The sequence below is a fragment of the Pungitius pungitius genome, chromosome 1 (genome assembly GCF_949316345.1).
Source record: "Pungitius pungitius chromosome 1, fPunPun2.1, whole genome shotgun sequence".
Classification (NCBI taxonomy): domain Eukaryota; kingdom Metazoa; phylum Chordata; class Actinopteri; order Perciformes; family Gasterosteidae; genus Pungitius; species Pungitius pungitius.
This window is the reverse complement of record NC_084900.1, coordinates 22645003-22766898: the sequence shown is the minus strand read 5'-3', so window position 1 is coordinate 22766898 and position 121896 is coordinate 22645003. Positions and strand designations below refer to the sequence as shown.

At 43.4% G+C, this 121896-nt stretch overlaps 9 protein-coding genes across 22 annotated transcripts; 5 read left to right on the top strand and 4 right to left on the bottom strand.

Annotated features, from left to right (window-relative positions):
• The first annotated feature begins 8827 nt into the window (after positions 1 to 8827).
• On the top strand, positions 8828 to 16090 carry tmco4 (transmembrane and coiled-coil domains 4). 2 transcript variants are annotated; one of them, XM_037481011.2, is made up of 14 exons: positions 8828 to 8961; positions 9986 to 10139; positions 10354 to 10528; positions 10690 to 10717; positions 10810 to 10939; positions 11248 to 11345; positions 11682 to 11825; positions 11941 to 12060; positions 12821 to 12985; positions 13124 to 13260; positions 13698 to 13782; positions 13938 to 14055; positions 14188 to 14305; positions 14962 to 16090. In XM_037481011.2, the coding sequence occupies exons 1-14, from the start codon at positions 8934 to 8936 to the stop codon at positions 15403 to 15405; spliced, it is 1944 nt and encodes a 647-aa protein (XP_037336908.2). In that variant the 5' UTR covers positions 8828 to 8933; the 3' UTR covers positions 15406 to 16090. The 2 variants fall into 2 exon arrangements, with proteins under 2 accessions (XP_037336908.2, XP_037336907.2); XM_037481010.2 differs by having other exon boundaries at positions 8866 to 8994.
• A 90-nt stretch (positions 16091 to 16180) lies between these two features.
• On the bottom strand, positions 16181 to 21467 carry htr6 (5-hydroxytryptamine (serotonin) receptor 6). The gene is made up of 3 exons (XM_037481013.2): positions 19864 to 21467; positions 18328 to 18462; positions 16181 to 16537 (listed from the first exon to the last, which is right to left on the bottom strand). The coding sequence occupies exons 1-3, from the start codon at positions 20776 to 20778 to the stop codon at positions 16181 to 16183; spliced, it is 1407 nt and encodes a 468-aa protein (XP_037336910.2). The 5' UTR covers positions 20779 to 21467.
• Positions 21468 to 24583: 3116 nt separating this feature from the next.
• On the bottom strand, positions 24584 to 27685 carry micos10 (mitochondrial contact site and cristae organizing system subunit 10). Of its 2 annotated transcripts, none has more exons than XM_037481015.2 (4): positions 27381 to 27685; positions 25377 to 25424; positions 24912 to 25018; positions 24584 to 24824 (listed from the first exon to the last, which is right to left on the bottom strand). In XM_037481015.2, exons 1-4 carry the CDS (start codon positions 27442 to 27444, stop codon positions 24816 to 24818), a joined length of 228 nt encoding a protein of 75 aa, XP_037336912.2. In that variant the 5' UTR covers positions 27445 to 27685; the 3' UTR covers positions 24584 to 24815. The 2 variants fall into 2 exon arrangements, with proteins under 2 accessions (XP_037336912.2, XP_037336913.2); XM_037481016.2 differs by having other exon boundaries at positions 24584 to 24818.
• A 140-nt stretch (positions 27686 to 27825) lies between these two features.
• Positions 27826 to 31927, bottom strand: sike1 (suppressor of IKBKE 1). Its single transcript, XM_037481014.2, has 5 exons — positions 31485 to 31927; positions 30955 to 31060; positions 30741 to 30883; positions 30392 to 30505; positions 27826 to 28711 (listed from the first exon to the last, which is right to left on the bottom strand). Exons 1-5 carry the CDS (start codon positions 31641 to 31643, stop codon positions 28586 to 28588), a joined length of 648 nt encoding a protein of 215 aa, XP_037336911.1. The 5' UTR covers positions 31644 to 31927; the 3' UTR covers positions 27826 to 28585.
• Positions 31928 to 33910: 1983 nt separating this feature from the next.
• On the top strand, positions 33911 to 48114 carry csde1 (cold shock domain containing E1, RNA-binding). 9 transcript variants are annotated; one of them, XM_062563221.1, is made up of 23 exons: positions 33911 to 34032; positions 36417 to 37142; positions 39869 to 40051; positions 40642 to 40840; positions 40927 to 41036; positions 41610 to 41696; positions 41841 to 41939; positions 42016 to 42105; positions 42313 to 42441; positions 42560 to 42685; positions 42814 to 43029; positions 43153 to 43323; positions 43412 to 43576; positions 43744 to 43755; positions 43960 to 43977; positions 44751 to 44858; positions 44955 to 45133; positions 45237 to 45349; positions 45442 to 45561; positions 45656 to 45834; positions 45943 to 46106; positions 46377 to 46509; positions 46641 to 48114. In XM_062563221.1, the coding sequence occupies exons 3-23, from the start codon at positions 39890 to 39892 to the stop codon at positions 46686 to 46688; spliced, it is 2628 nt and encodes an 875-aa protein (XP_062419205.1). In that variant the 5' UTR covers positions 33911 to 34032; positions 36417 to 37142; positions 39869 to 39889; the 3' UTR covers positions 46689 to 48114. The 9 variants fall into 9 exon arrangements, with proteins under 9 accessions (XP_062419205.1, XP_037336892.2, XP_062419203.1 ...); XM_037480995.2 differs by having other exon boundaries at positions 40927 to 41093; positions 41841 to 41938; positions 42024 to 42105; XM_062563219.1 differs by having other exon boundaries at positions 40927 to 41093; positions 43153 to 43293.
• Positions 48115 to 48425: 311 nt separating this feature from the next.
• rassf11 (Ras association domain family member 11) lies at positions 48426 to 49972 on the bottom strand. The gene is made up of 2 exons (XM_037481180.2): positions 49870 to 49972; positions 48426 to 49750 (listed from the first exon to the last, which is right to left on the bottom strand). Exons 1-2 carry the CDS (start codon positions 49970 to 49972, stop codon positions 48426 to 48428), a joined length of 1428 nt encoding a protein of 475 aa, XP_037337077.2.
• A 5187-nt stretch (positions 49973 to 55159) lies between these two features.
• On the top strand, positions 55160 to 64140 carry ampd1 (adenosine monophosphate deaminase 1 (isoform M)). Of its 2 annotated transcripts, none has more exons than XM_062563223.1 (15): positions 55160 to 55377; positions 57706 to 57871; positions 57985 to 58156; positions 58763 to 58928; positions 59027 to 59246; positions 59578 to 59707; positions 60269 to 60463; positions 60847 to 60978; positions 61076 to 61239; positions 61452 to 61578; positions 61961 to 62124; positions 62258 to 62378; positions 62942 to 63115; positions 63457 to 63567; positions 63755 to 64140. In XM_062563223.1, the coding sequence occupies exons 1-15, from the start codon at positions 55356 to 55358 to the stop codon at positions 63908 to 63910; spliced, it is 2220 nt and encodes a 739-aa protein (XP_062419207.1). In that variant the 5' UTR covers positions 55160 to 55355; the 3' UTR covers positions 63911 to 64140. The 2 variants fall into 2 exon arrangements, with proteins under 2 accessions (XP_062419207.1, XP_062419208.1); XM_062563224.1 differs by lacking the exon at positions 55160 to 55377 and adding an exon at positions 55424 to 57005.
• An 872-nt stretch (positions 64141 to 65012) lies between these two features.
• Positions 65013 to 86108, top strand: dennd2c (DENN/MADD domain containing 2C). Of its 2 annotated transcripts, none has more exons than XM_037480986.2 (19): positions 65013 to 65301; positions 67948 to 69023; positions 70143 to 70267; positions 70804 to 70886; positions 71064 to 71222; positions 72340 to 72418; positions 72627 to 72671; positions 73296 to 73486; positions 73877 to 73986; positions 74398 to 74467; positions 75012 to 75089; positions 75419 to 75559; positions 76093 to 76241; positions 79312 to 79489; positions 79759 to 79800; positions 80516 to 80624; positions 80899 to 81141; positions 84104 to 84190; positions 84265 to 86108. In XM_037480986.2, the coding sequence occupies exons 2-19, from the start codon at positions 68158 to 68160 to the stop codon at positions 84297 to 84299; spliced, it is 2790 nt and encodes a 929-aa protein (XP_037336883.2). In that variant the 5' UTR covers positions 65013 to 65301; positions 67948 to 68157; the 3' UTR covers positions 84300 to 86108. The 2 variants fall into 2 exon arrangements, with proteins under 2 accessions (XP_037336883.2, XP_037336882.2); XM_037480985.2 differs by having other exon boundaries at positions 73293 to 73486.
• Positions 86109 to 89847: 3739 nt separating this feature from the next.
• Positions 89848 to 106533, top strand: slco4a1 (solute carrier organic anion transporter family, member 4A1). Of its 2 annotated transcripts, none has more exons than XM_037481007.2 (12): positions 89848 to 89986; positions 96870 to 97925; positions 99093 to 99183; positions 99624 to 99745; positions 99881 to 99992; positions 101034 to 101188; positions 101297 to 101567; positions 102394 to 102556; positions 103454 to 103629; positions 103726 to 103790; positions 103878 to 104026; positions 104459 to 106533. In XM_037481007.2, the coding sequence occupies exons 2-12, from the start codon at positions 97079 to 97081 to the stop codon at positions 104627 to 104629; spliced, it is 2322 nt and encodes a 773-aa protein (XP_037336904.2). In that variant the 5' UTR covers positions 89848 to 89986; positions 96870 to 97078; the 3' UTR covers positions 104630 to 106533. The 2 variants fall into 2 exon arrangements, with proteins under 2 accessions (XP_037336904.2, XP_037336905.2); XM_037481008.2 differs by lacking the exon at positions 89848 to 89986 and adding an exon at positions 96303 to 96429.
• Positions 106534 to 121896: the final 15363 nt, after the last annotated feature.

The window sequence follows — 121896 nt, the reverse complement described above, 5'->3', positions numbered from 1 at the left end:
CCTGTGGGTGGGTCCCTTTGCGAAATTTGGTGCCCGCAGCTCAACTCATAACAGACATGGTTCACAAGTGTGACCTGGGAGGACCCTTTAACATCACCAATCTTTGACAGACTCTTTCTCCCAAAAAGAGTTCTTTGGACAAAAATGATTGTCAATGTAACTCTTTGTCTCACAAAGAAACCCCTGACGGTTTGTGTGGAACTTTTTTCCAGTGTGATTCAGCAAGGAGATTATTGATAGATGTGTGCATGTCTGTGTGTGTGTGTGTGTGTGTGTCTGTGTGGGTGTGTGTGTGTGTGTGTGTGTGTGTGTGTGCGTGTGCGTGTGTGTAAAACAGTAAAACAAAAGAACAACGGGTGTAGGAGGGAATAAATGGATGGCAGAGGATGCAAGAATTTAAAGGTCTGGATTCCTTTGTGACGCATCGTATCCAAACACTGCTATTGTTCCAGTGAGACATTGACATTGAACACTCCCTTCCCAATACACACACCTATTAACAAACACAAGGGCTACAGAGCACTCTGTGACTGAGACACATTATGATACCATTTCTGACCTATACTTCAATAGCCCATAAAAACAATACCACCACATATAAAACAGTACAAGTTATAGTTTGCGCTATTACATAATGTAATATAATACTGTTTGCAAGTCATAAGTAATTTGTTTTGTTCCTTTTGACGGTGGCGATTTTAGCAGCAGAATTTTAGCAGATTAATTCTGTCCGGTTTCTGAACAATTTTCTTTTATGCAAGGGGCTAAAATTAAACTCCAAATGTCATAGGAAGTCAAGTTCCCTGCTGCATCAAGATCCATTTACACCCTGCTGCTACTGCACAATGGACATGCAACATATATTTCTCTGTGGTTTTCCGGTACGTCCCCTGCGGTGCTAAACAAGTTCTCACACGCACATCTGCGGCCCCACGTCTGACCACGTCAAAGACACTGTGCTGTTTAGATCCCTCTACAGATGGGAGTCTTCTTACAGTGCTTTTTATTTTTTTTCAAACCCCAAGCAATCAGTGGTATTCACACGGCATACCCCCACCTGGAACTACTTGGCACTGGTGCGTATGAGAAGCAGTAAATAACTGAACATGCATATAATGCACAGAGCACGTTCACTGCCGGACTATGTGCACACTTTTCTCAACGTATGCAGCTCGAGTCAGACATCGACGCACTGCCGCTGGCAGCTCTCGCTCACAAACCGCCACAGTCCCGGTGGGGATGACAAATAAAAAGTCCCGCAACATGAAAACGGGAAAACAGCAACAGCTGGTGGCTTCCAGCTTGAGGACGAGAAGTAAAGGGAGTGAAGGGGAAAATGTCATCGGTGGAAGAGTTTACGACATCCAGGGTGTGATAACATGGAAATATAAAGTAGGACAGCCCATCGGTTGGTGGGAGGGTTGGAACCAGGGTTACTGCCTCTTGTAACTTTGGCCCATAATAGCAGCCTGCAGTTGTAATTACCCATTGAAACGTTGGCTGCAAAGGACTTTAGAATGCCACTGTTGGTAGTTAACTGAATTTAACAAATCTATATTTGCCAGCTTTTTTCCAACATTCTGCCAGCCTATAGCAAACGAGGTTGGGTTTATAACAAACCACGTTTGTTTTTTGTGTCTCTCCACAAATAAAAAACCTGCATCACAAAGGAGAGTCTGGATATAACACTAATCAAGAAAGTTAGGGGAAAGGAAGGAAGATACATCCATCACAGAAGGATCTCCGCCTCCTGCCTATGTGGAATGGAAAATAATACATGAATAAAAGCCACTAAAAAAAGTCGGAGGGACTTCCCATCACTGGCATGTGATGAACCGAAACGCCCCAAGTGCCCACTGCCTTCCTGAACAACAAAGACACCTTCGGCCCCTGCGTCAGTGGTACTTTCCTGCCTACTTCCAGCATCCTGTTTGTCCACAGCAGGCCTTCTGTCTTTTTTAAACAGTGTCTATATAGACAGTTCGCTCAGCATTTTGGTTTAAGAATTTGCTTTATAAGATGCTGAACGAACCTGCTTTAAACTTCCCCTCCGTGCCCCTCCATGTTCCAAGAACCGAAGACCTTTCCAGGCAAACACTCAATCTTTACTATTCCCTAAACAAATTTGACAGGTTACGTTAAACAGGAGCAACCGTTGGCTTCCAGGCCGGACAAGGTATTCACCAAATAAATCGTAGGGTATCATTAAAGTTTGGACAGAAGCACCGCGTCTGCTCACTGTCTCTGGGTCAGAACTGCGCACACAGCTAGACCCATCTCACTAGTATATCTGTTTTGTTATAGTAGCCAGTCAGCGAACCTCGGCAGTGGCAAAGGCCAACGCCCACTGAAAGTTTCCACAGAAAAATGTCACAGGCCTCTCATCGTACCAAGTTGGCTCAATGGAGGTTCCCTCAGCTCGGACATTGGCCTTATTGTGTGGAAGAGTAGCGGAAGGGCTAACTTTACAGGTAGAATATCAATAGACTCAGCTTTTCTGGCAGAGCTATGAACACTAACTAATCAGGGAAAGTTGGAGGAAAAAAAAGTTGAAAAGATGGCAGGTTCAAGGATGCAATGACACCAATACAAGCTCGGGTGAAAAGACTCATGGTTTGTGAGGAAGCCGACCAGGAAAAGGACCTTTTATGGGGGATTTTAAGTCTGACTCCAGTAGCATGAGAAACTTTACTCGTGATGAGCCTGAAGTCCTCTACAACCTCCCAATAGACTAGGAATTAATATGTTGTTGACTGTAGATCAGCAATATAATGAGGACATTCCGTGCATGGCCTTTGAACTGTGTGGAATGAAGGACTTCCGGCAAAAATGCGAACTGCTCAAAGGACCTTGAATGCTCACCACAATCCTCAAGTACCACTTGTTCAGAAAACCACATGAGAAAGGTCAGTGGCGGTGACTCATCAATGTTCTGTGAGCGATCATCCAGCCAGTGGGAAGGCTTTTCAGTGTTTCTCTCACACGCACTAGGACACACACACACACACAAATACATTGCTGTGCTGTATCCTTTGGTCTCTATTGATCCCTTGTGCTCTCTCATCATACGTTAACTCTATTTTCTTTTCCTCTCATCGGCCCTCCATCGTGTTTTTAACACATCAGCGTCCTTTGTCCTTTTCACCATCTTCCCTTCGTCCTCTGGAGCGTTTGGCCTCGGCGGACCGCAGCTGGATTCTCCATTCTCTCTCCTCCCTTTGTTATTCCTCGACCTTCGCGTTGCTCCCCAGTCCGCACACTCCCTCCTCAACAGTCCCAGCTGCCTTCCACCCTTAGTAACACTCTTGTACACTAAACAAACACACACACACAAGCCGTCACATGTGCACCGACGGCGGTGTGCTGTGTGAATGCGCACACGCACACAAAAGGCAGCTGAAGTCACTTTTGTGGTATGTATGAAGGGTTAAAGAGTTGAGGATGTGTTACAAGTGCGTCCGCAGCAGAATCTGTCAGGGCAGGTTGCCCCGGGGGAGGTACAACCCATCAAAGCTGACGCCTCGCTTGCATCTCCTCGCTCTGAAGCGAGGGCACTTATTTATTTATTCTTATAACAAAAGAAGGCTCATGTATGGTTCAAATGTCACCATTAGAGTTGTAACTGCGCTGCACACCTATCAGAGGTCGTCCGAACCCCTTTCCCCCCCAGATGTGGCCAACTTCCCCCGCCGCCGCCCTCTGATGACAGAAAGCTGCCAACCTCTGGCTCTGCAGGCCCATCCTGCTTGTTAACACAATCACCTGTCATCCACATCCACCGCCTCCACTCTGGAGTTTGCGCCTTTCACTTCCTCGTACATGTTGCGTCCTTGGCGTTTCCCACTTCCTGCTCCTTGTTGATAACGCACGCAGCCGGGGTCACGCGTCCCCCTCTTCCTGACGGTCTCCCTCCGCTCCCCTCCTGCCAGGTGCCAAGGTGGCGGAGAGGAGAAGAACCACCACGTTGTCTGATAGTGATAGGGCATGGCTGGGGGGGACGGGCTGGGGGGGATGGACTGGGAGGGGGGGGACGCCGTGTTTGAACTTGTCTGGCTTGAGCTCTGCCCGTCTGCGTGTCTGTTCTTCAATGAGTAATCCATTGAGCGTGAGCACACACACACACACAAATACCGACAGGTTGTGGGACACGGTTTAAGCAGTAAGAGGACTGTTAGCCCGAGGTTGATCGATGGCCGTTGTAATAGACGTAGGGGCTGCTGGCTGGTTTGTCTTTTTCGTGTGGAAACAGTGCTTCTGTGATTAGAAAACAGTGTCAAAATCCATCACAGTGCCTGTTCCAAAAGTTGTCTCCTACCACAGTTTCTTTCTGTTAGCCACGCTAGCAGCGTAGCTCCATGACAGGGTCAGTCGGTTCACATTGAAACATGTTAACATCTATCTATATATATTGGGGCCATATTTGATTCAGGGATTAATGTCCCTTGACTTTTTGTCCACTATTTAAGTTGCCTAATTATTATTGGTATTGTCAATTTGCAAATGTTGACATTTGTAAGATTGCATGATCAATGTATTTTCTCGGTTGACTGAAGGAGTGAAATATTCTTATTGTACTAACTTTGAAAGCCATGACAGATACAAATGTCACAATAAAACAAATCACAAAGGCAGTTAAAGGATTTGAAAAGGTTTCAGTGTTCAGATCCATCTCCCAGATGATGAGAAGCAATTACATGTCTGGGAGGACAAAGGTAGTTGGGATGGGCTCAAAGTCTGACTTGATGAGTAAAAGTCAAGTCAAGTCATGTATTACGCGATAAGATCATTTCCCAAATGATTTTGTTTGCAATACGTTTTGCAACACACAGAGTTGCCTTTAAATTGAAAACAGGAATTTATGTGTTAGCAAATTTTTTAAAAGTGACTTAAGCATAAATAAATAAATGGATGAATAAATGGATGAATAAATGTTTAAATAATGTATTAATAAATAAATGCCTAAATAAAAGAATAAATTCAGAAATGTATAGATATAAGTTGATACCCTAAAATGTCTATATCAGAAGCAATCGATCCCCAGCATATCGCTCCTGTAACTACGTTGCCCATACGTGGCTAAGGTGCCAACATAAAAACGTTGTATTAAACTGAACTAGGCAGCCGTGTGGCGTTCCCCGCTGAATTTTTTTTGCAGCACGAGAGCCGCAAACCACCCAATGTGACCTCCACGGCCACATGACGTCACACCCAGGCACCCAGTGGATGGAGGTTTCTGCTGTAGTCGGCGATAATTACTAGTTATTACTAAATAACTCACTCACTGTGATGAGTGATTCATTTATTCATGTTGTGTCAGATCACATTCCTGTAAGGTGTGCTACGATTTAAATAGCCAACAAGTTTCTTCTGCATCTTCCTTATTCTCTTTAATGATTATAGCATCCAGCCATCTTGGATAACCTGAAGGTGTTTCTCTACGTAGGGAACAGTGAACAGAACATGGTGTTAAAGAGATAAAAAACACCGTTATAAACGTCTCTCAAAAGCCTTCCCATCCTGATGGGGACAGAAATCATCTAGTCTGCTTACAAATATCTGTGTTAATCTCCTGAAAAGGATAAGATGACTGCCTGCCAAGTAAATGATCAAACAAATAAGGACTGTCCCTTACCTTGTATACGTGTGCGTCATGCATTCAAATGCCCAACCATCATTTGGTATTCAGTGTTGGGGTGTCGCTGCAGAATTTGAGTCCCAATTTCTTCCAAATTGTTGTTCTCTGATGGAAATAATAGGGAGCGGACTGTGGTCATTAAAAATAACAGAAGAGACAACAAAAGAAATGTGACACAACTCACAGTACAAACAGCACACATTGAACACAAGCTGCATGTCAATCTGACATAAATGATGAAGAGTCTATTTCATGGCAACCATGTAAAGTCTAACTTACTGTCAACAAAAAAATGATATACAGCCACTTTTGAAATATACCAAATGTAAGTAGAAAAACACACATGACATTATTACCTTATTCGGTACTGCACCATCCTCCGAACACCTGCAGCCTGTCCCCAGCGCTGTGCCACCAAAGTAGATATTGGAGGTGAAATATACAATGGACGTCCAAGGGTAAAGTTGGTGGGCAGCTTCTTCAAGATTGTCAAACACTTCCACATCCATGCCAGCATTGAGCTGAGCCAAGTGGGCTTCATCCAGCCGAACCCAAACAGTGTCCTTCTTCACATGCTTCTCTAAATCGTTTTGCTAACAAATGCAATTGATTTGAAACGGTTTGTAAAATATATGCTTTGGTGCCAAATGCTCACAACAACTTCTGCTAAGCAGCCAACTTCAACGATGTGTGCAAGTAGTAGACCAGGAGCGATCACAGTCCGGTGACCAATCCTGCTTCAGCCAGAGGTTAGGACCTCATACGGAAACATAACTAAATAAATGAAAAAAAATCTAGGTGAACAGAAATGTAGAAATACATATCTGATATGCATTTGTTAATGACCTGTTTGATTATGAACTTTTATCTATTTATGTATACTTTCATTTATTGAAGCATTTATTTATTTATTCATGTTTTTATTCACACTTAAGTTATTTTTTGTCCTCCATAGTATAATAGTAGGGCTGCAAATAATGGTTGTTTTAATTATTGGTTTATCGTTAAGTCATTAGGTTTTAAAACTGAAAAATACATTTAAAAGAATAATACTACAATAATGTTTAATCAACCGAAAACATTTAGTATATAATTTTAGCGGTGATGGTGGAGTTCAACCATGCATTTCCAAGACTTTTTGGATTATAAAGAGTTAATGTCCCCACAGAGAGTAAAGTCAGTTTACCTGGGATGTTGAGCACAGCTCTACAAAGGCCCAGTCAGGTGTTCCCTTGCAGAGTTCACTTCATATTATCTCTTCTATCGCTGCTTCTCAACGCTCAAGGTTTCCAAAGCCAGACTTATTTTTTGCTGATTGCAAGTCGAGGCATGCCCGGGAAATGAGAACTTCTATGGGTCCTAATCAACAACTCTTCTCTCACAAGGTGTCTTATGTAATTGTGGTTGCACTTGCTGTGTTTAATCATTTTTATACGAAGCGAGAAATCACAAATAAAGACACTCTATGAATATCTCTCGCTATAAAGCTGTTCTGCGTATAACGCATTGTTTACGATACACTGGAGTCTGTTCGGTGGGCGGTATAAACAGGATGCCTTTTAGAGACAGAATAACACAGCACACGTAGGTTTGAGATTCCTCTATGACAAGGCCAGGATATTATTTTGACAAAGTACCTCACGTTGTACTAAAAGCTCCTCCACACGACAACCTGGAGGAAGTTCAATCCGGCCCCCTGCACGTTTCCTGTGATTCACCTTGATCTCTAGTCATTGAGTTATGTCTGAATAAACAAATGTAGGGTTCACAAGACCTTTGCCAAGTACGTACAGTAAATGGAGGCTGATCACAAAGGGGGGAGGGAGTGGGAGGGGAGCAGCCGCACGGAATACATGGGAGAAAGCCAGTTAAGGTCCAACTGTGATGAGAGAGCGAATACAAAAAGGTGAATCTGACTATGCACTGTAAAAATACCCTGAACCCTGAGTGCATAATAACTTTGTTATATTTTAAATTGAACATGTTTTATCTTCCTTTACTATTTTACTATACCATACACATGTACTGTACTATGCTTTACTTTGAATACTTTCACAACACTAAATTATCCAATCAAATTGCACATATATTATATGAGGTCGTATCTTTTCATTGTGCACAGGCTGTACTGTACTACATCACATGTACTACAGATGCTGTAGCATGGTGCTCTACTTAAACATTCATCCCCAGTCAATCCAGATGTATTTGTGGCTATCTATTGCAATATGCTCTTCTCTCTTGTTGCTTGTGGCGCTATTGAAATCTCTATATTAACAAAACCACGGCCTTGATCAATGGTGTTCTTTATTAACTCTCAGCTATTGGCAACATCTCAGCAAATTATTCCAGTGGGCTCCTGTGAGCATGGCATGTCCTTAAGTGAAGGGTTGGCTGGTATCCCAGGCAATTCTTATGTACCGCCCCAAACATCCGGAGGAAAAAGCATTTCTAAGGATGGCAGTCAGAAAACTGACTGGCAGTAATTCATTAATGACCTTAGAACAACTCTGAACACATTTAAACATGCACCGATAAAGGTCGGCACAGTCTGTTAGGCCCATTGCTTGGCTATTCGTGGAATTTACATTGGGATTAATGCCACATTTCAGGACCATTTGAATTATGAAAGGAGCAAACATTCCGCAAACTGAAGTGTCATTATTTATATTTATTGGTGTAGTCGTAGTGTGTGGTGGAGAAACTGCAGAAAAGGGAAATTTGGCATGAAAAATGAATGCTACACTCACACCTGCTGGCCAGCAGATGTAGCTCGGATTTCGGATCTTGTGTCACGAAGAATTTTCCTGGTTTCCGCCTCTCTCTTTAAAACAGTATATATCTTTAAAGCCAGGCGCTCGTGCCATGCAACGTCATATTCATTAGTAAAAGGTGTGTAATTTAGTGACTTTATATCAATTTCTCTGACTAAATATTCCACAACGTGTGAGTCGTGAACACACCCTTGCCCCGTCCTACGACTACGTGGACGTTACGTCACTGAAAGGTTGCAAACAACTGATGTCTTCATGTGAACTCGGAAATAATAAAATTCATGAGTGAATTTCTTTTTGTCATGAAATGGTAATATGTATTTATTGAACCGCTCCATCTCGGGGTGGTGATTATATAACAATCGAAAGCAACAGCTAATCAAATACTTTTCTTGCATTGGTGAATATTGAGCATCAAACTAGTTTGAGCTAGTCAATCATGTACTATCACGTAATGACCAGACGCCCAAGGAACACGTGAAGGCAACAAAAGTTTAGAGTACAAATTTGAGATATCTGAAGCCATGGAGGAACACAAGAGAAGTGCTACAGGTACCACACGGAATTCGCTTGGTACTTTTCCCGGTGCGGCAGTAGTTATTAAATTGACGAAATGATTAGATAGTGTTTTTGCTTGTGTGAGGCAGTGCGGGCTCCCTGCCAGCCAGCTGCTCTGTACAAGCTAACGCAAGTGTTGTTGAGATACATCTGTTTAAGTTACACTGGTTTTATATTACGTGACATATGGAATGTAGAAACCCGATATAGGTTTCACTTTAGTAGGCTGTGCATTTTGTTTCATGACAGTTCACCAGAGAAGCTCAAAGTTAGACTACACACGTGACCCAGCTCCGCGTAGCTAAACAAAAACACGAAACGAATGTTGAAACTAAACTACGCTCAAAACTCAAAACTACGCTTGAATTGTAGTGCACGTGTATGCTGACATTTACGGTATTAAACACGTAACCGGAATAAAGCCCATTTAAATAGAAAATTCCAATACAAAGTAAAATACCAATGTTATTGCAGTTCAAATATGCATAAATTGTGTTTTGGAACTTGCAAAAATATGACTTTTTTTCTTTGAAGATATCTCCAAATATGTACAGTAAAAATACTTATTATTATAATTATTATTATTATTGTTATATTCATCACCCTAGTAGTCAGAGAGGTTCTTAACACGTATGCATTGGTCTCTTTGTCTGGAACTATTGATAAATTTGTTTTCATTGCAGTCCAAATGTCAGCATATACTTGCATTGAAATTCAAGTGTCTGCTGAGTTGACGTCAGTCAAAAATCGGGGAGGCTACATTTCTCGTTTGTGATGATAACATATAGTGTTTGTCAATATACCTAACACCAATGATTGGGGCCCTCTGGTGAATTTGACATGCAGATGATCCTCCAAACAGCATTTATAATTCGCACATATTGCCTGGTTAACTTCAAATGCAAGGACCTCCCCTTTTTATTCATGCTTAATGTTCGTGCTTTGACATTTATTATCATCCATAGTGTTAGTCCTACTGGTAATAATAATAACTCCTTTTGTCCATGTATCACCTTAGACCCGGGGGGAGCAGGAACGACGACGCGAGACGCCCCATGTGACCCCGGTCCAGAAGCAACGATCAGCAGGCTGCTGAGTGAACAGGGCCGATTTGGCTTCGCCGCACTGTGCGCGGTCTCTCTGGGCCAGCTGTTCACGGGACCCGAAAGCAGGTAACGGAGAATGATGTCATCACCACATGTGTTGTCATCCGTCACAGCATTATGTTGCCATCATACCCGGTGCTTGAAACTGGGTAGTTGTTTTTTCTATATCTAAATATCTAGATCTAGATTATTATACATATGCATATACACACAGTATATTTAAATCAATCCAGCTACAACCTCCAAGAAATCATGAGCACTGATCTTTTATATATCTAAGCGTGTTCAGGGAGAAGTATCTGCAGGGCTTGGTCTGCTGGCTGAACCTGGATGAGTCGGTGATGCCGGTGATGGGGGCCTTCCTGTCGGGTTTGGGCTTCGAAGGCTCAGACACCTTCCTCTCCATCTTACAGGCTGAGCCACTGCTAGCCGCGGGGGCCACCCCCATAATACAGGTGTTGTTAAAGCATTAAGTATTAATCTATGGTTTGATGGAACAGCCGATTGTGCTCACAGAAAAATATTGTGTATCTGATTTATTTTTAATAACATAATTTGGAGGTGATTTTACTCTTATTGGACCACAATCACAATCAGCTGTCGCTTTGCATTCCAGGATCTGGTGTCGTTTTCTGTGAAGGACGGTAAGAATCTTTCGATGAATAGATACTGCGTGTGGGTGTGAATTCATGTGATTCTGGTACCTTATAACTCTGGTGGTCCGTCATATGCTCAGGCCAATATGATGCCAGGTCGAGGGTTCTCATCCGTCATGTCAGCTGTCTGCTACGAGTCTCTGCACAGCAGCTGGAGGAGTTTGAGGAAACGCTGGGGGAGCGGCTGAGGGAGGGAGGAGAGGAGAGCGAGTAAGTTACTTACTTTGGTTTTTGCAATGGAAGGCTGGATAATAGTCTTCAAATGAGCCCATTAAATGGTGCCGTTGATTTAAAGTACTTGACGATCGCGTGTTCTGTCTGTCTCAACTTTACTTTTTACTTTTTACCTTGTGTGCCCTGTTGGTTTAAAGAACGCACTTGCAGTCAAACTCAAATCTAAAAAAACAGCGGGGGAAGATGTTATCTTAAAGCGCACAGGATGAGTCACTTGAGTTGTTTTTTTTGTAGAGCCAACGTATATTTCAACTCACATTATCAACCTGTCTGCTTCCATTAAGAGAGGAGTCCTCTCGGCGGCTGCGGAGAGAAAGAGGGCGGAAGCTGCGACGCTACCTCCTCATTGGACTAGCCACCGTGGGCGGGGGAACTGTGATTGGTGATTATTTCTGCCTTAAGGGTTTTGGAACACATTAAATGGACATTAGAAGCAAACAAGCTGGAAAACGGATAATCAAACCACAGCAGAGTGTTGAGACTTTCAGAATAATGCATAAAGATTACACTTCCCCACACTTGTGTCACTGTGTAGTCCATTTGTCCAATCTTGACACATCAAACAATTAAATCTAAATAATTAAACAATACACCCTATGAATAAATAACGAAATACTAACAGAAAATAAATAGCTACAACGCATGTTTTCTATTCTGCTCCTATTGATATTGCCTCTTGCCTTTTGCACTTACTGCGCATCTTTTGTGCCATTGCCAGGTGTGACAGGTGGGCTGGCAGCCCCCCTCGTGGCAGCAGGGGCCAGCGCTGTGCTGGGGGCCGCAGGGGCCGCTGCTCTGGGCTCGGCCACCGGCATTGCAATCATGGCCTCCCTGTTTGGAGCAGCAGGAGCTGGACTAACTGGTAAGAGGACATCATTACAATGTTTTTGGAACTTCATGAGAGCACTTCTGTGGTGTTCCCGTATTTATCCTCTCTTCAACCTTTGTTTTCTTATTTCCGTGCGTCATATCTCCAGGTTACAAGATGAACAAGTGTGTCGGGGCGATAGAGGAGTTTGAATTCCTGCCGCTGCGCTCCGGGAAGCATCTTCACCTGACCATCGCGGTGACTGGTTGGCTCTGCAGTGGTAAATACAGTAAGTGTGGCTTCAGCTGTCTCACTACACCTGTGTACAGGTGAGGTCGGTAAATCCTTTAATATGGTATATGTCAATTTACATGGCAATATTCATATATATATATTGTAATGGTAAAATATAATGATGCCATGTAATCATGACTTTAATTCTGAGGAAGTTCCACGACACCAGCTGTGTGGGAATCTCTTTGATGCCATTTGTCTGTGCATAACATAGCTGTGTGGAGGAAGGAGGTGTGAATTTCTCCGCCCCCAGTCCAAAATCGAATTCAACATATGTTGTAACTGCCTTGTAACTTTTTTTATGGCTTTGTAATTGTAAGTGTCCGACCACATTTTAAAACCCTACACAGAGATAACGCATTTTCCTTTATCTAGTATGTTGTGTTATTAAGTCCTGTTGTTAAATCGGGTAATTACACTCTTTACAGTATTCTCTCTGTTGAACTGTGTCTAAGCAGTCTGGTGGCGGCAAAAAGCAGCGAGGGATGAATATTAAAGAGACAGAGAGGAGAGGATAGGTGGGAGGGCTGGGCAACAGTTGTGCACGTAATGCTCTGACCTTATAATATATAGATAATTCTATAGATTATGCAAAGAAAAAACACTTACGTGTCGTCTTCTGCATAAAACCATGCAGCTCACTTTAAACCTGAGTGCCCCCTTCCCCTACAATGGCTTCTGAAAAACAACAACGCTTCACTCACAAGTGCCACTCAGTCATATCTTTACACAGAAACCCCGCCGCTGTGTTCCAGGTTCGTTTCAGGCCCCCTGGTGCAGCCTGGGAGACTGCGGGGAGCAATTCTGCCTGGTGTGGGAGTCGCGTTTCCTCAGGGATCTGGGCTCGGCCATGGCCTCTCTGCTAGACGGGCTGGTCAGCATGGTGGCCCAGGAGGCCCTCAAGTACACCGTGCTCTCAGGTTCCTTGCAGCCCTTCGTACTTGGTTTGATTTCGGTTAAACGATCCCTGCCTATCTTATCCTGCCTGTTCTTTTTTTTGTAGTAGTAGTAGTATTCATCCTCACTTGACACCACGTTGATGGCTTTGTCTTTCTCAGGCATCGTGGCGGCACTGACGTGGCCCGCGTCGCTGTTGGCGGCGGCCAGCGTCATCGACCACCCGTGGTGCGTTTGTCTGAACCGCTCGGCTGAAGTGGGGAAACACCTGGCGCAGGTTTTGAGAAGCAGGCAGCAGGTATTGTGTGACTTTACCTCTGTTAAGGCCAGAAACTGAAAGAGAAACAGTTGTTTTTTATAATCTGGTTTATTTTGAGGTTTGTGCCTATTTTTCTAACATAAAACATCCTATTCCTAAAAACATAAGAAAATTAAATTGCTTGACGACTGTTGGTAATAAATTGTTTACTCTATTCCCCTCCCTTACTGTCGTGTCTCACCGTACTGAGTAAGTGTGCTTGTTCTATATAGTTGTGAAAACCCATTATTATCTGCATCGGCTCAAGTTAAACTGTGTTGCTGATTTCCGTCTCCTTGAACATAAGTACAAAACTTCAGATGAAAGGCTCCATGTCTGAAGCTCAGACAGACCCTTAGCCTACGTTGGGTAAACACCAGGAGGACAAAAGCTGCCCCAGACTGCTGCATCTGCTCTCTTTCCCGTTGTGTGTGAAGGGGAAGCGGCCTGTCAGCCTCATAGGATTCAGTCTCGGGGCCAGAGTGATCTACTACTGCCTGCAGGAGCTCGCCAACGACCAAGGTACGAAGATCTTTTAGCATTTCATCAACGAGCTTTAAAAGCCTTGCTGGTCTTTTCTGGCGAGTCACTGCATAACCAAAGTAGAATCGGTTTGATTTGTTTCTTATCTCACATCATCTCTTTGTTGTTCAAGTACTTCTGTTGCGATTCCTCAGGTAGTGAAGGAGTAGTAGAGGATGTGGTCCTCTTGGGGGCCCCTGTGGACGGCTCGGAGAAGGCCTGGGCGAAAATTACCAGGGTAGTGGCTGGAAAAATAGTGAACGGCTACTGCAGGTAATGTAACCGTGCTCGGTCCTTCGGCATGCACTGAGCGACAGTAAGATCTCGCAGTAACTGTCGGGCTCGTCGTTCAGCCTGACAGCAACATTTGTGACTTAACTAACTCTCGAACTCTCCACCCATCAGAGGGGACTGGCTCCTGGGGTTCTTGTACCGAAGTTCGGCTGCACAGATGTCCGTCGCCGGCCTGCAGCCTATCAACATCCAGGATCGGCGTGTGATCAACGTGGACCTCTCCTCCGTGGTGAGTCAGAGCTCATATTCAAAGCAGGCAACGCTAGAGGGCCCTTAGTGAGTTGCTTCCTAAGTGCGTGTGAGCTGAAGCTTATTCAACACCTCGATAAAAAAACACGTGGGAGTTGCCTCAAATTGACACTTTTCAAGCAGGAGACAAGGTGGTCCTTGACTGATTGATGCATAATACATCTTTCAATACATCTTTTTATTTAAAGAGACAGTGGTATTGCTTAAATATAACAAGAATACAAGGAAATAAAATAAGGCCCCTGCTGGTCTGTTTCAGTGTAAATGCCTTTCTGCCACTATATAAACCAACACAATGATGTCCTCGTCCAACATCTGGTTACATCCACATAAGTGTTTGGATACACAAAGTGTCAGGGACACAATAGTTTTACCTAGATGGTAGTAATGTAACACAAAGAAAACTTTTTCAACAGCCGAAAAAGAATAGGCAGAAGAATCATTTTGAATTAGTTAACAACAATTATTTGGTGCTTTACAAGGTCGAGTTTTAAAGAGAACATTTAAAAAAGAGAGGTAAGAAGATACCAGACACTTTGAATTGTGTACGCTATAAATGGACATGTTATGTGAGGGAATAAGAAAAGTGAAATCATACACTGTTCAGACAGTAAATCCCATGGTTCTGCCTCGCAGGTAAAAGGTCACCTGGACTACATGCGTCAGATGGACACCATTTTGGTGGCCGTGGGAGTTCCTACCAAGGAAGTCCCACGAGCCTCCTTCGTGCTTCCGGGGACGGTGGACGTGTCTGAGGAAACTCCCAGCGAGCAGCCAGCGACTGAGCCGGAGCCTCGTGCAGGGGACAGTGGAGACGTGAGGGAGGCGGGTGACGGCTGGGACATCCCTGATATTTCATACCTACTGGACTCCTGTAACGACGCGGAATCGGACGGCAACACTTCACCCCGTGATCCTGGGGAGAAGGCAAGTGGTGATGATGCAGCGCCGCCTTCTAAGTCTCCCCCACCTGACGCTGGGGAGGATCCTGAAGCTGATAATGAACAGGTATCATGGAGCTGGGATGATACACAGTGGACTACGGAAAACACGCACAGACAAAGGCAGACAGACTTGTAAAGGGCGCGTCACTTGGACCGGCTGCTTCTTCATCAAGAAAAAAAAAAACTTGTCTTCTCAAGATTTTGTTTTTTTCTTGGGAGAAATCGGCACACAGCCGAGAGGGCCGAAGAGCCAGTCCACACACGGCAGCTAAAAGGGAAGATCCCCTCACTCAAGGACATTTTTTAATGAAGTACTTTTTTTTACAAACTTTGAATTGTGTAAAGAATGTTCAAGTCACTTTGAGAGCAAATACCTCTACATGTGTTTTGCATGTGTTAGATATCTCTGCTCCTCCTCGTCCTTCTAAACGTAGCCCAGTTGCTATGGTCACCTTCAAAGCCGGCTTTCAGGGTCGCAGGGGGGCGGAGTCAATACCAGCACGACATCAGGCATGAGACACGGTACACCAGGATTGGTCAGCAGTCCATGGCAGGGCACAGGAACACACAACCATTCACACTCAAACCAGCACACCACCCCTGGTTGCTATGGATATTATACTATTTAATCTCCGTACGGGAGTAGGTAATTCAATGAATGCGTGTCCTTCCAGGCCCCTCGCTGTTCCACCCATGCAAATGTGAAGCGCTGCTCACCTTTTAGTTTACATTGTATGCAGCCCATAATAACTGCCCGTGCACCGTCCTCAGTTTCTGCGACCATATCTCCTGATCGAAGAGCAACAGACCATTCAAGGTCGAACAACGGGGCGTCCGGACTTTGTGCCCGGTGTCCACAGACATTTCACTTTCATACCACAAAACATTTCAAGCGTTTCCATGGCCGCCATTCAATCCCGGGCATCCACCTGATTGGGCAGAAGTAGGGGCAACTCGACGCCAGCGTGCTCGGCGTCCAGCAGGTTGACCGCGTCGGTGGCGGTGGCGGGGGGGTGCGTGGGGTCGGAGGCCAGCAGGGACGGGAGGCTGCTGGCGGCGTTCTGCTCCCCGGAGTTGCGGAGGGAGAGCGAGAGCGCCGGCGAGGGCCTCCGGGGCAACTGCGAGGAACAGCAGGGCAGGAGCCTCCCCAGCGCCCGCTTGAAGTCCCGCATGAACAGCGGGTAGATGATGGGGTTCATGGTGCTGTTGCAGTAGCCCAGCCAAGTGATGGCGTCGAAGAGCGCCATGGGGACGCACTCGCACACTGCCTGCATGAAGACGGCAGAGAGCAACACAGGCGTTATATAGTCAGAAGAATATTGAGTCTAAGGCTTCAAGGACACACACCTTTTCATTATTATCGAATGAGCGACCATGAAAGAGAGATAGGAATCAATGCAGTAAATGCATTCATTAATTGTCCATTGAATTTATTTGTTTGAATGTCTGTATTTACCCAGATTTACAGTGCACATTTATTTGTTTACATTCATCAGAAAACATTTATTTCTGCTAATTTTGCATATTAATCTGTATTTTTAATTCCTTGCACAATTGATTTATTCAACACGTATTAAAAAATGTACAGTCTGGATTTATTTATTACAAAAACATTTATTTATAGCAAATTTTAATTTACTCTGCATCTTTTGGAAATTTAAAATTTAGGTTATAGGCAACTAAATAAACAAATACATTTAAAAATACGGACATTAAGACATAATTGAAACGTATATATTTAAAATCGAATGTAATCTTGATTTATTTCCCATACCTTCAACACGTGTTTATTTATTCACTATGAATTTGGAATAGCTGAGTCTAAAACCCTTAGAGAAAAAGAAGAGGCCAGATCGTCACATAAGCCGTCCATCACTTGTTTTCCTACATCCAAAATCTAATTTACCCTGAGTAGAACTTGTAACTACATTTGCGCTTGGCTGTTTTAAAAGCCCAATCATAAGCTTAACCACTATAGGTTCAAAGAAAAACAGTGAAGGAGGAGACAGCTGTTAAAGGAGAGCTTCCAATACTATCAAGATGAGACGGGGAGGCTGTGGGAATAAGATCGGGAGGTGGGGGGGGGGTTGTGTTTCACACACCACATTGAGTGAGAAAGGAAAGGAGAGCGCAGACACAGTCGTGTCTCTGTGCTCTACATAATGCAGGGGAGAAGCGAGAGGGCACAGATGGGAAATCCAAGTGACGAGATCATTGAAAGCTTGAAAAAACAGGCCAAGTGTCATTTCCAAATTAAGACTAGGCTGTTTTCCGACATCCATTTAGTCTAATCAAAGTATTTCATGGCCACCAATGTTGGTGTCACGGTTTGGCTTCGCTTCCTGTTTTAGTTTGAAGTTTCATGTCTCTTGTGGTCCTGGGTAACTTCACTTCCTGCCTTGTCTTGTGATTGCGTGATTGTCTCCACCTGTGTCCAATCACCTGCACCTCCCTTGTGTATTTAAGCCCTGTGTGCCTGTTGTCCCCTGTCGCGTCATTGTCTATATGTCCCTCGTTGTTGGAGCACGTTATTAGTTTGAGAATAAAGAGCACTTTTGATTGAAAAACTCTGCGCCTGAGTCCTCACTGCATCCTGCACCAGCACCGAGTGTGACAGTTGGTCTGCTGACTAATAACCGGTGCTCAGTCCGATCAGAGAAGAAAAATCAACAACTAGAGAAAAAAGGCCAAATATAAATGGTGCTGTGGTGCGTTGTGTTCTGGGCTTTGGAGTGACTCAGCCACACAAAGCTGAAATGCCAATCTATTTACTCGTTAGATAACTTGGCAACTCTGTGACGCCAAGGCTGTCGATACAAAAATAGACCGGTATCCAAGTGTGTTTATTATTTTCCTTTCCTTCTTTCTTTAGCATTTATACCACAATTTATACATTTGTGAGAAAACTGACCAAAAATGTACAAAAGAGGACTCCGAGGCTCACACTGTAAATGCTGGGCATTTAGGCAAATGGACACGTACCACTATGTTGCGTTACCTGTATGTTTACAATGTCATTGATATCATTGGAGTTGGTATCTGGTCCCTCTATACTCACCTGGGCCATGTTTGTGATGAAAAAGGGCAGCCAAGCACTGAAGAAGAGTCCCAGGAGGACTCCCAGAGTCAGACTGGCCTTCAGTGCCCTGCGACCCTGTCTGTGAGCCAGACGACGCTCACTGTTCACTGAGGGCTGCGGAAACGAGAGAGAAATGGTCAATTCTTCAGGTATTTAGAAACATGTGCTTTAAATCTCCCTCCCCTACATCAGTATTCCCTACGTAACGCTTCACTAAACGTGTTTATTGTCATTTGGACAAGAAGGAAACATGAATTATTACATTAAATTTGCTTGAAGCTGTTTCATTTTTTTGAATTTTTTTTTTTGAATTTTCAATTGCCTAATTTTGAAATTAGGCAATTGTCATTGATTGTAGGAGATAAGCCTATTTGACTTTCTTAGGTTTGAAGATTGATAACACCCTGTAAGCTAAATATGAAGCCAGAGTAAGCAGCTAGTTAGCTTAGCTTAGCCAAAAGCTGCTCTTAATTCATTAAAATGACTCTCACTGATAAAATACAGTGTATATACACATATACAAAAACACCAGATAGAAAACTAGATTTTTACAGACCACAATTTTAATGCCAGTCTGCGGTTTCCACCTGCCTCCAGTCTTTATGCTAAGCTATGCTAATCTGTAGCTCCACAGCTTACAAACATTGTTGAATCCTATGTCATTTATTTCAAATCTTTACTGAAGTTTGTGCATACAAGTGTGTGTATTGAGAATGGAACAAGAATATACAGAATATTTTGGGACCAAAAGAGTGACATGATTTTACAGTATACAGAATTTATTTAGAACTGGCTAGTCTGGTGTGTGTGTGTGTGTGTGTGTTAGGTTTTACTCTAACATTTGTGACAGACTATGAGGCTGTGATCCTATCAGATGGGGCCAGCACATCTAACTCACTCTCTGTTCTTTCCTCTCCAAAATATTTGGCAGGTTTTATGCCTCTTCCCTTTCACTGTTATCTCTTGATTATTTGTATACCCTGATAATGATGATTAAAGCTCGGTTAAGTCATTACTAAATAGCGTCCTCGGATAGGCTGTAAACCCTTAAGATGTCAAACACAAAGTGGTTTCATCCTTTCAGATGTACTTCCAAATTAGGTGATGTCCAAGGTACCTTCATCATTGAGCACATCAGGGCAGTGTAGGTCTGGGAGAGGTCAAATAAAAGAATCAAAGAACATCTCCAGGTTTATAATAGCTGCATTCAGATGATATTGAACGTAGGAGTGGATTTCAACGGCATAATTGGCATCATTAAGTGAACAACCTTCAAAAAGTCAAGGAAAAGACACACTACAGAACTCTTGTAATAGATGGACAACTGCAATTAGGTTATTATCTTAGTGCCACCTGCTCGACTCACAGAATCAATCTTTTCAATACTCTCATCGCGGTGTACTTCACTGAAAGCCATCAACTATTTGCTTGGAAAAGAATGTTACTCATCAGTCTGGGTCAGCACTCCACCTTCTAACATACATCTACGTTGGCTGGTATTGCATTACCGCTTACCGGGACATTCTGTGACACAGGAGGCTCCTGGGGACTGCAGTCATCTACGTCCTGGTGAGCTTGCCCCACGGCCACCCCGGGCGAGGGAGGCCTGGAAGGCTCGCCAGGAGAGGGGTGCGGGTGTGGCGGGTGGCTCAGCGCCGCGACCCTCTTAGCTTGCCTCCTCGCCGCCAGGAGGATCCGACAGTAAGTGAAGCAAATGGCACTGGAGGGCAGAAAGAACGTGAGCACGGATGCCACCAGGGCAAAGGGCAAGGTGACCCGCAGGCGGCACTGGAAGGAAAGGCCCCCCGATGGTGACAGCTGAAAGTAGGATGCTGGGTACAGCGTGTCATAGTACGAGCTGATGTTGTCCCCGGCGACCCCCGGGGCCGACCCGTTTCCACTCCCGTGGCCCAAGCTGTGCCATTTCATCTCGATGGGCAGGAAGGACGCCAACGCCGCCAACCCCCAAGCAGCTCCCACCAGAAGCAACGCCCGGGGCGGCGTCATCCTCTGCTTGTAGCGCAGCGGCGAGATGATGAAGAGGTAGCGGTCCAGGCTTATCACGCAAAGGTTGAGAATGGACGCGCTGCAGCACATGACGTCAAAGCAGAGCCAAATGGGGCAAAAGGCCGGCCAAAGCACCCAGGCTCCACACAGGACGTTGAGCATGGCCGGCGGCATGACCACCACCGCCACCATCAGGTCGGAAAGGAACAGAGACACCAGGAAGCAGTTTGATGTGCAGCGCAAAGAGCGATGGGCAAACACCACGGCGATGAGCAACATGTTGCCGCAGACCGTCATGAGGATGATGGCGGTCAGCATGAAGGCAAGCAACCACGGGCCGCTGCCAGTGACGTTCCAAGCGCTGGTGGAGAGAGAGCTGATGTTGTAGCTTCCCATGGAGCCAGACAAGTGGGAGTCGCTCATGGTGCCGGTTGGCGACAATCGACGACACCAGCTCTCAAGGGTTCCTCTTCAGGTGCCACTAGATGTAACACATCTTAGCTGGTTCTCCCTTTGCAGCCAGAGCGCTCACTTTCTGGACATTGGCGAATTAAAATGAGTTACCGAGGTGTCGAGAAGCCATCCGTCCATGTTCCTGTCAAGGCTGACCAGACTCTTTCCGATGGGTAAATATTTCTCCATGTCCCTTCTGGCAGGAATATGTCCAGGTGCCCTGGTGGTTTACTTCCACAGCCACCGGCACAGTGACACAAATCACCAACACAGATTCACTCGTCTCTCCATGCTGGCCGGCGTGTCCCTGCCTCGTCCACAGCTAAGAGACAGAATGAGCCCTTCGGCGGCTGGCAGAGGCGTTGGAGAGCATCATGTCACAGTGATGACAGTCGCTGGAGGAGGGCACACAGAGAGATGAGCCCGACCAGGCATTCAGAACTACTGAAGACAAAGAGAGCCACGACCGAGTCCAAACCATCCCTCACTTCTCAGAAGTGGAATTTCACAGCTTCCATTGCGCAGCCGGGGCTCTGCTGCCTTTCTTTCGCAGGTCCTTTTCATTCGCGGCAACAGCAAAAAGGCAGAGCAGAAAGCATCCGTTTGTGAGCAGGGCACCGCTCACAAGTGCCCTACAGGTATCATGATCCTTGCACCCCATCCTTTAGATCCCCCCCCCCACCCCACCCCCGCTCCTGTTAATCCCTGTGTCGGCCACTCCAGCGCGCCTCCCAGCCAGAGCGCACAGCTTCTGAGACGGAGCGTGTCAAAGCATTGAGCTGCTAATGCATAACCATGCCGCAAATCACGACCACGATATGCAAATCTTTTAGCATGGGCATTGGTGTGGGTGGTCTCTTTCCATGTTTGGTCATGGTGCTTACACTATTAGGGCATCGGTTTTTCTGAGTGTCAGATCTTTGAAGGAGTCATTGAAACAGTTTTTGTTTTTGAATATTAGTAGGAAGGGTATTTACCAATGGAATACAGGTCCTTATATATAATTAGTGATTTGAAAGACAGCCTGGATACAAGTAGAGGTGTGTGTACGGTCTGGAAAAGGACATACCAGGCCACATGTCACCTCTTCTGCTGTGTTAGAGGTGGCAACTGGCATTCAGGCGCGTAACGCTACACACCAGCAAAGTAACGTTAGTTCTCCGGTGGCTAGGAGAGTGAAACAAAAATACAAGCCATTGTCTACTTTCTGCCACTTCTGATTTACAGGAGACTTATCTTGCTGATTGCCGAGTTCATACTTGTAGTTTATGTTTCTAATAAAATGTTTATATACTATAATTTGTTATTACTTATTTTTTTCTGGGTGTCTAACAGACACCTGCTGTCTCTATGGTCTGTCAGAATCTTTCAATTTTTGTGCTTAACATAATAAGGTTGCTAGGCAACAGCTTGGGTCCATGTTTACTTCCTGATCTCATTCAGACCCTGCAACCAGAGAAGCTATGAAAGAAGGAAGGATCATTGGGACAGCCCTCTCATTATTGCATTTGGGCCTCTTTATCAAAGTTTGGGGTCTCGGTTCGGTCTACAGTTGCATATAGCTCAATTGGAGACAGCATCTTAAAACATAACCAAACTTAAAAGGCTGACCAGACTGCATCACAAAAAGATCAATTTATGAATGGCTTTGATTGTAATTGGTTGGACTGTATGACGTCAGTTGCATAAATATACGACTTCATACCTGCGTCTAGCCTATGTTATTGTTTCTTCCGTTGAATTTAAGATGCATAAAGAGAGAGAGACATATAGCTGGCTAAACCAAGTGTAAATGCAGACAAACAAAGTAACAAATACTGGTATAAAGGTGAAGATTTTTAAAGGCATTACGTAATTGAATGTGCCAATTGGCGCAACCCCTTAACTGCTAACAATAGCACTGATTTTCTAATGTGTCATTGATCATTTTCCATTAGCAGCTTGACGATTGGTTGGTTATTAATCACTGTAGCCCTTATATACTTTCAACTAACATTCTGGCCAAATCATGTTGAGCCTTGAAGCATTCACACACTTCTTCAGTTACAGGAATATTTCACTTTCAACGTTCAGTTGTTGAACTTCGTAAAACATCTTGGTGCAACTTGTGCGAGAATGAGCTGCACCGGTCTAATTTAGACAAATTGATAGTCTTCATTTTATTTTATATTTGACAGTGTCAAAAAGTCTAGATCTCTTATTCCTAAAAAAGGTTCACTGTGACTCATTAATCAGTGAAACATTAAAACGTTTGACATTTTGTACATTAAAGCCGACAGATAATTTAGGAGCAAGTCCATCAATAGTAGATTTGTGCTAAAAGTAAAAGTATTTTTCTGTGACTCATACATAATTATTTTAACCCCAGACAATTATCCACTTCCAGAGAGGAGCGCTGGAATACAATATCAAACAAAGGCATTTTCGGGATGCAAATCATTTGCACTCCAGCATTTCAATAGTCCTGTCTAATTGTTGGAATGCATTGATGCATTCCAAGTATTGTTCTTCGAATCTTTATTCAACTTATTCTATTTCTTCCGCGTATATTAATTAAAATCATAAACTTCTTTAACATGGTTTTAAAATGGAGTTTCAATGTTTTCAAATCCTCTTAAACCACGTGTAGATTTAACCGTGGTTAGCTAACGGTACATACTGTATGGACGTGCACGTCATGAGTTGGGACAGAGACCCGGGACGAGCAGAATGTAAGTAATGTGGAGGCAGGACGTTTAGATATTTCAAACATGGGAGAGCGCCATTAACGAGCCGTGCTAACGGAAGCAGACATCAATGCTAGCTAGCTAACAAAGCTACTACAAAGCCCCATTATTACTGGACATGGCTACAATCCGGTCACCATGCTGCCGACAAGCCGAAGTTGTAATAGGTGCTCGCTCCTTTTGCTTGACGCAGGCTCCTGTTGTTGAATCTAGAATCGATTGCTCTTCCTTGAGGTCCGGGATGTTGTGGTTGAATTTTTTGCGGTTGAATTATTTGGGGTTGAAAATTTTAACGTTGAAAAACATTCAGATACATAATTTCAATGCATACATATGCAGTGCTAGAAATTCACCTTTTTCTTTCAAAACCCGATGACAGATTTACTTCCATACAGGCACACCACAATTGCTTTCAAATACTAGTAAAACTACTACTTACTTCTTCTACTGCTAGTACCACAATTACAACTATAACTAGTACTAAACCTTATATCACTACAAAAAATGTATTTTTTAATTCTCAGCTTTTCCTATTTCTATTCTTTCAGCAATGTTTAAATTAATTTCAGCTTTTATTATTTCTGTATTTTTTCAAATTCATAGAAGCTTCTCTCATTTGTTTTTTTTGCAATTCTTTCAAGTTCATTTCAGCTTTTCTCATTTCTGTATTTTCAGCAATTTTTAAATGTATTTCAGCTTCTTCGATTTCTATTCTTTCAGCAATGTTTAGAATAATTTCAGCTTGTTTCATTTCTGTACTTTAAGCAACTTTCTGAAATTAATTTCAGCTTTCTGCATTCCAACGCATTTTCAGCAGGAAATGCATTTCCAAATATGAAGTGCAAAGCTTAATCATTTCTATGGCCCCTCACAAGGGACAAATTTCCTCCATCACGATGCCCCTTAACGTCCTTCCCCACTTGATGAGCGGCTGATGACTCTCCGACACCGGTTCAGATCAGAAAGCCCACCTTTTTAAATCTGCATTAACACAAGAGCAGATCTAGCTTGTATAATGCATTATGTGACTTTTCTTTCTTAATTCTATGAGTTGAAATGTTTTAATTTATTATACAGCAAATCAGGGGGATTACATTTTTTGTCATGATTATTTTATTAAATTACACTGTCCTAATTGGGCAGATACAATCACACAGAGTCATAATGGGACGGATCGTTCAACAGGAATCTGATTGTAGAATAATGCAAATGGCCAATCTCCCACGGGCCAAACAAAAAAAGTCGAATGAATAAAAACGACAGTCCCTCGATGATTTCCAGCTACTGCTCCTTTGGAAAAAAAACAGAAATCAGTTTCATAAATAAAGAGATTACTGTCAGTTGTTCCTTAGAATGTGTTTTATTGCACAAACAAACCTTTTCGCTTCTGTGCAGCAGGTACGCGGACCGCAGGTCATTCTGACAGTTGGAGTAAGCCATGCCAAGTCCCGCTCCCGAGCAGAATGAAATCGGCCAAGTGTGCCCTACAAACGAAACAGGTACTTTATCTCTTCTCAAGCGTGTCACAGCTTTTATAAAACCCAGCAGAGGTGGCGTGTGAAATTACTTTCACACTCCTGTTGTGAAATCCTCCCCCCCCCCCGCACTAACCTTTAATATTCACATGCTCTTTTTCTTTTGAATGCGTTGGTGTTGATGCTTGTCAATCAATAAAAGCACCACACACACACACACACACACACACTCAATTATGAACTCAGGTTGAATAATGTGTTCCACTAGATCTGGCTGACAATGTCCGAGCATTGCTCTCAGCTCTGCTCATCATGGCAAGTACCTCGGAGCCTTAGCTTAACGGTTCAAGATGCAGACAGTACTTACGTTTGAAGAACAGAACAGAAAAAACGATTCCTAACCCGAGCCCGGTGCCTGAAAACAGAAGGGAAAATAAAAAATAGCTCCCCCATGACATGGATAACAACCCAACTTGAAACAGTTAACTGCATAATGCTGAAATGCATCAATTGTGTGCATTTTTCTTTATCTCATACTTTGTGGTTGGGTACACATGTGTCTTTTTCCTAAAGCCATAGCCCGAGCTCTGGAGAACTTCCACTCTTCTGTGGTAGGACGGCAGCAACCAACACTACAAGACTTTATTTTCCATAATGTAATGATACAAATTTAACTTTCATATATTTTAGATTCATTGCACACCAACTGAAATATTTCAGGTCTTTTATTGTTTTAATACTTATGATTTTGGCATACAGCTCATGAAAACCCCAAAAATTAGCATATCATGAAAAGGTTCTCTAAACGAGCTATTAACCTAATCATCTGAATCAACTAATTAACTCTAAACACCTGCAAAAGATTCCTGAGGCTTTTAAAAACTCCCAGCCTGGTTCATTACTCAAAACCGCAATCATGGGTAAGACTGCCAACCAGAAGGCCATCATTGACACCCCTCAAGCGAGAGGGTAAGACACAGAGACTTTTTTCGGATGAAAGCAAATTTTGCATGTCGGAAATCAAGGTGCCAGAGTCTGAAGGAAGACTGGGGAGAAGGAAATGCCAAAATGTCCAGTCCAGTGGCAAGTACCAACAGTCAGTGATGGTCTGGGGTGCCATGTCAGCTGCAGGTGTTGGTCCACTGTGTTTTATCAAGGGCAGGGTCAATGCAGCTAGCTATCAGGAGATTTTGGAGCACTTCATGCTTCCATCTGCTGAAAAGCTTTTATGGAGATGAAGATTTCGTTTTTCAGCATGACCTGGCACCTGCTCACAGTGCCAAAACCACTGGTAAATGGTTTACTGACCATGGTATTACTGTGCTCAATTGGCCTGCCAACTCTCCTGACCTGAACCCCATAGAGAATCTGTGGGATATTGTGAAGAGAAAGTTGAGAGACGCAAGACTCAACACTCTGGATGAGCTTAAGGCCGCTATCGAAGCATCCTGGGCCTCCATAACACCTCAGCAGTGCCACAGGCTGATTGCCTCCATGCCACGCCGCATTGAAGCAGTCATTTCTGCAAAAGGATTCCTGACCAAGTATTGCATTACTGAACATAATTATTTGAAGGTTTGTATTAAAAACACTTCTTTTATTGGTCGGAAGAAATATGTTAATTTGATAGGAATTTGGGGTTCTCATGAGCTGTATGCCAAAATCATCAGTATTAACACAATAAAAGACCTGAAATATTTCACTTTGTGTGCAATGAATCTAAAATATATGAAAGTTTAATTTTTATCATTACATTATGGAAAATAATGAATTATCACAATATGCTATTTTTTTAGAAGGACCTGTATTGCATGATCCATTTGTCTATGTCAATTTTATGAGTGATTCACAAAGCTTTAATAAATGAGCACAGCCTGCTGTGGTAATTTCTATATCAAGTTCGTTGTGCAAACTGAGTTATGTCAGGTGTGGCAATGAAAAGTTTACATGGTATCAATATTAACGATGAGTATGCATTCCGAATTCAAAAGTGTGCGCTATTGTACCGTAAAACACCCTATTTTTATGTCTTGGCATGTGTACTTTCTCGATAAGCAGGAATGCGTTATTTTCTGAAGGGCACTTCAATTATTCTTTCGAGATCTCTCAGAAAAATGCGAATATTTACGAGGAGCATTAGCGCAAACGTTAATTAGACTTCGGAATCAGCAATAGTTCTATGAATGGGACTAAATAACATTAAGTCATAAGTATCTGACTGGGTATTCACTTGCCCTTTGCGAGCCATTTATGGCTAGCTAGTTAGCCGTATGTTCAGTAACCTTAAATGAACGCTGTGGAACACAGTAAAAAAGCTGCGGTTTTCTGTGTTCTCAATGCAGGACATAGCAATGTATGCTGAGATATTTACCGAATTTAATGGCACCGTCTGCCAAGCATCGGTCCCACTTTTTCCCCAGCTCCTTTTCAGACATGCTGAATGTGAAGTTAGCTTCTCGCTCAAGGCTGGAAGTATCAAACGCAGCTCTGCTGGATGCTGCGTTCAAGTGCTGTTGGAACAGTCTTCTAATCCTTTGAACGCAGGGGTACGTGACAAAGTGATGCGTGCTTAGGTCACCAGTCGTTAAAAAGCGTACTTAATTGTCCCTTGGTGTTTAAAAATATATGCCGCACAAAAAAATCGACAAAAGGAAAAGCTCCTATATAGCTGTGTACATGAATGCAGCATTACGCCACTTCTCAAGCCTCGCGATGCCTTAAAATCAAAGCGGCTCCATGTCGCCACCTTGCGGTAAGGAAATACATAACAACTCCAGTATTGAATGTCTACGTACGATGAAGCAGAGATAATTCACACAAACATTTTTATTGCAAATGTATTTGAAAGTTTCTTTTGACACAGATCAGTAAATAGCCGTGAAGTCACTACAGCATGTTCCCCCTAATTAACACAGATTTCCTGAGATGACAATATATAATATCTGACACATACAATTTGAAAACAGTTACACAAAAACTTGGCATTTTTTAAAAGTGTTACCTTTAAATAAAGATGTGCTATCAGCTGGGAGACCTTGTATGTGAATTTTACAAAACAGACTGACAAAAGTATCAAATTCATCACATGAGAGACAACCAGGTACAAACGATCACTCAAAGGTCACTCCTCAGCAGGAAAACGGTGTGAAACAGCCCAAAAGTCATCTGGTTGACAGACTTATTAACAAGCACGGCCTCTTAGAATGTTGCAGACTACAAGTCGGCTTCTCAATGGCCTTCAAGTGAACTCATAGTAGTTGTGGTTATGAGTATGTAACGTGTTGTGAGTGTGTGTTAACATCAAAGGGGCACGAAAGAGGTAGAAAATGTGTCCTCAGACAGAAAACTTGTCTTTGCTCAATAGCGTTCATCCAGATACACCTGCTGGTAAATGCATCGGACAACCTCAATGGTGTATTCAAGTGGCCTTTGCTACAAAAAACAATGTGCTGTGATTTGACTGTATTTCACTCAATGTCAAAAATAAGAATGCGGTCAATGCGGTAGATCATCAAGAGATCATTAAATCGGAACGACTCGTTGCCCTGACCACAGTTCCCACACAGGCGGTTAATGTCACTCATAAGGCCCCGGCTGAGGGGGCGGTTCCTGCGCTGCTGTCGCCTGGCTGGTTCCTTCTCTCGCTGCCTTCACGGAGCTCTTGCTGATGGCCAGGAGGTCTCGCAGCTCTTTATTCTCAATCTAAGCAGGACAGAAAAACTACATCATTTTTTCAGAAAATTGTCCAGATGAAGTTCTGAGAGTAAAACCATTTGTATCAAAAATGGTGCAATCATGTATTGTATGTCTACGTAATAGGGCTGTTATAGCGTTGATCTTTGGTATTATTGTGACATAGTTCAATGCGATTAAATATTTTAGCGCAGTTACTGCAACCTCATCTACTTCCGGTGTGTGTTGACCACTGACATGAAACCAGCTGCGTGCTGCAGTCAGTTAGATTAGAGAGGCCAAGACGGTAGTTGAAGATGGGGAGAGCTTTTTTCATTGAAAGTAAAAAAACATGTGTGACATAGAGCGGAGAACTGTGCAGAGGAATCCTCCATGTGTAAATCAGAAGGGGAACCACTTTACTCACTGCAAGCTGAGCTAGCTGCTAGGCTACTTACATCTCAACATCTACCCTGCGCGGCACACAGTCAGCAGAGGACCACCGCTGTGTCCCTAATAGACTGAGGTTTGGAAAAGGTCCTGGCTTCATGTGGGGAGGTTGTTGGCACTTCAAACACAGCCGTGAAATGATGGAGAGTAGAGAGCAAAGTGCACGAGGAGGAGTCACTAGTTCAAAGGTTGCACCCAGTGGAATTCTGCCTCCAAAATGATCAAATGTGTGTAGTTTTGTGCTTTCTAAAGTGATTACAAAGGTAAATCTATGACAATAAAACGCAGGTATCTAATCAATTGTGGCTGCAGTGTGCATGCACATATTGACCAACGGATTTCCATGACTTTTCCATGACTTCAAACTAAATTTCCATGACCAAACGTTTTTGAAATCTCGGGTTTAAACATAAAAAAGTGAGAAAATACTTAAACTAACAATGAGAATTCCAAAAGGTATACACAGTGTTTCCCCTACATTAAATTAGGCCCCAAGAAAGTATGTTTTTTATGTTTACAATTATCCACTATGGGTGCGTATCGTTTGGCGGTTTCCTGATACCGGGTGCTAAAACGATACTTTTAAAACATACCAGTGCCTAAAGAGTGCCTGAACCAATACTTTTTTTTAACTTCAAATTATGGACAATATAGGAACTTTTAACAGTATACTACAGATTCTCTGTAAGAGCCAGAAGTGTATGCATTACTTTGTTGGAATTTGGGGAATATTAATCATTTAATTTATGCTCATTGTTCTCCAACTAAAGGTATGTAACATATATTGAAAGCATTTATGTTGGATTGACGCTCCTTATGTGTCTTGATGTATTGACGTCATGAATGCAGCAGGTGCAACATAGAAGAGCTGCATGAGGCACGAGAGCATATCGGTAATCTACAGTGTGACAGAATTCATTAATTGTATATTAAGTTGACGCTTCACACAACCACAGGGCGAACTATTTGTGCTGCGAGTATGAGAGCGTCCTGCGCACATTTAAAGCTTCTCTCTTTAAACCCATATGGATTATTTGAAATGTATCTTAAATGAGTCACATGAAAAAATACATTTTAACAAATTTCCATGACTTTTGGGATTTTATTTTTTTCCATGACTTTTCCAGGCCTGGAAATTAGCATTTTACAATTCCATGACTTTTCCAGGTTTTTCATGACTGCATTCGCTGTATTTCCCCTTGAGACACAGAGTTTCAGTTTTTGAACTAGTTCCATATTGTGCGGAAGCACTGTGCTTACCTCGAGCTGGGCGAGCCTCTCTGCGACAGAGCAGTAGTGCTGGTCGTCCACCTGCACTGCTCTTCTCATCACCTGGCCCATCTCACATATCCGCTCCACCTGGCTCTGCACCTCCTTGAGGACAGTCACAAAACACACAAACCTTTGACAAAATCAACGCATTTTTTTCTGTTTGCAAATTAATCCTTAAAGTAAATCCTAACCTATAATAAAGGAATTTGAACATTACATGTCACTTTAAACCAAAGTGGCTTTCAATAAGAGCATTTCAACCATAAGGATACAAAGCCAGAAGAACAAGAAACAAGAAAGCCCAATTTCATCAAAACTGTCACCGCAGCCAGCGTACTTTGGCGTGGTTCTCGTGAAGGTTGAGCACGGGTTTGGTGTCCAGCTCCTTCTTGGCCATCATCAGCTGCAGCATCTGCTTGCGGTATCGCCCCATGATCAACTCTAGGGCATACTGGTGTTCTTCCAGAGATAACCACAGTTCTGCCGACACAGTCACAAAGAACATTTGCAAAGATGTCAAAAAGCAGAACATGATTTGGGATTTTTCGTACCTTTATTCTCCTGCTGTAGATCCTTGATTTGAGTGTTTTCCTGTGCCAGAAGCACATGGGGCTTGTATTTTAGCAGCTCCTGAATTTCTGAAGTTTCTTCTGTGTGCTGAGAAGAAAGAGCACCACGAGGCAAGGGTTTTAACATTAAATCATAGGAATATTAAGAATAAGTGTGAAGAGGCGTATATGAATACTATAATAAACAGTTGACAAACTAGAAGACAACATACTGCAGAAGTACAACATATGTCCATGACATTTAGATATGTTAAGACAGCTGGGAACGTTATTCAAGCATTGTGCTTGTTAAAGCGAAAAAGGGTAAAACATACAACCAAAAACAGCTAGTCACAGAAAGAGAGCAACGTATCAAAGGAAACGGCTGTCAGTGAATGTCAGTCAAAACTCCACTCAGTGGTAAAGGAATTTAACATTGCTGTAGTTTTCTTAAGCATGCAGGTGTACGAGAAATATAAAGAGTTAATTTGAGTAGAGCAGCACTCTGTGACGTTGACGTTACTTGCCCTTACCTTATCTGGGAGGGCATTTCCCACCTCTTTCATGCCCTGCACTCTCTGACTGAGAGCCCCGGACTGCTCTATCAGTCCCTCCGCGGCCAGGTCGTGCTCTTTCAGCCTCTCGAGGAGGGTCCGGGCATCGCCCAACACTTTTTCCAAGGTGCAGGCCATACTGGAATCTGTCAAATCCTGTGCGCGCGCTACCGTAGACGGGCTACTTTAACTTTTACCAGCAGCGTAAGCTAACGTTGGCTCTGTAGCCTTGGTTAGCCGAGGCCGTTCCAATACCTTTTTATTCACGTGTCTAATATCGCGGGTCTTCTGGAAAAATTGTAGTAACACAGAATAAGTACACTACGTACAAATAATTAATTTGTCCTTCTGTTTTATTGCCGTGGACCGTTTCCGTGTTAGGCTGAACGATGACGTCACTTCCGCATCCTCTTGGCCTTTATTATCTCCGAGTCGCACACAAAGTTCAAGGTATACACCGCCACCTACTGGAGAGACCAGTGGACGTTTGACAGCAGCAATTGGGAGATTTACAGTTTTTCTCGATTGTTTACACACAAATACTGGTACTTGACGCACAATGACCACAACATGTAACTCATGCACCAACCCCCTGAACCAATTCCGCTAAACTACAAGCACAATTCTTGCTTTACACTCAAATTGCAGTTCTAAAACACACTTTTTTCAAAACACTACACACAATTCTCTGCATTCTCTGCACAATTTTCACAAAGAAAATTTTGTTTTCACAAGAAAAACACTGTCATTCAAAATTCTAAAGTCAATTTCCCTACTATGCACACTGACTCGTCACATGGGCAAACACCTGTCACACCGTGTTACAATTAGAAATTAGAGCTTTAGCATAAAAGGGCAACAGGTGAGCTCTTCTGTTTTGGAACAATGGATGACAACATTAGAAACAAAGCCAGAGGAGTGAGAGTAAGAGGAGGAGGAGGAGGACGGGGGGAGGACAAGGTCGAGGAAGGCCAAGGACCGTAAACTCTGATGAAATCCGAGCCACTTTGGTTGACCAAAGCTATGGAGGAATTCTTTTCTGCCTGGAGATGGAAAGTGTTTGACCGAAATCCACAAACGCATATCCCCCTTCTCCAAGCTATGGAAGATGCATAAAATATATTTTACCATTTATTTGTGTGTTCTGAGTATAAAATCAATATTCTAAAATATTTTACAACACATATGTATGTACTGTCTGTAGTGACACACTCAGTGTAACACTGAACAAAAAAAGGTCAAAGTCATGATGAATGGAGAATTGTTTTCCATTCATTTGATGGTTTGTGTGTGTCATTTGAAAACAAAATACCATTTTGAGAAGAAATTACATTGTTTTGAATGTAGTTTAATTGTGCAGGAGTATTGAGGGGGTTTGCCCATTATGTGTGTGTTTTTTGATTTGTGTGTAGAGTTCTGAGAGAATGAGGCATGCTTTAAGAAAATGTGTCTAAACAATCGAGAAAAACTATAGTCGGGGCAAAACAAACACGCACGCGTAGCCAAACCAGTAGGTTCAAAAACCAGTAGGCACGTAACAACGGCGTTTGGCGAGGAATAATCCTTTCTGCGGTACAACCCCGCTTCGTTCAGTTTACTTTTAAGAGTCCTCAAGCTGATGTTTACACCGTGTAGACTAGACATCATGTCCACGGTTACAGCGTACGAGTGACCCTCGTTAAAATATTGAACGCAATGATGCAGTATGTCTGGTGTTTCCGTCTGGTCCGAGTCCTTTAACAAATCAAAACACCGACCACACGTAACGCAAAACCGCGTTAAGCTGTTCATGTGTTTGCCACAACACGGGAAAAACATCCCTCGGCCGCATTCCATGTTCGGACGGTCACCGTGAACTTTTTTGACGCCATAAACTCCACAACCAACGACAATTCACAAACACCGCGCTCAACACTTCCGTCACTTCCAGTATGTGGTACTTTCCCTTTCCGTGAAGAATCGGTCCTTTGTAGATTTGTTTCGGGATTGGTAAAATTGTTTAGCGTCATGTTACTGTAATTTGTTTTCCAAAATGTTAATTTGTCTCGAGCTTTGTAAAAGTGTTTCGTTCTTTGTAATGTTGCTTTGCACTTCAGGGCCACCGTAATTTAATATACCAACATTTCTCAAAACAACACAGCTATACAGGATCGGGCAAAAGGTGAGTTGGTAAGAGACATATCTAGAGAGTACTTAAAGGAAAGGAAAGAAAACAGCCTTCCAAATCATAAAAATAGATTACGGGTTTCAAATACACACATTAAAACCGCACAAATATATTATGAGGTAGGTTGTTACTTCATCATTTTGAGATATAAATTCAGTTAAATAATGCAAGGTCCGGGTCATTTCGGAACAACGATGGGGGTCAGTCGCGGGCAGCTCCGCGGCATTGGCCACTCTTTCCGTTAAACGCGCGTTGGACGTCCCGACGTTGTCAGATATCGCGATAACTGCCTCCCTAATCACTACGTAATGTGCCGTGCTGCTTCTAGCGGCGCTGGTGACAGTGCTGAAAGCTGTTGGGGTAAGTTTTATTAATTTTACAGTTTTAGAGAACATTTCAAACATTAGCTTGAGGCCCGTCAGTACTGCATGTATCTGTTTTATCTGGTATGTCTTCGAAATTGAACGGGTTATATTGCTTTTAGTCATACGAAGGGCCCGGGCCTGGGTGGGTCGTGTCTCCACCATAAATCACCACTCAAGGACCAAGCAGTCCAGCTTCGAGCACGCTATCCGTGGCCGCTACTAGCCACCTAGCATTGGGAACGGCCTAGCAACATTGTTAACGAAGCCGAAAAACCACTCCACACATCCAAAATATGTAATGGTACCAGAGAGGCACCGCTTTTGTGAGATGGGTGTGTTTAAACATTAGTACCAGGCGTTGTAAATGAGCAGATTCGCGTGCGGTCCTGGCGTAACTTAAGCTCCTTTGTTGTTCCATCCTCGTGCCGTAAGCCCCGATAACGCTATTCGGTGTATGTATGTGCATCATATACCCAGTTCACGTCAAATACCACCACGGTCATGTGTTTCTTTTTATTCAGATAAATAAACTTATTGTTAATGATCAAACTGGGTGTCGTTTGTCGCGACGCCCCGTTGTTTTTGCGAGCATCAACTATTTTTTTTGTGTGTAAGCGTTTTAGTATAAAACCACCACTCCTTATGTTGGAGCTCGGTATGCACCTGTCAGTGCAAAGCAATACCACAATGCAAACTTTCTGCTCAGACCAACGCCACGTACTCGAGATAAACCCAAAATAAGCTAACGTTAACTTAGCACACCCGGCTAACGGTTTGAGCTAACTCTTTTGAGCTATTGTTAGCTTGCTAACTTGATGCGCAATGACACTGTCGCAGTGGGTTGAATCAGGTTAATTTTCAAATCGGAACCGCCCGGTAGTCTAATGATTGTTTATGGCATTAGCGATATGCTAATTTATCTGGTTGCGATTGTCCACGCAAGGTCATTACGATTATGTGGTTTTATTATTTTAAAGGTTTACTTCCCATTCCTCGTCTAACTCGTCGTCACTAGCAAGCGGTAAAATAACGACACGCAACTTATCTTCGATTGTTCAAGGACGTATTTTGTGAGTTTCACGTGTTGTAGATCAAGCTAGCTGATATGTGACGTTTGCTTTTCGTGCTGCAACGTGTTGGACTCGGCCATATTGGCAGGTCCAGCTGAGTGTGGCGGATTGCTCTGGAGTCACATGGCTGGTACTGTCAGAGCGGCTGTTGTTCGGTTGTAGACCGGGGCTGCGCCGGGGTGTGTGCGTAAGCGAGCCCGGAGGCTCCACCCGCGCTTCGTCAGCCCCATATCGCCGTGACTGGGGCCTCCTGTACGGTCCATACGGCTTTTTGGTTTAACGGTTTGCCGAATAACTACCCCGATTCCTTGTGCTCGTTAGAAAGTGCTGATGGCCAATCGGTACTGGTTGTTCAGTGGGTGGGCCGTGCTTTTTCTGTCAGTGCGTCACCAAAGGCTGGAAAGCGACAACAGCGAATAGAGGAACCCATCTCCCCCGAGGTTGTTTTTACTGAACAGTCATCCATGTTCATTGCTCATAACCTTTAACACACTTAAGCAATCCTTCGTGGGATAACTGACGTATTTGCACTAGCAGTGTATTGTACAGCTTCGGTCCCATTGGCTCTAGTTTTCATCCAGACCTCTCAAATGTAAACAAAAGCCCAGGTGTCTGGATATAACACCTGGATATGAATATCAAGGATGCATGAATACCAAATAAGACCCCTTCCATGTTATAAGTCACTTTGCTCAATTCTAAAACATTATAATTTACCTTTTTGGGAAGTGTGTGGGGTGGGAGCTGTCGCAATACAGTCACAGCTGAATACATATCATGTGTCCTGGGTTGACTCACCCAGCTTGTTTTCAAAGCGGTATATTTAGGTCAACATCACTGCTCTTAGTTAACACGCACAAATGTAAACCAATTCATGGTTGATGGGCCTCAGCTGCACGTGCAACATAATTTTTGTGACAAACAGTTGAGATATGTTTATAAGAAAAAAACAGCTCTGGTCAGAAATGGCACCATAAATATCATGGCCTGAACTGAAGGTATGCACAAACGTGACTAGACAATCCCATACTCGTCAGCCAGGCGGCATTGTAGGATTTGGGCCAGAGCCATCTGAGGAAAGCATTTTTTTTTTAAATCCTTATGAATATTGTATCAAAATATTCTTCAACCCACTGTTCCTCATTATTGTGTTTATTCTTTCCTTAGTTGACAGTGAAATATAAATGTAAACCCTTATTGCAGAAACACTGGGCTTTTGCATAAACTTTGAAACTTTGTCAATTAACAAAGTGATGTGAAAATTCTGCTCGGCTAACGTGCTAAATGTGTTTTTCCCCCCCCCCAACAGTATGAAGTGAAACGGAACTGAATTTTTGTACCATCCGCAACTGCTTCAAGTTCAGATCACCACAAGGAAACCGAAGACAAACCTTCCCGAAACAAGCAAAAGTTGCAACACTGAATACGCGTAGAAAAACCAACGGATCACTTCAAGGGGTTTTAAAAACACACAAAGCAACCAAGTCCTGAAACGACCAAAGAAGACTCCCGTCGGCCCAATTGAAACATACAAGAGAAGCAATCCTGCGCCCACGCATATTCTGAGAAGACTTAACTGATCTGAAACCAGAAGTTTGTGCCTACTCAACAGCTTTGAAAAAGCACACGTCCCAACGCTGCTCCTAGCCCCCCTCATCCTCACCACACCACCGACTCACCACCGGGGTGTGGAGTGGGCTGCTATATGCTAGTTTTATTTCCCTCCCCATAGTTTCCTCGCCATCTTTCCCCTTTTCTCTACTCCTGTTTTTTGTTGTTCTTCTTTTGTAAGCGGTGTTATTGCACCTGCTGTTGCCTTCTTTTGTGTTTTAGGCGCTAGATATCACCACCCCCCCCCCCCCCCCCCTTTTGCTTTATGCAACCATCTAGACCTTGTGCCAGAAACCTGTAACAAGTGCGTGTGTTTGCGTGTGTATGTGTGTTACACTGTCTGACGAGATCTGCAGGAACTGCCTAGACATCGAGACCCAGAGAATTTCAAGATTCGGACAGACAACAAAGACAACAAATAAAGGTGGGTCTGTCATGTTAAAAATGTGAAGCTATCACGTTTTGAATGATTCCCGCTCCTGATACACCCGCACAGTACGCTGAAAAGTTTCCCTGTTTAGGGTTGAACAATCAGAAAAAAATGAAACCACAAGTTGGGTGGAATTGGTAAATGCAGTTTTGTGCGCTTTTTAATATACAAACGGATTGTGAAGTGCTGTTTTTTCCACCTGTGCTCATTTTGGGCTGCAATGCAGGGCTTGTTTTCTTTTCTTGTCACTGAACCAGAATAACCGTGTTTGGCCACCTTTGTCAAAGTCGGCTGTTGTTCAAGCAAACAGATATGCTGCTTGCTGTCTTTACAATTTCTTTTTTTATTCCTAGTGTATCTGGATTGCCACAAATCCAGATATAAATCTTCAACAATTAAAGTTTGCGGTTCTCGATTTTCAGATGCATACATGGATTAAAACCCAGTCGACCACTAATGATTTATTGGGTAAAGCAGCAGTGTTTGATTTGTAATACAGAGTTGAGTTTGACATTGACCTCTACATTTCTGTTTGCTAGCTATGGCTGTCCTTGACTTTATCCAGCTGAGGCTACATCCACACTACTTAATGTTCCAATGCACATGTTTCGCAACGTTTACGCTGAGCACCCACATTATGCCGCCGTTATCAAGCACAGAGAAACTGATCTGTTTGAAAGCGCAGACGTTTTTCCTTCGTGCAGACAGTCAAACTCGCACGTTTTTGTAAAAGATCACACCCAAAACCGCATTGTGGCACTTGATTGGTTCTTAGCAGTCTTGGGGTGCCTTCACTGATTTGTCACACTCTTATCACGTGACCGCCTCCAAGAAGAAGAAAAAAGAGCAGCGAGAACCACTTTTCAAGCATGACTTGTTTTGTTGTCTATACTAGCAGAGCTACTCTGTGTTTTTAACTTATTTCTTATTATCTATTGACTTCCAGTCTGTGTGTTCGGCCTCATCGTCATTCCAAGCAGAGCTAAATCTCTCGGCCCTCTTTTAGCCATCGTCGTTCTCACACGAATTGTCTGAAACTAAACCACCTTAATGTAATTTATCTTCTTCCTGTTTAGACAGTCAGGTTTATGCCCAGTGTACAACAAACTTTTGCAAAGGCTGCTGTGTGGACAAAGCCTCAAAAATGATGCTGAAACACCTGTGTGGGCGGAGATTGTTTTAGTTTTAAAATAATCGGAGTAGTGCGGATGAAGCCTCGATGGAGCTGCCACCACCTCCAAGCAGTTGAACTGGTTATTCTGTTCCGTGGAACAGTTATTTAATGGCCTTCCTCACACCCAGCCTGCACCCTTTTTCTTTCCCTCCACTTCTGTCGTTTTTAAAGTCTTTTTATTTTTGTCAGGGCCTTTTTTCAACTCCCTCCCTGGGAGATGTAAGCACACAGCTATTTCCTTTGTTTTTTTTTAAACTTGGCACACTGGCTGACCTATCTGCCTTACCCGTTATGTTTGTTCCTCTCTTCACCCTTGCAGACATCCAGCGGTGTGTCATTGGGTGGTTACATTAAAACAAAAAACAGAAATAGCGCTTCACAAGCAAAAACAAACAAATATTTGCACAAGAGATCACGTGCTTGAGCAAGTTTGGTCAGAGTTTATGGGAAAATATGGGCAGCCCCTGGAAAGGCTTTGTTGAGTTTACCTTGCCTGCGTCGCCACCCACCGCGTTCGTTAGCGCTGACCTGAGCAGCACCTCCCCCGTCGGACTCAGCCTGTCGCCATATGGCCGATCCGTAAGTTCCACCTCCCCACCTCCTTTTCTACGTGCTCCACCCCATCGGGTACCCATCCGCCCTTCTTGCCCTGCATCTCTGTTGTGAATGGCCTTACCCCCCTTCATTCTTTCCGGGCTCCAGAGACTAGCCTCTTGTCAGCTGTATTGTTGCAAGGTGAGGGCTCATCTGCTGGCTTGGATGTTGGAAATTTGGTCTTTTTTTACAAGGCCCAAAGAGCCTTAAAAATAATTTAACGCTTTTTTTTACTTGGCAAAGCAACAGGAAAGGATGCCCGTTTAGACTAGTTTACATTTTTGTACATGTACATTTTTGCTGCAAATTCATCCAAACCTAATAGTTGCGTCTTCCGAACTGTGTTCACGGCCATTGTAGCAAGAAAGTCCTACATATTTATGAATTTGTTGAGCAGGGCAGTAAAGGGCCTGACAGAAGAGGCAGCTCTGGGACCCCCCCCCCCCCCCCGCCTTCCTCATGACATAATCCATCACCAACTCTCTCCACTGTACCTCATTGGCATTTCCAGTCCTTCTTCCAGTAGTTTTACTCCACTCAACCTTGAGTTGCATTCGCTGCTCTTCACTCGAACCCCTTCACTTGAACTGGCTGTGCAAAAAGGTTCTTTTTAATCGTAATTTTAGTTTAGTCTATCTATGCAGTCCTTTCTCGGTATGCTAACGTTGTGTGGTTGGTTAGTGTATTTGATGGATGCGGTAATGGAAGACTGACCGCTGCCGATCCTTTTCTTACTGCTTGTTATTTTGAAGTTAGAGTTTTGGTTGTTATGAGCTTAATTATGTGAAAATAAATGTGTACACGCTGGCCTCCAATCACTTGGTGTTGTGTGAAACCACGTCAGATCAGCGAGGTCAAGTGGCTTTTTCTTTTTGCGCACCAACTAAACGGCTTGTGGTGTGTCTTAAAGCTCCTTGTCAACGCTGTCGCCCCCCCCCCCCCCCCCCCCCAGCATATTCAACTGCTACCCTCCATGAGTGAAATGGAGCGGGGCTCCTCAGAACCTCCGGTAGCTTGCAGCACCGATGCCGCCCCGTCTACCTCCACCGTGCCTGTCCCCCGCTCCTCCTCCTTCTCTTGCCGCCCGCAGCCAGGAAGTAAAAAACACAAGCGGACCCCCTTGTATCAGAGATCAGTAAGGGGCATGTCCGAGGGTGCCCGCACTGACTTTGTGTAGTGGCTAACGCTAACAGCATGGTGTGTAGCTGCGTGGTGTTCGGTATGTTCACTGGTTGGTTAGCAGAAGAAGTGAACGGTTTTTTAATGTCAGAGTCTAACCAGAACTGCATGACATGTTTTATCCATTAGTTTGTCATTTGGGCTGCGTCACCTATTCAGTGGATTTGAGGTGCATGACACGTGACATTGAACCAGTGCCAGGCTGTTAATTGTTTCTGTCATCAGCGAAGGGTTGAAATGATTTGGAGATTCAATCCAGGCATTACAAATGTGAGATATTCCCTGAAGACTGATGTAGCCGTCCTATTGCTCCCTCCCAACCACCCTCACTTCCTTCTGAAGTTTGCTGTATCTGCATGTCTGAAGTATTTTTTTTTTTTTAGAGGTTGAAGTTTTTTTGTTTGTAAATTTGTCATCAAACACCGGCCTCTCTTAAACTGCAACCTGTTTTTTATTTGTATTTCTACATTTCTGCTCCATATTGTTCCACTACTGGATGTATTCTAACGCTTGCTTCTCCTCTTCTGTCCCGCCCCCCACCAACAGATGAGTTTTGACCCAGGCATGCTCCATAACAATGGGCACACTGCGTACGCTAATGGCACGGGGCCTGGCATCCGAGAGACTGGTTTGGTGGAGAAGCTACTGACGTCGTACGGGTTCATTCAGTGCTCGGAGCGTCAGGCTCGGCTCTTTTTCCACTGCTCTCAGTACAATGGCAACCTGCAAGAGCTTAAAATAGGAGGTGAGAGCCCTTGGACTCGTGACATTAATGGATCGCCTATCTTAAAAAGAAACATGCTCACGTTTGTTTCCCTTCTCTGTGCCCAGATGATGTAGAGTTTGAGGTATCCTCTGACAGGCGCACTGGCAAGCCCATAGCAGTGAAGCTGCTAAAGATAAAGCCAGAGGTGCTGCCAGAGGAGCGCATCTCGGGCCAGGTGGGGCCAGACCTGCACGCCTATCCCTTTACTGTGCTGCATGGTTATATTCATCCAGTTAAGGAACACCATTTTATTTTTGGTTCTGTCGTTGTCTGTCAATTAAACATTTTATACGGCCCATTGTGTTTTGTTTCGGCTAGGGGATGTTATTAAATATGGTCCCCGCCTCCCAATCTTGCATTTAAATTAAAGGAATAACCTATCCCATCAAGATGTAGAAAACATATAGATCACATATTGGCTTGTTGATTTGATGTTTGCTGGAGGTGCTGAATATCTGTAGAACAAATGTTTAAATTAATAATATGACTTAATTTGTAAATGTGTTGATGCTAAAACAGCAGCCAATGTAGAGCACTAGTCTCTTCCATGTACAGGTTTTGAAAGATTAAAAATACACACACATAATACCTCTACCTGTTACTTTTTACTCATTTCATCCATCACATGTCTAGAACTATTTTTAGTCGGGCTTTGCATTTACAATACATTTTCAAACTTCGACTGGGAAAGCAGCGCGCTAACTGCCTCTGTCTTCCATTTCCTCCCCTTCTGCCTCCTCCTCCGCAGGTTGTCTCGTCAATCCCTGTCCACTTGGACGGAAAGTCTGCGCCCGGTCAGGCGCCCACTGGCAGCGTTTGTTACGAAAGAAACGGGGTAAGTGGCACGGCCTACAGCAGTGGAGCTTTTCACAAAAACATTAAACAATACAGTCAATATTGTTTGCATAACAATGTTTGGACATGGACCATATTTCTGGGTTAAAGGTTATGTCCTCAACTGTTCTGTCACTTTTCTCAGGAGGTTTTCTACCTTACCTACACGCCCGATGACGTGGAGGGGAATATCCACCTGGACACAGGCGACAAAGTCAGCTTCTACATGGACACCAACAAGCAGTAAGTATTTACTCTGCGCCAGTTTTGTCTTTAATAGTCCCCAGCTTACGTTCTATTTTTATGTTTCACCTTTCTGGCATTTCAGTACTGGTGCAGTGAGCGCTCGTAATATTCAACTTGTGAAGAAAAAGCAAATGAGGTGCCAGGGTGTGGTGTGTGCTACAAAGGTAAGTGCTGCTGATCGTATGGACCTGTCGTATGATTGGACACGGCTTTGGCTGCAATTAGTGACTTTTTACTTGAGCAGCTTTAGCCTCAACATTTGCCAATCTTTTTAGTCCAGCAGAGTAACCCTACATTATGTCCAGGGGCAGATCTCCCATACAGTGCCGGGTTGATGTGCCTCTCTTGTTGAACCACGCGTTCTCTTACAGGAGGCCTTTGGGTTCATTGAGCGTGCCGATGTGGTGAAGGAGATCTTCTTCCACTATAGCGAGTTCAAAGGTGATCTTGAGGCTCTGCAGGCTGGTGACGACGTCGAGTTCACCATCAAGGACAGAAATGTAGGCGCTGTAAAGCTTTTGGCCTCCACCGTCCAGGAAATGCCCCGTACTCAACCACTGAGCTGGGCTGAATGTGTATGTGTACCGTTGTTCATGCTTCTTGTTCTTTTGGCCGCAGGGAAAAGAGGTGGCCACCGAGGTGAGGCTGCTCCCCCAGGGGACAGTAATCTTCGAGGACATCAGCATTGAGCAGTTTGAGGGAACAGTCGTGAAGGTCATTCCCAAGGTCCCCACCAAAAACCAGGCAAGCAGTTCACTAGTCTGTCTATTTAAATAGTGCGTTTGAGATGTCTTTTGGCTATAAAGGTAAGCACGGGACCCTATATCCACTAAACGGAACTCTAAAATGTTTCCATAATGCTTATTTGGCAGAATGATCCCCTACCAGGCCGGATCAGTTCCCGAATCGGTTTCAACGACAAGGAGCTGCCGTTCGGCGAGAAGGACACAAAGTCCAAAGTGACCCTCCTGGAGGGCGACCACATTCAGTTCAACATCTCCACCGACCGCAGGGACAAGCTGGAGAGGGCCACCAACATCGACGTCCTCCCCGACACTTTCGACTTCACCAAGGAGACCCGTGAAATGGTGGGGATAAGATAATGACCGAGTGTCGCTTACCTCACGGAGCTCCTCTGCGCCATTGAAGGGTTTAAATACACGGGGGCATCCACATTCTTTAAACTGAAGAGAAAATACTCCTTCTTCCAGGGCGTGATCGCTGCTATACGAGACGGCTTTGGCTTTATCAAGTGCGTGGATCGGGACGCCAGGATGTTCTTCCACTTCAGTGAAGTCCTGGAGGAAAGCCAGCTGCACATCTCAGATGAAGTGGAGTTCACTGTTGTGCCCGTAGGTCCTGTTTATAAGCTTTTCACAAAAGTATGTATTCTGTCTCATTACTTAAATCGGGCACAATTTTGGTTGTGTGATGATTTCAAGCGAAGTTGACTGTCCCGATGTCCCACAGGACATGCTGTCTGCTCAGAGGAACCACGCGGTGCGCATCAAGAAGCTGCCCAAGGGCTCGGTGTCCTTCAATACGCAGTCTGAGCAGCGCTTCATGGGTGTGGTGGAGAAGGAAGTTGTGGCAACCAACGCCAAGAACGCGAGTCCCACCAAGGCCAAGGAAAAGGTACCACAAAGCACAATTCTAAACAAACCGTGTGGTACGTGGAAAAACCCAGGCAGTGCATACAAAAAAACACCTCGCAACATCCCTCTTTCAAATCTCAGTTTTTAGTTCTAATGTTTCTTTTTTCTTTCTTGTCCAATGGACCTTCTTGCTCCTTGTTGGTTTAGAAAAAAGACAAGGTAGGACTGATGTTCTGCATGAAGCCTCACAATTAAAGTCTCAAAGCAAACGTATTCAAACGTACACCATTAGTGTGTACATTTTACTAACTTCTAGTATCAGAAATATTCATCCGATTCCTAGAATCAACGTGGAACAGTTAATGCTACCATTTCGACGTTAATGGCCTTGTTGTCTGACAGATGTGTTTCTTATTTTTCAAGGCCAAGGTTGTAGATAAGGTTGGTCTTTGCAGGCTTCCGGCCTCCTCATTTGACAGCATGGTGTTTGATCTCTGATTAACCCATAGAAACATGCACTCAAAACGTATTCACTGAGTTGTATGGCTGTACAATTAATGATAATGAAATAGTCCAGGAGTTTTATTTGGGAACAATCTGCTGCGTGTATTTTTGTGAAATGTGTGTATATATATATATATATGTCATTGTCGCTTTCTAAATGATGAGCAGTTACTTCATTTAATGAAGTCGTCTTCCAGTTAAAAGAAAAAAATGAAATGTCAGACGCACTTGAACACAATTTTACACTCAACTCAATTATATTAATTGGTTACAGCATGATCACAGCGGCTTAAGAAGCATTAAAAGGTCTGCTCAATTATCTGCAATCAATCATCCAGCTTGGTCTTTACTCTGAAAATGCCAATAAGTTGCATGCCCCAATTGGTTCAGACAATTACTGCGAATAAGAGGGGGGAATAAAACAATGAATACTGCAGAAGTGTTCCCAATAAAACTGCAATGCTGATGGGTAATTACGGCCCGCCTGCATAGCGGGCTGTAACTGCTGTAGTGGTGGACTCGTCCAAGGAGGCTGCCTGCTCCAGAATCTCACGCGCTTGTGTGGGCTGTCTGCTCTCTGTCCTCGAATACCCTTAAATCCCTGACTGCTTCGTCGGAGACACGAGGCGGGTTTCTTTGTTTGTTGCCATGGGCCAACTGGCTGCATCTTCTGCGGCACTTCTCATGCAGTTTGTTGCCCGTCTCTGTAGGAGTCCGAGGAAGGAGTGATTGCATATGAAGACTGCGGAGTGAAGCTCACGGTGCCGTACCATAACAAGGACATAGAGGGGGGAGGATACCCACAGGCTGGAGACAAGGTATCCACCAAGTGACCTTGCCCTCATTTACTCTCCTTGAGAGGATGGTGAAAGTACCCACTATGTATGTGACTTACTACTATGTTTGTCCTCTAGGTGGAGTTCTCCATCAACGAGGTGAAGCGCACTGGCCTGCAGAGCGCCGTGTCCGTCAGGGTCCTCAACCGCAATGCCTCAAACGGCAAGCGACTGCTCGGATTTGTCGCCACGCTCAAGGACAACTTTGGCTTCATTGAGACTGCAAATCACGACCAGGAGATTTTCTTCCACTACAGGTAGTCTTCAGTTTAGGGGGATTTTGGTCTCTGCAGTATCTAAAGATCTGGGATTTCAAATCGAAGTCTTTGTATCAACGTTTATCTTTTTCTTTCCCCACAGTGAAATGTGTGGCGACTTGGAGAATTTGGAGCTGGGCGACACGGTGGAGTACACACTCTCTAAGGGAAAAGGAAACAAAGTCAGTGCTGAGAAGGTTACCAAAGTGGCTGCAGGTACGGGGGGGGGGGCTTGCTGTGAATAAGTCATTTGTTGGTGGGCGTGTCTACTATTAATATCTAAACTGTCACTTAAACCCCTGCTTTAGTGAATGGCATTAGCGAGGAAGTTGAAGCAACGGTGATGATTGGAAAGGTCATCCGTCCCTTGCGTAGTGTGGACCCCTCCCAGACGGAATACCAAGGGCTCATTGAAATAACAGAGGAGGGTCAGTGTCAAGTTTCATGGTACTTATAGACCAGATACAGCCATGTTGTCTTGAATAAGATGTAACCTCCTGCCCTCTTCTGCATCGTCTTAAGGTGCAACGAAAGGCCCCAACTACCCCTTTGGAATCATGGGCATGTCGAACAAGGCCGATTGTCTGCAGAAAGGAGAACTGGTGAAGTTTCACGTTTGCACCATAGCCCAAACTGGACAGAAGATGGCCTCCAACGTGGTCCCTCAGCGCAGAGCGATGGTGGAGTGTGTCAAAGACCAGGTAGGTTTCATCATCACGTCACGTGTATCACACGCCTCCAGTGTGCAGGTGACTGACTCGGTACAGTTTAAGCTGTAGTGAATGACTTCTGGTTTTTCTCCACACCAGTTTGGCTTCATCACATATGAAGTTGGTGAGAGCAAGAAGCTGTTCTTCCATGTAAAAGAGGTGCAAGACGGCCTAGAGCTCCAGACCGGGGATGAGGTGGAGTTCTCAGTCGTCCTCAATCAACGCACAGGGAAATGTAGTGCCTGCAACGTACGCAGAGTCAGGTAAAAGCTGCAGAGTTCATCATAATCTTCTTTTTGGCCCAGCTCATCACAAACATTCAGACTATTCTGAATATGTAATGCTTCGAGGCTCATTTTGCCAGAGCAGTATATTCAGTAATGTATCTATTTTACTTGCTGCTGAATAGTCTTTTGCGCTCTTTTTTTTTCGACTTGATTTTGTATTGTCCATCGCTTCATAAAAAGCCCCCTCGAGCTGCGTTAGTTTTGAAATGTGCCGTGTGAATAAAACTTTATTGCTGGCTGTTGCAGTGAGGGGCCGAAACCAGTGGCAACCCCGCGCCCGGATCGACTGGTGAACCGGCTGAAGAGCATCACCCTCGACGACGCCAGCGCTCCTCGCCTGGTGATCGTGAGACAGCCCCGTGGTCCTGACAATTCAAAGGTACGAGCAGGCCGCTTTTATTATTTATTGATAATATTTCATAGTAATCTAAAACCCCATTTGATTTGTCTTTGGCTTGAAATACCACGTTAACTACAAGATTACTTAACCTCTCCCCACCTTCTACGCAGGGCTTTAATGTGGAGCGCAAGACTCGCCAGCCCGGCGTCATTGACTGAGCAATACACAGCCCCGTCCTGCTTGCCATCAGTGGGACGGTGTTCCAACGTGTGACCGCAGGGGGATAGGGGACATTTTGATTTGACACATGCTTGCGTGCACACACTCGCACACACACTGTAATTGGCTATCGGCATGTGTAATCTTTGTCCCCTACGATACCTGCGAGGGAACTTTTTCTCATTCCAGTTCCCTGTCTCCCATGTACGATGTACTTGATATGGAGTTCTACACTGCAATGTCCACAGTCTCCGGGTGTGTGTGATGTATTCTAGAAGATATTATAGTTTGTACCGCAGGTATTTGTTTTTGAGGGTCTCGTCCTTCTAAATCAGAGTGATGACTGTGTGGCTGTCTACGTCCCGATAATTTTGAATCTGCTTTTTTTTCTTTTTTCTTCTGGAATTCTGCACCTGTTGTCTGTCCTGTAGTTTGCCTGGTGCTGTCTTTGAGCGTCTTGGCCATTTCTTTTCTTTTTTTCCGCTCATATTTTTGCTCCTTTACCCATGGAAACAAATGGTTTCATTGTCACGTTTCCACTATTGTATGCTTTTCTACAAGACACATAAAGCAAAAGTTCCCTCCATAAGGAGGATCATATTTCTCATGTGCGAGCTTAAACTGAAGATTCTTCTCTGCTCGTTTTTTTGAGCAGTTTTTAAATACTTTATTGAAGAGCTGAAGTGAAAGCATGGTGTGCGTGTGATGTTGGTGTGTACGAATGTCAATGTAGTTAATGTAATGGGATTTACTTTTACTAATTTGGAGCCTTTAAATACCTTTTCGGTATTCACTTTCTCCACAGCAATCTTTCCCAGGTGCAGAATTCCATGTGGCATCTTATATCTGCAATTCTTTTATACATTTTTTTTCATGCACATATTTTTGCTTTTTTCCATCTGCTAGTATTGAATTAAGTAAGAATAAGGTGCCTAAAAAAATACAAGCAAAATAAAATGGAAAAAAAAAGAATAAACAAAATGAGTATCTTCTGTTCCCAGCCAACCACCAAAACATTATGAACAATCTTACGGTGGCTTTCTTTTCTAGTAAGAAATAATACTGATATGCATCCCAAACCTATGGGTTGAACTATACTGTATGTAATGTGTGCTTTTTTTTTTTTTTTTTGCTTAATGAAATTTATTTGACTTCAAATATAACAAAACAAATTTAACTTAAAGAATGAGGAAGGTAAAATATTAGAAATTCAGTTCATTAAAGAAGCGTTAAGAATCAGGATAAGTTATTTAGCGCTGGTGAAATGGTGGGTGAGCTCGTTGGGCTCTGCACATTGCGTTGCGGTCAAAAAAATAATTTCAATTTTGGCGATCAGTGTTTCAGTTAAACCACTAACAGAGGTTCTCATGTACTTTTGTTAATGGTCTTGAATGAAACGATTGAATTAAAGTTTTATGAAAATCACATGCTGTTTTGCAATTTTTTTTTCCAAGAGCCTGTTTTTTATCAACTGAATTCATGCAAAATAATTCAAGCGTTTATTTCTGAAACCATTTTCATACACTGCGCTGTTCACACACATGTTCATTTTCTCATTTAGGACAGATTTTAAAATGCAAATCGTGAATCTGGTTTTCTTTTATTAAAAAAAAAAAAATCAATGTAAAAAAAGACAGCTTGTGATATTTTATTTATTGAAGCGCTAACAAATGCTGCAACATACAACCTGTGTCCCTACTTTTTACCTACTAAAGCTTTCACCTGTTCATTTAAATTCAGACCTTTTTACCCCCCAGGTAGATGGTGAGCTCAGAGCGGTGAGTCACTGCCTTTTTAGTGGTCTCAGATTGGCCGTCTTGGGTTTGGGCCCAGCGCGTCCACCACTCCCTCAACTCGCTGGGCCCAGTGGGCCGCCGCTCCTTCATCTGGCCTGCAGGAAGTCGAGCGTGAACGGCGGCGTTCAGGTCCTCTCTGGGCGGGAGCTTCCTGCCAACATCTACTCCCCCATCTGGATCAGATTGTTGGCGTCCTCGGCCCTCGGTTGGCTCGGCTGTGACATCCGTGGCAGCGTCGGCGCCGGCGTTAGAATCTTGTTCAGCCGCCGTTTGAGCGGCGCAGAAATCGAGCCCCTGCATTTGGCGCTTGTAATCCTCCAGTTTGGCCTTGCACCCCGACGCGTTTTCCTTCATCTGGAGGAACTGCCGCTGCAAGTCTTTCTCGTAAGCCTCCTCTGCCTTTAACTCGTTCTCCCAAAACTCGATCTGCTCCATCTCCTCCTGGATTATCCTCTGCTGCGCTTCCTGCTGGGCTTTTTTAAGCCCCTGTTGCTCCTCGAGCTCCGAAACCAGTTGGTCCACGTGAGCTATCTGGACCTGCAAGTCCTGCAGGCGGCTCACTTGGTGTATTATCGTTTCTCTCAGACCCGTTTTCTCGTCTTGAGTCGCATTGTTTGAACCGAACAAAATGTCGGGCTTCGCCTCAAGGCCTTTGCTCTCTTTACCCCTCGTCTGATTTCCCATGCAGCAGGACGTTTGATCCAGATGGGACTTTACACCTTTCTGACCCCTGGCCTTGCCTTTACTTTTACTACCGCCGCTCGCTGGGTCGCTTTCGTCAACAGTGAGCGAAATGCCCAGAGAGTTCCGGTTCCTTTTCTCGGCCTTCTTGCCGCCCTCCTTGTCCCGGGCCGTGCTGTAGACCTTCCCTTTGCCCAGACTCTCCAGCCATTCCCACGCCTCCTCCATGAGGGTCAGGGACTTTCTTTTGGGCCTTTTCAGCTCCTCTTTTTTTAGGTGCTCGGCCTCTTGCTTTGAGCAGGACAGCGGCGGCAGGCTTTGGCGATGCAAACAAGCGGGGCCGCTACCCCGCCGCGTCCTGGCACCGGCGTCTTTCCTTCTCAACGGCGGGCAGGGCTGGTACCGGCCGACCTTTGCCCTGCCGACGTCTTCAGAGGCCGAGGGGCCGTTGTGGCGCAGCATGAGTCGGACTTCCCTGGCCTGCTCGCCGTATTTCTGGAGCGTCTCCAGAGGGCGTTCATCGGGGGCCATGCAGCGCTCAAAGTCCTTGAACTTCTCCTGCAGCGTGTAGCGCCCGGGTCGACCTGCAGGGGAAGGAGGACGACGACAACCTTGTGGCTTTTAGCACGCCAGGACATAGACCAGTTAACCACTTGGAGCCACGGATATACATTCATATAAGCATGCATGCTTACATACATACCCGTGGCTTGAGCCAACGCTATGACCACGTCTTGACAGGTCGTTTCCGCGGTGACGCCACAAACCACGCGTGGCAGACCATCCACCAGCACCGTCACTTCCATTGTGCCTGATCTGTACAACGTGGACACAGGACGTTTACAAGCCGTGCACTAATATCTGTCTGCCCGTCGTGTCGGTCGAGGAGAGATGAAAGCCTTGGTTTTGTGTGGCCCTTCATGCTGCCGCCCAATGAACAGAACTAACATTTAGGAATGGTGTTGGTAAAAGGAAATGTTTAAAAGCACCTACCGTTTCTCGGGTTCCGTACAGACGCTTGGACCTCTCCTCTACTCTGCGGGAACTGTCTGGTCGGGAGGAACTCGTGAGCGATTAAGAGCAATTAGGGTTGCTGATGGAGGATGGTGCCTGATCCCACCCATCTTATATCGTTTCCATTTTGCCTGGAGGAAAAAAAAAAAAAAAAACACAGCAACATTCAATTACACTGTTTATGTAAAGCTCTGCGACGGATATAACTTTGATACTCATACAATGTCATAGTTTAAATGTGTATGTATTTAGGGTTGTGTTAATCAGGGCAATTTCACCACTTATGAAACTTTCGAGTCATGTATAAGACATAAGTTTTCGCCAGTGTTATTCTGGTTTTAGATCTGGGTGTTCCTTTATCTTTCACACAGGAAGCGTGATTACAATCCAAACTGAAAATGTAAACATGTTGAACTGAAATCTGCGCCAGTGACCATTACGATCATGCACATTCCTCACTGCTTAAACTGATGTAAAGTGCTAAAGGAGTGAGTCCTAAAACCAAAGAGGTAATCATTTTGGCACGTCTGGTTCCCTCTTATTGAAGTGGATTGGTTGTATTAATAGGTTTGGTTAACACGGCCTTGAAAAAAAAAGCTTTTTATACAATATGACATTTAGAATTTAAATTTTGTAGCTTATACATCTTTTTACAACTATCGAGAGCACCAGACCTTTCCAGCTCTGTTGGTTATACTCATAAAAGATCCATATAATCTATGTATAATGAAGTTTCTTTACCACAGAACTTATTTCTGCTCCAATAGTCCAAATCCATAAGAGGAATGCTGTTGGCTGTTTGTTTTGGGGGATTGACCTACAAAAATGTCATACGAGTGCCACTATAATTAAAGTCAGGCCTTACCCAATCAGACGCTTTATCACAACACTTTTCATTGACTCGCTCCCTTCTTACAGGCGCCAGGGGCCTCTAGGAGCCACCAGAGATGACCCACATTGCATCGCCCCACTCCCCATGTGCTACCGCGCGCCCAAATTGAGGTGAATGACAAGCCAAAGTGGCGGTACGGACGTCCCGCCTGCTCTTCTTTGGCTCACTGCATTTGTATTGAAGGGTTTACCACAAACAGCTGATCGAAGTACCACTCACACTGTGCCTCACTCAGCAGATCGCCGCTACTTTTTTTAAAAATAAAGTGTGTTCGAGCAGTTCATTGCGTTTGCAGCCCGTTAGTGTCTATTCCTTTAATCCCTCCGTGTAGCAGAGGGATTGGAAACCCACCTGGCAGAGATAACGTTACATGTCATTTAACTGACTTTTATCCAAAGCGACTGACATTGCATTTTAACCCATGGCTTACATTTGCCCTCGGGAGGAATTATGGGTTATGTGTCTTGCTCAGGGAAACTTCGACATGGCACATGGAGCAGCCGGGAGTCAAACCACCACCCTCGTGGTTCCCAGCGCACCACGCTGCTCCATGCGCCGCCATCGCCTCATCTCGCTCTGCTGCAGGCGGCCTTCAAGTTGCGGTGATTTGCGTTTCCTCAAATGAAAGATGTTGGATGCCGTGAATCCTGCGGGTCCAACTAACAGACGACGTGCACTGACGCGCCGGTTATGCCGCACTGATGTTTTATGTCAGAAGTCTGTGTGGCTGCGGCACAGGTCTCGGATGTCTCCCCGCATGCAGGTAGAAGCTGTAGTCAAAACGTAACCTGACACCGGGCACATTTCCCACAAAACAAAATGTCACATATTAGAGATATGTACATGTAGGGGGTTGTATTGCGTTCGTTACATCGTGATGAACTCCGTAATGAAGTGGAAACATGTTAAAGCAGACTTGTGAGCAGGACAGCCGAGCACCTGTTGTGATTTGCCAGCGCCTGACAGCCCGGGTGATCTTGATAGGAGTAATATAAGATGGTGAAATGTTGACTACCTCTTGACCGTGTCCTCCACACGTGCAGCTGCTGATGACCTCTCAGGTTGCCCTCTCAGGAGCACTGACAGACCCCTCGTCCACGGAAGAGCAGGTCCTCTGAGAACACTTCATCGATGTCAGCCTGTGACTTTGTTGCCATTTGCCTTTAATAGGTTTTTCCTCGAAGTTCACGTGAGGGCTGTGGAAGTGGAGCACAAAGGAAACACACAAGGAAACGTAGACCCTCGAACTTTGCTCATCAGGTTGTTTTTTGTCCGAAACTACAATTAGTTTCTTATTGAAAACAAGCTAAATGGCATTTTAGCAAAAACATGAGGATTCAATTTCTTCATGTCAGAACATTTCCTGCTTGTGTCACCAGTTAAATTCTAACCACCAGGGCGTTTCATCTGGCATGCAAGCTTTTGAAATGTATTTTCCTTAAAAACATAATTAACAAAATGTCATAAAAGTGCCTGCCTGGCATTTTTATTTCTTCTCATCTTACTGCCAATGTCTAATTTGATCGCTTTCACCAGTGGCACCCTGAGAGGAACGTTGACATTTAGGATCACATTCCCTAGAGATGGCTTGTTTAGTGTCTTCAAGCTGCACACAGAAGCAGAACTGTGACACAAGTAAATGTGCCTTGACATGAACAACCCAAAATGAACGCTTTCTACACCCATCCGGACACTGTGGGGTTGAATGGATTTTGGTTTGGGTGCTCAACGCAGTCCAAATATGACATATTCCTTGAAAAAGTGTTTCTGTGAAGTTCTGCAACTTTGCCGCTGCTTTACACACAACAAAGCCACATAAAAACCATGACAAATAACGATGAAATCTTCTGCATAGCTACATATTATATAGATCAACAAATACTGGACATTTGAGTGTCTTTTAATTAGTGCTGTCAATAGGAATCAGGAATCCAGAATCGTTTATTGCTATAAATATGTCCGATTGTTACGCCTCCACCCCAGCTCGGAAGAGGAGGTGGGGCGTAACTGCCCAAGACCACACCTGTTGGATGCCGGAACCTGTACACTGTGCACCACAATATCAATCAATAATAAAACACGCTGCTACAAAAAAAAAAGTACAGAATGGAGAGTTTATTTTCCACAAAATAATGAAAAGAAATGATAAGTACATACCATATAAATACACACAAATAGGGAGACAGGGGATAGGAGGGCTAACAGGTAGCAAGGCCTGTGGAGTAGGGCGGTGCCAGCGGTCTGTCAAAGCAAAGAAACAAAAGGACCCTGAGCTTCCCTATTCCTCTAAACCTACCTACCACAATCTAACCTATCACACCACTTACCTAAACTGCTACAATACACTGGGTGACAGGCACTGGCTTCTCACCTAGTGGGTCTAACAGAGGTTTTTTCCATGTGTGTATGTAGACCCCAGGGTATCTTACCTAGCCCTGCTCCACAGCGCTCTTGGGGTAAGTACATAAAACACAGTTTTAAAAAGCAACATAAATCTCAACGTTTCTCTCAAAACCTCTATCCCAACAACCTCCCCGCAAGCTCTCACAAACAAACATTTATAGAGGAGAGCCGCGCTGGATTGGCTGGAGAATCACCTGGCCACGCCCGCATCGTCAGCAGCAACTCACCACACCTGTGAAGAACAGATTGAAACAGAGACATGGGGAGGAGAAAACACAAACAATGGACAACAGTCAACGTAGTGCAGGAATTGGATAAAAATATAAAATATATGCTATGGGTTAGTAAGCTAAAGCTATGGTTAGTAAGTTATGGGTTAGTAGATTAAAACACATTAATTAATCGCACATTTTGAAATTCATTTTAATCGCCATTAATGGCGATTTGAGGCACCATTGACACTGTCATCTTTAACATTTATCAACACAACAGCATAACGTGATCTTCGTGAACTGACATTTAAATCTGTCGTGCAAAAAGTGATTTAATTGTGCCTAAACATCTTCCACATTCAGCCCAGTGCTGAGGCAGACGAGCAGGCTCACGCTTTCTGGAGCCAACGCTGCTCTTCTGGACAATATGAGCTGAGCGTGAGAACAGCCGCTCACAGGGCGCTGTGGTGGTAACTGACTGCAGCACGTGGACCGCAAGTAAACAAAGGAGCATTAATGGCGTCTAAAAGAATTGGTGCATTAATCGCATAGATCAGTGGTTCTCAACTTGTCTGGCGGGGGTGCTAGCGGTGTCGACGGGGGGGGGGGAACATGGACGGACGAGCCGGAAAAAAACAGACACTGCAAGTCCCTTCACAATAAAATCACAGGATGATTTTTTTTTTTAATTCTCCCATGCTAAGGCCCGCGACCCACTACAAACGGGGTCGCGACCCACCAGTTGAGAAACACTGGCATAGATTAATGCATTAATGTTGACAGCCCTACTTTTAATGTTTGATACGTCTTGTTATCTGTTGGAAAATGTAATAATTTGATTCATTTATTTCTTTCCGTGTTATTTATATAAAATATATGCTATTTCAGGGCAGTTTATTTGTAAGCACCTCTACTTACGGCCCAGTGGATATTACTTTCACCCAAGGCCATCGGGTGGCGTACCACTTTGGTCCGGACTGAAATATCTCATTAACTATTGGGTAGACTGCCCTGGAAAAGGAACAAATGTTCACACTTCAAGTTAAATTATTTTAAAAAGGCCTGATTTAAAATGTAAATGTACTCACGCAATGTTATTCTAAAGCATCTATTCCCTTCCTTATTATTGGAATAAAACCAAATATAACACCTCTCGGACTCAAGGCCTTAGAACTAACATATTTGCATGATTTCAAATGGAAGTCGACTCGGGGTGAGATTCCATTTCACTTGTGCTAAAAAACGTCATCATTTCAAAATTCTTCAAAACACTTCACCACACAGTAACTATTTTCTCCACCTTTTCCCTTTTCAGCGGGTAGAAAGCCAACGTAAGAACACACCCAACATGTGCAGAGCCACTTGTGCCCCACGTGGGGGGGGGGGGGGTTATATAATACAAGAGCCCTGCTTACCCGTCTGTTTGTCCACACACTATGGCCGTCTGGGATTCCTGTGTGCAAAGGCAACTTTAAAAATAGAGTTGGACACTAAGTGTCCCCCCCTCCGCTTACGCCCCGGGCGAATCCCGTGTGGGCATCGCCGGTTACACGTGAGGGGCAGAAGGAGCTTGATATCGCCCGGACAGAGCACAGGGCTTCACACTTCTCCCCCTACAGAGGTCCAGTCGCTGAGCACCCTTTACCGTCCGTCTGGGAGAGTGTCACCATGCCGAAAAACGTAATGCCGGGTGAGTATGGGCAGAAACGTGCACTCTCGTCTCAAGTCTCTATTTTACGCCGATACATGACTTTAGAAAATATGCTTTTTCGGTTGGGAAAATTCAAATAAGGTTCAGTGTGAGTGGGCAGGAGGTCTGTGACCTGTTGATCTGGGACATGGTTCCATGTGTTTAACAGATTCAGGCAACATTTGGGCCAACATATGAAGAAAAAAAAAACATCTCCTCCTTCATGTTAGATCGTTGAAGTATTGAAATGATAAAAGCAAGATATCCAAAGACCTTGCAAAGATGCCTTGAATGCATGTTACAGGGTGGACACCTCTATTGTGTAATATCAACAGCTGTTGAATTAGTAAACTCCCATATGTTTGGCACTGACAGCTTTAACTAAAGCTTCATTGGGTTTAAAATGCACATAGTTCAAGAAAACAGTCATCACAAGGCAACAAAGTTTTAAATGCATTTTGTGATTCTAATGTCAACATACTTTTCATGTGCTTTAGAAGATTCTCGGGAGGTCAAGTTGAAATAAAGATCAGGTCATTCTTCATTTGTGCTTTGCCTTTTAGTGCTCCTGTGTAGTTCATCGCAAGTACAAAAAGCTGAATCATGACTTCATTATTGATGCTGTTGTAATAGCTGCAAATTATCGGCTTACTTCCCCCAGGTTGTGGGCATCGGGCAAGTAAGATGACACATTGTCGGTAAGGGTGAAAAATAGAAATGTGGGAAACGTGAACCTGAAGAGCTTGATGGTTGTAATTATTTGCAGAATGGGCTCAATGTGTCGGCACAACCTGACGCGAAGACGATGAAACTCAACTGACGTTCAGATGAGTCTTAAAGGGCCCGTTCGTTTACTAAAATAAAACAAAATCCACCAATGTAGACAACAAACTATCAATGGTATAGTGTTTTTTCTGTGGCTTTTCCTCTAACCTGGACTGCCCCACCCTGCCCGGGACTTTTTGCATACTCAGCGGAGGGAGGAAGTGAGTATGGAGCTGAGAAACTTCATATGGAGCTCAAGGAAGATTTGAAGCTTTTTGAAATACGTGGTTTACTGTATGAATGTGAGATGTTCACATCGGCAAAAAATCTCGAAAGTGCACTTGAATGCACATGGACGTTGGTAAATGAACATCTATTCCATATGAAAATGGTGTACAGTGGAAATGCAAACCATTTATTACTCTATTCGCATTCAATACTGGTTCTCTGGTATAGTGGATTTTAACTAAACTTTTCGAAATGAGCAGCACCAATGAAAACCTGAATGAATGTGAACAGTTTTATCAACTAATGACTTTCCCAGGTGGTCTCAGGTAACTCCTGCACCACGTGAATGGTCACTGGCTCAATGCGCGACACACAAACGACTTAATTCAACTTCAGACTTGTTTGAACCAGGTGAAATGTATCTTTGTTTGGGTTATAACTGATAAACATCCGATCTCTGCGACTAAAATGTTATGTATTCATAACTACAGACACATTTGTCTTCTACTGTAGAACACAGTGGTTGTTTTGGGTTTGTTCATCACCTTTCTAACCAATTCATTTCCTAACACTCTTTTCCTTCGGGCTTTGCTCTGGGCGGTTCTGTTAACTTGCCGGGTCAACAGGTCAACAGAGTAAGTACGAAAGGGTGAGATGTAAAACCCCACATCCGTTTCGTCAAATGTGACGCCATCTTGGCGTTTACTTGAAATGTCGCTCCAAGCAAAAAAAAAAGTGCATGTGAGCTTGATGGGTTGGGCATCAGGTGATGTGTGATGTCATCCCGTTGCTCATGGGATTTGAACGCCTGTTGGAGAACTGCTGTGTAGCTTAGGTCATAACTCCAGTCATTTCCCGCCGTCACCCTCTGCTCCTGTCATTTGTCTCAAAGTAAATCCTCATCGAAAATTGCATTGGGGGGCTCATGGGGTGCAAATAATAACCGCATGTCAAATCTACAGCGAGAGATTATCTGGAGTTAAACCCGCCGTGAGCCGTGTCGCCAGCGTGTGCCAGTGCTTCATCACTCCTCTGTCTGCATGGGACAGAACTGGAGGTCAGAGCTGCAGACTTGTAGCGGCCGGGTCACCCTTTGTCCTCGTGCACAACGCATGGGCCGCAGTCTGCAAACGTCAGGCTTGGATCTGGCCTCTTTTTTTTCGTCGTGATGTCCGATGTCGTGTGCGGCGCTCGTCCCCCCGTGGAGCATTCTGCAGTCGTGCATCATGGCGCAGCGTTTAGAGGGAAGAGAAGTTGCGTTTGTGGCTGCAACGAGTGACGGGAGCGGGATGCAGCCACGCTACTCTCTGAACAAACCACTGCTGTGCCTGACAGAGACCGATGATAAAATGCGGGCCTTCGCCGAGCAGGTCTTTGCGTCCGAGACCAAAAGCGAGGACACCCGTGATGAGATCTCCATGTTTGATGTGGATGAGGACTGTCCTATCATGCACCAGGAGATGGCCCACCATCTGCACACCGAGGACGACGCTGAGAAGCGGTGAGGAGCGAGTTTATGTGTTATGATTTCATTGCACAGTTAGGAAATTAGATATTTTGAGGCGTTCCATTTGCATGTGAGTAACTATTCACCTCGCCTCTCCGCACACACAGCAAGAGACACCAGCGCTGCCGCACCATGAACGTCCCGGCGGCAGCTGCCAATGCGTCTGCTACCCATGTGACTGCTTCTACGGCCGTCGTGTCAGTGGAGGTGGACACGCCCACCTACCTGGAAGTGCCGGACTTCCAGAGAGTGGCCATCATCGGAGACTACGCCTCTGGGGTACTGTCGTCTTTTATTATATCTAATCCAAATTCACTGGCCAACTACTTTGTTTGCCTTTTTACTTTTAGATCACACACTTTGTTAGAATCATAAAGAGTCTTCTTTGTAGAAAATTTAGCGGTAAGCAGCAAGTCATCGAGTTGAGCAGAGATGAGGGGATGTCAGGTGTTTGGTTGGTTGGTGACAATGACTAAACAAGGGGGCAAAATATAAAATGTAAATATTATACAATAAAATTGTATTTTAAAAAAGCTAAATTAAAAAGTATTTTTAAAAAGATTATATAAAAAGCTTCCATGATCATTTAAAACAGTTTCTGTGTTAAACGTAAATATTTTACAATAAAATAGAATTTTTAAAAATCTTGAAAAAGGTTTTCAGACATCTAATGAAAAAAAAACAAAGAGCGAAAATTCTAATTTATGTCCTTATTATTCAATAATTACCAGTGAAAGCCCCTTTACTTTATCTGCTAACATGCTCACCACTAGCTCTAGAAACTAAATGCGATGAACATTCCATCATTTCAAATCTCAAGAGAAATCTGACATTTTACCCAAGCCTCATCCTCTATATGTGACATCTCTGGCATCCGCCAATCAGGTGACCATGGACGACTTTGAGCTGTCCTGTAAGGGCGTGTACCGCGCCCTGACCATCAGGGAGAAGTACATGAGGCTGGCTTACCAGCGTTTCCCACGGACCACCTCCGAGTACTTGCGTGAGATTGAGGGGGGGAGCTTCAAGACCGAAGACCAGGTGCAGCCAGGTGAGGAGAGGAGGAGTGGAGGCGGATTATGTGGGGTGATTTCTGTAACCATTGGGATCTCCCCAGGCCAATCATTTGCATTTGTATCCATCCATCAGTCTTCACAGCCCCTCCAAAGAAGGGGGAGGACCCCTTTGATACCAAGAACCTGCCAAAGAATCTGGGATATGTCGCGCGCATGAAGGACGGCGTCATCTATGTGTACAACGACGCTGCCGCCGCGGACAAGCATCAGCCCAAAGGCCTGCCCTGCCCGGACTACGACACCTTCATCGACGACATGAACTTCCTCATTGCGCTCATTGCACAGGGCCCCACGTGAGTCCTTTGAAATGATGCTGATTGGTCTGTTTGGGGTTTTAGAATGAAGGTCTCTCAGTAGATACCAGCATCCAATTCCTCCTCGATGCAGGTCTTAAAAAGTGATGTGACGTTGTCGAGGACCCTCAGTTTTTAGTGACTGTAATTTAACACAAGTTGGCAGCGGGTGGTGGTGGGGATCCGCAACAAAATAACGCACAATAACGAAAAGCTTCAAATCAGCATTTTCCTTTTCTAAAGACTTGAATTAAACAATCTGCAAATCTGCTATTTGGCAGCAACTAACGTTGCAGCTCACATATTAAAATCCTTCTTGTTTGTTTTGCAGTAAGACTTACACTCACCGCCGTCTGAAGTTCCTCATGTCCAAGTTCAATGTGCATGAGATGCTGAATGAGATAGAGGAGATGAAGGAGCTGAAGATGAACCCCCACAGGGACTTCTACAACTGCAGAAAGGTAGCCATGGAAAACATTTAGCATGCGAACTTATCTTAATTTAGCTTTAAAACATAAAACCAGGACAAATAACTTGGAATCCGCTTCAACAAATGAAATATAATTACTCTGGTCTTAGATGAAGAGAGTAAAATAAACGGGATCATTGCATTCTTCCATCACTTAACTGAGCCTGCAGAACCATTGGAACAAATGTCTGTCTTTTTTTTAACCTTATTTTCTCGTTTTTATTACTGACTATACCGCTTTCTTAATGCTTTCGTACCGCATTGTATGTTTGTTTCTTTGTCTTTATATATGGACTCCTGTAAATAAATACAAATAATATTGAATGTCTTTTAATTCATGTCACACAAAACAAGCTTTATCTTCATACCTAAACCATTGGAATCCCTGACTCAACTTCACGTCACATTTAAAAATGTGTATTTTGTCGCCCCCGCTTATGTCTGCCATTCACTTTGTGTGTCTTTAGCAGCCTCTTGTTACCAAGCAGAGTTATTACAACCCACACAAAACCCATAATCTCTCTTGTCCCATTGCCTCCCATTGCCTCTCCAGGTGGACACCCACATCCACGCTGCCGCCTGCATGAACCAGAAGCACCTGCTGCGCTTCATCAAAAGGTCGTACCGTGTGGACGCTGAGCGCGTTGTGCACAAACTCAACGGCAAGGAGGTCACCATGAAGGAGCTCTTCGAGTCCCTTCACCTGCATCCTTATGACCTCACTGTGGACTCCCTGGATGTGCATGCTGTACGTTACACACCCGTTGAAACGTTGGTGGCTTTAGATGGGAAGAACCACAAATGTAGAGGAAACAGGAAAAATTGTCTTTTTTTAATTGCACAGATTCCTTATGTCAAAGAGCATCAAAGTATTTACTTAAGTTCACCGACTAAGAAATCTGTTTGACGTCTTATATACATACTGATGGACAACATAATAATGCATCAAAAGCTCCCAATTTAAGCAATTATCAAGCTAATTACACATTAAATCGTTCAAAAAGTAATTCCTTATTTACACTACTTCTTAAAGTAATTCATATTAATACATCAATCTAGTTGTTCCCATCTCTTTGGTCAACCTTTGATGACATAAATGTCTTTTCTTGTCTTGTGGTGGTTTCTCTGAAGGGAAGACAAACCTTCCAGCGTTTCGATAAATTCAACGCCAAGTACAACCCTGTGGGAGCCAGTGAGCTCCGTGACCTGTACATGAAGACAGAGAACCACATCGGGGGAGAGTACTTTGCCACCATCATCAAGGTCACATCAGGAACATTCCAGATTAACAGTCCTTGAAGAATATCATTTATTAATGAAATAATCTATATTATGTCCATTTGACCTTTACGTTGACCAGGAAGTAGCCAGTGACCTGGAGGACGCCAAGTACCAGTATGCTGAGCCTCGTCTGTCCATCTACGGCTGCAAACCCACCGAGTGGCAACAGCTCTCCGGCTGGTTCGTCAAGCACAAAGTCTTCTCCCCGAACCTCAAATGGATGATTCAAATACCCAGGATCTAGTAAGTCTGATTCTTTGACTCTTTTTTTAATGTAGCTCCGGCCCATCTGTGAGACATAGGCAGAGTAATGAATCCTTGTGCATAAATGATAGATTTAAAATTGGCTAGGGAATCATTTTGAATACATTTTAATCTTGTGTGAGTTCAAAAAAAGCTCTAAAGGACTAAAATAATTCATATTTAAATGTTTTGGTCCCCCCCTTGTATCTTAGCGACATTTTCAGAGACAGGAACTTTGTGCCCCACTTTGGCAAGATGCTGGAGAACATCTTCCTTCCCGTGTTCAACGCCACCATCAACCCGCAGTCCAACCCAGATCTCAGCATCTTCCTCCAGCACGTGAGTCAGAAACAGACCACTAGAAAGGAACACTGCACATGAGGCGCGGCGCAAAATCGGATTCAACTTTAAAAAAGGCCCACTTAGAAGCTGTGTGTCAGTGTGCGCGCGAACGGCTGTGTCATCGGCGGTGTACCCAGCACGTGAAGAAAGGTGTTTTGAGAGGGGCGGGGCTTGAGCATGTGGCCATAACTGGACAGCAAAAGATATTTAGCAGTTTGCGGAAGGCCAGCTCAACCAGGGACAGACGCGGCGGTCCACTCTCACTCACACACCCCTCGCCCCAGTGCATTCTGGCGTCTCGATAAACCATAACAGCTCACACACACTAAGCCGACGACACGCAAACGTTGCCTGATCAATCCACCTTTTGTGCCACCAGGTGACAGGTTTCGACAGTGTGGACGATGAGTCCAAGCACAGTGGTCACATGTTCTGCACCAAGAGCCCCAAACCAGAGGAGTGGGACATCGTCAAAAACCCCTCCTACACCTACTACATCTACTACATGTATGCCAACATCACTGTGCTCAACCAGCTCCGCAGGTCAGTGACTTTTACCCGTACACACACTGTTTTTTATTTTCTCTGTTTGAGCTAGAAGCGCCATTTTTTAGAGAGATTCCGCCCACTGTGTGTATACATAGTTGTTCACGTGTACTTATCACCCGCCTCGTAGAGAGAGGGGCATGAACACGTTCACGTTCAGGCCTCACTGCGGTGAGGCCGGTGCCATCACCCATCTGCTGGCTGCCTTCATGACTGCTGACAACATCTCTCACGGCCTCAACCTCAAGAAGGTCCGTCCTCTCTTCACACATACACTTACTCACACATGCTTGGCCACTCGCTATAGACTTCAGCTCTGTAAAAGAAACACAAGGTTTCAAGGTAATTCACTATATCCCTGTTGCCTACAGGAGAGCTATTGCACAATTCTTAATCCAAAATGTGTTGTCAATGTTGCATTGAACAAAAGTTACAGCGTTACATTCATGGTGATATACTGTATATACTTACTACTACTATACTATAAATAAAAAACTAAGATGACATTCACAAATATATATTATAGAAAAAGGTTTCTCATTTAGTCAAAAACCCTTTGAAAGCACGAAGTTGATGATGCTCCATACTTGTGGATTGTGAAAACCTGACAGGAGATCCATTGATGCTATGTATCTGTATCTTTCCTTCCTCAGAATGTCTCCTGTGATGTACATTGGTGTGGTTTATGCTAGGAAGGATGACTCTTGATTGATTTCACAAGGGGCATTTTCATCTGTGTAGTCATTGATGCGTCGACAGGTAATGTCCCAAGTTGTCCGAATGCGATCATATCTGTCCACCGTCCACCCCTCAGAGTCCTGTGCTGCAGTACCTCTACTTCCTGACCCAAATCCCCATCGCCATGTCCCCTCTCAGCAACAACAGCTTGTTCCTGGAATACGCCAAGAACCCGCTGCTGGAGTTCCACAAGAAAGGCCTTGTGGTCTCGCTCTCCACCGACGACCCCATGCAGTTCCACTACACCAAGGTCTGAGCACACGGACAATGGCGCATTCTGTGCTCTGTATAATGAGCATTGTGTTCCGTCTACAGATGAATGCATTTGAATGCGTTTTTGCTTTCTGACTGTACAGAACATGTAGTTTACTGCACAATCCAACGGAAAGGAAGTAGAACAATGAAATGGCCGTGCATTGTGAGCACCGTGCCGCACTGAATGTGCAGATAGTGGTTCAACAATGTCAGCTGCATGGACGCAGTTACGGTTGGTAACGGCTGCCTTTGACGGTTCATGGGAATTGTATCTAGTATAGCTGTGTCTGCGTGATCCAAGCATCAAAGTGTAAGGCTGGGCCTTTATCTCTACAGGAACCCCTGATGGAAGAGTACGCCATTGCAGCCCAGGTGTTCAAGCTCAGTACCTGCGACATGTGTGAGATCTCCAGGAACAGTGTTCTGCAGAGCGCAATGTCTCACGAGGTAACACACTAATAAAAAGCCTGAAAGGCATGTCTAGCTTTTCATAACAGAGACCATTGTGGGGGGAAATTCCAGCTCGGAGACATGTTTCTTCACTTTAAATCACCGCACAGGCTGCTCAAAGGCCTTTAAGCGTCCCGTTCGACAAACCGGCAAAACATGCTTGTCCATTTCTTCTGCGTTCCAGGAGAAGAGCCACTTCCTGGGTAAGGACTACCTCAAGGAGGGCCCCGAGGGCAACGACATCCGTAAGACCAACGTGGCCCAGATCCGCATGGCGTATCGCTACGAGACCCTGTGCTACGAGCTCAACCTCATCAAGGACGGCGTGAAGTCAGATTAAACACGACTTGGAAAAGGCTGTTTTTCACAGAAACTTTTAAACAATCAAATCAGTAAATCAAAGTAACCTTCTAAGACACTGATGTTTTCTCCTGTGGGGGAAGAAACCTTTTTACTCTTCACTGTATAAATCTGCACACTTACTGACGTGGTACATCACAGCGTGTGCTTTCCATGTGGAGAAACCTCATGTGTGAGAATGAAAGTGAATAAAATGTGAATAACACAATGTATTTGTGTGTAGTTCTCAAAAGTGAAAAGGACCCATAGCAGATGACACTGGCGATATGTTTATCAAGGCAACTTGAACGCTGTCCATCGGTTCCTTTCACCTATCACATGTTTCATAAATGAAAGAAATATAGCCTATCAACCATTGGCTCGTTGCGTCGTGCAGGTGAGGCTCCTAACCGTATTTCCCAGGACACCGGAAGACAACGGCATTTATTGGCTGATGACAGCTGCAGCAGATGATGTGATGACGTCGTCTCCTTTGGATCGGGAAGATTCAAACAAACTTTTTCGCAGCACGTCAAGCTCGACAGAAACACCCTGATCAAAACCGGAAGTTAAATGGCTTCTTAGAAAATAAGTGGCACGAAGTTGTGCGTTACACAGATAACATTAAAATACCATACCATGAATTGTGAATATGTTTGTAAATAATTAAATAAACGTTTACTTTCATGGAAAAAAGTGAACAAAATAAGTGTTACCTGATATGTTCCGTCACAAAAAAAAACGTCAAAGGACTTGTCTGGCAACTGTTGTCGACCAAAATCTGTAGTCTGTAGCATATACTATGAAAGGCACTTCTCTATATTGATGGTGACCAGCAGATAGGACTGTCTTTCTATTCAACTACGGGTGTCTATAATTATAGAATAGTAATCATATATTAAGAAACTGAACTCGAAAAAACAGCACCCATCTGCAGCAACACTGTCATCAAATAGGAATACATTGTTGCTGAGTAACGTAAAGAAAAAATAATAATTGTGTAATTTCACTCAGAAACGTAACATTTTAATTTCTTGGCTAATGACAAATAATTTATTGTGAAAGTTTAATCCGGAAATTATACATTTTCTGTCTGGCTTGACTCCAACTGTCCTCAGCAGGACGAGGAGTGCTCTGCTGTACTTTTCCCTATAGTCAATAGACATTCTCTTTGTTGCTGTGTGTATTTATTAGCACACAGGTTTTATGGCTCCCAAAGTTTATTTTCTCAGAAGTTAGCATCCGGTGGATGGTAACTGATTCAGGCTGATAAGCCCTCCGGTTTGAACGCTCCTGCCGAATGGAGTCGGATTTAATTTGTAGTTCATTTTTTTCCCTAAAGAAAAACGAGAAAAGAAGATGAGTTTCGCTCCAAACTTCAAACCATGAAGGGTAAGTTACGTCACCGGTAACGTTGTCGTCCGTTTATTCATTTTCCCATGTGGTGTTACGGTGTGTGTTGTTCCCCCATCTTATCACAGGACTCCCCCGGACCTAGCGTGCTCCTGTCGCCGGGAAGCTAGCGACGCACTAACGGCTAAAGTTACGTTACCGTCTGACGGACGTTAGTGGGGTTTTCTGAAAACCCGCATATTAACGTTTCTTTAGTCGTTATAATTGTACAGAGAGCTCGGCTCGCGTTACGATTTTAAGGCAAAGCTTGGTCTTACTTTTATTTACCGCTAAATTTATTAAGTATCAATTACATGTCGTTATCAATAAGTCCTCTTTTTAATTTATAATGGATAACTATACATTTTCAGAGTCAACCGAAAAATGAGTCCTTCCTCCGACAAATCCTCGAAGACTTTGAGCACTGAGCTCTTGACATTGTTGTTATGACCGAATGGCTTCTAGTGTCTTACCCAAGATTCAAGAGAGTGATGAGTCTCATTCGTTGTTGCTTTGCATTAAGGAAGAATATTGAAACATTTCCAGATTTGAGGGAAATTGGTCTTCATTTAACTTGCAAGTCACTGTCCTCCTGCTTCCGTCCCCATTACATGTACAAGTAAGCCACGGAGACCATTGAACACCAAGGCACAGAGCGAGGCTTCCGTATGGTCATCTTCTGCAGATGTAGATTAGAAAAAACTAATCTACTTCTTCTACCATTACCATACCTTTTCAGACAAAATGGTCCAATTAACGAAATAATAGATCAGCGATCGTTTGATGACAGATTCTTGTTTTGACTTAACGAGATCATTTGTGATACATTTTTTCAGCACAGCATGTCCACAACAAGCGATGGACCACCTGACAGGTTGTCAAGTGGTCCATCGCTCTTTCGACAGCTCCCAAAATGTTCAGTTGCACACAAACTCTTGTGGTGGCTGATGACGGATCAGTCACTTTTCAGACACTTAATCTGTGTGTTTCCTTACGCTGGCAGTTGGCCACCTCATGCCTTCTCCTTTTTATTATGGCTCCAACCGTCACGGTTGTGGGCGCACCACAGCCGCACAATACCTCACCTACAACATGTTGTGTCACGCCACACGTCCTCGGGCGTTTTTTTGTGGCAGTTTAAAAGGTGCAATAAGGTTTTATTTAGCTGCCAGGGGATGACGGGATTCTTGGACTTCAGATGAGTCAGTGAGTTTCGCTTGATGATGCAGGGATACCTTTCTGCGTTGACAGCCTGCTCAATGACGGCGACGTTCCTTTTGACTTTCCAGCTTTGTTGGAGTAACATTTTGTAGACGCGTCCAACAGTAGTGGTTTATTTCTCAATTGACCGGTTCTAGAGACTTAAACATGCCGATGATCTGAACATGCTTCCTATCAAACCGGTCGCACATCTCTCTGCACCGTAATCATGGACAGTCTGCCTATCCGTTATTCCTGCAGCTCAGGAAGTTCCACTCGCGCTTTCCTGTGCAACATACCGACAAATAACGCATGTGGGTCAGTCCTGGAGACGCATTGTCACTGCATGGGCTGCACACGATCGAGCAGCATTCCAGCGCACGCACACATTTGATTTGGGTCAAACCAAACAAAGGCGTCACTGGCAGAAATGACTGCCCGTCTGTCTCCAGTTAAATTTATTCCTCAACCCCCCCCCTCTTCCATCCCCCCACTTTTTGTACGGCTGGGCAGGAATGCAACTCCTAGTGTTAATATGATCGAGAGCCGCGCCGTGGGCTTTCACCATGTCTCCCCGTCTCCGTCCCTCAGCCACGATCTTAACGTGCAACGTGTCCATGTGGTTCTGTTCCAGCAAGTCAGGAGCTGCAGCAACAGAGCGAACAGTGACCGCATTGATGTCGACTCAGGCAATATTGGTCAGGGAGAGGGGGGTGACACTGCAGATTTCTTCACCAAGTCTCAACGTTTGATAGTCTCTCGTCCTCCATTCCCACGTACTATCGAATACAGCTCCATAAAGGAGGCTCTGATCCATGCAGAGTACCATATGTTTTATCTAGCATCCGATAAACCGCTGAACCCTTGAAGGAGCTTTTATTGGACTGTGTGGAAAGGTGTGGTTAAAGCGTTTGTCATCATTTCACTAATTGTCACCTTGTATTCCTTGAGAATCATGAGTTGTCTTTCCTGTAAAGCTCTTTGTATTCACCTACCGCATTGTTTGAGACCATCATCTGAAAAACAGCTTTGCAACAACACTACATTTGGTTCAAAGCTTTGCTTGATCTTTGGCGTGTTGGGCCAGCTGTGCGCCCAGAAGGCGACAGTGACGGAGAATAAAGAATTCCCTTGAGGCTGGAGGAGGGTGTTTTGGCGCTTCAGGACACGGACACACGGCAGCAGAAATCTCTCTTCCGGGTCGCCGTCTTTCCTTATTCTCACTGTATTTATTTTGGGAAACCGACCCCGACAGCAGCCTGTCCTTCCTCCCCTTCCTCGCTGTCCCTTCCTACAAGTGGTACGACGCTTCGGATGTGTGCAGTTTCCAAAGCACATGTCCTCCTGGGGGGCCCTCAGTCTCCCTTTGACCATGTGTGTGCTGTCTGAGCTTGTTTTTAATTGCAGTGATTGATGGGCAATGTTTGTGTCTTGTCTTCTTTGTAGGTTCTTTACAAGAGGAAACGAGGGAGGGAAGCGATGCTCCGCTAGAACAACGCAAAGCATAAAAACATCAAGGATCAGTTACAACCATACTCCTTGTGGCACTCCTGCATTCACTTATTATATCTGCATTTAATCGGGAACAGATCACTTGGCTCTGCCTGCCTGTCTCCTGGAGGACGTCCCCGATGCATTCTCTTGCCCCCTCTCAACATGCTGGCTCTGAGGCTGCAGCAGGGCAGGCGAGGGGTCGGTGAGGCCGATCCACTGCAGAAAGGGGACACTGTGGCTCGACAGGGCTGCCAGTCAGGGAGGCCCCCTCCTCACGAGCAGTGCAGCACCATCAGGGAGAAGATCTCCCAGTGGGAAGGTCGCAGTCAGCAGGCCGGCTGCCAGGATGCCGGAGCGAAGGCACAGCCTCCAACCGTGTCCCGAACTCTGTCTGGAGATCACCTGGGCAACGGATGTTCCGACGACGTTTCGAAAGGTGGCCCTCACCTCTCTAAATCTCTAACCTTGGGCTTAGATTTCCGAGTTTCCCCGGCACAAGCTGGACATGCTGTGGCCGGTAGGAAGTCGGAACCCGTTCGGAAGTGTTCAACTGAATTTTCCACCCCATCACCAGGAGATAGGCCACTCGCAGCACCAATGTTTGCGTCCCCCAAGGTGCAGGCGGTCCCTGCAAACCCCGCGAAACGGATCTTCACTGCCAACAGCGACCAAAAAACCGATCACTTCTCGAAGGTTGAAGTAGTTTCTAAACATCTACCTCCATTGACCGGTGACCAAGAAGACGACATGCCTGCTGGAAACTTCTACACTTCACGGGGCTTCTGGCGTAAACTCGAGGGCGACCGGCTGCTCTGGGAGAAAGGCCGGTGGTCTTCAGGTGTAGCTCCGCCTCCCCCCAAGCCTCTGCGGACGTTCCAGTATCGGGGAGGCAACAACAGCGGCAGCAGATCACCTCATAACAACCAGTCCAACGCCAGAAGCCGGAGGGTAGCCCACCCACCGAGCTTCCCTCCGCCTCCGTGTCCTGGAGCGAAGACCAATGGGATTTCCAGGCATACAAATAACAGGTGAGTCAGTGCACTCTAAATGGATGGGATTTTGTTGCAGCGCTTCAATCGATCTGGTAGTATAAGGAAATTCACTAACGCACTTGCATCTTGCTTAAGACTTTGTCTATCAGCAGTTTTTACATATTTTTTCAAAAGGCTGTTCTGCAGAGGAAACCAAGCCTAAATTGTTGGCCAGCGTCCTGGTGTGATGTCACATATCTGGCTGCATTGTTCTCTATTATGTGGATGTGGCCATGTTCAACTTTAGCCACGGGTCGAGGGTCGTCATACACACACACACACACACACACACCCACCCTGTCTTTAATAGAATCATCAGTCGGTATCACATTATACAGTTACCCTGAACCCCACACTAAATTGTCCAATATGCAAAGACTACTGAATCAACACCTCCAGAAACTGGCCAGTGAATGAATACTCATTTAAATATAGGAAGCTGAATTGTAATAAAGTGAGATTACGCTTGTTGTTCATCCTAAATAATGTTACTCTCAATCCCAATACCCATTAAGGGTAGGTGGCTTGTTTATTGTTGTATGTCACCCAACTGCCCAAATGGTAGAACAATCTGGCAATAGTGCACCTGATTTTAGAAAAAGACACACATTTGCCAACCAATAACCCTCCCCTCACCTTCAGTCTTCCTGCCACACGTAGTTCTCCAGAGGCAGCAACTAGCTGTTTCATTCATTCATTCATTCATTCATTATTATGAAACTCGTGCTTCTGACCCTGCCGTCATGCAAAGCTCTCAGCACTCATACACGTTACTAAAGCAACTGAAGCCAAGCACATACAACTTACACTGAGCCTATAACCAGGCCGAGACGGCAGCGAATCCACTCTCCCAAAACGCATCGCTTCACTTTCACTTGAGGAATGCACTGTGACCTAATGGTTATTATGACAGCTGTCATGCCTCGTCTGTCTGAGACCTCTCACAGTCTTGTTCCTTGCACCAGATGATCAGTCATTGCCTTCCATGGCAGTTTATCACACTCTCTCTGTGTCTTGCTCGTGGTGGACGCTGACCCGACACACCACCAGGGAGCAAACAATAGCATGGCTGCTATCTTTAGGCCCGTCCCTCTCACTGCCTTCCCTTCCCCACAGGAAGTCCTTTGAGTACGAGGATGCGGAGCGTCTGACGGCGAAGCCGAGCCCGCTGAGAGGAGAGGACGGACACTCGGCCCTTTATAACGCCTTCTCCAACGACAATATTTACGAGGACATCGTTTGTAAGTTTGACTCCCTGTGTCATGTGAACTTCTGGAGCTTTGGATCATTGCACTGACTGTCTTTATTATGAACCGCTTTCCTTGGGCCTGGTTTTGTGTGAAAAGCAGACAAAGACAGGAAATCATAAAGACTGCAGGGCGCCTGTCATTGGTTGAATACCCCGTTTAAAACGTTTTATATTATGAGAACTGAGCTTGTTCAAGAAGGATGCTGCACAGGCACCAGTGAACTAATCCGAGCATTTAGCAAGAGTGCCTGAAGGTTTCTTTGTCCCGGTGTCGATGCAAACATTAGTTTTCAATTGAGTGATAGTGAATGTATTGTTTTCTTCAGGATTCCATAAAAAATCCCCCCAAATATGGTTTCTTCTAGCATATGTTTTCCTTTGATATGTGCGATATACGGAACTAGTTGTCTTCTGCTTCGTACTGTTGGTGGAATAAAACTGACCGTTGAGGTCTTAGAGTCAAGGTTCGGTGAAGCCTTTCACTGATCAAACATGCAGTCAGCCCGTCTTATCTCCCCCCCCCCGCAGGTGAAGGGACCAGGGATGACCCCTATGAGAATGTCAAGCTACCTCCCATGTGTCTCCCTATTGGAAGAGCCCATGGTCCAAAGGTACCACAAGACATGCCTTTCATGCCTCCTTTTCACACTACAGAAGGATGTCTAATTGTTTATTGGTGCATAAAATAAGCCCTCACTAACTTGACATTCTGGAAGGGGAAGTGTTATACTTTCATACTGCGTAATTACCAACAAACCGAGCGATTCTCAGGAACTTTTGTCTTCCAGCTGCCTCCTAAACCTCAAACGCCGCAAGGCCACGTGACCAAGGTGGAGAGGAAGAGGTTTCAAACATTCACACCATCCAAATCCTCTACACTCGCAGACGTCCCCAAACCAGCTGCACCGCGGCGCGCCAGCACTCCACTAACCCTGCGGACGCCTCAGGTAAATGGTACATTTAGTGGGACACAATGATTGCGCAGCTTTGGGTTCATGCCTTTGCACCGAGGCACTATGTTTTCGGGTGGTCCGTCCAGCTGCTCGTCCTTTCTTGTGAAAGGGATGCTCCAGGAACAGGCCCAAAACATCAAACTGCATCCGAGGTTAAGGGTCGCTGTGAACTCACAAAACCCATTTCTTTTGGACGTAACCCAAGATGTTGCGTGCCAATGATGTCTAATAGAAAACCATTAGGAAGACATGGACGTGAACTGCGGTTGGTTTGAGGAGACCTACTTTGGCGTTGTGGTTGAGCAGGAAGGAGAGGCACGCTGAAATATAACAGATAGTGGATAGAGCAACACGTACTTGGTGAGAATTCCGGGAGAAGGCATTACTTGGATCATAGGACTCATGGCAGTGCGAAGAGAAGAAGCGGGGGGTACCTTTAACAATAAGGTACAATAACATGGAAACCTATTTTATTTGGCGTGCATGCTTGGCGAATTCTTATATCTTTAAGACGCACATGACACATGTGTTGTGTTTCAGCAGGTTTGACAAATGCCAGTCAAGGAGTTTTTTAGACGGTATGCAAACAATATGTTTTTGTTGACCTGGTTGATTTCTATTGTTACTTCTAAATAGCAAACATTCACGAATGAACTGCCTTACTAGGAATTAAAAAACAAACAAAAAAATGAGTTACAGGTATGCTGTCCTTTAACTTTTTTAGATCTCTGACAAAGGTGTTGAATAAAATGAACATGTATCAATGCAAGAACCCCTCATGATGTATTTTTCTGTATTGTAGCTTATATGTGAAATTGTACTTTCTTTCCTTAAACTGACATACAAGCTGGCTTCTGTGGGTTACAGATACATGCCGGCTTCCTGTATGTGTTTGTGGCTTGAGGCCAGCTCTATATTTTTGGTCCTTATTTGGCTTGTGTCCAATGTGTTGAGACGTTACACAAGAATGTACGCTTAAAAAGATGTAATAAATATCTATAATAAAATGATGTGCTTTTGTGGCTCGTTATGTCGCAATTCCCTGTAATCATGATCGTATAATAGCTGTGAAATTACAGGCCTGACGAGTACCGATGTGTGTTCTTCACAGTATCTCAACAAGATCGAGACCATCTTTGATGACAAGAGAGGGAGGAAGAGAGTGAAGAACCAGGGACTCTCAGTGCGAGGTAAAACACACACACACACACACACACACACAGACTGTCACATGCATATTTTGATGGTACACACAAGGCCATCTGCAGCAGGCAGAGCTGCTGATTATGAAACGAAAGCTGACTGTCTGCATCTGATTATGGCTTCGCAAATCTTTTCCATTCCTCTGCTTCTCCCTGCCCCTGCCCCCCTCCATTCTCTAATTCATATCCACCACAGAGGAGACGAGTGGAACAGAGAGTGACCCCGAGGACAACTCCAAAGGTATCACAGTGCAGTTAATTTGTCCCTAATGTCTCTATACGCTAACTAGCAGGTTAAATGGCATATTTCTGTAAGATGTTAAAAAATCAGAATTGGTCAGAATTTATTATTGACACCCCAAAGGGTAAACAGAGGGTTGCATCGAAAAATCTATTGCATGCTTGAAGAATGTATTCTGGCTCTGTAGTGGTACTCAATGCCGGCCATGTTACAAATGATGTATACATCTTTGAGCTAACCGCTGGTGTTCACTATGAACTATTTACCATGTTCTCTATGATCATCCATGGAACAATGCTTTAATTGTGGGCGTTGCCATCTTTAACGCTACCCATGTCCACTGTATCGTCTGTTGAGCCCTTTCAGAAAGGTCAAATAAAACAACAGACCAGCCAAGCAGCATCCTCCTTGTAGAGAGGCTTGTGGGAAATGTTGTTTTGAGCTCAAATAAACTCAAATAACACCACCATCGCGAGATGCAGGCTACCAGTTATCAATGAGCATTGTTGCGGAAACTGAGGGATCAGTGTTAGATTTCACAATTATTCCTTATGTTTATTGATGTATGAAAGCCTCATAGTGCCCAGTGTGCTGGATGTACTCTCATTGTGTGGCGCCCAGCAGGCTCCAGGAGATCGGTTTACGTCCAGTCGACACTGAAACGTCGGCCAGGTTACCGCACCCTGGAGAGAGACCTGATCCAGCTGCAGCAGCAGAAACAGCAGCTCTTCCAGATCTTTGTGGTGGTGTCGCTAAGAAAAGGTTCCTCGGGAAACACCTACTCCCCTGAGATCACGCAGCAGTTCCCCAAACTGGTTAGAATGTGCTTTTAACGCAACTCTACCCTTCTTCCAGACACAACTGTGGATTAATCAAAGGGCTTCGATTGAATGGCATTCTGAGGAACTAGGACAATGTTATCATGTCCAAGATATAACCTTGTTTGGCAGAATTAAAGGAACAGGACTCTCATTGAAAGCTTGAGGGATCATTTCAACCGCTATCTTTAGTACTACAGAAGTCAAAAGCACTTTGTTTACGCTTGTTTTTCCATGTTCATTTGTATAATATTAAATATTGTCACATTATTTTATCAGGATTTGTTTCAGGCGCCTATATTGGAACATATAAATGGTTCTTTGATGATGGTTGTTGAATAAGTCTTTTCGGAGATCACTGCCTTCAGCGTATTCTCTCCATTTCAGTTTGAGAAGTCGTCCCGAGTCTCCAAAGAGGCAGAGGATCAGCTGAGGGTCATTCCTAAGTTCTGCTTCCCCGACTCTCAGGACTGGAAGCCCTCTGCACACATGCCAAGGTCAGCCTCTGCACCACATCAATATTGGAAATGGCATGCTAGATGGACGCATGAGTAACCGCATCACAAGGGATCTGCCAATGGCACAATGGTTACACTTGTGTTTTTTAATCTTTCCTCTCTTCCTTTATGTCTGTATGTGCTTTTTGCTGTTATCCACACACCGTTCATGTCAAATACATCTTGTCTAGCTTTCCCTTCCTGTATAGTGTCTCGTCTTATTTATATTCTCTGCTGTAACCCTTCACAGGGACATTCAAATGTCAACAGATCGGATTATTACCCTTAGTAGTATTAGTAGCTATGGGCATTGGACATTCTGCTTTCATTTTTAACAAGTATGTGTGGTTCACTGTTTTTGTACCAAAGAGAAAAATGAAACCCTTTGACTTGATGTGCTTGTGTTTACAGTGAGACCTTCTCTTTTGTCCTGACCAGCGAGGACGGCAGCCGCTGGTTCTGTTACTGCTGTAAGATCTTGGTGAGTGTAGATGTGAAAGCATTTGCATCTGAATCATTGATTTGAGTGTTGTGTGTGTGTGAGTGTTAACAGACATGGAAGCCTGCCACATGCTTACTCAACATCTCTTAGGAGATTTAAATCTGTAAATGGAAATAACAGGCCGTAAACCCATTCTAAATCGATGACTGAGAGCAGGAAGAATTTCATCCCTTTCCCCCTTCTTTAGCTTCATAGAGAGCTGCTTTTAGACACAAGTTTTAGGTTGAAATGATGTGGTACACATCAGTCTTTTTCTATTGTGTTAGAATATTCTGTGGTTGTCTTGTTGAGCTCTCTGTAACTATGCCGTTGTGTTCTATTTTAGCATAGACCTTGAGGCCAGGCCTTACAGGAAGAGTTCTATAAACTCTACGCTACTATCATAAAAGTTTCCACTTTGGACTCTAAAAGCATTTTCAATGACATCTTGGTAAACACCATAAAATGAATGAGAACTTGATGGTGCTGTGTTTTGTTGAAAGTTACCCGCTTTATGTCTTTATGTTATGTCTCTTTCTTCAAGCCCATTGGAAAAGGGAAGAGGCTGCCTGAGGTGCACTGTATTGTCAGCAAACTGGGTTGCTTCAACCTCTTTGCAAAGGTGAGGCAACTAAACAATGAATTTGCACCCTTGGTGCTGCTGATAGAAGCCTTTTGTAGTGAAAGGAGCTGGTTTTTAAATGGAATGACGCTACTCCAGAATATAATCCAGAACAATCCCTGGGTGTGTTTTTCAATAAAGAAATTGTAAAAACCTAGCTGCGTCACACCCCTCTTCAAGTTAGCCGAGTATAATTTACCAACTGTGGGTGTGACTGTGTGACTATGGTTAGAATGAGAGGACGGTTAAATTTACATAACCAGATCTTTGCTCTAATCCACACAAGTTATTTCATTACACATGGTGATTCTTTGTCTCCTCCTGTTCAGATCTTGGAGGAGGTGGAGAAGCGCAGGGAGATATCCCCAGCGCTGGTTTACCCTTTTATGCGTAGCGTGATGGAGGCCCCTTTTCCCGCCCCCGGACGCACAGTCACCATTAAGAGCTTCCTCCCTGGTTCTGGGAATGAGGTAATCCTGAAACAAAAAGGGGAAAGGTTAATTAGTAGTTGTGTTCCTCCTAACCACTCCTTCCTGCAGACTCGGAATGACTCACATTTGTGTAAACATTCGGGATAGCTATTTCAGCTTTGAAGAGTTCATATTGGCACAGCTGCCTGAATGGACTATAACCGCCATTAAAAGCCATTTAGTCATTATTATTTGCTGAGTCAAAATAAGTAGATGATGACCGTTCCCAAAATTAAAAATGAAATCTGTATCACTACATTCCTGTTCTTTCACCTGAAGACGGTTCTCGAGGTTTAAACTTCTGTGGTTCAAAACTGCATCTTAAGTTTTTGCTCAACACTAGAAACTGTGAAGCTTAAAACTGGAAAACCTGATATTTGGATTTATGTTCAGTAAGCAGTACATATAAAGAAATGAGCCATACAGGCATTTAATTACTAGGAAAATAGCAAAAAAAGGATTAAGGAACAGCCAGTGTTGTACCAGTGTAGTTACACTTGGCCTTGCTGCATGTGCCCTTGTTGCTCTGCCAGGTACTGACTTTGTGTCGACCAGTGGACTCCCGCCTGGAGCACGTGGACTTCGACAGCCTGCTGCAGTGTCTCAGCGTGGGGAATCTCCTGCAGGTGTTTGCCTCTCTTTTGCTCGAGAGGCGCGTCATCTTCATCGCTGACAAACTGAGGTATATATACCTATATAAAGATGACATACAGAAGCGATTCAATTCAATTCAATTCATTTTATTTTGTATAGCCCAAAATCGCAAATTACAAATTTGCCTCAGAGGGCTTTACAGTCTGTACACATGCAACATCCTCTGTCCCGAAACCCTCACATCGGCACAGGAAAAACTCCCCAAAATATGAAAAAACCCTTCAATGGGGAAAAAAGGGAAGAAACCTTAGGGAGAACGTCAGAGGAGGGATCCCTCTCCCGGGATGGACAGACTGCAATGGATGTCATGTGTACAGAATCAACAATGTAAAAGATGTACAATACATTCAATTTCTCTAACTGAAATGATACAAGTAATTGCAAGTAGCAGAACAAGTGTACGGCAGGACCACTGCAGGGACAACCTCCATCAGATCGAACCACCATCCACAGAGGCTTCTGTGGGGAGGGAGAGCAGAAAGATGTTGGTTTTTGATGACAGTAATATGAATCATATTTAAAGTAATGATGATGGCAGCAGCAGGTGTCAGCAGAGCCATGAGCCAGGAGTCAGAACCGGGGTCCGCACGAAACTATGATCCACGGAGACCTGCTAGGCGAGAAAGCACAAAAAACTCCCGGAAAGAAGCTTAATCAGTGATGTACATTAATAAAGCATGGATGATTGTGGGAGGAGAGAGTGAGAGTGAGAGAGGGGCTCGGTGTGTCCTAAGAAGTCCCCCGGCAGTCTAAGCCTAGAGCAGCTTAACTAAGGGCTGGTCCAGGCTAACCTGAGCCAGCCCTAACTATAAGCAATATCAAAGAGGAACGTTTTAAGCTTTATCTTAAATGAACTGACCGAGTCTGCCCCCCGGACTGAAAGTGGAAGCTGGTTCCACAAAAGAGGAGCTTGATAACTGAAGGCTCTGGCCCCCATCCTACTTTTTAAAACTCTAGGAACCACAAGTAGCCCAGCATCTATGGAGCGTAGATGCCTTGTAGGACAATACGGTGTAACAAGCTCTTTAAGATAAGACGGTGCCTCACCAGCAAGTGCCTTGTAGGTGAGGAGAAGTACCTTAAATTCTATTCTTGATTTAACAGGAAGCCAGTGCAGAGAAGTTAATACAGGAGTTATATGATCCCATTTCTTAGTTCTTGTTAATACACGTGCTGCAGCATTCTGAATCAGTTGGAGAGGTTTAAGCGATTTACAAGAGCAGCCTGATAACAAAGAATTACAGTAATCCAGTCTAGAAGTAACAAATGCATGAACTAGTTTTTCTGCATCACTTTGAGACAGGAAGTTCCTGATTTTTGATATATTCCGTAGATGAAAAAAGGCAGTCCTTGAAGTCTTCTTTATATGAGAGTTGAAGGACATATCCTGGTCGAAGAGAACTCCAAGATTTCTGACGGTGCTGTTGGATACCAGAGCAATTCCATCCATAGAGACTGTATCACGTGACAGCTGACTTCGAAGGCGCTCTGGGCCTATCATGATAACTTCCGTTTTTTCCGAGTTTAACATCAGGAAGTTGCAGGTCATCCAAGTTTTGATGTCTCCAAGACAGTCCTGAAGTCTAACAAGTTGGTTGGTGTCTTCTGGCTTGATCGATAGATACAGTTGAGTATCGTCTGCATAACAATGGAAGTTTATGCGGTGTTTTCTGATAACGTCGCCCAAAGGAAGCATGTACAGGGTAAATAGAATCGGTCCAAGCACAGAACCTTGTGGGACTCCGTGACCAACATTCGTGGTCCTCGATGATTCACCGTTCACAAACACAAACTGGGATCGATCCGATAAATAAGATTTAAACCAGCTGAGTGCAGTTCCTTTGATGCCAAAAGGAATGTGATTAATGCGTGTGGATGCTTAATCCAAACATACAGGCCCACTGTTAATTATTCGTGTACCTTGGTCTCAATGCTACAAGTTCCAACGTAAAGTCATGTTTTATTAGGACAGCCCAAAATCACTTGCAGTGACTCAGTAGTCTCTATTCAATTCAATTCATTTTATTTTGTATAGCCTAAAATCGCAAATTACAAATTTGCCTCAGAGGGCTTTACAGTGTGTACACATGCAACATCCTCTGTCCCGAAACCCTCACATCGGCACAGGAAAAACTCTCCAAAATATGAAAAAACCCTTCAATGGGGAAGAAGGGAAGAAACCTTAGGGAGAACGTCAGAGGAGGGATCCCTCTCCCGGGATGGACAGACTGCAATGGATGTCATGTGTACAGAATCAACAATGTAAAAGATGTACAATACATTCAATTTCTCTAACAGAAATGATACAAGTAATTGCAAGTAGCAGAACAGTTGTTTTTATTTTTCTCGATTAACGATGAGTAATAAGATGCTCTTGCGTTACGGAGAGCCTTTTTATATGTTTTAACGCTGTCTTGCCAAGTTAGCCTAGATCCTTCTGATTTGGTGGAACGCCATAACCGCTCAAGTTTCCGCACAGTTTGCTTTAGGTTCCGGGTTTGAGAGTTATACCAAGGGGCGAACTTCCTTCTTGTTGCCATTCTTCTTTTGAGGGGAGCAATATCTGTGGCAGTATCGACAAGATGGTCGATTTGTGACGGACTGAAGTTTTCACAGGAGTCTTCTGATATCTTGAGACAGGACACTGAACTTGGAGCAGAGGGAATGGCTTCTTTAAATGAAGCTACAGCGGTATCAGATAAACATCGACTGTAGAAACCCTTGGCAGGACGAGGAGATTCTGGTAGTAGAAATTCTAGAGGGCCACAACAACAACAACAACAACAACAACCAGCAGGACATTTCTCTGTTCAATCGGATTTGTTCTTATTGTTCTCTTTATTTGAATATGTAAACCAATAAATTGGTTTAACGTTAAAAGACAAGGAGTGTTGACAGGAATATTACTAGATAGGGTCGCTGAGAGTATTAGCATGTATCAAAACATATATATTAATAACTGTTTAGACTGTTTGCTGAAGCTCCTACAGTCACTTGAAATTCTTTTCATAATATTTTCAGGGAGCAGTGATTTCTGTGTTTGTGGCGTGTGATCCGTGTGAGAGCTGAGCCGCGTTTGAATCTCTTCCCCTCTGCAGCGTGTTGTCTCGGTGTAGCCATGCAGTGCTGGCGCTGCTGTACCCCTTCACCTGGCAGCACACCTTTGTGCCCGTGCTACCGGCCAGCATGCTGGACATCAGCTGCTCCCCCACCCCCTTCCTCATCGGGGTGCTGGCACCTTGCCTCCCAGAGCTGCTGGAGCTGCCCATCGAGGAGGTCGGAATTCTGTCCTAATGTTTTAAAATCCCCACACGTGTTTTTAAAAAGACGGTTCTCTCTGTACATCGGTTTAAGTTCCATCTACTGGCCGTATATTTTTTGCATTTGTGAATGAATACCCAAACCGAACCGGTATGTATCCTCCACTAGGTGTGAGTAGTAGCTCAGAAACGCCTGGCTCGCCCCTCGTCTTCATAACTCTCGTTGTGTCATAGTGAACTCTTGCAGTCACTAACTGTCACCCTTTGCTCTCCTTGTCTTCCCAGGTGCTCATAGTGGATCTGTGTGCAGACAAGTTCGTTGTTCAGGTGTGTACACATAGCAGTGAATAAAAGGAATGATGGGTGTGGTTCCAGTGGGTGGGTGGGTGGGGGGGGGAGCGATGGCTTTGCCTACACTTGTCCCTTGTTTGTTTGCAGAATGTTTTGAGGGTGACAGAGAAAAAGTGATGTTACGCCCACAAGCTCGGCAGCGATGAAGCGATTTTACAGCTGATAGATCAGTGATAGTCTATGTGTCTATGTGTTTGTTTTGCCCAGTTGGGTTTGTATTTATGCGTGTTTTATTTTGACTGGGTTGTTATTTGACATGTCATTTAATTTAGATTTAGTCTTTTTTTTTTTTTTTTCAAGCTAACGAGACATTCAGCGATTGTCTTGCCAGCCACTCAGACGTCGGCTGACTCAAATACCTCAGCATGTGACAAAAATGTTGTCTTTTTAAAATAAACACAGATATTTAGTCGGTGACACATGGTCTGTTCTTTTGCCTCTTTAGCATTTTTTATTTGAAATGGTTTATTGAAAAACTACTACGTCACAACACTTTTTTTTTTTTTTTTAGTCGTCACATCTTTGCTCATCGTAGAACAAAATCTAATAAGTACACACAAAGGTACAGTTGTTAATTCAAGGAGGGTCCCCTCAAAGGCCAAAAACAACATGGATGATGTGACATATATTGTGAGGTTGGGATGCATGTTGGAAACTGACTGCTGTTGACCTTTCCTGTGATGTGTGACAGCTGGGCGATGAAGACTGCATCCTGCCCAGTAAACTGCAGGCAGCGCTGCAGCAGATCCTGGAGGAGAGAGAGGATATCCTGGCACAGGAGGATCGAGACAGAGGAGGAGGTTGGTAGAAACTGCAGTCCTTAGTTTATGCTGTTAATGAATCTTTGAGCTGGGCAGTTGGAGCTGTAACCAATAATGTGTTCAATAATGACCTATTTAGGTTGTTTACTCCATTAGCATTTACAATACATACATTTTCGCTCGGCAAAAGAGACAATCCAGTCTTCACAACAATGTAAACGCCTTGAACATGTTTAGGATCTTGTTGCACCTCCTTTTTTTTTTGCATACATCTGATTGTAAATCTACTGTACAATCAATCTATTTTCTCCAGATCAGCAGGTCGACCTGAGCGCTCTGGTGTCGGAGGGCTTTGTGCACTTCTTCGTGGAGTTGGTCGGCCACTATCCCCTCCACATGGTTGAGTCCTCCAACGGAAGCAGGGAGGTCCAGCGAGAGGGCTTCCGCAAATCTCACCCCTCCCGCGGGGTCCGCCAGTTCCTGCAGCTCTTCATGGATACTCAGATGTTTGCTGGCTTCATTCAGGACAAAGAGCTGCGCAAGGGAGGAGCCAGAGGTAATTGTGTTGATGAGGCAGTGCCACTTGTCCTGACAGTTGATCATTTAAAAGAAAAAGGATTTATCTGATCATTATTATGGTTATTGGTTCTTAAAAGACAAAACGAGACAAAAAGAGAAAACTAGGCGGTTACATTTTCTCACTCATTCCTATTTTCCATTTTAATATGCTCTATAAGAAAAAATGGTATTGCCCTCTCACTCAACTCACTCAAGATTTACCCATATATCAATTTGTGTAATCTTACTGATTGTACTTCTCTGCCTTCTTAATATTCCCATAATGCTGTGTAAACTAAGATCATGCCCATCGAAAAATACACAAAATCCATCTTGACTAAACTTTATAATCTTCTGTTACATCCCAAAATGGTAGTATGACACTCCAAGAGCAGACCTTGGCTTTATCGTGTTTAAATATAAAATTAAATCTGGAGCGAACTACACACCAACAGAAGGGAACATACACACTACTCTGCAACTAATAAAAGTTACGCTAGACTGGACTACTTTTTTATGAATAAAAAGGACATTAACAAAGTGTGAAATTGGAGCAGCAGACATGTCTGACCATTGTGCAGTTTATCTCCATGTCAAGTTAAATCCTCCAGGAGAAAAAAACCTTACAGAGGATAAATGTGAATACTAAGTCATATATCGGTTGTTTAAGAGATTAAAATATATAAAAAAGAGAATGATAATGGGGAGGCTAACCTTTACAATCCAGTGGGAGGCTCTCAATGCAGTTATGAAAAGAAAACTAATTGTGAAGACGGCAGCTATTAAGAGAGCGAAAGAACAAACATTTAAGATGGAAAAGGAAAAATTGCTCGATCTTAAACGACGACATAAAAACAGCTGCAACTTGACACTGCTACCGAAAATCAAAGAAATTAGAGGGAACATAGATTAACTACGGGAAATAAATTAATAGGATTATTTAAGAAATCTTGTTTTCTTTTCTACGAGGTGGGACCCAAAGCAAATAAACTACTGGCAAAAAGACTGCAAAAACAGGCAGACAGGACGATCCATACGATGAGGAGCACACCTACTAATGGAATACTCTATGAACCCTAAGAGATTGAAAACACTTCCAGGAACTATTATCCAAACCCTATATAGTCAACATCCAGCTGCTGACAAAGACCAAATTAGAACTTTCCTCCTTTCCTACCAGTAAATGGGACTGATCGAAACAAGACCAATACTTGAGGCATCATTTAGCCATACACTTGCCACTGGTGAACACCCACCCTGGTGTAGCACTGGAGCGGTCCAGTTGTCTCTCACCAACTCTATTTGCTATCTTTGTAGAACCCCGGCTCAAGCGGTTAGGCAGAATAAAGCCCTTAAAGGGACAAAGGAAGAACACGGGATCTGTCACTTGGAGGACCCTGACATACGGCTGCCTATATTAAGCAATCAACTTGTTTGGTTCCTACTCACATATAAATTAAATGAATCAAAAACGTAACATTTTAACACTAAATTACAAACCATTTCAAATGATACAACAAACTCTTAACTTACAATAGATTCCTAAAAGAATGGCATACCTCAGAGTAACTATACCAAGAAGTATTGATGATCCAGTGTTCCCCCTACACTTCCCCTAGGGGCACTTCCAAAACTCCTTTTGTTTTCAATCACTTCCGATCAAGATCCTTGAGAAGCAATTCAGAGTTTGGGATGACATTATTTTAAGGTTTATATGTAATGGCCAAGAATCAAATATGAAAGATTACAGATTGAAAAATATGAAGGGGGGCATGTCACTGCAAAACCTCAGGGCATACTTTGAGCAACGGTATTATACGCTCCTTAAGATAAAATGGTGCCTCACCAGCAAGTGCCTCGTAGGTGAGGAGAAGAACCTTATATTCTATTCTTGATTCAACAGGAAGCCAGTGCAGAGAAGTTAATACAGAAGTAATAGTTCTATAAAATAGAATAGCAGTTCCTTTAATACCAATCAAATATTTGAGTCTCTGCATCCGAATACAACGATCAATGATGTCATTGATGTTGTTGTTTTCAATCACTTCCGATCAAGATCCTTGAGAAGCAATTCAGAGTTTGGGATGACATTATTTTAAGGTTTATATGGAATGGCCAAGAATCAAATATGAAAGATTACAGATTGAAAAATATGAAGGGGGGCATGTCACTGCAAAACCTCAGGGCATACTTTGAGCAACGGTATTATACGCTCCTTAAGATAAAATGGTGCCTCACCAGCAAGTGCCTCGTAGGTGAGGAGAAGAACCTTATATTCTATTCTTGATTCAACAGGAAGCCAGTGCAGAGAAGTTAATACAGAAGTAATAGTTCTATAAAATAGAATAGCAGTTCCTTTAATACCAATCAAATATTTGAGTCTCTGCATCCGAATACAACGATCAATGATGTCATTGATGTTGTTGTTTTCAATCACTTCCGATCAAGATCCTTGAGAAGCAATTCAGAGTTTGGGATGACATTATTTTAAGGTTTATATGGAATGGCCAAGAATCAAATATGAAAGATTACAGATTGAAAAATATGAAGGGGGGCATGTCACTGCAAAACCTCAGGGCATACTTCCTGGCAGCTCAAATTAGACCAATAATATACCAACGATTATCAAGCAAAGTGAAAAGATCTAGAACGATATGTAGAAGCAAGGGAGATTCAAAGCCTGAGGACAGCCTTTGCAAATATTTATGGCGAAACATCTACTTAAGAAGATGGACGTCACCCAGTTTACATTAGAGCTACATTTACCTGACAGATAAATGCAAAATCGAACCATCAAGATATGATGCATGAAGATGATTTAAACTATTCAGCATCCTATCAGAATTGAAAGCTCCACCTGCCATAATCACAGGGGTTTGAAGTTCAGAATGGATTCAGTTTTATAGTTGTAATGGCGAGGTTCACGTGCTGGTGTCTCACCACTTTGAACTGTCCCGCAGGTCTCTTTGAGGCCCGGGTGGCCGAGCATCTGGATTCTTACCCTGAGCCCGAGCCAAGTGGGGTGAACAAATTTCTGAAGGGATTGGGTAAGCATCTTTGTGTCATCATCGGTTTACATTTAAAAGTTCATTTTCAACAGCTAATTATTATTCAATTTTAGGAAACAAGATCTCCAAGTCCCTCCAATTGAAATGACGACTGACTTGGTGAGGAATTGAATGTGGACAAGAGTCCCCTTTCTAGAGGCCAAAGGGACAGTAGAGACCAGGTTTGTCTTACATCCGCGTACGCGCGTCTACAAGCAGCGCACTTTTCATCGGATAGGAACTGGAAAGGCTCTTTCTCTTCTGCAAATGTTTAATAAAACTGGGAGGACTACAGAAAACATTCCGGCTACTTAACCTCAGCCTGAACATGCGTTCTGGTAACTTCTTATTTTCTTCCTTTCCCTTGAACTAATTATTTACGTAGATTCATCTCTTTTCTAAATTGTGCATTTTACTGTAAATGCAAAGTAGATGTTGTTCAATCTTGAAAGTACTTTACAACTGAAATGAATCTGCATGGTTCCAACCTGATGCACGTTTTTATACATTTGTGTTTGCATCATCTACTCTGCATTCCCACAGCAAGCTTTTGTTTACTAAATGTGGTTTTATTGGTTAACTCTGATCAGGACATTGTGTTCAGGTTAAATCTCATCAATCCAAGAAATTAACATTTACATAGAGAGTATGTTTGTTTTCTTTCTTCTTTCATTGACTTTATCCCTCTTTAACTGGAGTTGTAAATATGTTTTTATAGTTTCACAATGTTGAAACAGTGTACAGTATTTTGAATATTTTTGTATAAAAGCATGATGTGTCCCAAATGCAATAAATGGGTTTTCAAGGACAGCATTTAATAAAGGACTATGCTTCTTAAAATGAAAATGCTTTGAAACCTGGGTTGTTGGTTAACCCTGCATAACTCTAAAACCCCTTGTGGTTAACCATCTGTGTAGCAGGCACAGAGATAGATAACACACAAGCAAATGAAAAGACAGCCCTGGCCTGTCACATGACCTGTAACTTTGTACCTGGCCACCCATTATTCAAAAATCCCGTTTAGAAACACCAAAAGGGACGCTGTTAGTCCTCAGTACTGACTTACCTGAGGTAGCTTGAGGCCCGGTACTTCCCACTGAAGACGAAGATCTTTTAAAACTGGTCTGACAATATTTTACTTTGTTAAGAAAAGCACAACAAAGCAGCAGTGCCTTCTTTTGGGACTACTATCAGTTGCTGATTGAAACTCGTTTTACAGCCACAGGACAATAAACTGAATGTGGGATTTAATCTTATTGGTAATCTAAGATACAGAGCCCAGGTCTAATGTAATTAAACAACATGTCCCCCACTGTTGCTCGGTGATGCATTTTAAATGTTACACTTTTGGACAGTAATGGTGCTCTTCGACTTCTCACCTATCTATATATTTTATTTGGCCAAATATTTTAGGATGAATGTATTGGTTTTGGCCTTTGCTTGTGATTTGCTGAAAATGATCAACTATTAACCAGCCCTCTGCTTCGGAGGGGTTCACTGGGTGTCTGTGTGCTGCATCCAGGAGGGCTGTGATGACCACGGTGCTCCACACGTGATTGACTGTTTTCAAACCCGCCGTTGAAGTTACACTTGTGAAATTTGGTTTGGTTTGGTTTCTTCTGTGTTGAGAAATACTGCATCTAAAACATCAATGTACTTCATCAATGGAAGTAGTGGAATCGATGGACCCCCTCAAGGTATGCAACGTTTTTTTTGGTCTTTGCTGAACATTTTCAGATGAGTTTGAAAGAAGTGACTAAAACGTTGGTGCCGCGTCTTCTTCTTTTCAAAGATGTTGTTAAACAATCTTATAAGGTAAGACTTACCATTCGTCCAAGCTAACACTAAAACATGGAAATTAAATTATGAAAAAATTATGTTTCCATGCATAAACGCAACTCCTCCATCAGTTTTAAGTCAACAACTGTCTGATCAAATGACTAATATCGCAAAGATATTTCAGTTTTCAAATTCATTTGGATGAATTCTAAGTATTGGAATTAATGTTCTTAACATTGTTAATAAAATTGACGATATATAAATATTATCTGAGTGTCTTCTTGGCTTTCTATAACGGGGACAGAAACATGTTTATGCGCTTTCACTTCCTCAAAAAAGCAGCTTGTTCTAGGAATCAAACAGATGTCCTTGCATCTTGGCTTATGATGCAATTACAAGTTGGATAAAATCAGGAATGCAGGCAGAGACCTTTGCTCAGTGAGGTCGAAACATCGGTGACTAACACAGACAAAAAATATGTTACGGTTATGGGCTACAGGCAGAACATTAGGTGCAACGAGCTGCAGCTTCAGAAACACTGCCAACATTTTAATGATAATGACAATGGTGATGATAATAGCAATAATAGAATTAGCCAGGTGTCACAACATGATAAAATAGAAATTTGCTTTCTAAATTAGACTTTTTGACATGGGATTGAACTAATAGTTGGATTCATTCAAAATCAGCAATGCACCCTAACAAATGCAGTTTCTTCTTGTCTCCAGTTTGCAGAGATATAGATATAATCCTTTATGGAAGCACAATACAGAGATATAATATCACACTCTGGTGGTTACGGAATGAAGGTGCATCTTTCCAGAAACCCTCGCATCGGCACAGGAAACACTCCCCAAAAAAATGATAAACCTTTCAATGGGGAAAAAAGGGAAGAAACCTTAGGGAGAACGTCAGAGGAGGGATCCCTCTCCCGGGATGGACAGACTGCAATGGATGTCATGTGTACAGAATGAACAATGTAAAAGATGTACAATACATTCATTCATACATTCCTATAACAGAGATGGTTCAAATAATTGTGAGGAGTAAGCCAAGTGTACGGCAGGGCCACTGCAGACAAAACCACCATCCACAGAAGCCTGTGGGGAGGGAAAGGACATTAGGAAAGGGTGATGTTGGTTTATGATGACACTAAAAGTAATGTGATTAATATTTAAAATATTATTAATGATGACGAAAGCAGTAGCAGGTGTCAGCAGGGCCACGGCAGGACCAGGCAAGAAAGCACAAATACTCTGTGGAAGAAACAAAGTTAGTGAAGCACATTAATGTTTACAGCAATAGACATGGAAATATGAATGGTATCAGAAGTGGTAGGTATCCGCGGGGCTGGCCAGGAGTCAGGACCAGGCTCCAGACGGAACCACCATCTACGGAGACCTGCGAGGCGAGAAAACACAAAAAACCTATTGTAGGAGAGGGTGAGAATGAGAGAAGAAGTCCCCCGGCAGTCTAAGCCTAGAGCAGCTTAACTAAGGGCTGGTCCAGGCTAACCTGAGCCAGCCCTAACTATAAGCAATATCAAAGAGGAACTTTTTAAGCTTTATCTTAAATGAACTGACCGAGTCTGCCCCCCGGACTGAAAGTGGAAGCTGGTTCCACAAAAGAGGAACTTAATAACTAAAGGTTCTGGCTCTCATCCTACTTTTAAAAACTCTAGGAACAACAAGTAACCAGCATCTATTGAGCAACGGTATTATACGCTCCTTAAGATAAAATGGTGCCTCACCAGCAAGTGCCTCGTAGGTGAGGAGAAGAACCTTATATTCTATTCTTGATTCAACAGGAAGCCAGTGCAGAGAAGTTAATACAGAAGTAATAGTTCTATAAAATAGAATAGCAGTTCCTTTAATACCAATCAAATATTTGAGTCTCTGCATCCGAATACAACGATCAATGATGTCAAATGCAGCACTGAGGTTCAACAAGACAAGAGAAGAGATGAGTCCTTTGTCCAATGCAAGTAAAAGATCATTCGTCATTTTCACCAGTGCTGTTTCTGTGCTATAATGCACTCAAAATCCTGACTGCAAATCCTGGAACAAAGCATGGTTTTGTAGAAAGTCACATAAATGATTTCCAACGAAGGAAAGGATCTTAGAGAGGAAGGGAAGATTAAAGACACTCTTGGACCTAGAATTGTCAGTCAATCAAGGTTGATGGAAGAGAAGCCATCCAAGCAGACATCGGGGCCCACAGCTGCATCCAAGGTTCCTGCACCCGAGGACAGGTTGGCACTGGTTGGAGGCAGGAAACCATACATTTTCTCTTCGATAATTAGAATCTTATCATTCAAGAAGTTCATGAAGTCGTTACTACTGAGGTCCACAGGAATACATGGCTCAACAGAGCTGTGACTCTCTGTCAGACTGGCTACAGTGCTGTGTTTTTATTTTTCTCCATTAATGATGAGTAACCAGCAGTATCGACAAGATGATTGATCTGGGACGGACTGAAGTTTTCACAGGAGTCCTCTGATATCATAAGACGGGACACTGAACATAGAGCTGATGGAATGACTTTACATGAGGCTACAGTGGTATACGATAAGCATCGACTGTAGAAACCCTCGCAAAGAGGAGCTAGTCCAAGTGTGCAACAAAGTTGAAAAAACTCATCCTCAATGGCTTGATCGATGATTGTATCGCCTGTCATCACATGTCTTCTGATCAGGGAGCTGATTGGCTCTTAGTGACAACAAGCACAATGTTAGAAAAATCCTTCTGTATGACTGTCATATATAACATCACATGTTGCTTGATCATACATTATTTTAATAGTAGTTTTTGTTAAATGGACAGTCTTCTGTTAAAGCAACAAAATGTTCTTTTCCCCAAACTATAGATGATATTGATAAGTACCTGTGTCATCATTTTGGGAATGTACCCTATACTTTGTACAGTATGTTCTTCAGTGCAAAGTGTCAGAGTGCAACAAAAAATGGGACACAGGTATACTAAATAATAAGGTTGTTTATTTGGAACAAAATCACCAAAACCACTGCAAGAAATAGTTGGAAGGAATCTGTGAAATCGTTTTGTTGGTTCGTCCGCAGGATTGTGAAAAAACGACTTCCCTATTTTCATGACACCTGTTAGAAGAAAACCAAACACTTGGCCTATCTATTTCCTTTATTTATTCTGAGCTGATTTGTTCTGAGCCCCTTCAAAAGAGGTTTAGTTTTATGATTGATGAACAGTTAAGTGTCGTTTCAGGGAACCAAAGTAATTATACCCCCTATGCTTTAACAAACTAATGAAATGAGAATGAAGACGAATATGAAAAATTTCCGAAATGAGAGAAAACCCTGCTCAAAATTAAACTTGTCTGTCAATGCTGGTTCCCATTTAACTCTTCAGTTTATTGGTGCAGAAATGAAAGTGCCACAGAGGGTAAACATCATTGGATGAAAGGATAGACTCTGAAGTCAGTGAATCCTTTGTATGGAGGGTGATCAATGCCCTCGACAATAATCGAGTTTTAGATATCCTTCTCAAAACCGGATATTATTTACAAGTCAAGAGTGCTGCAGCGTACAAAAAAGCAGTACCTTCTAAAATTGCGTGGCAGACATTGAAGGCCATATCTTTGGTACTTAATAAGGCTTCAACTGGTATATTTAAATATGAAGTTGTCCCTAGATGACCCTATGGCAGTAGTCTATAAAGGGACATACAGTCTGCCTATAAATTTGCAATGCATTTCCATGATCTTCCATGATCTTCTTTTTTGTGGAATAATACTTGTCTGTATGTATGTATGTATTTATTTGTCTAACTGTGTTTGTCTGTCTGAAGCTGGGGGCGCGTTCTTTCTTTGCGGCATCAATCACCTGCCATACAAAGCGGTTACAACTTGCTCACTGCATAAAACGAGCGCTCCTACCAGCCGCGTTGCAATCAATTCCACCCCAGCGGTGGCCTTTCCGTCCCAAGACACAGCGCGGATGACAGCACATGATGTGTGGAGAATGGAACCACACCCGTGTGTTTTAAGGTGAGCCCTTTTGTTTCACGTGTGACGCTGCTGGTGATCGGGAGTGATGCGCTGCGTACGTGGTGCTGCTCGTGCTCAGCATCAGCAGCGTGGACCTCCGTATGGACACCCATAGCTGAAATGGTTGTGACTGTGTGCTCTGTTGACTTCTGTGGAGATCAGTGGGGCATGTTTGGTGCCAGGTATGCTGCTTCTCCTCACCACGTCCAGGTGCGTGAGGCTCGAGATGAAGGCTCGTTCACCAGCAGCATTTAGATGCATTAATCCGTCACATGGAGCTTTCTGTAATCCGTGGGCATGTTCTGCTCCACGACACTGCACCGATGCGAATACTGTCATTTACGGGAAGCCTTCGACAACAATCTTTATAATTATATTGGAACGTGTATGTTGTAATTAATTGACTCCGAAGCGAGATCTTTTTTTTTCTGATTATCCGGTGCGCCACGTGCCTTTTTTAAAATTGTTTCTCGCTCATATCGATCCCCGGCAGAGCCCCTGAAGGCTACAGCACTCCTCCCCGTGCACCGCTGCAGGGTCCCCATAGGGAGGGACCCCCGTTGCGTTTCTATGGCAATGGGCACGATGGCGATGTCGCGTCATGCGTTTTCTGTGTCCGTACACAGTTCAATTCAAGGCCAGCGTATCTCGCAGTGTCGGAAGGATATCGGCCTTTTTTCTAGCTTCCTGCGCGCCTCCGCAACCCGCTGCACGGCACGCAGACGTGTGCGGGATTCCGCGTGATGTCTGCAGCGTTGTCTCCAGTAACCAGCCGCGCACACCCACACGCGGAGCATGCTTCGTAGGGCCTCCATGCGATGCAGCATGCAGGGGACTTGACTCAGAACGACAATCGGGGAATTCCCAAAGTGCGCGGCTATGACTGTATCCAAGAAACCAAAAATGCATGCATGATATAGTCATACTTTCAGTTTATGTGTATAGGAAACAAATTGTGTTACCGGTACATCAACAAATTAAGCTCCTAAATATTACATCTATAATATAAATACTGCCTTCCCAACTCCTCATTCTACTTTGTGACATGGGGCTGAGTATTGGCGAGAATCATACAGCTATCAAAAATTCACAAGTTATGATTCAAAGTATTCCTATTCAGATTTTTTGAAAACTGTCATAGTACAAACACATTTGCATGCAATCTGAGATAAAATATGTTAACCTTTCAATTAGAACAGCGAGAACTGCATTTGCATTAGTCAGTCACTCTCTCTCATCCAACATCATCGCCCTACTTCAAACCACATCTCTGCAAAAGTATTGATTCGGTTGATTTTTGCATTCAAGCTTTTTTTAATTTCCATTGGTCTACCTCATCTTTTTGTCATTATTCCTTTGAACATCATTCCAGATGCGTATTCATCTACCGGAATGCTAATGGAAACTTTCCTACTGCTCGTGCTTTCCATTTAATTGCTCTAAACACCGGCTGGCCATGAAAATGATTGATTGAAATGTCAGTCAGTGACCGCTGTCTCGATGGTCTCTGTGTCCCATGCGTAAACCGGCGTGGGTGGTGATTCTATGCATTTCCTTATCGGATATTGCACAGTATTATCAGTTGAAAGATGAATGGAAAAATATACCTGCTAACATGGAAGTGAAAAGTTAATAATGGATTCCATCAGCAAGACAAACACCAGATGTGTATTAAAATGAATTCAATCAAGTGGACCCAGAGTTTAAAGTGAGCCAGGTGAAATTCCTAAACAAAAGAACCAGGACCCTGAAACAAATGAACAGGGTAAACAGAATATCAGATTTAGGCCGATTTTCTTTTTCAACCAAAGGACTCTTCGAGTTCCATTGCCTTTTGTATTAAAGCAAACAAAGGTTTTAGCAAATCATTGCACAGTTTGACGCCTCACATTCTTAGTCAGATTTCCTGTGGTTTGACACACAAAATGCAACAGATCGCTCATCAAAGGTCACATGGCGTCCTCCTTTAACTGTTTGTATGTCCACACCTTACCACAGCTGGATCACTCATGCCTTCAGCAGAGAGCCAATCGGAGTTGCATTGGGTTCCTCTGACCTTGATCCTTTTGTGACGCTCCACATAAAAATCTCACTGTGCACCTAATGATGAACATGGGGTTCTCTCGGGGACCTCTGTTGCTGTGGTGACGAGCGTTGTGCAGAACTAATGCCATCTAATTTGAAGCGCTCGTTCTAGTTCACAACGGAAGATGGGGCCAGACAGAGCGGGATTAGCAAATGCCACACACACACAGTACTTACGTGGAAATTGAGTTATGCAACTTTTCGAGCCTTGACATCTCAACGGCAGCTGTTATGTGTTAATATTTCGGATTAGCTTTACTGTGTGTTGGGCCGTTGATCCTTGCCATGGTTTATCTGCCAGGTCAGCTGGCCATGCCCTTTGCTGTGCTGCGTTCACAGTGGTTCAACCTCAGTCATGAAAATTATTGGGATATACGTGGCAGGCGTAATGCTATGAATAATTAAAACCCAAGACTGACCCCTTATATTAAATAAAAAAAGTCACTAAAAATACTTACTAGTGTGTGTTGTTACATGGCCTTTCTTTTTTCAGCAGCTGACCGCAGGAAGCTACATTGGCGAACAGTGTTGCCGTTGAGTGATTTTTAAATGTGTTTAGCCGTTTAACCTGAGCATGGGAAATGGAGTCATTGAAATGGCACAAAAATATGAAACTGGCACTGTGGAGATGTTGTTGGTCCTTTGATCAGATGGTTGACAGTTTGATCCCCGCCCTGCTTGTCAATGTGTCCTTAGGCAAGTCACTTAATAAAAAATAAAAAAAAGGCTCCCATTGTGTGGATGTTGGTCACTAATAGCAGGAGGGGACTGTGAATGGTAGCAGTGTGTGAATGGAATAATCTAAGAGTTCTTTGAGCGGTCCATTTACTGTTTAAATACTATTCCCCCTACAGGATTCTTCTGTTCATGAGGTGGATTCCTGGTTACTTGCTTCTCTTAAAATAGGATTTTGTTACCTTTGGAACAGTACGGGGAAGTTCTGGTTTCCCTGTATAACCCGATATGTACAAGATTAGAACTCTCATGAGCCTAATCCCATAATAACCTTCGTATAGCCCCTCGATACAATTTATTTGGATCTCCACAATGACAAAAGATATAGAGGAAGAGCAAATGTATGTACCTACGTGGAGTGTGTATGAGACAAAGATAAAGAGGCCTTTAGTTGTCACAGGAATAGGACACCGGTGTCTCTTTGCCTTGGGATGTATGGGGTAAAAATGGAGGAGTGGCCGGGCGACTCCCCCATAATTCTCGCGCTGGTTGAACCATGCATTTGGGATCAGGGTTTGACTACTAGTCCATATTGAATTCTTCTTCAGGGTTTCCCCTCTCTGTGTCCATGGTGACAGCGTATACATGCCTGGCTGCGCCGTCTCCCCCGCCGTCGTCCCTTTGAAAGCGGAGGCGCTGCCGAGGCTTGAGTGTAGCTTCGGGTCCAGGCCTCATCTTCTACACACAACATGGCCTTTTCCACTATGCCAACACGTCTGAAATATGACCCTTAAAGGGCCCTCCTGGTCTTTTCTTTTAGTTGGTGTTCCCACCAACGTGTGTGTGTGTGTGTGTGTGTGTGTGTGTGTGTGTGTGGCTATGCAGATACTTTCTTTTTAACACGTGTCTATGTATCGTTTTACATGAACAAGGAGCTTGAGACAGCTGGCATTGTAGCGTTTTGGCCTTTTCTTAAGTTTCCCAATTGGCAAAGTTTTAAATGTGATTTCACAGGATTTTATTAACTCTGTGCACCACATGCACATTCATACTGTCACATTCAAATATCTAATTGTTATGTTTGGACAAAATTCAAAACGGTAAAACAGAAAATGGAATGGAACTCTTCCATGTCCTCCCCCAGTCTTGCAAGTATATTACATGGAAGGAAACCATGATTTAAAGTTGTCCTCTATATTCAGTACATCATAGTGTAAAATACTAAATGAATGAAGAAAAGACCAGTAAGTAGACTGCAATGTCAGTGTTCGCTGATGCAGGAAATGAATGAATGACTAATCCAGGTACTTCATCACACTGATCATGTAAGAAAGTGTACAGTTGTGCTGCAGGCTCTGTAGGCTGCACTGAAGGTGCATCAGGTCATTCGGGTCCATTCCCTGCTATGTGTACGTGTGTCTGATCATCCCTCTCATTCCCCCTGTCTTGTCGCCTCGTCATGTTTTTGTGTAAGGACACACAGAGCGTGAACATGGGAGCAGACATTAGAGCTGCTGCTTTGCCATGGCGATGGGTGCATGAGCCTGTGGGGCCAGCCGATGTTTGCTCTCTGATCTGCAGCCAAACCGTAGACCGTTGTTAGGTCGGTGACCTACTGTGTCCCATCCCAGTAACTCGCCACACTGCTGGTGGGGCCTTGGAGGGTTGGACCACCCTGTCAAACGGCAAGACGGGTGGCTACGTGACCGGGAGGACTCTAGAATCTGGACTCTAGGACTCTAGACTATCTGACCTGGGCACGAGTGGCTGTGTGGCTTTAGCTGCTGTGTGTCTGTTAGACATCCATGAAGGCATGAGCCAAACCGGACGGCCGGCGTTTCTCGAGTCTGAGTGAGACAACGAGAGAAGGTGATGTCGTGATCTTTGCAATAAAACCTCTTTAATGGGTCCAGTGTTGGCCAATCAGCATTGAGATGTCTACAGCGTCTTCATTGTTCATCCTTTCACTCCATTCTAAAGTTACCGCCGATAATGGATTATTATCATTATTGTACATGTTTTGATGCAATCGATCTGTAATATATTAATCGGATCAGTTTAGACTTTGGGTCAGAACAATCAAAAGACCGTAGTTGGATGGATTGGTGGATTATCTTCTCTCCTAAAAAGCTTGGTGAGGTTAATCTGATATTAGCCTCCCAACGCGCACATGTCAACAAGGTCAGAATACACGATGCTGCTGGAGGTAAATTATGAGCTGTGTGCTTTTCTAATTATAGTTGGAGAGAGCTGGCGGCTGGAGTTACATCGCAGAATCACTTTTATGTATTTTTGCCAAACAAACTGCTTCAGTAAATATTGCTTTGTTCGCTTGTAATTATAGTGTGTGCAAACACCGGTGTGATTGCAAGTGTGAGACTTTGTTTGTTTGGTGGCTGTGTAATAACCACATGAGAGGCGTCCCCTTGTTACTTCAAAAAAGCCTTTGTATTCCACAAAGAAGGAAAGAATCCCCATTCCAAAGCAAATACATTTCTTCTGTGAAGATAAAAGAGGCGGCAGGTAGGGGAGAGCCCGCAGCTTCTTAATATCGCAACACATCTCTCTGATCTCACTTTGAAAAACAGGCATTAAAGGGCGACGTGGGAATGAAATGAGAAAAAAATAAAAATAACCCAGTGAGAACTTTTCATTTTCTGGCTTTGTTCGATTTATTGGCAGCAAAGGACGGAAAAAACAAGCAGTGGGCCAGGACTACCTCACCACAGGGCATTGTTCTAAGACCCTCCCACTTCTCAACATGTCATCATCACCTGATAAGGATTCCATTCACGGTCCCATCCCCTGCTTCTTCTGATACTTAAAACCTCAGGTCTCTCACCCAAAATCCTTAATACCTCCAGTGCCACCTCAGATCACACTAATCTGTAACTGGGTGATCAGTTTATCATACTCAAAGCAGCATGGTTGTAAAGTCCTTCTCTATTGTTAGTGAGTCTGGTATTCTGTACTCGCTGCAATAGCAACAAAGTAGGTCAAACCAGAAGTCCACAATGAGTTATTTGACTTTTTGCGTTTTCAAACTAAAGCATGATTTCAAACAGTACCAAGTTAACCACATGTTGCAAGCAGCCCCCATGTGACCCGTTGGTCATAAATCCACATGAGCATATCATGTCAGTAATAACAGTGGTGTTACGAGGTAGTAACCAGCAGTCTGTCTATTTAAAGCTGTCCCGATCAGTCCCAGGACTATATCACTTTCAGATCATTTGATTAAATCTCATTTACCATCTGGTCATCTGTAGAGCCACTATCGTCTCACCCTGCAGGATGAGGTTGCTAAAAGGAATTTGCATTCAGTTTCTGGAAATGTTTTTGTCTGTTAAACACACGATACAGTATCAGTACCATTTGCTCAGCACGTTGCATAGCTCCAAAAATTATTCAGCCAAATTTCCATGTTTGGGGGGGAAAAAAAGCGTCTTTGGAACCTTGCTGTGTCTGGAGCAAGCACCGCGTGGTATCTCTCAGGTGTGTGTGCTGGGGGGGGGTAGGGCAGTGCTGGACTATAAGAGCCTTTGAGCGACGAGTTTACCCTCTAGCATGCGTAGAACTTTGCCGGTTCTTCTCCACTGTCGTGCCTTTTCATTTCCACTCTGTCCTTTACTTTTTTCATTTTCTGTCACCAGACATGTTGATTATCACGAGCTGGAATGGAGGTAGGAAGCTAAATGAAGCATATTTATAACCTGGTACATTGCTTTGTAAGTGGGAGGAATTTACATTTATGTGGGCGTTATATTCTATTAAAAGGGTTTGCCGATGTAATGTCATTACCAAAGCATGTATGCTGCCGTTTATGTGTGCATAATATGTCATTAGTTGTAAATAACAATAGATTATATATACATATTATGTTTAAATATGCCTTGATTAAGTGTTATAATAGGAGTGTGGTTTAAGTAGCAGTGTGAATATTATGTCTCAAGTTGAACTGCTTTGTCAAATACAATGTTATACAGCAGCTCCCTCTGCACTTTTGTTTTCTTTCACCATCTCAAAATTAGAGATTAGAAATTCTCCGCTGTCAATGATTTGTACGTCTAACTTATTAAACCATATTGGTCACTTATCAATTCTTTCTCTTTTCTCTGCGTAGGATGCCACTACTCAACGTCAGTGTGAAGTCTCTACAACCTGCACAACCTTGTGCACATAAGTAGCACCCGGAGAGCATTGTGGGCACACGGAGCACACGATACAAGCGATCGATAACCTCTGGCCCTGACCGATCCGGACCACAAAGCACTTCGTCTCCCCAGTTCATAAAGCCTCCCAGGACCCCGAGCCGTGCCCCTCAGAGGGGAGATGCCCGTCCTGCTCAATGCCGACGCCTCCTTCAGCTCCAAGCAGGAGCTCCTGGACATTCAGGACTGCCCTCTCAGCGGGGTCCCCTTTCTGGACCCCCCCAGCCCCACGGACTCGCAGACGGGCAGCCCGCTCCGCTCAGGCCCCAGTAGCCCTGGCAGTCCTGGAGCTGACGGCGCCGTACGGCCCCACATTTTTACCGTGGCTTCCGCCCTCCCGGGGCAGCTGTACGGGGAGGAGACCCGACTCCATGCCGGGTCCCCAATAGGCCTGAAGCTGCTCTCCACTGACCCGGATCAGCTGTGCGGCTGGGGGGCTGTGACTCCCAAAGCGCTGCAGGGGTTCAACACCCCTCGCTGGGTGCTGTTCTTTCTCTGCGTGGCGTCTTTTCTCCAAGGGATGATAATCAACGGCTTTACGAACACTGTGGTCACCTCCATCGAGAGGCGCTTCGACCTGCGCAGCTACCAGGCCGGCCTCATCGCCAGCTCCTACGACATCGCCGCCTGCGTCTGCCTGGCGTTCGTCAGCTACTTCGGCGGGACGGGTCACAAGCCCCGCTGGCTGGGCTGGGGGGTGCTGATCATGGCGTCTGGTTCTCTGGTGTTCGCCTTGCCTCACTTCACCACGCCCCCGTACCAGGTCAGCCTGTCCGAGCGAACGTTGATGTGCTCGGCCAACCGCAGCAGCCAATGCCAGGACAAGGAGGGGGGGGGGTTGTCCAGCTATCGCTTTGTGTTCATGCTGGGCCAGTTTCTGCACGGCATAGGTGCTACGCCTCTCTACACGTTGGGGGTCACGTACCTGGATGAGAACGTCAAGTCCAACTACGCGCCTGTTTATATTGGTGAGTAACCCATTCGCTTCAGCGCGTTTCTTTTGGGTTTGATGCATCGGTCCTTCATAAATGGTAACCGTTTTAAGAATTGAATTACTTGTTTTACAGTTTTTGTTTGCATGTTGTGTGTTTGTTTGCTCAGTCCGTTGTGTCAGATAATAACAAATGTATTTGACCCTACTATTCTTCAGAAAAACCTAAATCTATTATACCTTAACAGATGCAAAGACTATCAGTATGTGAAGTGGTTTTTGCTCCTTGAGAGGAACATTCTTGTGTGAAGTAGGTTGATCGTGAACGTTTTCCGTGAGTAGCCTTAAGGGGCTTCCTTCAATTAACCTTGTAGCTTAAAATTCAAAGCATTCTAATAGCCAGGTTGCAAATTCAGGCCATCTCAGTCAATATTGGCAACGGGACTGTCAAGTGCAACTAACTTCTGTCTCTTATTGCCAATTGCTTTGAAAGTGCTTGGATTGCTAAATATACCGAGAGAACTTCCCACTGCATGTCAGGTGCAGACGTGCAGTGTGTCGTTTGCATAAATGTGAAGGCGCATGAAAAACATCAACACATCTGTGGCAAAATGTAGGAGTTAAAACGCAGATCTGTAATCTAAGAACTGGTTGCATCCCACTCTTTCGTCTGGTTTTCTTATTTCTATTATTCATTCATTTTTGTTTTATGTTGTGAAGAAGTGGAATGGGCGAAACCGCTAATTAATAAAACTATTCAAAATGACAGTATATAATAATTCCAGATTAATATCACAATATTGAGAATGGGATACAGATGGAAAAAGGAACTTTGGTATAAATAACCAGCACTTCCTCAAACTGCCACATCCAACTTCTCTGTTCATGGTATTAATATTGTGTCAGCCCTAATAGAGAGGAAGTGTCTCAGCCTCTTCAAACATTCAGCATCCACTGAGGACTTCAGGAGTACAAAACATCACAACATCTATTGATCAAATAGCAGCGGAGCACAGTGTGGCCAACGAACCGTCTCTGACAACAAGCTCGATTTCTTTTACCTCATGAAACAATAACCTTATGGTCACAAAAGCACAATACGGCACAATGGGGCCCTTTTAACCTGTAGGAAACGGGAAGTAGACTGTCGCTGTTCTGACACACCCATGGTCTGGTTCAGAGTCTCTGGTCTCTTCCCCCCCAGGGATCTTCTACACAGCGGCCATTGTGGGTCCTGCAGCAGGCTACCTGCTGGGGGGATACTTCCTCAACATTTACACAGAGGTCCACCTGACGTGAGTTTGCTGTGGATGGCAGAAGGAATAACAACAGACTGGATCACCCATGAATGGAGTATAAATAGAACCGTAAATAATAAAGCAGACTTGGAGTCTGTTAACATTAGTTAAGATATTTATTGATAAATTTGTCCACATAATTTCACTTGAAACTATTGTTAATTCTGCATGTTCCTAATCAAATGAGAAAGTCGTATGCTCACTTTTCATTTGTCAATTCTGTGTTTAGTTTACACAGGAGTTTACAAAGTCTTTAGTTAAACATTCTGGTAAAGTCTATGTATTTATTAAAACCACCAGAAATGTAAAGTTGTATTGCGTTTCTCCATAAGATTTGGGCTATATTTTATAAAGCCCCATGTGGACTAGCATCTAAAGGTTGATATCAGTAATTGTCAAGTCATTCCCACAATTTGTGCGTGTGTGGGTGGTCACAGTACAGAGATGACCCCGGAGAACCCTCTGTGGGTCGGGGCCTGGTGGATCGGCTTCCTGGTCGGAGGAGCGGCTGCTCTGCTAGTAGCCTTTCCCATCCTCGGCTACCCACGCCAGCTACCGGGTACCACTCCTGCCCTCACACACATACCTTTCAGTAGGAAGGCAGTAAAGAAACAAAAAACGACACTAATTCACAAATCCACGCGAATGCCAAATATCACTGACGGCCCCCCCCATGCTCTCCCTCCTCCTGCAGGCTCTCAGGAGTACGTGGCCACGCGGGTGTCTGAGGCCCACCAGCTCAAGGACGGAAGCCAGACGACCGCCTCAGACCCTCAGTTTGGCAAATCGGTCAAAGACATGCCACGGTAGTGCACGTACCGGGGGGGGGGGGACAGCGCTGCTATTGGGACACAGTGTAGACCATCTCCATACAAGTAGACTATCGCTTGGGCAACAGGAGGGAGGAAACTGGGAGGAGAGACTGTGCATATTAAATATTCTCCACAAGTATCGGGTTTACACGCACATTTCTAGCGATGCGTTCTGCCTCTTTGCGTAAAGTGTGTTTGACTGCAGGCTGCTTGAAAGGGATTAGTCAACATTGACTACAAATGGAAAGCCAGAACATCAAATACCAAAATGTTGTCCTGTTTCCTACAGATTCTGCTTGCAGATATCTGGACATCCTCAGAACAACGTGAGGAGTTGTTTCTGTGCCATAAATCTCAAAATAAATGCATGCTTCCGCGTTCTAATTGCCGCGCTGACTGTAAACATGGACGGACGAGCCGGAAAAACACAGACACTCCACTGCATTAGAGAAAGTCCCTTCAAAATAAAATCCCAGGATGAATTTTTTATTTGTTTTACTTTTTTTTTTTTTTTGTACTTTTTTTTTTTTTTCATGCAATGTAAAACAGGTCCGCGACCCACTAGTGAGTCGGGACCCACCAGTTGAGAAACACTGCACTAAACGATTTGATCGCTTTGGTCTTTTACGTCAAGTTCCTTTCTTTAGAAATTCAAGAAATGCCCATATTTTGATTATCATTGCATGTCATGTTTTTTTTTTTTTTTTTTTCGCACTTCCTCAACTCTTTGGAATAAACATTCCTTCCACCCAGAGATTATAATACAGATAAAAATAAATCTCACATTCCAAGTTCTATATTTAAACCAATAAGTGACAGCCCTGACTCGTTGCAGTTCACAACTGTGTTCCCGCTGATCACTGCAACCCACATGGATTACGTGAACGCAGTAATCCCGTTATGTGACACGACGGTCCATCCTTGAATCCAGTGCAGTGTTCATCCCTATTAGGGACGTCACCGGGCTTGTTTAATTGGAGCGGAAGCTACGGTTCGTCCAGTGAGTTGCGCACACTTACTCTTTTGTCCCTCCAGGTCCGTGCTGCTGCTCTTGAAGAATCCCACCTTCCTCTTCCTGTGCTTGGCCGGGGCTACAGAGGCCACCCTCATCGCCGGCATGTCCACTTTTGGTCCAAAGTTCTTGGAGTCACAGTTCAGTCTCAGTGCTTCAGAGGCCGCCACGTGGTTTGGTGAGTGGGTTTACCCATGATGCAACGTGCAAGGCAAAGCCAAATATGGATTTCTTGAAGTGTATACTTATCTTGCATGCCCATGTGTCGTTCCCTCCCCCCACCCAGGGTACATGGTGGTACCAGCTGGCGGAGGTGGCACCTTTCTGGGCGGCTACATCGTGAAGCGATTGAACCTGCGCTGTCGAGGCATCATCCGTTTCTGCATGATGTGCGCGCTCGTCAGTCTGCTCGCCATCTTCATCTTCCTCATCCACTGCCCCAACGTGCCCATGGCCGGCGTCACGGCGCCATACCAGTACAGCCTGATGGAGAAACAGCAGGTGGACCAGTACAAAGGCCTGTACGACAAGCCGAGCCAGCGCCGCCATCGAAACAGGTGGCCGTTGTTTATGTTGGTCCTAGTGGTGATGGATTTTTGTGGGATTTTGTTTTGACTACAATGCAGTAATGTAAATTTAATATGGGGGGAAAAATAGAACGTAGGACAAATTGTTTCGGTCATTCCTACCTACTATGTAGAAAAAAAAAAAAAAAACGCCAAGGGAACTGGCAAAGAAAACCCTGTGGAGCTTGACTCCACATGATGATTGATTCTGGTCTGAGGAATGTTGATGTTACACCAAAAGCCCTTTACAATGTTATGATCACATTAGCATTAATTGTAGCTTACACTTTTATAAAAGTCACTTCAATGAATGTTTAGGCCAGTATTTCTGCAATTTTGTCACCAGCATCATTTTAAGTGGGTTAGGAGATGAATTTAATCCATAAATGTTTCTAATCTTAAAAGAACTGATGGGATTTTGCTCTGAAACTGTATTTGCTTACATGAGACATCCCATATTTGTGAGGTTTCCAACAATTGTCCAGGACCAGGTGTTCATTTTGCATCCATTGACTTGTGCGCTTGTATTTTCTTGTTTGTGTAATGTTGCATTCTAGGTTTCTCCACCATATGAGTGTAAATATCTGGCCAGTAGATAAACCGTAAAAGGATTGTTTCCTGGTTCCTGATAACAGGGATTACGTACATGTTTTGGGACATAAAATGACTACGGTGCTTTACAGCCTGGCTCATTTGGTTTTTATGACTACTTGAAGTGACTGAGGAAAGGGATTCTTCTTTTTTTACAATAACATTTTCCTTCATCTTTGCCCTTTTTCCACCCAACTTTCCCTCCCTCTTTACCTCATGTCGGCAGCTCCTCTTTGGAGGAGGACCTAACGGTGGGCTGTAATGCCGGCTGTAATTGTGTCCGAGAGCTGTACAACCCGGTGTGTGGGGCAGACGACTTGATGTATTACTCCCCCTGCCATGCTGGCTGCAGCTCCGTCAACCATACAGATGTGGCCTCGGGCAGACAGGTGCTCCTCTTAGACCAGTTGACTCATCATTAAGTCGATTAGTTGTTTTTATGCTTTTTTCATAATCAATCTATATCCACATCTCTGGTTAACCCAAGATAAAATGTTTGTTCTTCTTTGCACTCTATACACTATATGGAGAATATTAGTTGTATCAATTTACAGGTAAATTTAATCAATGAGTTATGACAGTCATTTATGTTATTAGCAAAAACCTAAAATGCTAGGTTAATGCAACAGAGCCTCTCCATAGGGCATTATAAAGAAAGATAAAATGTACATTTTGATTTACAAATACCTCTATCTCCTTTCCAACGTATAGGTCAGGATAATATAGTCTTACATTTCAAAAGATTCCTTTATTCATTTGAGCCATTACATGCATACAACCTGCTCAAATAAACTGATGTACTCAGTACTTAGAAGGAGCAAAGTAAACCATTTCAACTGGTCAGTTGAATTAAGAAAATTGGATTTTCCCTATATTCTTACAATAAGTCAATATTGTTGTAATATCAGTGTCGTAAAAAGTTGTTGTGATTTTTAAGCTATTGGGTATGTAATCATTTTAGAGTTCAAACAGAAGGAAACCTGGGGGAACAAAGTAAAAGTTGCATTTTTGAAGCCAGAGCTCTAGACTCAGCCTTATACAAAATAATACATCATTTAATGCTTTAATTGCTTTGGAATCAAAAGATCTGGTTAAATTGGTTTCCAATTGTTGACTTATTTAGGGCAGTTTTCTCTACAGATTATACATTTGTTACAAGATTTAGTTAAATGACATGATTTACAAAATGTGCCATGTGCATAAAAACACATCCAGAATCCTCCTAGTAAAACATCCTTGTTCATGTTTTCACTTTAGGAACTATTGAACACTCTGTGTGCTTTCAGGTGTACTCTGGCTGCAGCTGTGTGGTGGGAAATGTGTCCTGGGGCGAGGAGGGCTTTGCGCTAACTGGGAAGTGTGGCAGCTCCTGCCACCACATGCCGGCCTTCCTGGCTTTCCTCTTCGTCGTCATCTCCTTCACCTTCCTCTGTAGCATCCCAGCACTCACTGCCACACTCAGGTGACTGATGCCCCGGGCACGTTGGATTAATATCATACAGCCAAAAGTGTTAAGATCCATTATAGCTTCATGTCTGACCAACTGTGTGGCGTGTAGGTGTGTGCCAGACAGCCAGAGATCCTTTGGACTCGGCATCCAGTGGATTGTGGTGCGCTCACTTGGTAGGCCCCGTTGGCTTTTTCTTTTAATTTTTCTAAATCATGACCAATTTGATTAATGGGGACCTTTTTGCTTCCGTTTCCCCACAGGTGGTATTCCAGGACCCATAGCATTCGGCTCAGTGATTGACATCTCCTGCTTACTGTGGCAGGATAAGTGTGGTGAGCAGGGCTCCTGCTACCTCTATCATAACTCAGCCATGAGCCGGTACACACTAGTAGCTGGTATCATCTATAAGGTAATACTGGCCGCTTACTTGCATCCCACATATCCCTTTGTTATAAAACGTATATATTGGGAGGGAAGCCATCTCCACGTGACTTAAAAAGTGAATAACACTGTCTTATTGACTGTAAGGACTTCATTGTTGTGCATGTTTGAATGAATGGATGTAAGGTCAGTGGCTCGTCATTTTTAGCACTAACACATTATACTCACTAGAAGTGTAGTTCTAGTGAGTATAGTTCAAGTTTTGGTTCACCTAGAAGTGCTGACAGGTTTATTTCTTTGTTATTCCCTGCTACAGTCGTAATGTGTCATGCTAAGTTAGTGCCTCTATCTCCAAGGACATGAGCACGATCAAGCAGACAGATCTGCTGTAGGTCGTTTTCTGTATACCCTTTTTCAGGATTTCTTTTAACCCCCCCCCCCCCTCTGTACTTCTTTTTAGGTAGCGGGCACACTCTTTTTCCTGTTGGCTAGCATCATGTACCAGCCTCCTCCCGAGTCGCCTCAAAGTAGCTGTGAGAGCACCGACCACGGAGGAGGGGACGTCAAAGACCTGCCTGTCAAAGACCTGCCTCAAGACGGCGTCATCGTCAACCTGCACGCCAGGTTATGACGTCAGAGACCCCAGACCGTGTGTGTGCGTGTGTGTGTGCGTGTGTGTGCGCGTGTGTGTGTGCGTGTGTGTGTGTGTGTGTGTGTTGCTTTACACCAACAGCCTTCCCTCAGCCATAATGAAACCACCCCTGAGAACAGATGCCCATGGAGAAATGGACACACGTATACCACAAACAAGATGCCTACACACAGACACACGCGCATATAACTTTCTATAGTACATGACGACTTCGAACATGCTGCTCCCTGGGAAGGAAACCCTTCTACGCTGTAGCAGAGCATATGATTGATGGGGCAGTTTCTCCCGAGCATTTCTACAGTTATCTCCCATCTGTGTTGAATCCGTTTTTAAACGTTTTAAAATGTAAGTCTTTTTTTCTTCATTATTTTATGTAATTCAGTCCAAATACAATGAAAGTGCTGAGACCATTGTGGTATGTATTATATGCAATGTATATTAGGGTGTCTGGGGGGGGGGGGGGAAGGTGGGAAGGTATTTATATCATCTACTTTTTCTGTTCTTCTCCAATTACTGGACAATAGTAGCACTTACTTTACTTTCCACCCATGATGAAGCCATGTTAAACTTTATCTGCAGGCCAATAATAATGTAGCCAAATCAAATCTTATTTCATGCAGAGTATCTGAAGGCACTTCTAGTATTATTATGATGTCAATATAGTGGATTGATCACAGCACAAATCGATTTTTCAATTAGAAAAGCGCATGTTCATGTGTAATAGAAGTTGTACAAAACTAATTGGCTTGCATTTAACCGTAGAAAAGAGATACTGCTCTGTTTGCCAGGGTTTATAGACAGCGCTTTGATGCTTCTCTTCCATAGTAATCGCATAGTTGCACTTTAAAAAAACAAAACTCCTAAAAGTCCTGAGCAGGCTGAAAAGTATGTGTTGACCCAATGAATGCCTGGTAACATCAGGTCTTAAAGTGGAAACAAAATAATTCCTTTTCTCTTTGATCATAGCATCATCACTTTGTTGGGTTAAAGCTAATCTTTAACCTGTGAATTACTGGTCCAGGTTAGGGAAATCCGTGTAATTCTCATTTATTTTTTGAGATGGAAATTTTTTTCAATATCCCAATAACACAAAATCCAGCCCTTTTCAGATCTTCCTTTCAAACCACCTGATCCACTGATCGCAGCGATTCCGCTGGGATTTATTGAACATTTTAAATGCTGATGTGACCATGCTTTAGAGAAGGGTATTATGGGAAGTGCCGTGTAAGGGAAACGCACAAATAACATGACACTCAGTTACATGGACCGAATTGTCACAGTACTGGAAGTACTGAAATGTGCCAAAGCAGCCTTACATCCATCAATCTTGTTTATATAAATAAATTATTCATAATGTTTCTGCATTCATCGTGGGATGATACAAGAAATGCTGGCCTTGGCTCTGATGCCCCCCCCCCCCCTCAATCTTGTCTTGTTATGTATGTGATCGTGAACTGCAACCTTCTGAATGCTGCTTGTGTTATGTCCCGTCTCTCTAAGAATTTACCTCAACACCCTCCAGCTGATGTTGACGAGTTTGATCCATGTGTACTTCTAGTTGTGCTTTTTAATCCATCCCGAGCTTTGACGAACCACTCTAAAGGGATTTTTTTCATTTTGTTTTTGGTACTGTATATATTTTTTAAAAAGCAGTGGATTTGAAATCAATGATCTTTTTATGGAATAATTCAAAGATGTCAAGTGTCTGTCTTATAAATACAATGCCTGAACAGCAGATTGCTTTTTGTGTTTTAAATTGCTTTATGTTGTGCGTGTGTATATGATGGAGATCTACTTGAACATAGAAAATACAAGTGTGTGTGTGTGTGTGTGTGTGCACAATAATATATTAAAAGGACAACAACCAATATAAGAAAAGAAAATTTTTTTGTGTCCTATCAGACCTGTAAAACAAATCCAACTTCCCAACGAGCAGATACAGACGTATCTAAAGCAAGGCAGAAAATAGTTGAGTTATTGACTCATTCATTTATATCCGATGATATATTTTGAGATTTATAACAAATTGAATTAAATGGATTGCTTGTACAACCCGTTTCTATTCGTTAGACTACTCAAAGCGTTTTAACACTTCATGCCATCACTCACCCATCCACTGATGACGGGGGCTACTGTGGCAATGTGCCACCCGCCCATTAGGACTAACACTCCAACATTCACAAACTGCTGGCACAGCCTACAGGAGCAAATTGAGGTTCTGTGTCCTGCCCAAGGACACATTGAAATGGACAAGCACAGCTGGGGGTCGAAGTGCAACTTGATGGAAGGCTCACCCACTCCAACACTGTGCCACAGGCTCCAATTAATCTCTACATGCTCAAAATGTTTTGTACCCAATTGAGCTTGCAGGTTAAAAGGACTGCAAAGTGAGCTGTCAATAAAAACAACAGGATCAAATGCGTTTTTCAAAGCTTGTGAATCATTCTTACTTCTGCAAGTGAGCCTACTCTGAGATACACACGTTACCTCCCAATAGGTTCAGCACAAAGCAACAATTTGGGAAAAACCCAGTTAAAACTGGATGCAACATTCTATACTTCTGTGTCCCTCCTCCAGCCTTTGTTCCGCTGCCTTTATTGTTGCCCATCAACTTCAAACAGTGCTTCTTCTCAGAAACTGAAAGCTGGCCGCAGAGTGGACGCAGTTCCATGACTGCTATTGGATCACATAAGTTCCAGTACTGCTCACTGGGTTCCTCGCTGACGTGTTTTATGAAGCCTGCCCGCAACACATGCAAAGGCCCTGAACAACACAACACAACACACACACACAAGCAATGTGGCTAAACAAAAGGACAGCAAGTAAATCTTTGACTTGGAGCAAAATAATCAGATATGACCAACAAATAATAAAAATACTTGTCTTCAGGTATGCTCATTTTTTAACAGTCTTGTAGTCTTATAGTCACAAATGTATTTAAATGATTAAGTGGTTTATTTGCTTGAAGCTTTCCTATACTTTATTGGTATTTTAAGTTAAGAAAAAACAATGATTACAAATAAAGAAATTGGACAAGTCAGATTTTGAAAGGGCAAAGCACCGTTGTGTTTTGCTGCATTAACCTGTGGCTTTATAAATACAAAATGTTGGTCCTTGAGTGTGTCTGATGAATCTTTTACTCCCTCTTTTTCCTTTCATTTCTCTCTCAGTGGCAACCCTCATACTTTAGATGGAGCCAAACTACCACTGAATGCGATGTTAGAGGAAGAGATTTGAAGAGATGTAGTACCTCTGAATACAAAAGGCTGGTGACAGGTGTAGTGACGGAAGAAATATCCATACGCTTCAGTAAAAATACAGTTAAACACACTAAGCATCAAAGCAGAACCTTATTTTTTTAATTTGTCCAATTGTTCTAATTTTTCTAACCACTAGGCGGTAGTTTCTACACAATGTGTTACAGTATCAGCCAACATGTGTCTGATGTCTGCAGACACTTTTTGCAACATGTTTCCGCCAACGGTATTGTTAAATGAGCTTTTGCTGCCCTGGACTGGAAGTCACCTAAGCCAACTTCTTCTGTCAGGGTTCGTGCTGCTGGTGCGGAGGAAGGGAGGACTCAGACGCAGGGTCTTCAGGTTTTCAAAAAGGCCCTTTAATCCAAAAACGAGAGGTGCTCCAACCTATCCGGCAATCACAGGACAAGGCAAGAAGTGAAGCTAACCCAGGGACACAAGAGACAAGAAACTACAAAATAAAACAGGAAGCAGACCCAAACACATTCATGTGGTCAAAGGACCTGGTGTTCTTCTTAAAGATGGAGAAGGCACACTGAGAAATTCAAATTCTACTTATACTGTAATGCACTTTTTGGCATTTGAGGCGATGTGATTTGTTCTGTGTTGGAGGGAATTCGGGTGTAGGACCTAAAGTGCGTGTGTGTGTGTGTGGGGGGGGGCGATGCAAAATGTCATGTGCAATGTAATAAACATAATTTACAAAAAACAATACTTAGTTGTTCAATCAAAAAAAGACATTTTACAGTAATTTTGTAATTGCAGGGAAATAGATAAATATACATGTAGCTATTCAAACAATGTTTATTCAGTCTGGACACAAACTTCAATTTCAATGGCCAAACACATCTTCACATAATTATCAGAAATATTAAGCGAAATAAACATCAAAGGAAACGTTGGAAAATTGGAAGTTTGAACAATGATGTTGTTTTCTAGTTCCTGGTTACCATGGTAACATTCTGAATATCCTCCTTGTTCCAGTATGTGAACAGAGATAGTGAAAAAGATCAGCAAAAGAACAGCAAGTGGCTTTCTTAGATAAAGACATTGGTGATTTGGCCTTCCTCTTTGTTGCATTATAAAGCAAGTGATTACTTTTCACATCAGTGTTAAATGTTCTCTTTTGGACATTCTGCACAGTTCAGTGTTGGATCTCATGCAAGCAAACACACACAGCTGTGATTCCATGGAGGCCTGCTATTCAGGTAATTATGCTTTCTCCTCTCCAACCATGGCTTGTGACCATGGAGTTAATCGAGGGTCTCCATTATCAAGAGTGTTCCAAGCATAATGGCAGAAATGTCCACTAATTTCCTGAAGAAGCATCATAGTGAAATGTGTATCTGCTGCATCTTTGTCTACTAAAGCTGCATAACGCTTGCTTTCGACTTAACTGGAGAGGCTGACCATAATACAAATATTATAATGTAGATGTAATGCAACACCTGTGATGATTGGTGAATTAGATCAACTCATCTAGGTTCACTTAGTCTTATTTTCCTACCATACTCATGGCTCAACAATTACTGTCTTTGTTTAGTTTCTGGCCTGTTGTTTTCCCCACACCATTCCCGATCCATTCATTGATTCGCCCCACTACTACTACTTTGCCCCAACCGTTTAGCAACCACTGTCGGATTATCAACAAACTGACCTTATGTTAACTAGGAGTTTGAGTGTTTACGGTCCACACTTTTTCTGTTCCATGTTATCACTTATGGCCTGTTCCTTTTTGATAGTGTCAGGCTTTTGGGATTTTTTATTGGCTTTTTGGATGTTTTGTTTTTTGTTTAAAGTCAGCTGTATGCCTGTGCCGATTTTTTTTTTTTAAACTACCAGCTCTAAACTTTTACAACGAACAACTTTTTGTCAGCTGATTTCAACACTCCAGGCTCATAGGTCCAGCTCCTGCCCACTGTTGACCCCTACAATGACCTAATTTTCACATAATAAAAATTAGCTAGGTTACATGTGCGTGTGTATTTTCAAAGCAGTGGGCGTGGGGAGCAATGCAAAGGACGGCTTCTCTGACATGTGGGTCTTTAGTCCATTGTAGCATTATAACTCACTGCTATTCACAGGTTCAGCAGTTAATATTCACCAATATATTACACACTGCTGTGCACCCTCTTATGTTGCCAGGCTACTCAGTATCTACAAAATAAGTCTGCATCTCAAGTGATGTGAGGTGTTCCTCTCCCCCGCTCCTCTATCTCTGTGTCCTCCTCCGTGCTCCCACTTGAGCAGTATTGCAACAATACTCAATACAATTTGCCTTTAAGTGATGAAAATACATGGTCGTGTGGTACACCACTGAGACACTTTATTGGTTAGACATAAACTTTATGGAGTGGGTCGTGATGCTTGGACCGGAGAAGAAATCACCCAATTGTTGGGGGACAGGACGCCTTTGGGAAATGTTTTTTCCAGGTGGCTCACTGAAACCCAACGGCTCGTCTCAAACGAAACAACGTTACACCCAGATAATGGTCCGATTCCATACGGCTCGGGATTTGAGGAGATTCATTTGTTCATAAAAACTGCCCTAAATCCGTTGCGATAGCTCGCATTGCCCCAAACCGCTCATCATTTGGGGCATTTCTGGGTCTTTTTTTGGCAATTGACACTGGTCTAAAGGCTGAAATGACAGTGCCGCAAAATCTAACTGTTATTTCACTTCGTAAGCCACTCTCAACCAATCAGAATGCAGAATTTCCTCTACCCGTATTATAATTAATAATAAAACAAATGCAATTTCATTCAGATTTTCTTTTTTTTTTTTACAAGTGAGGTTTTGGGTGGTTTTAGCATTTAACATTCTAGATTTCCCATTGTGATGCTAAAACACGCATGATGACAGGACGTGCATATGACAGCAGAAGCAAATATTTTGCGTAGTTATCATATTTTACAAATACTTCCATGTTTCAGAAACACACATATTGACATTTTTTATGATTTAATATTATGTTTTGTTTTTCTTTTGGGCTCCAGGTGGGGCGATGCCCCATTGCCCTCTATTCACCTGCTGCCACTGGTTCACGGGGTCATCACTTTGTGTTCGTCCTTGTGGACAAAGCAACACTTTAGAACAAATATCCTTTCTCTGTCTGCTACCAAAGCTCCAGCCTGCTTAAAACGCAAAAGGATGATTGGCAACAGGTTGCAGCTGTTCCAATTTACCCTGGCGCTGTTCCCCCAAACCACTCCCACACATCTCGCCCCTGCAGCTGAGCACAGACCATGCCGCCGACAACCGGCATCTTATCACACTGATTAGGGTTTCGGATTAATGGACTGTTGGAACGATGGCATGGCGCCTTTCAAACCCCGCCCAGGTAGTTTGCAGCGACGTGGTCTCCAGAGTTGCCTGGGCCTCGCTGCAGAACGAAACAAAACATGACATTGTTAGAGGAAATATTTCTCCCATTGCCTCATTTGTAAGGCACATCAGTCAGATCATCCATCAACAATGTTTCCTATCAAATTCTGATCTTGAATTTGTATTTTCAGATCCAACACAAAAGTCTACAGCAATTACAACTCGGTGTGACCTATGCAATTTAATTGCATAGGTCACACCGAGCGAACAATGATATATTAATATTATTATTAGAGCTATAGTGCTTTTTCAACAGAGTGCTTCAGAAATAAAAACAAAAATCAGTAAAAGCAAAGAACACGTCTCCCTCTGAAATGATCAATTCCACATTGTACAGCGTTGCTTATTATCTACACAAGGTGTGTGATTATCCCGCAAAACCTCCAGTGACCCCGACCATCTGCCTCCACGGTTCTCAAGATACTGGAGCCTATCCATACCTCCATTTGACTCTGCATCAACTATTTACATTACACACCATGGCCTATCTTATGTATGTGGGCTTTTTCTGTGTTACAAGTTTTTAAAGATTTGTCGTATTTGTTTTTATACTATTACATCGTAACAGGGGAAACCCAATTTCATTTCTATATGCGTCCTTAATAAATTAAGAATTTACATTGGTGTTTATTTTGTTTAAAGTTGGTAGTGACATTTAAATATTTCTTCTGAATATATATTTCTAGGGGAAATTACCTTTTTAGCTTCCGATAATACACAAATCAAGTTGCGTTATGGGATGCAACAAGATTATTTGCATCAATTAGTCAAATCTAAAATATTGAAAACATCTTAAGTTACAACCAGGAACAAAAGCAGAGTGCACCCGACTCAGCAGGAAAGACTTCAGCAGCGTTGGAAAAACAAGTCTAATTCCAGTGTCACCATTCAGGAATTAAAGTAAAGGAAAGGCTTGTGGATATTTCTGGGCTGAGTTCGCTGACAATTGGTCCATATTTAGTGCTTATTGTAGTTTTCTTTTGCAAACAACATCTGTGGAGAACATCTGATTGTTATCAAAGGAACCGCACACAGCTGGTTGAAGTCTTATTCATCCAATTGATTTTAGTTGGGCCCACAGCGCATTCAAAGTCAGTCGTCTGTGATATAGTTTCTCTGGATGGAATTTCTTTGGTATCCAGGAGCACTGTAACAAATTTGGGAATTTACTTCAAACAGGATGTGTGCTTTAACTCTCAGAAAAACAACTACTTGTAGGACTCCCTTTATCCACCAATACACGAAAAAGGCCCTCATGTTTCAAAGGGTGAATTTGGCACCCCTGGGAGCTGAAGCTGCTACCATCCAACAGAGACCAAAAAAGATAACTATGCATGAAAAGTTAGCCAGAGAATTTCATGAGCGTAAAACTGAATATTTAAAAGAACATGAAATGAAAATGAGAATTCTAGAGGTTGAACTGGATATGAAATTGGGAGAGAGGGCTATGCTCCAAAAAGAATTCTGCATACCAGTAGCCATGGTGAATATGAGGAATTGTGAAAAATAAAAATAAATGTATTGTCATTTGGCATGTGAGTGAGTATTAATCATCACAAACTACATTTTAACCAGCCTTGGTTCACTCGTTTAATTTTGCTACATTATTGTAATTTTGTACAGAAACAGTATGCAAGCAAAACCATACCTTAATGAATACATTCCATATTTAAATGCTGAAGTGCTGCACTGTGAAAGCAGCTCTGTGTGCAAGTCCTCGCTGGTCATTGGCTCCCTCTGCCACCATGGGCACATCTGCATCATCCTGATCTTCCATTGGCAGATCAGGACAGCCATGCTGCTTCAGGTAGTTGTGCAGCACAGCTGTAGCAATGATCACTTTGCAGCATCTTCTTGGCTTGAAACGAAGCGTATTTCATAAGCACTGGAATCGAGTTTTCCATACTCCAAACATACGCTCAATCATCCCTCTAGTACGGATATGAGCTCCGTTGTACCTTTGCTGCTCAGCTGTTGTGGGATTTAGATGTGGTGTGAATAAATAGTTACTCTGACAATATCCACTATCACCAAGTAGTAGTCCACTATGTTGTCCTCTCTCAAATTGTGCACACAATGAAGAGTTGAGAAAAATTCTTGAACCATGGGTTGCACCTTTCCAACGGGCAACAATGTTTGAAAACTCCAAATTAGGAGTGCATACACCCTGAACATTGATTGAAAAACAGTTCTTACGATTCCTGTATTCCTCTGCATCAAGAGTTGATGGACACTTGATGGGAACATGACATGCGTCTAGACAGCCAATCACTCCTGGGAAGTGCCCATATTCATAGAATTGCACTTTATAGTTGGCTTGCCCAGCAGCATCAGGAAACTTGATGTAAAGACTCCTCAGTTCACAAATGGCACTGCAGACTTTGTGAACTATTCTACATACAGTTGGTTCACTGACACCACACAAATCACCAGTTTCACGATGCAAGATTCCACATGCCAAGAACCTCAAAGTGATCAGAATTTGCAGTTGATTGGACACAGGCCTTCCTCTTTGAGACAGAGAGGAAAGTCTAGGCTCAAGCAAAGTAATTATCTCCAATGCATTTTTCTTGTGCATACGAAAGCGGTCTCGAAAAGTTATTTCATCAAACTGATTCAATGGATCACTCCTATCCAGCAGTATTCGTCTGGCTGGCCTTTGTCGTGCATGTTGGTCCTCATTTAGATATTCCAAATAGTCCATGCTCCCAAACAATCCAAGCTCAGTTTCACAAACAGTAGCCTAGCCTACTAAGCGGGAGTTAAACCTGCCTCCTTGGCAGATTAGTTTAAGCTTCAATTCAGTCCAATTTAGTCCTGGAGTAGCTCTAATGCCCAATTTTGCAATCTGCTTTGTTTAATCCAGAACAGGCTTAATCCACGACTACTCTAGGGACCCAAAACCTAATGAAACAAAATTAGTGATTATGAAAAAACTAATAGATAAACAAGCGTTTTTTTTAATGAAATTGTTAAGACTTGTGTCAACATTTTAAAGTTTAAATGGTCTCTAGCTGAAAGATTGGAAAAGCTGAAGTTGAAGTAGAGACATAAACATAAAAGCGTAATTAAGTAAAACAATTCAAATTCCTGCTGTTTTGCATTGTTGTTAATACTATATGGTGATAGGTTGAGGTATGTCAAAGTATTTTTAGAAATAGTGCTTTCAAGCAGAGTTAAGAGGCTGTCACGTTCTTAATATTTCATCTCTTCAGTAAAACAAACAATGTTTGCCGTTTTTTTATTTTGGATTGTGGATAACATTGTGATGTTTCAAGTACATCACACTGCTGCCTTAAAGTCTTCATCGTTGTGTGTGATGCACCACACAGAAATTATGTACCATCATGAAAGGCCATGACTCTTTTATGGTTTGGGTTAACAGTATTTAAAGAGGTAATCAAGATTGCAGAAGCATGGATTACTATATTCTGAGGATCCACTGCACAGAGCAGCTTGTGACCTTTACATTCTCCCTCCACTCCACTTCACTGAGCTTTCTCGAGAACAACTATTCCCACTCACATAACCCAGTCCATAAAATAAAAAAAGTGTTTCTATGGGTAGATTAAAAGCTTTTGCTCTATCTTTTTGGACTATAGTTTTGGAACCTATAGTTTGGCATTTTGGACATCACCACTTTGCTTTATGCAACCAGAAGTGGCAACAACATTTCTGTTCAACTTGATCAACTCAACAATATAATCATTGATATTTTTGACAGTTACAACGCTGCAGTGTTGAAGGTTAACTTGCACATAAAAGTGAACGAATAACGAACAGGGACTACAGGAATAAAGACAGTGGAGATGGTTGTGGACTTTAGGAAGTACTTAGCCCCACCTTCCCCCCTCACCTTGTGTGACTCCCCCGTCACCACTGTGGATTCCTTCCGTTTCCTGGGCTCCATCTTCATCCAGGACCTCAAGTGGGAGCTGAAAATCAGCTCCATCACCAAAAAGGCTCAGCAGAGGTTGTTCTTCCTGAGGCAGCTGAAGAAATTCAACCTGTCGAAGACTATGATGGTGCACTTCTACACGGCCATCATCGAGTCCATCCTCTGCTCCTCCATCAACATGTGGTACGCTGCAGCCACAGCCAAGGACAAGGGCAGGCTGCAGCGTGTCATCCGCTCTGCAGAGAGGTTGATTGGCTGCAATCTGCCGTCTCTCCAGGACTTTGAAGCGGGCCAAAAAGATTGTAGCCGACCCCTCTCACCCCGGACATAAGCCATTTGTGCCCCTTCCATCCGGTAGGTGGCTGAGGTCCATCAGGACCTCCCGTCACACTAAGTTTATTCCCGTCGGCAGACAGGCTCATCAACAGAGCCCGGGGGCCCCCCCTGACTGACTCTCTACATGCACACTTTGTAACTTTCACTTGTCACTTGCGGTTAGCTGGTGCACTTTATCTTTATTTCTTAACTTACTAACCCATAGCTTTAGCATACTAACCCATAGCATATATTTTGTTATATTTTTATCTTATTCCTGCACTACGTTGTCTGTTGTCCATTATTGTACTGTCTGCCGTCATGCACCAACCGCCAAGTCAAATTCCATGTCTAACATATAATGGCAATAAACGTTTCCTGATTCGTGATCCGTAAAGGTGTGAGATGCCTTGAAAAAAAGAGAAAACCCCTTTAAATGGGAAATAACAAGAACTGCAGCAATGCCGGCTGGATATAAGAGGGACGCTAGAATTCCTCCAAAAAAAAAAAAAAAAAAAAAACATTTTGTTGGTGTTGCACCTTCTACTTCCTTCTGGGGAACGCAATGTCCAATTATTTTGGAGTCCAACGTCTTCACGTTGTCTCTCTGGATGAAAACCAACCTTGAACACGGTCATATTTGTACTTTTCCTTTGCACTTCTTTCACTATTTTTGAATCAGCAGATTTTGATTTTATTTTTCACCTGCAGCAGCTAAAATTACTAAGAGTGGCAGCAGGGGAGGTTTCTCAAAGAATACATTATGCAGCTCGGCAAGACTTTCAGAGAGCTTCACAGGCCAATATAAAGGGCAATGTGAACACAGGAGTTCAGAAAAAAATCGAAAATAATTACAATTCTGCCACTGAAAAGAGCATTGCTTCTCTCTTAATCAACATGAGAACAAAAGTTTGATGCTCAGTTTGTTTTATGTTCCTAAACTTCTGTCGATTTGCTTCAGTAATGAACTGATAACACCTCAGAACTGATGCTTTCACCACATCATAGTCACCGCTCTGCTCCACTGTTAGCAATTAGTAAACCTCCTGCGCCCTTCCGACTAAAACGCATTGCAGGAGGAATACCCATGCCGTCTTTGGCGCGCTTTTCAGCAGAAGTGAGCTCAACTTTATAAGTTACTGCCAAATTCAGCAACTGCTTTCGAAAACTTCAAAAGTAACTCATTAGAAGGTTCGTTAATAAATGCTTCCTCTGTTGCCATTTTAACGCAAAATGACGGTTAAAACGCGCACCGAAATCAATAACAAAAGATTTTAACTGCGAGAAGGCGCTTAAAGTGCGCACCAAAATCAGGAAAACAATAGTAAATAAAAAATAAAAAAAACACTCACCGGGCAGTTTAACTGCAACAAAGCTACAAGGTAGCGAATATCTAAAAGTGGTCAAACCAAAAGCCCAAGATGGCTACAAACGACCACGACTTTTAACCAATACGCCCATATTATCAGAATACCAGCGCTCACTAATTAGGCAATATGCCCCAATATCACAAGCTATACAGCTAAACTCAGAGGTATTCTGATAGGGTAGTTGGACAGGGTAGTTGGACAGCATTTTGCCTAACTAATTATACAGAAAAACAAAACAAAATTCTAAATACCTACGTATGCTCAGCTCGAGGCATCAGAGTGCCCCCTCCTGAGATATCCACCAAAATAAAATAAACATTGACTAAACAGATACAGCCATGATTGCCCACCAGAATACTCACCAACATGTTGTAGCTTTTTAACGTTATAGTCCGAATTAATCAAAAACCTATCCCGGACGAGCCCCCACTAAGTCACGGGCGGTCGGACACCACCCTTAACATAAATGAGAGACGCACACAAATCAGCTCGCATCAAACTTTATCTAGGGGTATTTTATTAAATATAATACATATTAACTGAAGTTTACCAATGACCCAAAACAAATCAATGGGTGCGGAACGTTCTCCACTGCCGGGTTGGCGGCTGAACGGCAATCTTAATCACAAGCACGGTCGGGCTTCGACTCTCGAGGGTTCCCCGTGCAAATGGTCCAGGAAGCCTTTTGTAGCCCTGACACAGGCTCTGCTCAGGTGTGGCTTATCTGTAAATCCACACACACACGCACACGCACGCACGCAGCAACAAGCACCAGAGCTGGGGGACGTAACAGTCATTGTTAAATTCAACAGTAGGAGAGAGGAAAGTGGTTGTAGAATGTGTGTGTTGAATTCTCATATTGAATTTGCAGGCCCAAACACCGCACCACATCATAATACGTTTTTCAGAGACTAATTTTAAATTTGAATGAAAACTGCTAAAAGGAAATGGGGATGCTGCACAAAAGCGTACAGTGGCAGGTGGACACATCATTTTTCATTCTCTAATCAATCTCAAGATCTTGCTTCAGCTTGAATAACATGTCTACTTTCAGATAAATTTAATGAAAACACAGCTGACCTTCTAAATGAAATAAGCACCAAATAATGTCTATATACATAATGCTTTCCAAAATCATTTATAAAATGTGGAAGTGTAATTAAATTTTTTTGTACTTAAAATCGCAGTAGGAATTCAAGGTTAGAAAAAAGTCAGAACAGTAGTTGGCAGTCAAGCACAGCGGCCTTCATGTACTATTTTTTTAAATTATTGTGTTTACCAACCCTGACCACAGCAAGCTTAGAATCTGTGTTTCTTCCAATAATAAACTTTGTCCCTGCAAGGTCAGTTAATTACAATATACTTTGTTTTACTTGTGTAAATTATAGATGGTAACATGAATCCACAAGAGAAAACATCTGCGTCTTGGTGCTCTTGATCTTGAAGAACAAACATTTGAAAAGATAGTAACTATAAATCCCTGAAAGCTGGCACACTTCTGCCTCCCGAGAGCTTTGACCCACTCATAGTAAATTGAGTGGATGGGTCACCCCAGTATTCACATTAGAATATCTGTCATCTCCATCACTTACTCATTTCTGTCAGTTTATAAGGAAAATCTGGCATATCGGCCTTGAGGGTAATCAAAGGGTCTTTACAGCATCTTGATAAACTGATTGTTGAAGCCATACATCAATTAATTTACATTTCAAACCATGAAATTGGTTGATCATGGATAGGGTAGGTTTCTCCCTTGTAGCGGGCCATTTTTCAGTTTGTTAGTCCACCTTCTGAGATATATATATATATATATATATATATTCTACACTGCAACAATTATAGAAATGACAGACGCTTACTAACCACACATCCCCGTTGTTCCCAAGCATATGGGTGTGCGTGCCATCAGTCACACAGGGTGGTGGGGGAAGGTGTGGCTGCGTACCTCCTGAAGTCCACAACCATCTCCACTGTCTTTAGAGCGTCGAGCACCAGGTTGCTCTGGCTGAACCTCGTCACCAGATGGTCAGACTCCACCTGTAGGCAGTCCAATGAGGGTTGTGTCATCCGCGAACTTCAGGGGCTTGTTGGACTGGTGGCTGGAGGTGCACCTGTCCCAACAAGAGACAAGGGACTCACATGGCTTGAATACACAGGGGAGGTGCAGGTGATTGGACACAGGTGGAAACAATCATGGACATGGCAGACAATCACAGGGGATGACAGGCCAAGGCAGGAAGTGAAGTTAACCCGGGGACACAAGAGACATGGCGCTTCAAACTAAAACAGGACATGAACCCAAACCGTGACACGAACAAGGTGGAACTCAAATCATTATAACTCCAAATATTATAACTCGAAATATTATAACTCAAAAATATTATACGATGAAGAGCCGAGCATTGAAACAGCTTTCAATGGCAATGCACACTTTAAATGGCAATGCACACATTTGATTGGATATGCCTGAGGAGTGATTGTCATGTTATTGTATGAGAAATAAGCTCCAGGCCTGGTCACACATGAGTATATTCATCCTGTCTGAACTTGCGCAACAGCTGTTTTTTCCACCCGTATACATGCAGGAGTGCGCTTGGGCTGAGAAATCTGAAATATTTGGAGTTCATTTTTTTTGACAATTTAATGACATCTGTTGTGGGCTCAACACAATGCCGAAATAACATAACAGACCTCTCCCAATCAGATATACTGGGCAGTTAGGAAACTGAGTGTTTTGTCATTTGGTCATCAAGCTCCCACCTTAAAGGAACTGAGCCATTCTCCGAAAACAGCTTGAACACCTCCTCCCACTGTGAGACGTGTTCTGACGATCCTCTTGTGAGGAGAGGCCGAAACAACCGTGCTGAGATTTGAGTTTGTATCTCCTGAGTTGTCGTAGGGTACGTTTCGTGTTCCTCCGTGGAAGGGTGGTCCGTCTCTGGGGTCCGCCCCTCCTTAACTCTGTGCTCTTTCATATAGAGGCATGTGATGTTCTGGGTGATCTGAAAATCAAGATGTTTGTGCGTCGATGTTTAGAATCTTGTGGTGACAAAGATGAAAGTATAGATCCTTGGCGCATGACTATGTGTGTGAACTCTGTGTCCTGTTTGCAAACATTAAATATCCATTTTTGATGATTTTACACTAGTGTCGAGTTTTGTCTAACAGCCCCTATTGGGTTGGGTTGGCAAGAAAATTGGGTGACCGTAGAAAGCTGCCAGGAGTGGGTTGCATGTTTCTGGTGGCCCATGTGTGTTGGGTGATGAAGGACAGTTTCAGCGGAAAGTTCAGAGGAAAGTTTTCCTTTACTGTCGAAAAGAGAGCATCTGCAGCATTTCTAAAGCCCACGTTTCTACCGTGCTAATGATCTGGATCACTCAGCAGAATAGTCATTCTTGGACTGGTGAATACGCTGAACCTAGTGATAATCATCAGAAATCTTCTCAGACGCCGTAGCTCTGATATGTTAGGACGATATTCTCCAATTTAGAAGGATTATCCTTAAGATTGCGGATATACCTCGTTGCTTCTGTCACATCTAAAAACCAGCAATCGTTGTGTGTAAGAGCTCCGTGCCTAATTAAGAATAAATCACAAACCATCGATGAATGCTTATTTTCCATTGATAGTGAGAGCGCTGTCTTGATTCACTGCTTCACCCTGCCTCACGTCCCTCTCTGCACCTCTCGAGGATTTCTGTATGTGAGGTTCATCACAGGCAGAAAAAGTCCATATTAATCCCTCAATGGGGAAAATTAAATCTTTACACTTTGCATATTCTAGGGCCCATGCTAGTAAAGAAAACCATTAGCATGAGCATGCACACACAGGTCACATTGACATGCATTGGAAAGTGAGGATGACTTGTTGCTCACGTTTGGTAATGCCAAAGCATGGAAGTCTTCATAACTTTTACTTACTTAAAATGATCCCATTTGTGATCAGTGCAATCCTTATTTTAGTGAAACAAGTAAATCTTCAGTTGACGTCCTTTACAACTCGCAGGAGGATTCTCCTTCTTGAAAGCAACAAGCACCACCATGTAGCACCTCTCAGACCTAAAAAAGATCAGAGTACTTGTTTTCCAAGCAAGGTTCTTCTTAACTAGAAACTTCTTAATTTCGACTTTAAGAATTTAGCCTCTGTCTTGTTTGACTAGTTGGTTATTATTATCAATCCCTTGAACAGCAATCGAATAGCACTCAAGATTTGATCAAACATGGCATAGGTTTATTTATTAATACTTATCTACTTTTTGTATGTATTATCATATGTATGTGTATGCTGTCGTATATAGACATTTGTATAGGCTCTGTATTTTAGAATTCATACCAACATTTATATTCATATATCAACTTCTTCCTGCGCAGAAATGCAGAGTTTAATCCCACAGCAGCTGCTAGTGAAGACAACGAGGTCAGCAACACCTGTGATCTGTTGTCCATGTTCAATTCACCTGTAGTTCCTGTCTGTGACCTTCTGGGAAAGATATATACTGTACTGAAGCAGGTGTTTACTTCATTGTTTCAAACTTTACAAGCGTTCACGCTATGAGATAATGAGGTCAGTTTTGTAAACGTCCATCCATCCTTAGAGCTTTGTCCATCAGTCATACATTGTTAATACGGTATAATGTAAAAAAGACCTACCAACATATTCATAACATACTCATAACATATTATATCAATTATATCACACATGTTAATTTACAAAGGTTGCTGTGCAATAATGTTAGTTAACTTTTCAGTGGGGAAAAATATTTCAACTGCTGCTTTAACAACTTTCTTAAAATGCGTTCATTAGTTCAAATTAATTAAAAAGGTCTTAACTTTGAGCAAACAGCAGCCCGTGCAACATGTGGCACACAATGTCCATGTGGCATAAAACTATGTTTGGAAGTGCGAGTTGATTTGGCTAAATATAATTTATCTGTACATAGTTATTTTTCTCATACAAAGGTTACTAATATCCATTTACTAGATATTAATTAACACAATCACAGTTTTGAAAGTGTAATTGTT

Bases quoted from the DNA above. Each gene is read 5' to 3' on its own strand.
- tmco4 (XM_037481010.2), top strand. From the start codon at position 8,934: ATGGAGGAACACAAGAGAAGTGCTACAGGTACCACACGGAATTCGCTT. The intron at 10,718-10,809 runs GTAAGAATCTTT...TCATATGCTCAG, and splicing joins GTCGTTTTCTGTGAAGGACG to GCCAATATGATGCCAGGTCG. The intron at 14,056-14,187 runs GTAATGTAACCG...TCCACCCATCAG, and splicing joins ATAGTGAACGGCTACTGCAG to AGGGGACTGGCTCCTGGGGT.
- htr6 (XM_037481013.2), bottom strand. From the start codon at position 20,778: ATGAGCGACTCCCACTTGTCTGGCTCCATGGGAAGCTACAACATCAGC. The intron at 18,463-19,863 runs GTAAGCGGTAAT...TCGTTTCCGCAG, and splicing joins CTGTGTCACAGAATGTCCCG to CCCTCAGTGAACAGTGAGCG. The intron at 16,538-18,327 runs GTGAGTATAGAG...GTCTTCATGCAG, and splicing joins TCATCACAAACATGGCCCAG to GCAGTGTGCGAGTGCGTCCC.
- micos10 (XM_037481015.2), bottom strand. From the start codon at position 27,444: ATGTCTGAAAAGGAGCTGGGGAAAAAGTGGGACCGATGCTTGGCAGAC. The intron at 25,425-27,380 runs GTAAATATCTCA...TTCTGTTTTCAG, and splicing joins AGACGGTGCCATTAAATTCG to GCACCGGGCTCGGGTTAGGA. The intron at 25,019-25,376 runs GTAAGTACTGTC...TTTCGTTTGTAG, and splicing joins TTCTGTTCTGTTCTTCAAAC to GGCACACTTGGCCGATTTCA.
- sike1 (XM_037481014.2), bottom strand. From the start codon at position 31,643: ATGGCCTGCACCTTGGAAAAAGTGTTGGGCGATGCCCGGACCCTCCTC. The intron at 31,061-31,484 runs GTAAGGGCAAGT...CTTTCTTCTCAG, and splicing joins GAAATGCCCTCCCAGATAAG to CACACAGAAGAAACTTCAGA. The intron at 28,712-30,391 runs GTAAGCACAGTG...TGTCCTGCTTAG, and splicing joins AGAGGCTCGCCCAGCTCGAG to ATTGAGAATAAAGAGCTGCG.
- csde1 (XM_062563217.1), top strand. From the start codon at position 39,890: ATGAGTGAAATGGAGCGGGGCTCCTCAGAACCTCCGGTAGCTTGCAGC. The intron at 40,052-40,641 runs GTAAGGGGCATG...CCCCACCAACAG, and splicing joins CCCCCTTGTATCAGAGATCA to ATGAGTTTTGACCCAGGCAT. The intron at 43,324-43,411 runs GTATGTATTCTG...GATGTCCCACAG, and splicing joins TTTATAAGCTTTTCACAAAA to GACATGCTGTCTGCTCAGAG.
- rassf11 (XM_037481180.2), bottom strand. From the start codon at position 49,972: ATGGAAGTGACGGTGCTGGTGGATGGTCTGCCACGCGTGGTTTGTGGC. The intron at 49,751-49,869 runs GTATGTATGTAA...CTTCCCCTGCAG, and splicing joins AGCGTTGGCTCAAGCCACGG to GTCGACCCGGGCGCTACACG.
- ampd1 (XM_062563223.1), top strand. From the start codon at position 55,356: ATGCCGAAAAACGTAATGCCGG. The intron at 62,379-62,941 runs GTCCGTCCTCTC...TCCACCCCTCAG, and splicing joins ACGGCCTCAACCTCAAGAAG to AGTCCTGTGCTGCAGTACCT. The intron at 63,568-63,754 runs GTAACACACTAA...TCTGCGTTCCAG, and splicing joins AGAGCGCAATGTCTCACGAG to GAGAAGAGCCACTTCCTGGG.
- dennd2c (XM_037480985.2), top strand. From the start codon at position 68,158: ATGCTGGCTCTGAGGCTGCAGCAGGGCAGGCGAGGGGTCGGTGAGGCC. The intron at 72,419-72,626 runs GTAAAACACACA...TATCCACCACAG, and splicing joins CCAGGGACTCTCAGTGCGAG to AGGAGACGAGTGGAACAGAG. The intron at 73,487-73,876 runs GTTAGAATGTGC...TCTCCATTTCAG, and splicing joins CGCAGCAGTTCCCCAAACTG to TTTGAGAAGTCGTCCCGAGT.
- slco4a1 (XM_037481007.2), top strand. From the start codon at position 97,079: ATGCCCGTCCTGCTCAATGCCGACGCCTCCTTCAGCTCCAAGCAGGAG. The intron at 103,630-103,725 runs GTGACTGATGCC...TGTGGCGTGTAG, and splicing joins GCACTCACTGCCACACTCAG to GTGTGTGCCAGACAGCCAGA. The intron at 103,791-103,877 runs GTAGGCCCCGTT...GTTTCCCCACAG, and splicing joins GATTGTGGTGCGCTCACTTG to GTGGTATTCCAGGACCCATA.